This window comes from Telmatherina bonti (assembly GCF_933228915.1).
Source record: "Telmatherina bonti genome assembly, chromosome: 14".
Lineage (NCBI taxonomy): Eukaryota > Metazoa > Chordata > Actinopteri > Atheriniformes > Telmatherinidae > Telmatherina > Telmatherina bonti.
In genome coordinates, this window is record NC_136612.1 from 28,668,887 (window position 1) to 28,813,065 (window position 144,179).

At 40.4% G+C, this 144,179-nt stretch overlaps 6 protein-coding genes across 7 annotated transcripts in view; 5 read left to right on the forward strand and 1 right to left on the reverse strand.

Moving 5' to 3' along the window:
• Positions 1-27,370: 27,370 nt before the first annotated feature.
• On the reverse strand, positions 27,371-60,994 carry rnd2 (Rho family GTPase 2). The gene is made up of 5 exons (XM_079252410.1): positions 60,730-60,994; positions 60,312-60,399; positions 35,063-35,172; positions 31,650-31,784; positions 27,371-28,498 (listed from the first exon to the last, which is right to left on the reverse strand). Exons 1-5 carry the CDS (start codon positions 60,937-60,939, stop codon positions 28,229-28,231), a joined length of 813 nt encoding a protein of 270 aa, XP_079108536.1. The 5' UTR covers positions 60,940-60,994; the 3' UTR covers positions 27,371-28,228.
• Positions 60,995-69,326: 8,332 nt separating this feature from the next.
• Positions 69,327-99,678, forward strand: vat1 (vesicle amine transport 1). The gene is made up of 6 exons (XM_079252844.1): positions 69,327-69,928; positions 76,979-77,186; positions 87,076-87,246; positions 88,632-88,721; positions 89,998-90,239; positions 94,493-99,678. The coding sequence occupies exons 1-6, from the start codon at positions 69,503-69,505 to the stop codon at positions 94,763-94,765; spliced, it is 1,410 nt and encodes a 469-aa protein (XP_079108970.1). The 5' UTR covers positions 69,327-69,502; the 3' UTR covers positions 94,766-99,678.
• An 8,488-nt stretch (positions 99,679-108,166) lies between these two features.
• On the forward strand, positions 108,167-111,967 carry phb (prohibitin). Its single transcript, XM_079253452.1, has 7 exons — positions 108,167-108,216; positions 108,755-108,848; positions 109,203-109,364; positions 109,581-109,723; positions 109,924-110,040; positions 110,140-110,235; positions 111,087-111,967. The coding sequence occupies exons 2-7, from the start codon at positions 108,764-108,766 to the stop codon at positions 111,297-111,299; spliced, it is 816 nt and encodes a 271-aa protein (XP_079109578.1). The 5' UTR covers positions 108,167-108,216; positions 108,755-108,763; the 3' UTR covers positions 111,300-111,967.
• Positions 111,968-118,636: 6,669 nt separating this feature from the next.
• Positions 118,637-130,834, forward strand: znf652 (zinc finger protein 652; the record flags this gene model as incomplete). The annotated part of the gene is made up of 5 exons (XM_079252441.1): positions 118,637-119,662; positions 122,642-122,789; positions 124,744-124,859; positions 128,290-128,434; positions 130,209-130,834. 5 exons carry the CDS (start codon positions 118,637-118,639, stop codon positions 130,832-130,834), a joined length of 2,061 nt encoding a protein of 686 aa, XP_079108567.1.
• Positions 130,835-136,003: 5,169 nt separating this feature from the next.
• On the forward strand, positions 136,004-137,468 carry phospho1 (phosphoethanolamine/phosphocholine phosphatase 1; the record flags this gene model as incomplete). Of its 2 annotated transcripts, XM_079253320.1 has the most annotated exons (2): positions 136,004-136,090; positions 136,663-137,468. In XM_079253320.1, the coding sequence occupies one exon, from the start codon at positions 136,701-136,703 to the stop codon at positions 137,466-137,468; it is 768 nt and encodes a 255-aa protein (XP_079109446.1). The 2 variants fall into 2 exon arrangements, with proteins under 2 accessions (XP_079109446.1, XP_079109445.1); XM_079253319.1 differs by lacking the exon at positions 136,004-136,090 and having other exon boundaries at positions 136,614-137,468.
• A 5,336-nt stretch (positions 137,469-142,804) lies between these two features.
• Positions 142,805-144,179, forward strand: part of eftud2 (elongation factor Tu GTP binding domain containing 2) — a 14,489-nt gene continuing 13,114 nt past the window's right edge. The window contains exons 1-3 of the mRNA XM_079252183.1: positions 142,805-142,934; positions 143,539-143,654; positions 143,741-143,903. Coding sequence (XP_079108309.1) covers positions 143,550-143,654; positions 143,741-143,903 — 268 coding nt within the window. The 5' untranslated portion in view covers positions 142,805-142,934; positions 143,539-143,549. The remainder of the gene's footprint in view (positions 142,935-143,538; positions 143,655-143,740; positions 143,904-144,179) is intronic.

A 144,179-nucleotide genomic window follows, 5' to 3' on the forward strand; every position in this document is an offset into this window, starting at 1 on the left:
AAAGCAACATTAAGTTTTACATGTTGCAACTGATTAAATGTGTCCCCAACATCAGGAGTTTGTGCTTACGCTGCTCAAGCATAAAGTCCTCATAATGTAGAAACTTAGTTTGAATATGTGATAAGACCAAGCAGGAATCGGTAGTGAAGTGTTTCAGGCTGATCCACAATCAAACTGCATAACTTCTAGTTCAGGATAGCTCTGAAGCAGAAAGAAATATTTGTACAACGTGAAGCAAACAAACATATGGGTCAAATATTTGCTTCATCATAATTTTTTTGGCCTCAAATTATTTTGAATATGTAATTTGTAGCTAAATTAAAGGTCAGTGATAAAACAATATGATATATTATCATAAACTGTTTCTATTGGTATCTAATCACTTTAAAAAAAATAATTATTATGTTGTTATTATGTTAAAATTTGTATCTCCTCGCCAGGGTCCATATGCTGTATATGGAAGCTGACATGTGTCTGACACCATTACTTTGGTGTCTTTGCGTGGACAAACAACTCTGTGTGTGAAGTGACAACACGCTGAGCTTTGAACCTACAGTACCAGCTTTGATAGGTGCCAGAACACCGTTTGGGATAAGTAACGCGTTAAAAAGGCAAATAGAGGAAGATGATACACAAATGTACACAATTTTGAAGAAGTTGCCTGTCATCATTGCTGCACCTGAAGTCATTGGATGCATGAAAACAAGTTTATCCTGAAGCAATCAGTTCGCAGTTTCAGTCAAGTTTTTGTGCAAACAAGATGTTTGTTTGTGTTACAAGACATCAGTAAAATCCAGAATTAATTATAAAGACTAGGATAAACTCACTGGGGGATATAATAAAGCCGCTTAAGAATTGTTCTCTAGTTTAAACACATATGCCTAAACATCAATATTATAAACACAGACAGTTGATTAATAAGTGCTGGATTTGGATTTCCCTCACCATATTGCTTTGACTTGTAAATCTCTTTATTTTCTTCATAGATCTTCTCTTCATTTATTTCAATTTTACAAATATTAACATATAAACAAAGTCTAGATATTATAGCCTGATGAAGATTTTAATTTTGTCTCATTATTTTTACAGGCATCAAGTTAATTCTTGATCTGTTGATGTGTCCAGCAGCTCAAAGCTGAACTTAGTGCATGCACACAGCATGTGTGCACTAAGAAGGGTCTCATTGCTGAAAAATTTGCAATTAAAAAAAAAGAAAGAGAAAGAAAAAAAGGGGAAAATATCATAAATTATTCTGCTGAGGAGAGTGCTAAGAGCATTTAAATGACATACAGTGGACAAGAGGCTGGTTAAGAAGCTGGTTAAAAAGGATTGTCTAAGCCAGTGTGGAGCCTACAGCAAGAGATTATATTAAAAATAGGAAACTGTGGTGGAGCTCGCCTCGCAGCCATGCATCAGATCAAGAAAAATTTCAGCTTGTACACCATTAAGATAGTCTGCGGATTAAAATTCTTTTAAAGTCGGATTTCAGTCTGTTCAAAGTTTCTGTTCCTCTCCACTTGGACAAGCAGGTTAATCTGCTGTAGCGGGGGCACAGCAGCCATCAGCTCTCTGCCTTTGCAAGAGAAGTTCAAAGAACTACTGAATTATCCAAACTAAGATTTGGATTGTCATTTTATAAAGTTTAAATGTGGTGAGATGTAAAGTTTACTGAAAAGACATTAGTCTTGCGCTGGCCCGAGGCTTGTTGTCTGGACATGTTGACCTGAGGCTGTATGTTTACCATCTCCTCTCCTTTTCTTTCCTCCTGTCATGTTGTCAGATTTAAAGCACTCCTTAATGAATTTTAATGTTCAGTCCAGATCTTGACCCCCTTGGCTTGAACAAACATTGAAAACTCTGACATACTTTCCCTTCATGTGTACGGTGTCTCATCCAAACAGAGGCATGAGAGCGCACATTGGAAGTATTCACTAAAAGTGAAGAGTGTGTTAAATTATTTAATGGACCCTGAAAGCGAGAGTGCTGAAAAACGAAGGCTTCAGAATAAAAAATAAATAAATTTAGCACAAGTGTGCTCATAGTTTAATGGCTATATGAAATGTATCTAGCTGGTTGTCATGGTAGAGGTAGAGGATCATTTTCAGTGGCTTGTCTTAATTTCTCTGATCGTAAAACATTAAGCAGGCATTAAGAGAAACTCACTGTGTTTAAATAAGGTTATCACCTTATCACCTATGTAATGCATTTCACATTTTATTTTTCTTTTCTGTTCATTTCTGAACCACATTTTTGTCTTTTGCAAATGAATCACACATCAAGTCCCAGTGAGCTAAAAAAGAAGGAAAAAAAAGAAGAGAAATAGAAATGAAAAGATTTAAAAGTATGAAACATCTTGTGTCACACAGGAGCTCTTTCGTTCTAGCTCTTTTGTTCAGCAAGAGCCACCATATAAAAAGTTAAATAGTCTCAGATGAATTGCAAGAATATAACACAGTTTATTAATGTAAAGTTAAATTAAGCATTTTGGGTGTTATTAAACCTTGGGGCATTAATTCAGTGGAACATGAAGGGGATCAGATAGATGGAGATGGGAAGGAGGCAGCTGCCTGAAAGGGGTATGAAATACCAGAAGACATTATTAAAGCAACACTGCTGAATGCTGACAGCCTGTATGGAGGCTGATCCACCATCTGTTTTGCATCCTGTCTTTTCTCTGAGCTGCTGCAACCAGTAAAAGTCAGTCTGATGTTCCATCCTGCTCTGTCACTTTACTTTTTTTTTCTTTACTTCTTCTGACAATGTCCTCCTGCATTTCTTTGCTGAGCTGGCAGTGGGGCTCGTTCAAAGCAGCCAGTGTGTTGTTATCAAGTTACTGGACTGTGACAGGATGACGAAATGCAGCTGTAACGCGATGCTTCAGGGTGGAAAAAGAAGTGGTGACGTGCAGTTTCTTAGTCTGAGAACACAGGAATGTCCATAATGAATGTCAGTCCATCACAATGGATCAACCTGATTGGCTTAACAGGTATCAGGTAAGATGAGTGCTGGACCAGAGTTGGGATGACAAAATTAAGAATGAGGTGAGTTTTACACCGTGGGAAGGTGGTCGTGACAAAGCATCAGCGGATGTGAAGCGCAAACTCCAAATAATAAAGACAGACATCAGAGAACCCCAAAACTCTATAGTCTGTGCTGCTTTATGTCTGGACCTGAAGCGTGTCTTTTTTTTAATATATGTATATATTTCCCGGGATATTTCTGCAGGTGTAAGTTTGTCCTGGAGTTGCTGATGTCGGATCAGCAGATGTTTACTGTATACTGTCATTATTTCTCAGCACTCATCTTTTTTCTCATCAATCTTCTCCACATCTCCTGCAGTAAAAGGCGGAGGACCTGCTGAGCTAGAATTATTTGGAGGTTTCTATCCAGTAATAAGGATTTGTTGGCCTAAAAGGAATCATTGAATTTGTCTGTTTGATATTATACGGTCTTGACTTAATGCAGCGAGGGTGAATATCAGAGATACAATGGGATACCATATGTTTAGATGAAGGACACAGCTGCTGACGGACTAACTCATTTACATATCATGTATGTGCATGTCCATGTCCCATTTGGCTGCTGTGTGTGAATGTAATTAGCAGTGCAGAGTAAATGGGTAACCTGCGCTCACAGGCAGTCAGAATGACACACTGGCTAGCATCAACAGACCCATCTCAGCACACAGGCTGTTATCTATGCCACCTCTCATAGTTGGCACCTCTTACCTCACTTCATCCTGATATACACACAAATACAGATTTAGAATTTGTATTTTTTACAATGCCCATCATGGCAGAGAAAATCCGTCTACTTTGTCTCATTAAGAAACGCTGCATGCGGACTCAATGGTAAGTCTAACCCAGCAGAGCCCTGCCTCCTGACTGCTGGCTTTTTCACTTCTGTTTCAGCATTTGCTCACCTTTCAGGTGTGTTTGCAGACAAAGTTAATCCCAGATCAACAACCATGAGGTGAAGTACGAGCCATGAATACAAAGGTGGGTGTCACTAATTGTTTTGCATGCTGCACTGAGGCTGCAGTCTGTCTTTGCATCATATTTTAAGCATTTTGTTCTCTCTCTGTATGTCTGAGGATGTGAGAAAGTTTCAAGCATATAAGCTGCATGCACCTGCATTCATGTCTCATAGCATGCAGTGTTTTTGCGTGTATGCATTGCTGTGCGGCTGAGTGCTTCAAGAACGATTCTCTCGACAGGCCAGGAAATAATGAGATCCCTGGGGGTGAACGCAGACTGCCTATAAAACAACAGATGTGACTGGACTTGCTCAGTCTCTCTTATGCTGGAATGAGGATGACTGACAGGGGAGGTGGGCTCCAGTGTGGGGGCAGGGGGAGGGGAGGCAGTCACCTGGGTTGACATTTGATCCTGCAGCTAGGTGATCTCTAAACACCAGCCTGACAGCTGAGACATCCCAAATGTCAACAGCACATCACACTGGAAATGTGACCATGTTGATGAGACCTTATACTTTTACTACTTAGCTTTCGTTCAGAGCAAGCAGAAGGATCTGACATTTAAAGGACATTTTGGGACTTTTAGATAAGATGCTGTCTATAATTACACCAGATGTCAAGTTTTAAATGGGTATTTAATTCACTATACTTGTAACTGTGCAAATAGTAGAAACAAATCGGATTTCTTGAAGGACAGTCTTTTCATTTAATTTGACATTTTGCCCTTTCAGTAGCACCACTTGGAAACATAATTCAGGATGTAATCTTTCAGCCTTCTTAGCGAAATGGCAGAAGCCCCTCGTCAAATGTTGCTGCAAAGTGCCAGACACATCACAATAGAGGTTCTGTGTGAAGGGGGGAAAAGAGCAAATGGGTGTACACACACTCAGAAAACACACACACACACAAACCACCCCTCTGCTCCTGGGCAGACAGCCATGGACCCACTGCAACCTCTCTGTCAATAGATGTTTGTTGTGCTTCCTGCAACAGGAACCTGCTGCAGAAAGCTGTCAGTGTGCTGCATGCAGGCCAGTGTGAAATGTGACTGTTAATAAATTAAAAAAAGGAAAAAATAGGTGTGGTCTTTTACACCCATCTATACTGCTACAGTCTGGCAAGTCTCCAGACCTCCCGTCTGTACGGCTGTAGACCTCTTGTTAGATTGTTACAGTATCATTTCTGTGAGTTTCCCAGAATGAGCTCAGAACAAAAATAAGCTGGTTTCGTAAACTATTTAACGCCTTTCTGACCTTTGCTGCTGTGTAGACATACAGAGTATTAGCACTGGTCATTTGGCCGCTGTGTCACAATTTCCATCTATTCGTGGTCTGTTTGCACTTTCGTACAATAGTTAATGTCTGCGCTGAAGCCCCTCGGTTTCTTTATGAGACAACATGTCATTAGCCAGATAATTAAGCTTGTTCCCATTATCAGTGCTCATTTTAATAAGGTTTGTACAACAGCAGCATAGTCTCCAGAGAAGAGCCATCACACAAGACCCAATTCTCTCCCACACTTTCTAGCACTTTAATAATTTCCCGAAATAAAACAAGATTTGTTCTGTAAATCTGCTATTTCGAGGCTTGTCTGTCAGTCTGTCAGTCAATGTGCACAGACATTTTTTTCCCCCTTTTTAAACAAAGCTATCATCACTGGCAGTCTTACACCTGCACATCAACTCAGTTTCTGCTCCACTGCCATCCAATCAGCACACACTGGATGGATATTTTCCAGAAGAAATATGCAGCGTCTCCTCCATCAGAGGAGGCTATGATGCATGACCTGCTTGACTCCGCTGATAAATGATTGATCAAAACGCGCACATCGGCCGTCTAGGTGAGGTCTGCAGACTCAGAATACGACTATCGATGGAGTGAATATGTGAAGGTAACGCTGACGCACCAGATGGTGTCGACAGGTGAGATTATCACTGGGAGTTACGATACAGTTGTGAAACTCTGACTGCACGGTGTGTGATATTTCAACTCTAATTTTGGCTACACTTCACACCGCAAGAAGATAGTCTTGAACTCAAATGCCATTTGAAATCAACAACAGCGACATGAGGAAGCAGACATGCCAACAACTGAGCTGCTTAAAGCTTAAAAAAAGTATTTAGAAGCATAAAAATATCTTGTTAGCGCTTTAATTAAATAAAAAATATGTGTTTTGAAATTTTCATTTAAAAATAATTAAAAGATTGTGTCTGCAAACCCAAGTTCAAGTTTTCAATCATCACATACTTTTAATGTCAAATATGAGGCACTAATTATATTGTTGTATTTGCATGGAACTAAACAGACTAATTGAATAGCAGAACTTTTCATTGTGTTTATCACTGTTTAAAGTGCTCACATTGTGAGTTCAAATGTCAGCTAAACTGTACCAGTTTGACATGTTTATTATGTTTCATTTTACAGAAACTTTCATAGAGCTGGAGGTTGTTCACTGAATTATACTAAACTGCCTAAATGCAAATAAAAATACAAAATCTAGATTAAATTTAGTTTACATATCAGAGTTTGCACCCTTGAAACTTTATGCTTTTTGAGAATTTTTCAGCAGATGTTTTCTTATGTTTGTATTTCTTTTCTTGCTTCATAATCTTTTTTTTTTCACAAAAGATAAAAAAAAAAAAGAAGCCATAATTCCCACACTGAATCTGTATTTACAAGTTTGTGCAGAATTATCTGAAGAACAATGCAAAGTGCAAAGTGTTACACGCAATAACAACATTTTGACGCGTGCAAATCCCTCCACATCCAGACAACCTTTTACGTTGTTACACTGATGATTTTCTGTAGTGTAGCTGCTGCACTGCTTCATTCTTTTTCCATTTTCTTGCCACTTTAATGCTGTTGTTCTCTTAATTATAGTAAACATGGAATTTTTAATGACTAACACTTAAATTCTCCATAGTCTCCATTCATCAATCTCATTTGGAGAATCTGGGAACAAAACATAATATTTAATGATGGTGTCTGAACATGTTACACTCTGTTCAAGACTATAATTATGCTTTCAAATAGTCCAGTGTTTAGGTTACCTCCACTTGGTGGCATTGGAGAAGCTATATGGATACATGTGGGCTTTCTTTGTGCAGAGTGCTTCATCACAATTAACTTCCCTTCAAAGTGCAATCATTTCCCCTCCTCTTGAGAGCACTCTCCTTCTCGTAGTTTTACTCATTGTTAAACTATCTGCATGTGCTTTGGTTGCTTTGTTCTCTTTTTCATCCTGTTAATCATGTACAGATCTGTGAAGCAGATAATGCATCTGAGCCAAGATCTCCGTTTTCACAGGCCATCTTTGTTACTCTGTTTTGACACCACTTCACCGTGATGGGAAGATGTGTGGACAGATGAGAGTAGTGTGAAGTTGGAGAGGTGGGAATGAGAAGAAAAAAAAAAACTCAAGTGTTGTCCAACACTGAATGCAAATTACAGCTGCAAAAAGTTGAAAATCAAGTCGTTTTAACATTTAGCTCTGACAAATATGCTCCTTTGGCATAAAATACAGCAGCTGCTTTCACTTCATCTTCATCTCAGAAATCAATTATAATTGGCATTAATTCAGCGTTAGGAAGATGTGAAAACATCATTTTCAGTTCAAGCGCTCCAATCGGAGCTTAGCCAGAGTGGAGGGCTTTACAGTGTCTCTTGAATTGGTTTTGCCTGGCTGAGATTGCTCCAGCTCCTCTGCTGAGAGGGACGGGTTAATAGAACGATGGCAGAGATGGTAAAGAGTCATACATGCAGACAGAAAGGAAAAGCGATGCAGTGGGGGAGCAGAGAACTGTGTTATAGGCAGGAGTGAATGATTGGCTTGAGATCACCTGTGTGTGTGTCACCAACAGGGTGCTGGTCTGCTTCCATCAGCTGGGATGGAGCTCCTGATGTCTCTCCGCCCAACATCACCATTTTCATAAGGACAGTTTGATGGTCAGACGTATTTTTCATCACTGCTTCTTTGCAGAAAATAAATGAACAGAAGAGAGAGGTGTTTTTTTTATTTTTTATTTTTAGACTCTCCCTCATTGCTTTAGTGTGTGTTCCTCATGTGCAAAAGTCTTATTTCTTTGTATCTTGCAATAAAAAAAGCAATAAAATTGGCTTATTAAAACGTATAGAAATAAACAGAAATATGACGTATGAGGCATATAATTATATTTTGTATGATTTTATTTGGGTTGGAATAAATATTTAGTACCTCCACAGTTATTCTTTAACAGAGTCTGAATCTTTGCAACCAGGTGTTTTTGTCATTTTTTAGGTAGTGATCAGGAATCATTCTGAAGGCATCTTTATGCTTTGCTTTAGACATTAACTGCATTTTCTTCCATTTTCTATTAAGTTGATCTCACACTGCTTCAAGATGTTGAAGTCTGGCCTTTTTGGACGATTCATCATTCTATATAGACTGTCGCTGATGATTTTCAGTCCAAATCTTTGTATAATTTAGTGTACATCAACCTTTCACCCTAAAATTCTTCCTTAAGAAGGCTTTCTTGACAGCTCTTTATTGACAGAAACTATTTCTGATTAGAAAATGAAGGGTCAGACACCCCTCAGGTCCTGTTTATTTGCTGAAATTGTTCCTGTTTCTTAAGAACATAACATTCATCTAGGATACATACTTTGAAAAGGTACCGGTCCTTGTTTAGTCCTCCAGTTGTTCAGTGTCTTTATATTTTTTGAAGGACACTCTGCATGCCATGTTGATATATGCCAGGTTTTAAACGAATAGTTCTCTGGAAATCATGCTATTGGTGCAAGAGATAAGCCAAACACATATAGTATACATATCTTTAGCACAGTGCTGTATGTGTGTTTTTAGCTTGAAACTCTTGTCTTATTAGTTTTGCTTTGTTGCGAGCTTGTGGAAGTTTGTTTTGGGGTTTTTTGTTTTTTTTTGTCCTTCTGTGCATCGTTGCCTTTTTTCCCTCCTTTGTCTGATTAGTTTTGAATGTGTGTGTTCTGTCTGTCAGCTGGTTTTGTTCGGCAGAGTCTCTGTGTTTTGTGGGATTTGCTGAGCTTATTTTCTGTCTGGCTCCTCCCTGAACTGCTTGGCTTCACCACAAGTCTGTGTGATAGTTGGACGTCTCTCAGGAATCCTTGCTGCTAACTGGGCGATGCTGGCAAGTCTTTGTGTTTATGAGACAGCGGGCATGTGTTTGGTCCCACCTGGCAGGGGGATAGAAAGGAAGGGGGGGGGGCTTGAGGGGGTGTGAATGAGAGGCCTGTTGTGACACTGTGGGGAGCGGGTGGGCATATTGGAGAGCAGCAGGTGCTCAGCCAATCTGGGAGGTGGTCTGAACCCCCAAAATGGTAACCTCAAAGAGGGGGGGGTTCCTCTGATTGGCTCCTGATCAAAAATGACAAGGCCAGTGACCATACTGCTCTGCCAAGGCTCCAGTCTGAGTGCACCTGGCTTGGAGTCACATGACCGGAGATGTCTCCGACAGTCCCTGTGTGTGGTGTTTGTGTGACCGTTTTGAAGTCCTTGATTCTGGCTTGCTTGTGTTGTCACCACATGGGGAGTGGAGGTCCAGCTCTTCCTCTCAGGAGAACCAGCAGGAGAGGCTTTTCCAGCTTGCCAGTCACCACAGAGGTAGATGCCTCTTTGTTTTTTAGATCATTTGAGTTTTTCTTCTCACGTCTCTCCAGGTTTCAGTTCTCAACCTCCTCACTTACAAAACACAGATAAAATCCAACTAAGCATTGAACAAATCAACAGCTAAGAGAGCCGGCCTCTTTTTCCTGCTTCCTTTGAATTAATTCAATATTCTTTTTAAAGAAATAGCTCACTTAGACTTTCTCCTAATAAATATGCATTTTTGCAGTTTTTTAGAGTTATTCTTGATATCGAAGGTTTATGTTTACACCTTTTTATCTGAATGAACTGATAAAATCAACAGGGTGCATCTTCTCCTGCACATTCCTCTCTAACTTTTCCTCCTGACCCTTAATGATCCCTGACCCCTCTGAGGCCAGGACCCTGGAAGATAAAGTTACCAGGAGGAAGTAGCAGCGTCCCTCCTCTGACTACTGATCCTCATCGGTACCGTGCAAAGAAAAACTGCAGCTATTACCGGCATGTCATTATTTTCAGCCTTTGCAGTAAAAGCCTGTAGGGGAAAATGGAGAGAGATAAGACCACAGGAGAGAAAAGAAGACTGAATAGCGTAGTCCATCGTTGTGAAATTGTTCATATTTCTGCATCAGAACAAAAGGAAAATCAATAAGAAATATTGATGTCAAGCTTTAGGCTCATTTGTATCATTGCTTCTTGGTCATGTTTCTCAGCCTCTCTGAATTATGAGGCTGGAGAGACACCTCTGTCACTGACACAAAAATCACTTATCTCTGCAAATAAGTATACTGGAGATACCATGAATTACAAAGTGAATGTGAGATTGTACAATCTTTTTTTTTATCCTCATTAACAACCTGATGTTGAAAGGCCCAAATATGATATTTAATCCTATAGTTAGATGACCGGTCTAAGTAAGTATACATATGTAAAATATATAAGTGACTTTAGCTCTTCCACTTGAGTCAATATAGGCAGAGCTCTCAGGTGTTGCATGCACATTGTATGCATTCAATAAAAGATTATAGGTGTCTGACTTCTGTCCAGGGGTTTGGAGTTTACATTGTGTCTTAGACCTTTAATTAACATTTGCCTTTTTATTAACCTCAAACACCATGCGTCTTTACCAGATGCATTTCTGTCTTCCGCCAAACAGTTTGAGCAGTTTACAGACGAAATCCTGTTTACTACTAAAGAGTGTGACAGACTAAGTCAAAAAAACAGAGAGGCATGGGGAATTTAGAAAACCAGTCTTTTGAATTTTATTTACAAAAAGCAAAAAGACATTTTACATGATTAGAATTTTGGGCCCATAAAAGAAGTCAACAAAAACATGCTTCAATAAAAGCACGCACACAGGAACCCAAAGCACTAAATGGAACAACAGACTGGCACGAGAGAGAAACATATAAATGTCTACTGACTGTCAGGCCATTTTGACACAAAACAGAGAAAATCTACAACAATAAATACTCAACTAATCAATAAAGTACTAAACCATAACCGAGGAAAAAGAACTTGCATTATCAGAACTCTCCAAATCAAGCATAAATAAAAACAAATAAAACAAAACAATAAAAATCCTAAACCTTTCCTACAGTTTTGTCAGATTAAATGGAATAGTCCTGTTAGGCTTCAGCCCTACTTAAGGAGATTCACAACAGCTGGGACTCTTTTCCTGAACAGCCAGACAATTCCCACACAGTAGCTTCCCAGGAACTGGAAACTCAAAAGGAGAAAATATTAACTTGAAGAAAACACCATTGAAAAAGGTAACTAAGTTCACATAATGTTCAGTCAGACAAGAACCTTGCCAAAACCTGTCAATATTAATGTTAAATCTGTGTGTATTTAAAGTGTTTATACATGTATGTGAAAGTGGTAGAAAATGGTTACCAGACCTTTAGTGAAGCTGCTCACCCTGCCATCACAGAGGAACAACAACATTAAATGCATTGTTTTACTGTTTATAAGTGTTTCATCTTGGTCCACAATAAATAACTTTAGCAAAGAAAGGCATGCAGGGTTTTCAGCAGGTGGTGAATTGCTCTGCTCATACAAAAATGTCTGATTTTGGACATTTTGCAAAAATCAAAACTCCTCATTTTAATTCAGCAAGAGAAAGTCAGCTGTAACACAGGGACACTGACCGGCTACGTTATGAGGTACACCGGCTAGTATCGAGTTGAACTCTCTTTTGTCTGTAGAACTGCTTTTATTTTTTGTGACAGGTTCATTAATGTTGTTTGAAACATGCTTCTAAGAATTTGATCCATATTTAAATGATAGCCTGGGGTTGTTGTTGTGACAATAACTAATGGGGATCTGTAATAAAGATAATGTAGCATTCTGTTTGAACCCTGCAGATGCTTGTGTATGAAAATCACAATAAATTAGCAGGTTTATATATATATATATATATATATATATATATATATATATATATATATATATATATATATATATATATATATATATATATATATATATATAATTTCATACACCATCAGTCAAAACTACCTAAATCCCTTTAATTTTCCATCCTGATGTTCAGCTTGAACAGGACATCTTGACCATGTCTAATACTGAAATGCATTGAGCTGTTATGTGATTGGCTGAGTTGCAGTAACAAGCAGTTGAACAGTTTTACCTCATAAAATGACCAGTACGTGTATTTGCACAATTTGCATACTGCAGCTCTTATATCAGAAGAATTTACTTCCTGACTAAATAAATGAAAGGAAGAATCATTTTAACATATTCTTTCTCCACATGTTTGCTGTCGGACTCAAACATTGTAACAGCTTTAACACTATTTTCTAAAGTATTAAAGATACTGAATCAGCTATTTAAATGTTCCTGTTTTTGTCAACCAAACTTTTGTTGGTTGAGAAGTAAAGATTAAACGAGGAGCCGTCCATTAGACGGTGATAATGCACAACATGGAGACTTGAACATTATACATTATAACAGTCTAATGCAGTCTAACACATTGCTACGTACACATCTATTTTTGTCTCCCTGCTCTTTGCCTTCTGTGTATAAATTTATAACAGTAACTTCATTTCTCTTCTCCAGCAGATATCCATGGCTAAGAGTTGTAGCTAAAAGCCCCTTTTCTTTTCATATTCACTCAAACTACTCAAGGCGGATGGCTGCAACCCCTCCAAGCTGGGTGCTACTGGAGCTGTTTTCTTCCTGTTGAAAATGAGTTTTTTTGTTTCCACCATTACCCACCACCCTGCACACTGAGGGTGGGAGGCTGATTTGAAGGCAAGGTTTGATGAAATCCATTGGTATTCCTTAGCTAGGCTTTTTTTTTTTTTTTAAATTAAGAATTGGCCTGTATGAACATGAACACTGTTATGGATCTGTTTTAATTGGATCAAAATGAACTGTCTTGAAGTCATTATGTCTGTTAAGTGCCTTGAGATAACTTTGTGTATTGGTGCCATACAAATGAAGCTGAATTTAAATTTTTTAGTCTTATGTACATCTTCTGACATCTTTGTTGCAGTGTTTTACTTAAAATGAGATCAATTTGTTACTTAAGTCAACTAGATAGTCATCTACTGAAATATACTGCTTTTAAAGAAGTATTTATTATATATTTGTTTAAAATCTCAGCTCCCAGACTTTAAAGACTTAAAAAATATTATTTACTAATTATTAACCCCGTATTTCAATGGATGTGAGCTTCATGTAGACTTTGCAGCATTTTTTTTTTTGTATATTTACTTAGTTATCACTCCTACAGTGAGTCACAGCCCTTCATTTCTGTACCATAGCAATCTGTTTTCCTCCACTCACAACTGACAGCCACATGTTTTGTTCACTCTCACACACTTTAACAAAAAACAAACAGCCTGACTTCAGCATATTCTTGTGCAACAACCCTCATTACTTGTTTCCAGGAGACAGACCCAAGTCAAGCTATCATTACTGGTGCCATCATTATTGATGCCCAAGCATGTGATATGATACAGTCAATCCACAAATTTTTCTCTTTCCACAAAGATCTTTTATCCAGAAGTGCTGTGGAACACAGCGCTGCGCACATCAACATCCAAGCACACACACCCTGCAGTACACAGACAAGCAATTAAGTATGAAAATCTGAAATGAAATCACAAACAGTCTAATTTCCTCGCTGGTGGCACCGTGACCACCTCGCTCTTCATAACAGACCATTTAGAGTGGGCCTGTGCCATTGTCTTAGTGAAAGAAGTAATCAGTGTGTGAAAGATAACGACTGAATTGGAGCAGAATGGGAGATAAAAGGGGGAGGTTGAGAGGATGGGAGACTGAGAGAGGAAAACAAAGTGAGTTTTTGTGAAGCAGGTGTTGGATGTATGCAGCTATAATCTGTTTAATTTTACATGCTGTTCAAACAGACAAGCCATTTTTTTTGACCCAAGCACTCTCTGTGCTGAAGTAGAGAGCTCTGTTATAACCGATGTTTGCCGTCTGGCTCAGACAATCTGACACATCAGGAAGTCAAGTCAATCACAAGCACTTCCGTACATGAAAATGCTACATTTTCAGCTTCTAGGAGGCGTAAAGGCTGAACACATAACAAACTTCAAAGCTTAAGTTGGTCCTCATGCTGTGTCAAGACATAAATCTTTAACACTTGCATGACTTTTTAAATTGAAAGATAAACATCATCAATATGGAGTTATTAAAAATTGATTTTCCTTTTTTCCAACTATAACCTGGAAGTGCAGATGCCACGAATAGCTGGCATAAATATTTGGTAAAAATTCGGTTCAAGTTCTACATAATGACAGTAGACATTCATTTCATCCCTTGTGAACATCAAGATTACAGACAGATTTTCCTGAAAACATAGAAGAGTCTGTAACTGTACAACAAAGTAGTGTATCACATGGAGAAGATGGGAAATAGCAGTGCAGCAGGGGAGAGAAAATCTCCAAATTAACAGAAATTCATGGTCATCTGTTTCAACCAATCAGTTGAATAACCTCTAACACATTGTCAAGGATGCCAGTTTGAGCAAAGTCAACAAACTCCAGCTTGCGCATGTTTTAGCTGTAGGGGATCTTCTCAGGTGAGGCACATGCATGGCTGCAGATGCCTGCTCTGGGCACCCAGCATGGTCTTCTTACCGCAGAGATACCATTTCTAACAAAGGCTGCAGGCACGCTTTAGGGTTGTTGGGCTCATTTGTAAACAAAAGTGACACTCAGATGTTGGATGTTACTTTTTAGCCATGTCAGCTGGTTTTCTGACTTGTTTTAAAAATTCATTCGAAAAGCCACCAGCAGCATGTAATAGGATTGTAAATAGAGAATGAAGTTCTGATATTAAATGCTTTTAAAAATTAAGCTTTGAACAAAACACCCTGCTACCTGACTGGGATTCATTATTTAAAAGATAAGGAGTAAAGCCATAATCTGTCTTTTCATTAAAGTACTGATTCCATTACAAAGATAGTTTATATGAGGAAATGTGTTTCTTTGCTGTGGCCAGTATTGCTCTGTGATGGGTTTGCATGGTGTAAAGCCACTCAAGGGGGGGGGCGGCAGTGATTTATGTGTCGTGAAGGAGGGAGACTGCAGATCTTGCTGACACAAATCCAACATTAACAGGAATTATGCCCACCCAAAACCACAAAGCAAAGTCTAAGGGTGGACCAAAACGGGACATAAAGTAAGCTTCATTACCGCTCACATACACTTACAAAGTTTAGTATTTGTGATTTTAGAGTCTTATACTCTAACTTTAGCTTTAACTACCTCTGCCTTCAGGATGTTTTCACACTTTAATCCAACTTTATCACTTTTAAGGCACTTGCTTTTTGTCACTGTTTGGAAAAGAAGTCCCCATTATGGGACAGTGTAAACACAGTTAGGTCCCCACAACAAGAGAAATACCTGATCACATGCACACTCACACACAAAAGCCTCCAGGCTGGCCCTCCTTCGCTGGTTGTTTGCTCATCTGCATCTCTTTGCCCGGCAAGAAATGTATGCTTTGCCACGCAGCTTAAATAAACACAGGCCACACACACAGTAGCACAGACAAAGATGCAAACATGTACATGCATTGAAAAACAACACACATTATAATCCTCTGGAGAGACATATTTGATTACAGTCCTGTGAAAATGAACATACGCCTGTATGTTTTAAGGTTTTATGTGTCAGGACACAAAAAAAATCTCTTTACTGGATGTAAAAATTAAGTGAATGCAACCTTGGATGGGCAACAACACATGACATTATGCATCGTGTTATTTAGTGAGCAAAAGCAAAGTGAAGATTTAAAGCAGTGAAAACCTTCAAGAACACCTTATGACTCAGTAGTTTATAGAACCACATTTAGCAGAAGAAACTGGGAGCAATCACTTTAATTATCAGTTCTCATGCTGTTATGGTAAAGCTTTGGCACACTGTTAGTGTTTCTACACTAATTTATATTTTGTGGCTTTCATAAATACACGTAAGTTCTCAACACAGCTTTCCAATCAAGTTGAGATCTGGACTGCAGGTCAGTCGTTGCAACACATTAAATCTTTTCTTTCTCTAAAATTATGTTGCAGGTTTGCTTTTGTGGGGCTGCACATGACCTCACAGCAAGAAGGTTGCTTGTTTGAGCCTCAGCTGGGGGGTTTGATTGAACAGTGGTCTTTCTGTGTGGAGTTTGCATGTTCCCCCCCATGTAAGAGCCGGTTCTCCGAGTACTCAGACTTCCTCCTACTGTCCAAAGACATGCATGTTAGGTTAAATAGTTACTCTAAATTCTCCCTAGGAGTGAGTGTAAATGGTTTGTCTCTCTGTGTTAGCCCTGTGATGGACTGGCGACCTGTCCATGGTCTACCCTGCCTCTCACCCAGTGACTACTGGGACAGGCTCCAGCTTCGTGTGATCCTGATGTGGACTAAGCGGTTTAGAAAATAGATAGTCCGTTTTCCCTGCAGTTTAGAAAATGGATGGATGGTTTTGTGCTTATCCACTTTTTCTTTCAGTAAACTCCAGTCAGACAAATGACCTCGCTTTTGACTTTGATCGACAGAGAGGTTCATGTGCAGCACAACAAACTAGCACATCTCCACTCCTGTGTTCTACAACTGTTGTGATGTGTTTGTACTAACATGCAGTTCTTAGGAAATGTGATGCACTGTGGTAACATATTTTTTTACATTTCGTTTCATCTATGTGAAGGACGCTGATCCTTATGGTTTATTCAGCTGCAACTCGGCGTCCAGCCATGTTCTGTACAGAGTGAAGACTTTCTCTGTCCAAACAAGCCATATTTGTTCAGCCTTTTTTACATTGTACTGACATGAACCTCAATGTTTAACACGCTAACTGAGGCTTGTAGAGTCTGAGAAGTAAATCTTTTTTTTTTTTTTTTTTTTTTTTTTTTTTTTTTTTTTTTTTTTTTTACAGCTTGTTGTCTGAGTAATACATCAAGGCAAACTTGCCGGAGCATCCACTCCATCTTTTCTCCTTGGAAATGAGTGCTTGAAACCAGCCAATAATTTAGCTTACATAGAAGTGCTCAAACTTCCTGATGATCAATTAATCAATTTTAATGAACAGCACCTGGCTCCTGCTTGCCCACTTAAAACCTGTGTGAGCAATAAGTGTGTGCTCGGTTTTCTCTTTCAGCTTTTGCATTTTTATGGTTTCATAAAATAAATGCTGCTTTATGTCATTTGCTGCTGTTTATTTTAGGATATATTCACCAAATCTTCAGCCCTAAAACATGATCAGAACTTTTTATTTTGACTAAATATGTATAAACTAGAACTAAATTGGGTATTCTTTTTTCCATCATTCTACGGACATTAAAACGGCAAAAAATAACCATTGCACTTTGTCTTACAGAAATAGCTTCAGACATGAAGACAGTTTGCTGATGAGAAATAAAATGTTTTAAATGATGCGTATACTCATCAGACACTTAGTGACAGATGTGATTGTACCTGAATATTTTGAGCAGTGCTTAGAAAACATGTGTTGTTCTAGTTTGGCATGTAAATCCACAATAACACACGTAACACTGTGGTCTTCAGTCCTACTCTCCCTCGCTTCATCTTCTGAATTACCAGTCGCCAGTCAGAGCCAGACAGTTTTTATGTTGCTGCCATTTAACTGCGCGGCATAACACGCCACTCTGCAACAGTGGTCCACATAACAAAGTTGCCATTCTGCTCTGGCCTCTGAGTCGGAAAGCAGTTGCTGCCAGCTTGGTGATATGCCATCCAACAGCGGCCACAAATGTTCTGCTGGGTCTGGACTGCAGCCAAAATTGCCACCGCCCCCTTTTTATGAACTACACATGCTCACAGAATAATACACAGCTGTGTTTGCAAACCCAGCGCGATACTTCACATGATAAACGGAACCATGTTTCAGTGCAGGCACATGGAAGCCTGTCTGAGAGCACTCTGGTAAAGACGTTTCCTAAGTTTGAGAAGGTCTTCTGACAGTCACAGAGCACAAAGCCCCGAGTCGCAGGTCAGGATACCATTAGTGACCTTTAATAATGCAGCAGTGGACAAAGCAGGTTGTGGATAGAGGAGGTGGACAGCCAGCTAAATGCTCTCCAGCCTCTGCGTCACATTGGATTGTGTGCTCAGGGCTACACAGGTCTGATTAGGAATGGCTCAGTGGGTTTTTCCGTACCAATAAACCACGTATCTCCATGTTTCCTCTTTGCCTCGGTTTTTTTCATTCTGCTCTCCTGCAATTTCCTCCCAACGTGCTGCACTTTTTTGTTGTTTTGCTTACTTGTTTGTGCTCTGAGCGCTTCTGAGTGACTCACCAATGCCAGGTAACTGACAATATATCCTGGACATCAGTGACTTATTAACATTCAGAGGCACAACCACCATGGTTGCCATGACATCTGTGTCTCTGTGGAAACTGATTTGGGCATCAGGGTCAGATTTACTTTGTGCCACAGTCACATTACTATTCATTCAGTCTGGTTGTCAGAGAACACTCTTTGAATAATTGTTGTGTGTAGCTTGCTCTCACGATTTACAGTTTGCATTGTTGTTCTGTGCTCTGATGATAGATGGTCTATCAATCTGAATCACCTGCAGGGCGCATGTATTGGAAGAAAACGCAGTGAGAGGTAACAGAACACCTCACTGACTCTCTAATGTGTGTTTAATTGTCCAAACCAGACCCGTATTGTATCAGAAAGCCTGTTGGCTCCTGTGTGCAGGAGGAGGGGATTTCATCCTCATAGCTGTCAAACCTGCTCTGTGATACGTAAGTGGACATGGGTTTTACTGCTCTATAATCACCCAGAGCAAGCAGCAGAGGCACTTTCTCTCCAGAGAGATGGCAATTGATGGCTTTGCCTCTTCCCTGACATTATGTATGGATAGTTTGGGCCACTTATTCTCACATCCAAAGGTGCAGAAACATGGTAATTGTCTAAAGTGCTGTTCTCTTACGTATGATGAATGCTATTATTTTTTCACTGTCAAGCTGAATGACTCATTATGCAAAGTTGCATGATTATTTTACTTCTCAACAACCCCAAGTACCCTGTAGTCTTTTAGAATAACATTTCTTTTAGGTTGAGTATGACATATCCATGTTATGTAAAATGTACGGAAGTACATATTCCATACATGCATATTTTAGTTACAATCTGCTTTACAATGCTTTTAGAAATATTAATGTTAGTAAGTTGACACCATTGTCAGTAATATGTGTTTTAACCACAAAGAGTTGATTATGTTAGCATTAGCTTTTGTGAAAAGAGATGAATAGGCTGATGATGTTATCACATAAATGTCAGAATGAAAAGTTAACATTCTTTTACTTGACTTAAACTTGACCTAAAGTACTACTATATGTTAGTCAGACTGAAACCGCATTAAATGGGATTTTTCAGTGTCAGTTTGATGCACCAAGATAATGCTGCTGGAAGCTGAAATGCTCCAGGGGCTCAAATCAAGCTCGTCTGCCTCTGTTAGAAGAGATTCTGCTTTTGGCATCTCTTGCATCTTTTTCTTGCATCTTCAGTCACTCTATTGTACATGAAAGGTACCTGGATAATATTTTGTATGACAATGTCAGTTGTGTTAGGCTATAAAAACCTAATGGCTGACCCTTTACAACCTGAGATTCCTTCATTGATTTGGGGGACTTTGAGAACAGATGGTGCAGAACTGTGCAGAGGTATGTCAAAGTGCTCATTTTGGAGACTTTTGTCTGAACTGTGTTGAAAACCTCTCTGATTTAGTTGTACTTTGTATCAGAATTTGCCATTGCAGAGATAATATCCATTATTGTGCAACGATGATGTTTTGAAGATTGAGTTTCATGATTCTGAAGGCATATTAATGTTCACCCAGAAAATGTTTTTGTTTTTTTTACCAGGCAACCCCTTCACTTTTTTCCATTCGCCATCTTCATTCGTTCTTCATTCGTTCTTATCAATATTCACCCAACTTACTAAATCTCACATGTTCCCAAAAGCATTGAAACAGAGCTTGTCGTACACTTATATTTATATTATGGATCTTCGGTTTCATAGTAGAGGCCTCAGTAGAAGAAGAACATCGCTCGTCCAGTTGTTCGAGGTGCAGGACTTGTAGTCGAGAGTGAGTCTAGAGAGTAAGAGTGGGAAAAAAAATCTGCAAAGTTAAGTTTAATCAAGCCATGTGGCAATAGCGAGCCATTTAATCAAGTCCTAGACCTTCATCAGGTCTACAACAAACCATACATCCCTCTGAATGAATGGGTGGTTTTTTAAAAAACACACATTCATCAGAACAAATGCAAAGTTTTCTGTATCATGACTCTTTTTTTCTTCTTTACACAAAGCCAGACTGGTATATTTGATCATGCTTTATATGTCTTTGGTAGTTCAAGGCTGTCTGTGTTCTTTCACTTGAAAAAGGACCAATTTACCCTTGAGGATAATATAATGAAAGCTGAAATTGAGCCAATGTCATAAGCACTGCCCAGGGTGTTCTGTCATCTCTGTTATAACTCTAATATAATATCAATTACCCCCTGCTTCCATAGGGGGCAATGACATGCCCCTCAACATTATTGCTGCTTTTCCAACATGATGAACCCAAATATAGGACATGAGAGGCAGGTGAAACAACCGGTATCAGGCTTTACTTCAAGTCGCAAACAATACAAGATGGCATTTAGGCAAAGAAAAAATCTTTTGAAGAGTTGAACATGAAAAAACCTCAATTTTAAACCAGGCAATAACAAGGTAAACAGACAAAAGGTTCATTGGCATATGTACACCATTGTAGTTCCAACATCAGTCAGCTTGCGTTAGATTTATGAAGATAGTGTTTCTTTCTGTTTCATGCCTTGTTTTCTGGTCTGCTTATAAGCCTCCATTCCTGGTATCACAACATTCCTATCCTTACTGAAACAAACAAAAACAAACTGTATTAAAGTGAAATGTAGATTTTAGCGTTGTGCCTCCTGTCATTTAAAACTTATTTGGATTCATGCAGGAGAAAGCTGCTTACTTACAACTTCATACTTTAATTTCAGCAAGTATCCCAACTGTGAGAATAGGAACCCATACGTGACAATTATAAGCGGACATGCACAAAGTTCAGGAAGAATATGAAGATAGTAAGCAAATCTAGTGGGAATAGAAGGCTAAATTTAAAGTAATTTTAAAAAATCCTCAAAAACTACAAGTTTCATGGCAAAAAGAAAGATAATTCAATCTTAAAGAGGACAAATATGCCTTTTGAAACTTCCTTTTGATAATAGTGCATGCTGTTGTATCCAAGTCGACATCAAACACCAAACTGCTTTAAAGTAAAGTAGTCACAACTTTTTTCATTGATTATATCACAATTTAGGTTTTATGTGTTGTATTTCCTGACCACAAAGCAGACACAATACAAACCACTGTCAATTTTTCATCAGTCAGAGCAGAGTAAGCCTCTGCTAAAGGGGGTCCTAAGGGAGTATCAGCCAAAACACAGGTTGCAAAAGCAGGGGTCTCATTATCATGCCAAACATATTTCAAAATAAAATGTTTTCTGAACATTAAATCACAACTTTTTCCCCAAAATTTGAGACTATGAATCAAAATCTGGGCTCCTGAACTTGTTTTTAATCCAGTCATGTTAACCATTTTCTTTAATGGAAGTGAAAAGAGAAAATTTAGCAGCTTTTATCATGACAATGAATGAGTTTCATCCCTCACATTTGTGCTGTTCTCACCTTTTCTTAGTGCATTCCCACTGCCTCCTTGTGCAATAGCTTTTAGCATCAAGTTGCATTAAGCTGCAAGTCACTGGAATATTTGCCAAGTCAAGAGAACTGTGTGAATTAAGAGAATCAATTTAAGCTACTTTATTGTGTTAATTTGTTTTGCTCCATTATTTCTGCAGTTACCACCAAACTAACCACAAGCATCTCTGCTACTTACACGGGTTTTAATTAACTCCAAAACAACTTTTATGCCCTAATTATATCTTTGCAGACTTTAATATAAAGAAAGCAGTTTGTAGTCAAGGATACTGATGTTTTGAAAGAAGTCACAGGCGAAGTCGCAGCAATATGTGAAATGATCTCGGCAGAATTAAATAAACAATGGTGTCCTCTCCCTTAGCGATTGACAGTGATGTGGCCTTTATTAATGCACTAAACCCCCAACTGCTCCCCTCAAGCTGCTTTGTGGTCAAACAGCGAGGAGCTAAAAGGGCATCTCCCAAATGTATGACTATGTAAATGGGCACCGCCTTGCAGCAAATATGACTTCCTCCCTAGTGGGTAAGGAAATGGGTGGGCGGCTGATGGTCGGATTGACTCCCCACTTCAAGTAACAGCAATACAGATAAGAAAGTGTTGCAATTACACTGTCAGGCAGGCAGCAGCAGAGACGTAGCAGTTATAGGCTGATTCAGTTTCTATGGTGATGTTGGGTGGTGGCATAGCAAATGCGCAACTTCTGGTCCTCAACTTTGAGTGACACAAACACTTAGACTCAAGCAGTCTGCAGATAATCCCAAAATATAGAGCAGCTGTTTGCAGAGCAAGAAAGTATCTCAGCAGAAGCAACCTGCTGCGTTCACTACATAATTAGCTGCTGACAGGTGGTTAGTCTGTCAGCTTGATCAGGCAGTCAGAGAATAATTTGGGTTCAGACGTTTCTTAGAAAAGGATTGTAGACGTCGCGTAACAAACACTGTTGAAGCTGGAAGCCAATAAAAGCGAAACTGCTGGAATCTAACAGGTGGTGAAATGTACCAGCTTTTAACTATATTTCAGAGTTTGTATGTCATCATTCTGAACAGGGGTGAACCTAGAAGGTTTTTATGAGGGGGCCAGGCACTGAGACAAACTTGGAAAGCGGTGGCATGTGTGGATTAGACTCTTTTTCTCTCTTTCTTTTTTTTTTTTTTAAATGGATCTAAATTTTAGAAAATAAACTGGTTATTAAAACTGAAGTTGTCATTTTATGTAACAAGTAAAGCAAAATCTGTAAACCTAAACAATTGTTTCCTTAGAATGATCCTGGCATGTATGGCTTTAATCACTACTTTCAAATAATTATACTAAGTTAATAAGTGTTTTATCTATACTTCTTGAGCATTATTTACTGTTAAACTTCCATCATGACATTTAAGTATCTTGTTCATTTTACGTCTTTATAAAATGTAGCCTTTCGAGCACTGTTATTTTGTTTTGTTTTTTTAAGTAGGAAACACCTAAAACTCGTAGGACAGCTATTTCTGAGGACTGAACTTGCCAGTTCCCAGTTTCAGAGCTACTTGGAAGAAAAGTATTCCACATGATGCACATTGCTGACAAAAGTTTGAAAACCACTACTTCAGACAAAAATATTTTCACACACACATATGTTGGTGATATAATACAGTATAAATGCTGCAGTATTGGCATAAACATTGTAGCATTGCTATTCTACAGCATATGGAAGTACATTAAATGCTGCATTGAACTTGGACATCTTAGGTTTACCCAGCTGAAGTTCAGTTTACACTAAATAATTGGTAGAATTTTATCGACCATTCTTGGAGTCAGATTTTAGCAGTGGTCCATGTGCTTCCAGGCTACACTTCCAGGCCAAGTGTTTAAAAGTTACAGCATGTTATTTGGAATCTTATTCATGATCATCTCAATTTAAATCACAGTCTTGGTTTTAAGAATGTTTGTTATTCCGAAGATTGTTGATAAACTTGACTTAATGATGACAGTTCCTGCAAAGTCATGTAACCAAGATGTTAAATATTTTGTGTCTCATGCTTCCCTTTGCCTGCTACGAGTTTAGTGTGTTGTCATGGAAACTTTAAATGGAAAACGACATAATGTCCACACATCAAAGTGACTGCTTTTCAGAAAATGCTTTCAAGACTCCCCGATAGTTGCATTTCAAGAATGAGCGCTGTCCGTCAAAGAAAATGACTCCCAGAAACAGGTGTTCACAAAAAAATTAATAAATAAATAAATGAATTGTGAAATTGTAATGTATTCAAAAATTACATTTTATATTAAACTAAAGTTGTTGTTTTTTTTGGCGGGGGTAGATCTTGAATTGTTAAAAGCCAGTGTTTTGGTTAAAGCTTGCATTTGTACTTGAAATGTCCCATTGAGATATGTAAGAAACATTACACTTAATTATTAACACTTTTTCATTCATTTAAAATTTGTGAGTTTGTGTGTTTTACACTGTGCAGAACTGAAGCTAATATTAATATAATTATTAAATTAATTGCAAACCTTCAAAAATTTCCTTATAATAGTCTGCCACAAATGAGTTGATGCATCACCATCATTGCCGTCCACAGTGCTTTGCAGTTTGCATGTCCATGTGTAGTTATCATTTATTTGGCAAAAGCATGCCAGCCTTGTTTGTATTTCCACTCTTAGGGGAAAAAAAATGTACTTTTGGCTTGCTGCAGCCATAAAATCCCAGATAAACACTCAAATTTATCCTTGGGAGTTACAGATAAAAGCTTTAGTATTCTTCGAACAGATGTCCTCAAAGATATGTATCGGCTGGAGTAACTCAAGCTGCGGATACTAAATATCCCAGCCAAACCTCTCCATCTTTTTGTTTTTATCAAACCTCCTGTGGCACATTCATTCATACATCAAATTCCTCACAAATATGTCAGCTTTCCTCTGAAAATACAAGATGGAAAACCACTGGAAAAATATCAATAGCTCTTCCATGATCCAGTCTCTCCCTGATTCACTTTTAATAGCAGAAGACCCAAAAACATCATAATTTTCTCTGGAATAAGATGCTAGTCCCAGGTGTAAATTCAGACACACAAACATATTTACATAAAGACCCACACACTGACAAACTCTTAAAAAAAAAAACCAGACACATTTTAATTAGCAGCACTTTATGTGCAGAAAGCACTAAACCGTAGGGTAATTATTCTCCACAGTCTGTCTTCATTGCTTTACCACCTCAGGGAGGAGTCCATCCTGGTGTCTACACTGTGAGATCTATCTGCTGGGAAACATTCAACTATGGAGTTGAACATATTAAGCAGTTGGCAAGCAGAGGAAAAGGCTGCAGATGAATTTGCTCTTAATGAAGGCTTTTGCTTATGTAGCACACCGACGGTCAATTCCTGCATCGCGAACATAGAATGTCAACAACTTGCCCTCACTTCCTGTGAGTTCAGCCCAGTCACACACTGCTTCTCATTACAAATCCTCTCATGACTATATGCAATTTGTGGACCTACTCTGTAGCCTTTTGTTAGCAGCCAGGAAGTGCTGTCTGTCTCTGATTCTCTTGCTCTACATCACCTCTCCTCAGTGTGTCGGTGTCAATCGCTCCGTCTCTCTCATTCAGCCATTTCTAGGGACATAACCTCTTCTGCAAATTGTTGTAATTAGCAGAGAACATCTACAATTGTGTGTTTCCTGTGTAGATGACGTCAACTCCTCTCATTCAGAGTGAGGAAGAGTGGGCTCTCTGTGCTGGTTGAAGCAGCAGAGAAGAGAAGGGAAACTCAAGAATGCAGAATCAGAGCGTGAACCCACAAAGGTACTTCTAATCCTCCTGCCGTCTCAGCGTTAAAGGGCAAATGGCTGATTAGATTGCTGAAATGGAGGCAATACATCCTGCAGTAATAATCCTGCCTGCGAGTGGGAGTAGATTGTCAAGATAAAAGTGTGATGCCCATCTGATTTCATGGACAGAGCTGCAGCTGATCGGTATTTATCTTGACAAGATGTACACATCTATAACAGTGTCTGGATGGCTGCTTCATTGGCCAATGCAACGAAGATAATATCTGTGTATTAAGCACATCCATGGATGCACACACTGGCACCATGAGACTAATCCTCTCAGGTGTCAATCTAAACTGTGAGGGCACAGCAGGGCCGGTGTCCCGCTGTGGGTTTAGCCTCTTTTCCGCTGCGAATTTCCTGCCCCAAGCAGCACCTTCTACAGCTCATCTGTGACCCCTGTATCCATCCAACACTGTTCCATCTGTGGGATTTTTATTCATTTATTTTAATATGTGAAATTCTTAGGGCTTAGTGTTCTGGAAATTTTGTGCCAAAATCCTTTGTAGGGTTTCATCAAGACATCAGGACATTAGCATGTTTAGTGCTGGGTTGGTTGTTGCTGCAGCTTGAAAGTGAAAGTCAACAGTTTGCTAACTTTGTCTTTATGTCAAAAAATCATTTCAGTAGGTGACAGATTTGGTTTACAGACTGGCCACTTCAGCACAAACTGTGTTGTTATATTTGCAATATGTAGTTGAGCTTTGCCTGTTGAAATAAGCTTGAAAAACAGAAATAAACACCATATTTGTATAACAGCATATCCATCCAAATGAATATGCAAATCATGTACACTTACAGACCCCAACATACTTCCTAGCTCCTGAATAAGCCAATTTTAAAGGTGGCAGAATTTTAAATAGAAACTTGATTTCCCTGGCTTGTTGAAGTAGTCTATGTATGTATGTGATGAGTTTCCTCAGTCCAAAGTCCAGCCAATGATTTTCACTTCAAAATCATGTCTGCCTCACATTGGTTTGAGGATAAAATATTTTTTTTGGTTTTCAGCCTTGTAATCTACAATAAATAAATGAATAAAACGTAGTCCAAATTAATTAACTTGGTAATTTGAAACTGAACAGAGGTTTTTCTTTTAATTATGTTTAATTGTATTATTATTTGATAATGCTGTTCTTTAACCTTTAAATTTTTTTAACTTCGGAGAAACAGCAAATAGAAATGGAAATTTGTAGTTAAATTAAGTTAATTTTAGTTAAATGCAGTTTCTACATTTGTATAAAAGAAATGCTGGAGTATCAAACCTCTATGTATAATCTGTATAACGTATATGTATTTACACTGATCTTGGTGTGTGACCCTTTAATGCCAACACTGGCTTTTTGTATTTTCTGTAGATGTCTGATTACATCTTGCCTCTAAATTTGACAAAGAAATCTTCCAGTTGGAACATTTACTCAGCATTTCTCAAATGCACCTTCTTTCATGTTATATTTTGTCTTAGCTTTGACCTCTGTCCTTCCATCATCTAAGCCCAGCTGGTGAATGGTTTAATATCTGATTAGAGGATGCAACAGTAGTTAAGCTGACGCATGATGGTGAAGCTTTAAAATGATAGCATTGTGCTCTGACTTGTAGTCAACAGGCTTATTAATAGATAGTCTCTGAAGGATGGTAAAAGAAAGCACAAGTGATTGACTTTCTCCATCATTCTGAGTATAACGAGACCAGTCACATCTAATATGTTTAATAAAATTTCATTTAAAAAAAAAGACATCCAGAAATCCTCTTTTCCCAGTGAAATCAAGCTGTTTTATTTTCGAGTTCAGTGAAAGTACAACAAAATAGCCCTAACATTTTACCACTTTACTTTCCACAAAGAAACAGCTTTAAAATAGTGACAACAGCATTTTCTTAGTGACTTGATCTGACATAACGAGCTGATGGGAAAAAAAAATGGAGTTAAATGAGAGAAAAAAAAACATTTAAAAAAAAAAAAAAAATGCACTTGTGGCAGAAATGCTCACACACCCCCATCATAAAATTTCAGTCGTTTTAATTTCAAGCTCTGAATAAGTCATCATTCAGCTTTTCTCTGGAATCCCTTTCCAGCATTACCACAGTTTTTTTTTTTCCTTTCAGATATGGCAACAGGAAGCGACTTCAGGCAGCGTTGCTTAACAAGTAGTCCTCATGTCTGCTGAGCAACACCGTCTTTGAAAACAAGTTTCATTTGCAGACATCCTGCATCAACAAGCTTTCCTCGCATGCACACACGCCATCGGGGCGCCGCTGTGCCATCCTCTATCAGGAAATTAATTCCACTTTAATTCCTGGGACTAGGCGGCACTTCCACTATCACAGCTTCCGCATGTCCAGAGGGTTAATCCAATTTGCCATCATTTCAAAACAACACAAATATGTAAACAGCTTATAAAATATTCACACACACACACAACAAAAAATGGAAAAAAAATCCTAATAATTTCTTTCCAGAGTGTAGTATTCCTGTTTTGTTTTGTCTTTTAGTACTCACTCTTTTGCAGTGGAAAAAAAATTACAAAAACTGAAAACAAATAATAAATAGACTTTTTTTTTAATATAATTCTGGTTTTATGTATGTACATATATACTGCATATTTATGAGACTGGATCTCTACATGAGCACACAGCTCTTAGCCCGGTCCTTTCTCATGGCCGGAGCTTGGTCCATTTGCTCAGTCCGACCTGGCAGAGGTGGCAGAGGCAGCTGCGACACTCGCTTCAGGCCTCTGCGGGAAGTGCTGCGTTTAAGCTGCGGCTTGTGTGGCCGCCGCACTGACGCCAAGGTGGTGATATGGAACACGTCCCGAACGCTGTTCTCTGAAACCTTGGAAGTGCACTCCACGTAGGCCACTGCCCCTATCTGTCGGGCTATTGTGCTTCCCTGGAACATGCAGACAGATGAAAAGTAATTAGACAGCAGATTAAGAGAGTAGGAAGAAGGATACCTGCTAGCGTTACATAAAATCCCTTCCGCTTCCAGACAGAATTTTGTGTAAGTGCTTTCATTTAGATAATCTTCAGAAAGAGATCAACATTTTTGTCTTTGATGAGTCATCATGAGATGATTTCCGGGGGGGGGGGGGGAATCGCCCGATAATTGTGAAAAAATAAATAGCTGCATTTATCAAATATATTTAGGACTTTTACCAAGGTTGTCAAAATGAAACCTTTAATGCAGAGATAAATCTGTGATATTAGCACATTGTTCGCTAAATTAGAACACATGCCATGTTAAAAAACAAATCAGAATTTGCATTAATTCCATGAGAAAAACTGATTTTGGGCATTTAGGTGAACTGAATCCACCAAAAGCAACTTTATTGTCTTTATTTATGAAAAGTCAGCCCATTTTCCAGCCTTAAAGTTAGAAGGACGGCAGCGAGACGGTCCATCTGATAACTCAGTCACTCGGTCTTTGCGTACGGGTGGCGGTCACACACATCAACATACCATGTGTTATATTGGGAGTCGTGGCTCAAAAAGGTTGAGAACCACTGCTTTTAGGCGTGGCTTGAAGTGCTGCACAAAGAAAGTTAAATATTGCAGAACCTTCCTTTGCTGAAGCATGTGCATACTTTATATCTCAGTATCAGAGGCTTAAAATCCCTAAAAGATGCAACAGTACTTAGGCTAAGATGTTTATTTTATCTGCAAAATGCCAAAGATCTACACGTCTGGAGACTAATAAAGCCCCTCTATCTGACATGTTAATAATGTGGCTGCTGAATTCTGGATCAGAGCAGCATATTTTCAACTAGGCTGATGTTTAGAAAATCTCTGCGTACATGTAGACATTTCAGACGAGACTCTAGCGGAACGCCTCCGGCTCTAGAGCTTACCCCTAAGTGATGCAACAACACATTCAGATAATTAAGACTGTAAATTGTCTGCATAAGATCAAATCAGGCAAAGTTAATTTAAAAATCCCTCGGCCCCTACACGTTGCTTTAGTGTAATGCGGCCTCATCTCTAGTTTCCGTGTCAGCTATTTAGTCACACAGGATCAGTACATGAAAATGTTGCAACAGATGAGATGGAAGTGCATTTCCTTTAACCCTAACATTGCAAGTTCTTCAAAACAGAGAGGGCTTTTCATCCCCAGAGGATGTGATTTGATTTCTATCGTGACTGTGCACTGAGTCGCATGTAGGAAGAAATGAAGCCCTCATTAGGTGGAAAAGCAGCTTTAGATTCAGTGGTGGTAGCTGGAGGGGGCCAAGGTAGAGATTGCAGTGACAAGGGAAAAAGCTTGATTGAATCACGGGCAGATTAGTGCGGAAATGTCTGGAGTTCACCCAGTGGTCATTCTCGCTGGTGACTCTTCAAATCTGCTGGAATTCAATTTAAGATCAACAATGGGATAACAACAAAGGCTATTGGATTAGAGCACCAAAATGTTTATTTTGGACAGCTTTATCAACTTCTGTTGAACTCACATTTTCTGAGCAAACAGTAGCTACTTTGGTCTGAAACAGAAACTGAACTGAAGAAAAACAACTGCTTAATGCAGTCATGTGAAAAGAAACTATACATTTCTTCAGTACAAAGTCTAGAAGACCATTAGAGGAAAATGCCTGGTTCCTGCCAGATCCTATAATAAGGTAAAACTTTTCTTCACAGCATTGCTTCGGTTCATTGGCATTTACAGACATGTTTCTGCACAGCACTTCCATCAGGCTGAAGTCTGGACTTTAACTGGGTCATTGCAACACTTTGATTCTTTTCTTTTTCAATGATTCTGCTGCAGATTTGCTGCCATGCTTTAGGATTATTGTCCTGTTGCACGACCCAGTTTTGCTCAGATTTAAGTCATCAGTCAGACAGCCTCTCATTTAACTTCAATACTTTTGTTTTCAGGAGCCCATAGTTGACTAAATGACTGCAAGGCATCCAGGTTCTGAGACTGCCGAAGCCAAACTCATCACCCTCCCACCGCTGTGCCTGACAGCTGATATGAGATGTTTATGTGATATGTGGCATTTGGGCATTTAAACTGTGCTGTTTGTTCTTAATGCATTTACACTGGGGCTGTTTGGCCAGCCTCCAACCAACCCTGGTCTTCTTCCATTGAGAGTACAGCATTAGTGTTTACACTATTGTGTGAACCAACTGATCCGCTGGAAAACAATGGAAGTGAACCCCTGATCTAGTTGACTTACATTGTATTGCTAGGATTTCTTCATGTATCCTGAAAGTTTCGATCTTACAATTGGAAGAGGTCTAAATGGTTCCCAGCTCCATCAGCAGGGTGACTTGTCACTGTGATCTTTTGGAGGCAGCATATGTTCATTCACCAGCAGTTCTGCCACTATTGAGCAAAAAAAGGGCTCTATTGTTTTGAAGGCTTTTGTGTGTTGCTAAAAAAAACAAAGGCACTATACTTTTTGTGTGTCCTAAACATGAGCAACAAAACAAATGCAGCGAGAAATTATTAAAATTCGCAAATGTATAGTTTATCACCACCTTCTGTCCTTTTCATCCCACATCTCCTCAGCTTAGAGGTCATGGTGACTTGTGATAAAAAGGCTCTCTCATTTATCAATGTCCATTTTCTATTCATGCCGCATTTTGAAAAACCTCTAAATCTGCATTAATATTTCATTCCAGGAACAAATGTGTCCCCAGACATAAACTCTACAGTCATTATTTTTTTTCTGCAGCATTTGCCATAAGCAATGTTTTATGGCTTTTCAGCAAATGTAGGTTAAAACATCAACCACAGCAGCTCGTCACAATACACAGCTCTTATGCTGGCCATGTGGTAGTTGACTGTGATGCACGAGCCTTCGCTCATATTCCCTGCCTGAGGGAGCTAAAGAGATATAACGTCACCACTGATCCAAGATGGAAACACAAACATTTTACCGCAGGATTTCTTTTCTGATTTCATTTCTGCATTTGTTGCTGTTTTGTAAAATGTTGCTTTGCAAGGTCACCTTCCAGGTTTCTATTTGGAAGACGCCTTGGAACGTAACTCTCATCCCGCGCCTTTCACTTCAGATCACTCTCCCTTTAAGTCTCCTTGTTCTCACCTGCTCATGGGTGACAGGGATGAGGCGCTGCTTGGAGAGTTCCCTCAGGGTGCTGACGTCTGTCCTCATGTCTAGCTTACAGCCCACCAACACCACTTTGGCATTCGGACAGAACTCCTGCGTCTCCCCTTGCCACTGTGGAGAAGTTGATAGACAGAGAAACAACAAAATTCACCGCTGATGCCAAATATGAGAGCTGAACTGCCGAGGAACAGTTAAGACCTCTGGCTTCTCTGGTGCTGTATGCCTGAGCTTCGGGGAGGTGAATCCTCATGTTATTACATACATTTGCTCTGCTGAGAAGTCACAGGAAGCTGAACATGATTTACAATAATATGCAAGGTTTGCACTATAATAAATAGCAAGAACTGGAGCTAAACTGATTTAAAAGCCTTTCAATTAAACGCAAACTTTTCTTTTTTAGCATTTCAAGCAAGATTTGCAAATGATACTTACTTTGTATCATCTTAGTCAGATAAAAATAAACAGAAATAAGCGCTGTGAAAGAGATTGGACATTCCCAAGAGATTTGCGCTCTCAGAAAAACTCGGTTTGCGAGGATTAGGACTTGGTTACAGTTATTGTTAAGAAAGGCCAAGTCATGTGAAATTCAAAGCTGACTCTTCAAACCTTTTCCCATCAATCAGCAGCCGCAAGCTCTTCTAAGCAGCTGCCTAGCACTCTGAAAAATATGCTAATTAATGCCTGCACAGTGGGGAAAGGCTTTAAATAGAGAGTAAAATGTTTTGTAGGTTGTGGAAATAGCTCATGATGTAATTAAGAAATGACAGTTAACTGGAGAAGGGCCAAGGTGAGTTCTGGAAGATCACACAACTTTTAAGCATGAACGCTTTTTTGATCGCAACAAAGAATAATAAAAACCCAATTTGATGGCAAAAAAAACCACCTTGACGATGATTCAGCCAAGGGCTTTCTTTTCCTTCTATGTTGCAGCTACTGTGTCTGTCCCCTTTTACCATTAGAATGACCAAAGGTCTGTTTAGAGAAAAGAACAGTGCAGAGCTTCTTGAGAAAACCACTTCGCCACTGAGATGGGATGGTTTTGCTTTTGGGTTGTGTTGCAGCCCGTGGCATGGACAACATTTGATTTGTAGAGAGAATTCAATGAAAAGCACGGTGAGGCAAAGCGAGTTTGTGTGTGTAGCACAATACAACAGGGTGATTGAAAGTGCTTTAGAGAGACATTTAAACACTTGAAATTAAGAAGCATGACTTTTAAACCAAAAACAAGAAACGGGAAAAGCGAGAACATTAGATTAAAAATAGTATTAACATGAACAAGTTTAAAAATGGGAGTTAAAAAGAAACTGAAACAAAGTTTGGACTTTAAAATAAAAACAAAATAAATGCAGCTGAGAACAGGTGGGTAAACCAAGTGTTTCAGCTGATGGATGGAGAGTTTCACTACCGAACTTTAGCAGAGTTTCTCACTTTAACAAAGGCTAATTCGGCACACATTTTGCGTCCTGTCTCTTTTCTGAGCTCTCTCAAGCCAGTAAAAGTCAGTGAAATGGTGTATCCTGTCTTATCTCTTGCTCTGTCACTTTCTCTCTTTATTTTTCATCATTTTCTCTGATATTTTCATCATATTCCTTTGCTGAATCAGCCAGGGTGCATGTTTAAATCAGCCAGAATGTTGATATCCAGTTGCTGGTGTGTGACGTGGGGCTTAACGCCAAATTCAGCTGTCACTTGATGCTCCATGGTAGGAAAAAAAAATAGTTGTGAAGTGTGGCTTCTTGGCTTCAGGGTCCTGCAGACCAATCAAAGCTCCAGAAATGTGCATAAGAAAGGCCATGAAAACTGGTCAGAACTATCAAAGATATCTGCCATCAATGGATGCATTTTATATGTCCGAAACACAAACTATATACACTACACTTATACAGTAATGTAGTTAGTACTGAGGAAAACATACAAATTGGATGTACAGAATCCAATGAAACAAATGTTTCATTGCAATAAAAAATAACTGGTACATTCATGCAATACTGACTCAGGTTTCTGCACCACCTTCAGTGTATAACCCTTTCCTCACACAGACTCAACAAATCTATTTTAAGTTCTTCTCAGAAAAGGTTGAGCGATCTTCCTTCTAAAACCATCTTAAGATTAAATGTCACTTCTGAGACTCAGCTGAACCAACAGTCTCTCCTTCCTGCAACCCAAATACACGGCAGTCCTGAGATGTTCCACATGCCGTGTGCAGAATGTCAGGGTGTCCGTTCAGCCTTCACGCGTAAAACAACCTTTAACCTTTAAAGCCTATTCCTATTCTGCCAATAACATCCACTCAAAAGCTTTGATTGTTTAACCCTCTCTCCTCCCCCAGCTGTCACACAGCAACCCCTGAGACCTCCTCGCTCCTGGAGGTCAAGAGTCTAATTTGGGATGGTGATTGTGCAACAGGTTTTCTATGAGCCCTGGAGTTTCAGGGATTACCAGGATGACAAGTAGGGGGCAGGGGTCATGGCAAACCCCTGCCAAGCATTTCATGGGAAAAGCTGAAGCTGGATGCCAGCAATGCTCCTCCTTGTTGACAGAAGCCACTGAGGCTTGTAAGATATACGTGGGTTAAAAAAATGCTGTTTCAGGGTTAGACCTACAAAAACTTCAAGGGCATTTTTAGCGGCTCCCATCAGACCACTAAACACGTCAACAGGGCAGTCGTGGGAACTGTCTCCCAGTTCAAAGGTAAATACTCACACATGGCTTCAAGATGAGAGACTAGTTAAAGGTTTAGGACACATGAATGCAAATAAACCTAGAAAGTTGCACAAATATACTCACCAGGTATTTCTTTATATGTGGGACTGCAGCCTCCAACAGGCTGTAAAAACATGCCATAGACCACATTTAACAACTCCACCCGACTAATACAGCCAAATTCAACTCTAATATTATAACCTTTTTACAATTAGCTGTCTTAACTGGCACCATCTGGTCCACCATTTGGCATAAAACCAAGATTTTCTATCATAAAAACCTTCAGTGTTTCTAATGCCAGGCTCTGCTACAGCTTCCCTCGTGCAGTTAGATCATTTGTGTGTCTGATATTCCTCTTGAATCCACTAGGCAGCAAAGCCTCTCTTCTCACTCTTTAAACTAACCTTTCATTTCTCACAGGGACGCGGGTCAAGTACCAATGGACAATTTGATGAAATAAAGGAACAGGAGGCATTAAACTCTGTGCTGATTTGCTCTATTGTTGAACCATGAAAAGCTGCTGGCACAGAAATCTGAGTCAATACAAGATGCTGATTGGGGGGAAAAAAAATGTTCTGGTTGGTTCTCCTGTATCACACCAGATAAATGCTGATGTCAAGCATTGTAAGCAAAAGTTAAAACAAATTTTTTTTTAAGAAAAAAAAAAAAAAGGATGAAACACTGACCTTTTTTATGACACTGTCCAAAGTCTCTGGGCGGCTGATGTCAAAACAGATGAGTACTGCATCTGAATCAGGATACGCCAGCGGCCTTACATTGTCATAATAAGAAGAACCTGTGGACACACAGTAACATATGGCATTAGGTCATGGTGTCTTCGGAGGAATTCCTGCGAGTATGCATTTTTAACCAAATCTAACCCCATGAGGATGTTCATTCCAACCATATGGCTAACTCTGTCAATTAAAAACACACTGCACATCCCTGGAAGGTAATCTAAAGGTCAGTAATACATGCATAGCACATTAAAGCAGGCGCCGTGACATGCACTTGGACATGCTGCAGCTTGACCGCACTCTGTAGATGCAAATGAGTCTTAATCTTCATAGTTATGCATACATATTTGCGTATCATTTTCTCTTGGGCTCCCACACAGCTGTGACCTCCCTTCAGTGCTTCACGAGGAATGTCGAGGGATTACACAGAGAAGTGCACACACATAAGTGAGTTATAGTATGCTGTGAACTGGAGGACTTGTGCACGTGATCCGCACTCATCTTGATGTGGTGGCGGGTGCCAGCACAAAGGCCAAAGTAAAGGTTGAACCCCTTAATTCTCTCGCCTCTCCCTCTTTCTGTCTCTTTTGTAAATGTTCTCAGTTTTAAAATTCTACATTTCTTTGGCTGTTTGAGATTCACTTCTCTCTGGCTGTTCATTTTTGTACCTTGATCACATTTGAAGGCAGAGTGGCGCCTCTGAACTTGCACAAGTTCCCTGCCTTTCCTACAGCTCTCATTAGGAGACTTGTAAAAATATCTGGGCACTAAGGGAATTGTGGCTGAGGCCATGTGGGCATCTTTTTTCCTACTTCCATGAGGAACTGGTGTGAACCTGATCTCCCCAGCTGCTCAAACTTAGTCATGAAAATGCAGCTGAATGGTGCTATTTTTTCAGTTTACACAACCAGGAATGTGCAGAAATTGGTGGATCAAATAAAATATTTTCACACTTTGGTGTGTTAGAGACATCTAACACTATATTTATCTGATTGATTCACATTACATCAGCGTTTCATATTAGATCTGACACAATAAACAGCTTGTTAAAGAGTTGCGTGACTTTGTCTCATTTGGCAAATGGAGCCTGCACAATAGGACAACAGCATGTTTTTGCATCGCTGGGGTCTCTTTGTTGATGATAGAATGAGACTACGACAATGGCTGCACGTGGCTCGCATCCCCCATCATTCAGAAAGCTGTCCGGTGGTGACCCGCCGTCACACAGACAACAATGCAACAGGCTGCCAGCTGCAGCATCGCATGCTGCACAATAAGGAATTGCTCCTTTTATGCCGCCAAATAAGAAAAGCTAGTTTTATAGTCTGCTTACCTATTTGCACTTTGTCATCAGGAGGCGTGCTTTCAAGCATGATTTGTTTACTTTGGCCTCAATCCTATTTTGACATCAGTTCTTATGCACCAGTAATGTGCAACCTACGTTGTGGGGAAAAGAGCATCAGGCGGTGTTGGGAGTTTATTTTCGTTCTATCTAAAGCAGTGATGAAAAACTAAACTAAATTATATTTTAAAAATGAAATTTTAACAAATATAATTCTGGTATTTATGGAGCCACAGAAGAATAATGCAAAAATAAACATCCATTCCAAGAATTGCTGCACCAGAAACACTCACATATCTCAAATATATCATCTTCTGCAAGTTAGAGGTCAGCTGGGAACGAAAACTTTAAACCCAGTACAGCATATTTATGATGCTTAAATAGCTGCTAGTAGATTACTGGTCAAACTGGTTCATTTCCAGCACTGTTAGAAATTAATCTTTGATCTAGAACTAGAAAAACAGCTTTCAGCAGAGAAGCAGTTATCCCAAAATAACCTAATAATGCTGTATTATAGGGGACAATATAATGCTTAGATCTTACAAGCAAAGTTATTATAATTGACTTGAAATAAAATACAAATTATTTCAAGCAATCAGTGTTGACTAATACTAAAACTGATGATCAAAATGAAAAGTCAAAGAAGATTTATAGATCAAATTTAACATTGCTGGACAGTGAAGGGGACAAGTTATGATTGTTCAGCAAAGCTGAATGGAAGGAAGCAGTGAGGGACCGTATATTACATTAAACTTAGATAAGTCTGACGTAAGAAGTCAGTGAACTGCAGAGTGCTTTGTGTTGCAAAGCCAAAGAGCAACAAGTCCTCCAACTAAAACAGTCAAGACATTTTTTTTTTAATATACCATTAATATAATTCATTATTCTGTATTCTTTATGCTTAGAGGCAGCATCAGGGGAGTATGTTTCATACAAGCATTCCTACTTCACAGTCTGTTAGCTGCAAAATCATCATGAGGAAGAGGGGGTTTCAAATAGGATCACGATTGTATTTTAGTGCAAAAAACGTTCTTTTTATGATGCAACAGAGACGTAATTGTTACCTTTTACATGCAGTTATTATTAATACCACTAGACATTACATATTCTTTGAATACTACTGTTATGTTTGCCTGCATGCATATGTGTAACAGAAGCACATTTTGGGGAGTTAGCAAAAAGACGGTAAAAAGCTATCCCTTTAAAACCAGAAGCATAAAAAGTAGTATGGAAACTAGTTTTTTTTTTTTTATTTCTATATGAGATCCTTAATTGTCTCTTTAACTAAATATAAGAAACTAATTTTGGGGCAATATTTACCATTTATTACCATGTAACATGTCAAACTGACTGTAAAGTAGTCTTCTGCTTGTCTATATATATTAGCGAGCTAAAGACGTGTCAGATTGTGTTCAACAGGATTCTAAGCAAGGTTTTTTTTTTTTACCAAAGAGGGATGCAAAATGTCTCAAACTGTATGTATTTGATGTGTTGTTGGGCTTTATAGGATTAACTGGAGGGGCGTTGTGCATGAATGAAAACTGACACAAGAAGAGATTAATTGTTTGACCTTTAATCTCAAAACAATGTAAAAAAAAAATGACACTGCTGTAAACTGCACCAGTGGATGCCAGTTAATTGACACAAAACAACTGACGAGATGACAGTAAGTTAAGCTCAAGATAACAAATTAAATTTTGACAAGTTAAACTACATTGCTGTTACAGTGAAGCACACTTAAGTCATGTTCAAACAACTGTGACTTATTCTAAGCACGAGGATTACACATAAAAAATAGTTGTGTTTTGAAATTTTGGGGCTTGAATTGTACTGGGAGTGGTGTGGCTGGTATGCCACTATATGTTATATAACTATATGTATGTATTTCTTTTAACATATACTTCTCTGAGGCTGCATGGTGTGGTAATTAAGGCAATCTATGAGCAGAAACACGATATAATATAACCAACTATTGCCTTAAACTAAAACTATTTGTATCCAAAAAATTGTGCAATTTCTTCTGCTTAAACCACCTTTCCTTCCTGTCATGTTTCCACAGTAGTGTAAAAAGGACAAACCAAACACTAGCTCTACGGCATTTTAAATCATCTTCGTTTTTTCAACAATTTTGGAGAAAAATGTTGAGAATTTCTACCATGTAGAACTTTTCAACACATGTTACTGGGTTTGGACACATCATACAGAGAAGACAGAAATACTGTAGATCATTTCAAGAGATGGTGGGGACATGTTCAGCATTTCCGTTGATAATAACACATGCATGACTGTAATAACTGACTACAGAGCAAGCACTTTACCTTGCCAAAACCTTTCTATTTCACATTGAGCAAGTAGATGATGATCATAGTTATTTTTCTCCTTGTCACAAGAGCAGCTGGTTTTGTAATTATTGACTTGAGTTTCTTGGTACACAATGGTAAAATAAGCAAATTTGATTATGCTATGCAGGGAGTTCGGCGAAGCACATCCACCCTTGCGCATTTAAAAACAGAATATAAGCAGCAAGATTCAATTACTTGTGCAGTCTGAAAGCAATTCCACATAGTTGTGCCTGGAAAATCTTTGATGACAGCATTTGTTTTAGTTTATATCTTAGTGGATGTTACGAGGAACTCAGACCTCTGTTCATCTTATTAGCACAAGATTGCTACTGTTCTGTACTGCTGAGATAGCAAGACTAACACAAACACACACACACAAACACACACACACACACACACAACCAAAAACCCCAATCACAAGGAAGTCCAACAGTCAGCAAAGCTCACATTCTACAACAGAAAGCTCTGATTAGTAGTAGTCACACATGAGGGGCTGTAACTGCTGAAGTTGGTCTTTGGTATGTATCACAGAGTTGCAGATCTGCACCAAGGTTATACAGCTGGAGAATAAAAAGAAACAGCATCTGGAGGGGGAAATGGGGAAGAAAAGAAGATTTAATGACTGACTACAGGGTGAGAGGAAGGTGTAGAAGCTGATGAGGGAAACAATCAATGAATTAAAGGAGAATCTATACGAAAGAGGGACATACGTCGTGTAGGGGAAAGTTGAGACAGCATTCATTTAAGATGTAATTAGAAACTAGAATAAGGCCGTTGGGATCCATTTGTCAATCCCAAAGATCAAAATGATTGGCGGGTCACGGTCCCAACTGGTCTCGTCACAGCACAGCAATTTGGAGCGCTTTCTTCTCTGAGTGACAGCAGGGCTACATCAGCACTTTGGCAAAGTCAAGGGAAAAGTCCACTGAGGGACAAGAGAGGAGAAATGTGACGTTTGATGCAAGCCAAGCAGGCAAAAATAAGCTCCAATAAACATAAAATCCAAAACATTAGGAGTCGAGGAACGGGGAGAGAGAGAGTGGTTTCCCCGGCAAGAACACATAACCAGTGATAAAAGATGATGTAGCTGCAGAGAGGAGAGGAGGGGGTGGGGGTGGGGGGGCTGGAGTGGGTGTTTAGGTAGGTGATGAAAGCACTGGACACAGGAGGACAGATCAAATAAAGAGGTATGAGAGCTCCGGGTAGGCTATTGGTGGAGCTGGCCTGTGCCCATTCATTGTGAGGTGGAACAAAAGGTCAATTGAATTTCAGACAGAGGCGGGATGAGATGGATGGGGCAGGAGGGTGCGGGAGGGGTACACAGCCTGGCAGAAACCATTAAAAACCACCATGGCTGGTAAGGAGCAGGGACTCTGCCAAGGAAAGGCATTAAAAACACCCCTCATTAAACCTCCTCAGGAGTTAACATTGGCCTGATTCATCTGCCTTTATTTCTGTGGGGCTTATTAGCGCTAAGCCCACCCTGCAGTATCACACTGAAGTCTCTGCCGAGAAGAGGTGACATAGGTGGGAGCTCAAGCCATCAGTCGAGCTTCATCAAAGGCCAGAAATATCCCAGTGGATGTTGAGGCGGGCTGGAACTTAGTGGAGCGCTAATGTACAGTAATAAGGCTTGAGGGTTTGTCGTATGACTTCATTTATGCCTTCTGTCCCCTGACACATCAAGTTCCCCACAGGGAAAATCTGTCTGGAGCAGCTCTCTAACTGCTTATTCAAATGCTCCTCTGGGAGACAGAGCCTCATTTTATGACAGACATAAAATAAACTTAACAATAAAACACAAATGGTGCTGTTTGATGAAGAAGCTTCGTCGGGGATCCTGAGCAACTGAGCGCGACTCTCAATCTAACGAAGCCTTACAGTTTTTCTCTGCATTAATCTGTATCATCACAGCAGGATTTTCTTTTCTATTACTACTGCCTGCTCATTGCAGACGCAGCTGAAAAGCAAAAGGTTATGAATGAGGGGAACAGAATAGTCTTTGCCTCAGGGCTTTCTGATGTGATCGTGCACATATGGCAGGGAGTCAACGGCAACTAACAGCCTCATTAGGCCCTATAGGCGCTCTGAAAAACAGTCATCTACACAACGCAGGGCAACAGAACACCCTCTGAAATGTCACCAAATCACCAAATTAAGGAAAAGTTTCTATGTCTTTTCTGTTCTCCTGCAGCTGTTTCCCTCTTAAAAATCCACCTTCAAAGTACAAGTAAAACATTTCAAGTTGGGTTGGCAGAGTATCATAGCAACCTGGAGGGATGCAAATAGCTTCATTGTGAGACCCTGAAAGGAAGTTTGGAAGAGGAGAGCAGAGGTTTGAGGGGATCATGGAGGCACTCTGGTGCATTGGTGATTAAAGGAGGTGCTAAAGGAGAGGATAAGAGCCTGTGCTCTGCTTTTGAAGAGGTGGAGCAGGCTCTTCATTATCAGGGTTCCCGTCTGCGTCGCCAACTGCTATGACTTCGATCTCCTCAATCAAGTTTATACTCAAACAGAGATCAGCACCGACAACTGCAGAGGCGTCCTTTGGGATGAGGTGGGTTTCCTTTGACCCAGAGTGCCACTCTTCTTTACAACACAGCGTGTGTTTCATTATTTCAGTATAAACCTGCACAAAACTTTCTTCAACAGTCTCGCATCTAGAAAGCAATCTTGCTCCCACATATCTAGCAGCAGCCACTGACCTTTTTCCAAGAACACAAATTGACAACTCACACTCAGGGGGATGAAGAAAAACACCTGGTATATAAACAATAAATAAGGTTTCACACAAATAGAGAAATGGGAGGGATGTATTTCTTTTTTAATCTTATACTGTATATTTATGTAACATCTAAAATATTTTTGCTCTGTTCATACTCAGCAGCTTTAAGATGAGCAAAAATCAGAAAGTTTCACAACAAACCTACCTAAAGTATCTGGATTTGTTTTGAGAAAACTCAGAAAAGTTTCTGTTTCACATTTCCAGCATAAATGAAGTCAGTTAGATTGTACTGGGTATCCGTTGTGTGATCATGTCAGTGCGTAGTCTTGTATTATGTGAAATATCCTCTTGTTTCTTTGCATTTTCCCTGCGTCTGCAAAAATATTTATTATTTTCTTGTGCCTGAAGTCTGCTGGCTGTCTCTTGACCTGAGCAAATTTATACAGTAATATTCCCCCACTAACTGAACCATTAGTCATTTCTGCAGTCTGACATTCACGAGACACATTGAGGTGCTTCAAGATGTGGTTTTTAATAATCTTACTGAATCTGGTCACACAAACTATTGATTTGATTTGGGGGAACAAAAAATTATGAGTTGAATTTTGCACTTAACATGACTGTGGTTGTTGTGAAGGGGATGCTCAGCTGCTGCACCAGCAAGAAGGACAAACTGCATAAAGAAAAAGATTTTCTGTTAATTTAGTCGTTATCAATACAGCTAACATGCTGATTCAGTCCTTAAATGATTGGAGGAGTTAAACGATGACCTCACATTTGAAAAAATCTGAGTTGTATTGAGCAGCTGTTTGTGTTTTTAAGCAATTTGATTTAAGCTCATAGCCTTGTTTTTGGTTGAGCAGAAAACTCCATTTCTGAGGACAGAATTGTTATCATTTTCTCTGGTGTTGCCCCCACAGTGCAGAGGAATAACATTACCCAATTGTGAGACGGTAGCAAAGCACCCGCTGGTTTATATCCTCTTTTTTCTGGAATAACAACCATTTAGAAGTAACTCAAGGGCGTGACAGCAGTCTGGAATAATAGCTGGCTGTTAAAATAGTCCAAAAAGCTTTCTTCATTACTGTAACTTGGCTACATGTTAGGTTTTTCCACTGTCTCTCACTTATGTCTGGGCTAGAACCATAAAAATGATAACAAATCTGAATACAGGTAAACTGAGCCTATTAAGCCTATTATTTATTAAAGGAGAAAATGGTCCATTTCAATCTGATTAAAGAATGCATCTTCAGTCTTCATCCTAATATCACTTGTGTTGCAACAAAGAGCTAACTGTGTCCAAGTTGATAGAAACAGGTCTGCTTGTCAAAGACTTTGCTTAATTTGTCTTTACTGAAATGAACTGGTTGCACATGTTTTTATAACCCCTTAGTTTCAGGATCTCATCTACAGTAGCTAGGCACTGGCAGCATCACTGTTGCATTCATTAAAGCTACATTATACCAAAAGATCATAAGCCAATAAGATTCACAATTTGTCTGAGTTAAATTCTATTGTACTGTCATTTAGCAGATGTTTTTATCCATCTGAGAGGGAGAACAACACAACCAAGAAATCAAACAACAGAAGACATCATAGATAAGAGAAACTGCTGCAAGTCCTGTTGGGCGCAGGTGTTGCCGTGTATGCTGTAAGCCAGGGGCTTCCAAAGTCGGTTGTTGTGCGCCACTGTCCTGCAGGTTTTTGATGTATCTCTGTTCCAGCACACCTGACTTACACTGAATGGATCCAGCAGCCTATGAACTTCTGCACAATGACTGATAATTTGAGTCAAGTGTGTTGGAGCAGGGATGCATGGAAAACCTGCAGGATTGTGGCCCTCGAGGACCGGAGCCGGACACTCCTGCTGTAAGCAGTGTAATATTTTTTCTAGACTTCTGCAACTGGAAAATTATTGTATCATAGATGAAGTTTTGAAACTGCAAAACTCATGGCTTTATATCTGGGTCAGACTGTCTGCAATATGTTAGAGCATACGAAACATAAACAGACCATTTAGTGTTGATATGCTCAGCACAGCCCCGCTGCTAAAGCTTTACAGGGGCAGCTCGAGGCGATGAACCAGTCAGTGAAATATAAACTCAGTCCAGTGAAACGGGTCATTAAAAAACCTGTAATGAAGCTACTCCAGCTGGCCTCATCTCAGACCTAAGAACTAATATCTGTGAGTGCTCTTTCAGTCTAACTTAAAGGACCCCACATGCCTGCACACATGGACAAAAATATTAAATAAGTAGATAACTGTGTCAAGTTTATAAAAGCATTAGCATGCAGCCAGGACAGAGGATGTGACACAGGGTTAAATGGCCATTAACCTTTTATGTCCACGGCTTTTTGCATTGGAGATATTGATCCCTGCACGTTCCCTACGCAGCAAGTCCACCCTTTGATGGACCTTTCATGAATCTCCACAGTGTCAAGTTGATGCCAACATCTGTTGTCCAGTTGGAGGTTTATGAAGCAAGGATGACCAAAGCACTGAGATTGGACAGAGCAGAAACACTGCTGTCTCTTTCCAAGACATCTCAGGGGTATAGAGATGGCAAAATGTGCCTTCTCTCTGTTCCCCTCAATCCCAGCCCCTCTTTTACAGTCACACACACACTTTCATCCCACCAGAGTAACTGCTATGCATTTCATCTCCTGTTGTCTGATCTCTGTGTCTGTCTCGGGCTCTGGTTCATGCTGCGCGTTCCTTTGAAAGATCGCTATTCTTCTTTGTCGCTCACTTCTTCTGCTGATCTAAACACACACCCCTTGTCTAGTTTTACATTGGTTTTCTCCAGTGAGCTGTTTGAGGAAAGACTAGAGAGTTGTGTGGCAGTCTACAACTGTGGAAACCTTAATTCCTTGGGGATGCTCATGTGTTTGGATGTCACAATGCAAACGCTAGCTGGGGTTTGTTTACGTGGCACGAACAAGAAGCTGTGAATGATTGCTTTTGCTGTTCAGAGAACGCACGCACAAGCTGTTTGTTTATTTATTTTTTTTATCTGAAGTTCACCACAACCGGTGGATGCAGTCAAATCATTGGAAGCAGTTTAGAGGCAAAGTTGAAAATAAGCCAGATGAATATGAATATTGTGTGTTTTTATACCCCAGCTGGTTTCAATATCTCAGTGCAGATACTTTTCATTTTATATCTGTATAAAAAATAAATAAGTAAAAATGTATCTCAGAAGAATTCTGTATTTTTAAAGAGAAGAGAGGCTTGTAGGAAAAGCCAAGGTTGACAAAGCAGCTCTTGCTTCAATGGGACAACAGATAAAATATATTTAAAAAGTGACCACAAATGAAGTTGGAATCAAATATTAACATGGTTACACAATCAAATTGGTGAGATACTGTCGTGCCAAACATTGATTCGGCTTTGATCTCTGCAGCAGGCAGTCAGTCCAGAACCACTTGTATGATATCTGCATATGATAACAAGAGTTGGACTGTGTTAACTTTTTACTGTACACTAGCGCTGTGACGATATGCTTTTGTCCCGATTCAATTCAATTCAGATTTTTTGGGTGCAGATTCGATTTAAATTACGATTCTCACAATTCTCCGATAATAATGATTTTTGCAGATTAAAAACAAAAAAATCTTAAAACTTTTTTTTGCTCGCTATTTTTCTTGATTTCAATTTGTGAAAAACAACACAGTAGCCAGACCATCATTCTGCTGCTGTAATGCCCAAGAAGACAAGTAGGGGTGTGACAGCGAAATCAATAAAAACAATTAAAACAACAAAAATTTAATAGTGGATTAATTTAGGAAATTTGGAAATAAAATTAATTAAATTTGGAAATAAAAATTTTTTTTGATTTTTTAACAAAAAATTTATTTTAAAATTGAGAAGCAAAAAATTCCATCTTTTTTTAATGACTGCCTTTTTTCAAGAACTTTCCAAAAACAATTTGTCTGGCAGTTCTGTGTGGCAAATTTCCTGGCGCGTTGCATAACTTTTTGCCATCATGTTACCAGAAGTGTCCAAAGCAGAAGTAGTAAAATTAAAGTAGGAGTCCTGCCAGGTTTTTGGATCTGCTGACGCATTTAGAACAGGTGTTTTCACCAACAGGCTCATCTACCTGCAGTGGAGCTGAGCTCATTAAATTTACCTGGTTTAGTGACTGGTTGGAAAGAGCTGCTGGACAGGACATCTACTTTCTACTTCTACTTTCAACACCTCTGCACATTATTCATCTGTCAAGTTGGGATTTATAAAAATTCAGGCACATCTAAACTAAAAGAGGTTCAGTGTCGCCAAAACTCCATCACAGAATAATTTACTTTTAATGATAACCAAGATTTTACATCCGACTTATTATCTTTTCCTAATACGGAGGGAGTAGCTTATTGAATTATCTTGTCCAGTTTTGTTGCTTTTGTAGCAGTAGGACTACGTCTCCCATGAAGCCTAGTTTTCCCACAATGCATAGCGTGTGGTGTGTTGTATGTTGGAATAAAGACAGAGTTGACCTGGTCATGTGTCTTCATTATACAGCTTTAACATTACGAGTGAGTAAAAAAAACTAAAAGGAAAAAGCATTATAAAATTAGAAATGCAATTTAACAAATTATCTCACAATAAGTTCCACCTTCAGTCACTTGGAAATTCTTTCTTGTGGCCACAGGCTTGCTTGTTGGGCACCTCTTCAATAAATATAAGATGACAATGTGAATAAAGTTGAAATTTTACACAATTACTCTTTCTGGAAAAATGAAGTTCCTATTTGCATCCTGGAGAATGCAAAAAAATGCATTTCTTTATGGTGAAGAACTACTAAAACCTGGTGTGTGAATGCTCTGAATGCCAACAGCGTGGCTGTGCAGAAAAAGAGGATGAAAAAACTATTTTTCCATAAAGAAGCTCCTTAAACATTTGCAATAAAAAGCTGGATGTTGTAGCAGTTTGTCGTTGTCAATGTCTCACTGGGAGCAGCATAAAAGGCAGCGATAAGAACAAACTTAAAAATATCATGGATAACCATGACCATCCTTTGCAGAGCACACTGAACAGACAGCTGACTCCTTTCTCCAGGAGACACGTCTCAAATCTGGTGTCACAGTAAATGTTACTGGAGACCATTCCTGCCACAGACAATAACATTGTAAAGCAGGTCTTCTCTGTCAGACACTTCTGACTCTTGTTTAGCTCAGTTTTTACATCAACGCACCTCATTATTATACATCTTCAATCTAATTGCACGTTTCTTGTCTTCAATCCCATATTTCCCAATTTGACCCCAATATAAGTTTTATATTGTACAGATATTTTTTGCATCACATTTTTTTCTAGGCTTATTTTCTATTTATAGTTATTTAATATACTCTTGCATCTCATTCTTGCTTTTGCAACACCTCAGTTTCCCATTCTGGGATCATTACAGCGCATTTTGTTCTGATTCTCAAATGATAATGTTTTTTTCCGCTTACTGTGCTGCATTCCACATCAAGTAAGCGGTGGCAACGGTGAAGTATTTACTAACTTTGCATGCAGTTTGTGTGATTAACTCTCAGTTTTATCTTTTAGAAGATAAGTAGCATCCAGAAGACATGTGACTTGAGAATCCCTCAAGTGAGCATTTAGGAAAACTAAAGTGGCCCATAAGACAGCAAGAAATAATAAATTTTCATTTCTTTTAGTTTGTTATGACATTATGAGCAATAAAGATCCATGCTAGCTGTAGCTGTAGATAGAACAAGTTTTTATCTGAAGTATATTAAAGCAACACTAACTTTCTGGCATTAAAACTTTGTGCTTATGATGCGTTTGATGGCATACTCATTCATTATGCACATTTCTGGAGGGCCATCGTTGCCCTGCAGCGTGTCAAGGCTGAGAAATCACACTTCACAACTTTGTTTACTATGTTTTCGTACTGTCTGGATGAAGCTCAGAGAAGAAACAGGATGCAAGAATTAGAATTAATTAGAATTAATTAGAATCAAAAAAGGGTGCCCAAGTGAGAAAATCTGGTTCAGCAGTAGGGTTTAAACAATATGAAAAGGTTCTGGTTTTTGTTTTGTTTTGTTTTTTAACTATTCCACAATCATAAAACATACTAATAAAAACTAAAACTGTATTCCCACCAATACTTTTAATTTGAGAACTTCATTAAAAGCATCTTCATCTTGCAATTAACTATTTTTAGAGTTGTTAAGAAGTTAGCTGCCAGCATTAAAAATGACCTCTACAGACCTTCTAATTCTTTTAACAATTAGTGATTGTCAAATGATTCCCAGTTAGAAAAGCTTTCAACTTTTTCCAAAGACCGCCATACATACACACGGTGTTCAACTCTATATTTTCATGCAAAAGGTAATCACATCCTTTATTTCTACTTCAACACATCTTTCAATTTCATACTCCCCTTTTGAAACTTGTCTCCCAACTTTAAAATTTTCATTAAAACTTGTAATAACACTGTGACCGGCACTTCTCTGTCCTCAGCTGTCAGTCTGATATGAAAGAAGGAATGAGAATATTCAGTCAGCGGCTGCACAAGCATATGAAAGAAAAAACTTGCAAGTGGAATAGGACACCTAAAGCCCATCAACTCCACTTCCTCCAGTGTATAACCATCCAAACACATCCCTATCATAGTGCTATCTATACCCAAGCCACTTTGCAATCTCCAAGGGAGGTCACCAGGGAGACATGGCACCACTTCAAGTGCAATTTTATTGCCACAAAAGCAGCAGCAGCAGCGAGAAAAGGAGCGCTTTGGATCTTGTTTATAAATAAAGTCATCCATAAATGATGGGATCTGTCAAGTGTGTGTGAGCAAGGTGCAGGTGGGGGGTGAAGGATGGAGGTGAAATACGGCTTCTCTCCTTGTATCTTCTCATGCTCGGATGGGCTGCAGATGGATGCTGAGAGGGTTTTTGCTATTGAGGAGGTGGGGGGCCTGAGGGACTGAGCGCTAGCTTTGGGAGCGGCAGAACCAGTCAATGTGGCTGTTTGAAGTAAGCTGATCAAAGCTGGCGCAGCATCGGTTACTGTTGCACCGAGCAGGGGGAACGGACCCCGAGAAAACACATAGAGCCACAGATCCCTGGGTGGGTTTCCTGTGTGCCTGGATGACTGAGGCATCCGCTGCTGCTGCTCCTGCAGCTGCAAGTGAATAGGAACAAATTTGTGGTTAAGCGTCAAGGTGGATTAGTTTGTGTCTTGCTGAAGTGCATGAGCAGCGCTGGAGGTTACATGTTCATGCGCTCACATTTCTGTTCCAAGTAACACAGTAGTTTGTCTTCTACAGATTGTTGCAGATCAAACAGCAGAATGTGCCGAGCACAGACCTGTCAAGACACTTGATCTGCAAATATGACATGAAAATAGTAACAAAAAGCTTAGAATATTGAAATAAGAAAGCTCCTAGTGTCTTTGGTCGTACTAGTGAGGTATCTTCAAGGGCATTAGATGTGTCAACAGCTTCCTCTGCTCTGTGCAATCGATCATTTCTCTTAAGGTCAAAGAAGGCAGCTTGCACAATTAAGAGGTGTGTTTCCTCCACCTATTAATACAGCTTCAACAGGACTGTACTAAATACCCAACAGGACTTTTTTTTTAGTATTTCCATATGCAGCTGAGGGAACAGTGTGTAACAAAACTGCACTAGTGTTGCTGGCAACATTTGTGTGTCTGCCTCCCTGAGGACCAGAGTAGGTCAGGTCCCAAGGGTGCCACCGACAAACCTTACTCACATCACAAAGCCTCCGAGGGTGGGGTGGTGGATGGGAGTGGGAAAAAGCACAGATGCACACTTCTCCTTCTGTCTACCCCCTTTGTCCCCTTTTCTAGTTATCAATCCAGCGAGCACTTTTTGCTCACTCAACATGCTCTTAGGGTAGCCCACCCATGCCTTCCATACTTCTGATTCTCACCTCTTTACTCCCCCAGTTTCTCTGCTTATTGCTCGGGGCAGCAGATGCACTTTCCAGCTCGATGGTGCCCCTGCTCCCACCCATACGCCCTTCAACAGCCCTCATTATGCCTCAAGCCAGCTGGGAGACAATAGGAAGGGTCACAAGCTCAGAGTTGTAAGAATTCCCATACACAAACTCACTCAATCATGCACATGCCAGCACAAATATGCATGCAGTCAGACGTATTGTGCTTAGACATTTTCCTTCTTATCTATTCTTTGAGTTTGTCGTTCCTTTTGTAATGACTTTTTGTTTGGAAACCAATATGTAGAGCCAGATAGCTCAGATTTGAGAGGATTTATTATGCTCATTTGTAGTTCTCTATTGACTTATCAGGGGTCGGTATGGTTAAATTTGTCTCCCTTAAGTGTTTTCTCCTCACAGTCACAAACACATCACCTTAGTTTCAGTTTCTTTAGGACCTCTCTTCCAAAAAGCCCACTTTCTTCTGATTGCCCAGTTTCCATATACCTAAGAGTGACTGCATAAAATGCATGAAAACTGTGTTGTCTGTGCTTTGCAGGTTCATCGTGCCAATTGCCAGCAATCATAAAGAAATCCGTGATGAGTTTATGGTAGTCCGTCACAAAAACATAGCCGTCTGAAGTCTGAGCTGTAGCCTTGGGAGACATAGTTTTACACGTGTGGATTGTTACTTGAAATTTTACCTGGTTAAAATACACAATCAAGATTTTTAATGATCAGAAAATGAATCAAATCAAATAGAACCCGTCCAATTTTGCTCAATTTGCTTTAATAAACAGCTTTAATGGAAAAACAGCCACCAAGAGCTCCAGCAATATCCCCAAAGGCACATGTGTGGGTCACTCTTGTTGCTTGCACAGCCTTATTTTTTGGCTATTTGAAATTAATTGAATCTACTTTTGGACACAGCGGGACATAAATTGGCAAAGCATTTAGGAAAAAAAATAACAAGCAAAGAATAAAGACTGATTACATTTGGAGACAATATTCAATAACAAATTTCTTTTGATAAAAATGTGCATTCACTTTTGTGAATAACAACGAAGTCCTTTTTAATTTTCCTCTCTGAATTTCTCTTTTTTTATGCTCGCTTTAAACAGTACAAGTCATTTTTATCTGTCTATTATTTGTCAGTCATTGAAGAGACGAAAGTCTTTTCTGGCAAAAGCACTATATAACAAGGCTGAAGACAGTTTCTGATGTGTAAACCATCAAAATCCTTAAATGTTCCTTTTTCTTAACACTGCACCGAAAGTCTTCTTTTAAACCCCTCCAGTTAATCTTCACTCCCTATTAACTTTGATTTTTACAATGGGACATTAACTAAGTAAAAGCTAAGTGCAGCCTATCAGCGGCGAGCAGCGCCGTTCAGCAGCGGAGACGACGTTTAAGTAGATTACACACTTTTGTCTGGTGCTGTGCATTAAGATGACAGTAAATGGAAGCTGAGATGTGGTGAAAGAATGTGTCTTAACTCAGAACCGTATCCATGGACACTTTTATGGGCTCATCTGACTGAAATAAGAGGTCAGCAGGAACATGGAGTTACATCCTCTGGGGCCTCCCAGAAGTGCTTGTTTCATTGTTTATGGGTGAGTGGACATGTGGGCTACTCCGAACTTTTTGTATGCATTTAAAAGTAGATAGAAATGTGGGCGCATGCAGCAGTGTGTGAGTAGAAGTGTTTGTGAGCGTGTTTGTTGCTATGTTTCTCAGATATCCTCTGTGGTAATTACACATCTGCCCACTACACCCCCCCCCCCCCCCTCCCCCCCGCACTGCCCTGTCTGCTGGTGGCCACAGTGCAATGCTCCACCATCACTTATCAGAGACAGAGCACATAGACAAGAAAACAATGGATGATTAACAGATATAATTGATAATATATACAAAAAATGCAACTCATCCCTCTCTTTTGATGTTTTTTTTCCAGTTTTAGTTTCATCATCTCTTCTAAAAACTCTGCTAACCCAGATTTATTTGTTGTTGTTGTTGTTGTTGTTGTTTTATCCAACGTAATATAAGAGATTGATTCACAAACTGCCTCTGAAGAACTTAGACATCTAGCACCTGCAGCCATGACTGCCAGCAGTCTTTCAGCATTTTCACAATGTCACACAAATCAGCTCAGAGTCATGGTGCAGTGAGCTGGCAACTATTTGCAAAGGAGGGAAAAGGACGGGAAAAGATTAGTTATGATTCATCACTGGAATTTAAAAATAATCATAGTTATTTATTAAATGAGGAATGCATGCATCCCTTTTTTCTGCAGCTACCAGTTGACTTTGCAGTTTGATTTATGTGTTGCTTTAACTGCTGACTTTAGTCTCAGGGATTAAAATGAAGCCCGCCAGAGAGACAGCAGGCGCATCCCAAACCTGACGCCAGGTGGTGAACATTAAGCAGCCAGAAGATATGCATTCTCTGCTACTTTGTTATCAAGCTCATAAAGTCCAGGAGGACAGAACGGTAACCACACTGTCCAAAAATACTCTTACAAACATTCTAGCATCTGTGTATGGAAGTTAGAGGTCTGGCACAAAGCTCCAGATGTATTTCAAACTGTTGCAAGCGTCCAACAGGGCGGACACAAATCCAGCAGCATTATTCCAGCTGCTCTTTGGTTCACACATCAGCTGGATATGAGAACATTCATTAAATTTGTATGCTGGTTTCTTTCACGAACACAGTACAAAAATGTTCCACCTGACATGCATTTTCATGCTTCATCAAACCAGCAGCCATGTTCATATGTCAGTAAAGATGCTTTGATCTGAACGGTATCCATATGCTCACATGCTTGCGATGTCAACAATAACAAGCTGGTGCTTCATATGTTCACCATCAGATATGTCTGTTCTAGCTTCTAAGTCTTTTGTCAGTCCAATCAAGATATTTCCCTCCAATTCTTTTATATTGACATAAATAAATGGATTATCTGGGGATCATTGAGTCACTGAGTAAATTTGTAAATGAAATTTTACTAAATTTCACACAAATCCATCCAACAGTCCAGACCAATGCAGCAGATTGGCTGTGCTTATATGTCAAACTTTTGATCTAACTGAATGTCCAATCAGAACTTGTCTGATCGAACTCAATTGTAATTCATATTTAATGCAATAAAGAGGGGTGTTTTTTAAAACTTTCCATGATCTGATCAACAGGAAAAAAGAATCATGCATTCATTCCTGTCGTGTGTGTTCTTCCTGTGCATGCTTAAAGTATTTGTGGGAGTCAGGTGACAGGATGGGTTTCAGGAAAGACTTGCAAATAGCAGCAGTAACAGTAGCAAGACAGAACAGGACTGTAGCTGGTGCAATGGTTTTGTTGGTCTCTGAAAGAATTAAGGATTGTTATGTCTCGATGGTCAAAAGGCTCAAAACAACATGTTGTTCAGGTATATTTGATGAAGTTTGATCAAATCTTTCTCTTCTTCTGAATCAGTACAGAATGTATATGTCAAAAGTGCTACGATTCAATTAAAACACAACACATCAGCTCACTTGCATCCATATAAAATGCTTCTGAAATTCTTGCCATGTTTTCTGATCATAAAAGCTGATTTCTCTGCCAGCCTAAATGTAAAGATAAATTCATCAGTTCAGCAGGTAGCCAGAAGTTGAATGCTTTGTTGCATGTTCTGGTACTTGAAAATTCCTTCAAACAAGTACTACCAGACAAAATATTGTGAAACAGTAAAATGTTCTGCCTGCAATTGATATCTTTGTTGTTGTAAGGGTTAAAAATCACTTGGTCGAGGTAAATTTGTAGTGACTTTGATACGTTTCTTTAAAAACAAAAATGTGGAAACAAACCTTCCTGAGCCATCTACACCAATTGGATTGGGTATGTTTGTTATAACACTACAATTTCAGTCATTCCACCATTGTTATAGCTATTATTATTAACTTCTTATTTTTAACATCTCAACCATTTGCTGAAAAAAATTTATTCTGTTTATTATTGTCCAAAAAAATGGAAAAACACAGAGAAACATTTTCCTCTGGCATTTTAGTGAGTGTGAACATTAAGGAGTGAAGGGATCAAAAAATACTTTATTTATTCATCATATGCTTTTTAACCATAGACTGTATTAAAAAAAAGATGGACAGAACCTCCATGACATCACCCATAGGTTTCTGAAGAGCTGAATTGAAGCTCGGTGGGCGGTTCCTACCATCGCCATTTTGGCAGGGGTATGCGTGTCGTCTCGCCCAGAAAATACATATATGGGCAAAGAGGTGGCGCTGGGAGGGGGGCTGTGAGCGTCATGGTGGATGACTGACATCGAGCGAACTCTGAGCTGCCTGTAGCTAAGAGCTAACTGAGTTAACCCAGAGATAACAAGAGCTAGCTAGCTAACGGAGGTAAGCGTGCTAAAGCTAAGTCATGTTGTTAACCTGCTAAAAACTGTGATTGTTCTACGTTCTTCTTACTTGAAGCGAGAGATTGTGTACCTCTCAATCAAAAGGACATGTCCCTAAAGGTGCCGAATTTCTAGATTAAGTTACTTTTAAAGTAGAGTGAGTTAGAAAAAAATTCACTCCCCCCACAGTTGTCATGAAGGTAAACCTGACCTATTAAACCTAAAATAGTTTTTTGAACCAGGCTGTAAACATGTTTATTTCTGCTGTGAAGTTGGTCTTTTTAACATGGGAGTCTATGGGGATTTGCTCAGTTTTGGAGCCCCTAGCGGATTAAGTGGGAACTGCAGTTCTATGCACTTCCGCATAGGCTTCACTTTAACCACCAGAGGTTTCCGCTTGTTTTTAACTTATTTGGGGTCTTGCCTGATGATTGCTGAGATAGGCTTCAGCTTCCCGTGACCCAGAACTGGAGTAAGATTTGAAGGAGATGGATGAATGGAAATTATTTGGGTGATTAATCAGTTATCAGAATTTTTTTCTGTCAAATATCATAATCTGCTTTAAATAATCCATATCTGCCAGGCCCTAATAACTATTGAGACAACCATTTTCCTCCATTTTCATTCATTCATTCATTTTCTCTACCACTTGAAAACTATCCCAGCACTTAGCAGGTGGGAGGCAGGCTACACCCTGGACAGTTGCCAGTCCATCACAGATATTTAGCTAATTTAAGTAAAAAATGACTCCAGCAAGCTGCTCCAGGAGATCCTCTGCCACACCCTGGCCAGGTGTGAGAATCATCTGTCTAGCATCTCCTCGAGCGCTCTGGACTTCCGCCCAGCTTGGATAACATCTCGAGGGAGGCACCCTGACAGAAATCCTTATCAGGCGACCATCTTGGCTGGTTTATGTCATTGTGGAAAAGCAGCAACTCCAGGGTAGTTCTGGATGTCAGAAAAACACTATTGAGTGATTTTGTTGAACAAACATTTTTCTTGTCCCAAGCTTTAAAATTCTTTTTATTGTCATTTAAACATCATTCCAGATATGCAGAGCAGAATGAAATTATGTCACCTAAAACACATCTCATACTTTTCTCTCATCCAGATCAGGTTTAGTGACAGCATCACACAATAAGATGGGCCCAGTAGAGAAACTCACAATCCCTTTTCCTTCAGGAAGCTCAAAGACTCTCCCATTAAATCAAAGAAGTATTCCAGCTTTTTCCAGGAGAAGCTAATGGTCACATTCCACCCCCAGCAAAAGGCTTAGCCAGTCATATTCATTAGATGTGATGTATAAATGGATATGTTCGGACTTTGGACGGCAGAAAGTTTGCGTGGTGGGTTTAGAGAAACATTTCTAGAAAATTTTCTGGGATTTTAAATTAATCTTTGATAAAAGTAAACTATCATCCTGTTGGTCATATAAAAACATGAACTGACTGATTTCAACCATTCAAAGATGTGTGTTTATTTATCAGAAAACAAAAACCTGACTCACAGCTTTTCCACCATCTTGCCTCTGTTTACTCATTAACCGAAACTGCCATCCAAACAGCTCTCCTCAGTGCAGGAGAGTACCTTCCCTCTTCACTATGAATCATCAAAACAGGTTTGGTTTAGGCAGCTATTGCCCCAAGGGGATAAAGTAAAAACTAGCAAACAACCTTCAGTGCTTAGGCTCCATGCGTACATTCATGCTTTTGAACAGCATTTGAAAGGATGTCGTCATCCTTCCTTCGGGATGCCGACAAAAGACAAAGAAAACAAAAAGATGTATTCAACATCAACCGATCCAACCACCTCAAAAGAAGCTCATACTAAAATAGAAACTTGTGAGGAGAAAGTAAATATAAATGTTAGTTTTGACTCATTTAACCTCCAGTCTGGTGATTCTCAGGACAACAATATGCCCGCTACCTGCATCATATCAGATCTCAGCACTTTGTGAGCATCTTCCAGCTCCAGTGAGCTAAGGGTTTGAGGGCAAAGGGGAGTGTGTGGTAGTTTTATGTCTGCTCTGTGCCGTGGTTGTAGTTCACTTATTGTTCCATTAAAGATTAATCAAGTGGAAAGTGTTGAGTATCAGAAAGCCCACTGAACACAGCATGTTTTTACAGGCCGCTGGATGGCCTACCGCTCCACTGCCCCGAGAATGTGCAGCTTAAAGAGCATAAAGTCGACAGGAATGTTGAAAAGTCGGTATGAGAGGAGGGAAACTCCCATGACAGACGGTGACTATGCGCGGATGTTGGCGTAGGGTGTAGTGTTAGGTAATCTAAATGTCAGTCGTTCTGTCACAAGTCAAAAACAATCACAAGGCAGCTTTGGGATGTGAAACTAAAATGTACAAACCAAAAGAAAAAAAGTCTAATTGGGTAAAATGGACTGAAACTTAAGCAATTATCTGACATTTTCGTTCAGGCAAAACATGGCTTCAAGAAAGCCTTTATCGTTATTTTGTTGTGACTGCCTGGTGTCAGCCAGGTTTACTGAATAAAAAAAAAACCTTCCCCAGCATAGCAAGTGATGCATCTTATCACAACACTTTCTTAGGAAATAAAAGGAAAGAACAGGATGCTTAAAATGAGAGAAAATAAGCAAAATTGCTAAAACAGACACAGAAAGAAAGGAGAAGCTCAGAGGATTCAAATAATACACACACAAGGATTAAATTACAAGTCATTTCTTGAAAATTCCAAGTACAAAACAAGCGATTAGCAGCAAAGATGTCGGCAAATGAAGACAGGAGAAAGTATATTTTTGCTGTTGGCTTCTTAGAAGTATATTCCAGCGTGACTAACCAGAATGCACACATTTAATGTGGGAATGGGGTCAGGCTTACATGGGACAGCTGTGAACAAAAACAGAAAGAGACATGAGTGTGCTTCTGGAGGAACTTTGGGGAAACCCGGCCTGGCATGACTGGGACAGCACGCTCGCCTCTTAGGGGGGTATTAGTCTCAGGCCAAGGCTACAGGGAATCTTTCCCAGGCACTCTTACCATATTGGGAAGTGGATGAGTGCATTAATACCTCAGGCACTGTGAAACCCAGACTGGCTGACTACCAAAGGGGACCCACAAGCATTGGCAGTTATCACTAATGGTCCTCTGACAAGTTATCACTTGGCTGCATTGACATTTTGACTGCTTGACAGCTTTACCTGCTTTAAGAGTAAATTAAACTAAAGATACAAGCAGTGGTGAACCGGATTTGACCGTCCATCAATATGTGACTTCTCACCAAGGGATTTTTTTTTTCAAATGTTCTTTATAATTATCTAAACAGTCAAAAGTTGAGATAATCAAAAATCAAACAAAAAAAAAAATCACAAGTAAAACATTTAAACCTATTAGGGGTGCAGTATAAACAGAAAAATTCTGATTTTAGTGAAGCAATAGTCCTACAAGAACAAAACCGTGAGGAAAAGTTCCCGCGCTGCAGTGATGAAAGCTACGGATGGTTCATTTTTTGTTTCTGAATGCCAATGCAGCGACCAATACGAGAGAAACATGAACCAGGCAGGATGCCACAACAGCCTCGCTTCCAACAGCGATCAATAATGTTTTGTGAAAAGATCCAGACCGCAGCAGGCGGACTTCACCAGCAATTAAAGAGGAGACAATGCTTTATGTGAGGGCTGAGAGCATAAAACACACGTATGTATGCAGGGAGGAAGAAGGCATGTAGCAGGTGGAAGGCTGACTGGTGCAAATGGAAATGTGTGATACAGTACTGCTGCTGTTCACTGTGGATGGTTTATTTAAGACACAATGTAATGGTACTATTGTTACCTGAAACATGTTTTATTTGTAGAAAATTCAGCTGTCTTCTCCCTGAAAGGTCAGAGCTGGAAAAAATTACCCACAGAGCAAACTCATGGGCCAAACTGTGGCAAAGTTTAACCAAATGCGAAGCCATTCATCTAGCAGTTCCACAGAAAACAGGAATTTAAATGTTATTTTCATAAATACTAGTTTCAATGACCCCAACCGGGTTGAGCTGGTGTTGATACTGCTTAAAAGCAGATCTAGACAATACCAGCTAGAGGAGAAGAGGATAAAGCAATTGGGGGAAAAACAGAAAGTAATCTGTTTCTAATGAGGAATGATCACAGACGGGTTATTTTCTACAGATGAAAGCCTTTTTCATCTAAATGTTAGGCTGCTTCTTTTTTTTTAAGAGAAAATATGAACATCTGTGTTTGCTGTGAATCAGTGAATAACACAAGGACCTCTGAATGAACACACACAAATGCACACATTTGCCTGCGGGGTGGTTGACGTCATGTTTGCTGTAAGCTGGGCGGCTCCTCGCTGAAGATTAAAGCCTCGCATTGCCAAAGGTGGTTTAGGGCTTTAAAGATGGACATAAGCATAATGCCCCCACTGCATCATTAGCCCCTTACAGCTGTGAGATAAGGAAGTCTAAATTGCGGCCCCAGGCCCCAGAGGGCTCCAACCCCCTGAGTGACAGGCTCGAGCAGATTTACCCTCTGGGTTGACATGAGGTTCAACAAAAAACAACATTCTTTCCGTGACTTTCTATGTGACATGAAAATACTCCCATCATCTTTCCTGGAAAATAGCTTTGGGTTTGGGAACGTTTATGATAAAAGAAAAAAAAATTCCCACTGGGAGGATCCAGTATTGAGTTGCTCAGCCTTGTCGTTGGTCATATGGCTGCCAGGAGTCGATCTGGCTGGAGATTACTCTGACATGCAGAGTCTCGGGGTAGCTCAGAGCAGTAAATCCATCTGCACTGACAAGAGCAGGTTAGATGATGCTTCTCGCTATGGCTATTCACACCCTGACAGCCAAATATACATCCTCAGCAAGAACGCAGTCAATAGTCTGTACCCCGGAGTCATAAAAAGTCTCACTCTGGCGGTACAACACTGCTGACACCGACTTAAAAATATGCTCCCACTCCGATGTCACCAACTGTTGTCATTCAGAGACAATCATCTTGCTTAAACTTGACATTTTTAATGCCCCAAGAATATCATTCAGAGTCAGGAAAGCCCTTCAGCGTCACATGTCACTAAAACCCATCAATTAAAGCTGGGGTAGGTAATGTTGGGGAGCGAGCAAGATGTGAACGTAGCGTCCTGTCTTGGCTCCTCCCCCTCTGGTTTTGCTCCTTGAGTGATCCAAGGCTTTTTTCTTACCTCCGCCAAGGAGGTTAGGTTTTTACCGGCGTTTATCTGTTTGTGTTAATTCAATTTTCAGGAGTTGTTGGAAATGTGAAACGGAAGAACTGATTTTATTTTGGTGGTGATCCGGATCGCCGTTGGGATCCAGGAATGTTTTTTAATGCCTTGGTGAGAATTGTGCTGTCTGAGTGTTTTTCTAGTTTGCAGCTTTTTCCACCAACAATTGTCTCTTTCTCTGCTGTTTAGCAGGAGGAGGCAAATAAACCGAGCCGGGTCAGGGAAATCCTTCCTGCATTTTCTCAGCCATGTTTGCCTTCCAAGTTTCTTCTTCACTACTTTGTATTTTCATCCTGACATTATATTTATATGCAAGGTGTGGAATCAGGTATGCGCTGTTGAAGAAGGGGAGCCGAGAGAAGAAGCTTATAAGAAATGAACAAGTTCAATTCGGCCCAAATCTTTTGATTGGTCAGAGTTTTTACAGATTTACTATAAACTCAGATGTCTAACTATATTTCTTATTGTTCATGATTACAAAATGTATTGAATACTATCAGGATAAGAAACCAGTTCACCCAGAGTAAAAAAAAAAAAAAAAGCCTCTGAGCAGCATTTCCTACCCCTGCTTTAAAAGCATGATGAATGAATCCAACTGAATGAATATCCTTTGGGCTGAAGAATGTGGTCCGGCCAGCTGTGTAAACTATGCAAAAGTCACCCTTTTTGATGAATGATTCATTCACAAACTAAATCAAATATGCAAAGGAAGTCAAACTCAGTAACAAAGTTAATGGTCTTCATGTTGGAAAATGCAACAAAGGAGGAAAATAAATCAAGACAACAGTCCAAATATCAAATATTTGACCCAGCCGCTGCATCCATCTAAATCTGATGAAAAAACAATCAGAGCAATTACTGGTCCCTTCAGGCCCATCCTGCTGAATTATCCATGCCCTCACCCCTTTCTCCTCCCCAGAGATGCCTGACCCGGGCCAGAGCATGGGAAGAGTCAGCCACACAGTGAACTGCACAGGGAGGAATGCAAACACAAGACACACACACACATACAGACATGGCTGGCACCAAAGTCCCCCTAGAAATAGCAGGTTCCTAAATATGAAAAATATTTTTAAAAAATATATATATATATGAAGATGACTGGGTCAAAGTAATTTGTCAGAAAGATGAGTTCTGGAAAAGTTGGAGAGGGGAGATGGAGGTTGTCCTCCCACAGTCACAGCCAGGAACCCGCACCATGGATGGGCAGGGAAAAGATTGATTTCATGTCAGCAGCCTTTCAGAGTGCACAAAGAGATATGAAATTGTCTTACCTGATGTATCCCACATATTCAGCTCAATCCGATGCTTGTCTATCTCAAAACTGGCTGTGTAGTTTTCAAACACTGTGGGCACGTAGTTCTGAAACAAAGAGATTAGTTTCAGTCATCCAGCTGAGAACATCTGATGAGAACATTAGTTGGTCCAAAGTGAGTTGGTTACAATTAAACGTTTCAAAATATAAAGTCTAATATGGGAAGGTAGGTTAAAACTGTGTCCTGAGAAAAAGCCTTTCATAAGACTGATACTGGGAATTTTCTTCCACTTCCTTCCTTGTGTGGCAGGTGGATGTAACCTGCTGAGTTAGAGCTGAAGTTGAGCTTGTCTGTTTGTACATTTCTTTGTCATTTATTCCTGATCTGCCTCGCATACGGAATAAAAAGCCTAAGTTCAGACTTTTCGTAAACCCACCTCTGGATAGCAGTCCTTGGCAAAAACGTGCAGAAGCGCCGTTTTCCCACATTGCGTATCTCCGACCACCACGATCTTACAACGGCTGCCAAGACTGTCCATGGTTAGTCCGTCAGACGTGAATTCTTGACACGGAGAGCAATTGCATCCAGCATCCGAGACCGAACGCAGCGGGATGGCGCACTGAGAATAAAAAGGGCGCAAATGCATGCGCCGAGCCGGTGCGCTTTATCCAGCTTCCAGTCTGACGCGCAACTCTGTGGTTTCTGAGTCAGAACTGGTCAGACTCACACAGCTTCCCTGGAAACTCCAGTACTTTTATTACTGGCCACGCCTTCCTAATATTCACGGTGGGGGGGGGCAAGTCATGCGGTTGTAACCGGGCATTAAGAGTTGATAGGGCTAATAACTGTCATTACGTCCTCTTTGGGTTGTTTTGCCTGTTTTTATTTTTACATTTTGATTATTTTGAAAGTCACTATACATTATATATATATATATATATATATATATATATATATATATATATATATATATATATATATATATATATATATATATATATATATATACATATATTTATGAGTTGTTCCACATAAATCTATAGATAGATAGATAGATAGATAGATAGATAGATAGATAGATAATATAAAAGTGACAGTATAATATGACCAGAATAGATAAGACATAAAAAAAGATATTTGCACACAAATGTTTAACTTGAGCTGCATTGACAGTAGTTATGGCAACTGACTTACTTAAAGATCAGCAGAAAACTATTCCATCACCTTATTATAAACTTGATGGTTTAATGCAGACTTTGGCTGAAGATCAAAACAAACACAGATGGGAAATCATAAACACCCGAGTTGATGTTTAAAGTGAGTTTTAATGGATTTAAGAGTGATAGATGGTTGTCTTACAATCTACATGCTCTTGATTGTTTTTAGATTTAGTGCAAGTCTGACCTTCTAATGGCCACACAATAAATGCAGCGCATACCTGAATAAAATGGTCCATCAAGTAGCTGGAGGTAACAGCAGCTTTTATGGACCTCGTAACATTTAATTTGGATGATTTTGCTTGTAAATTTGCTTGTAGACCAGTCAATGCTCCTTCTTTCATTAAGAAGATAACGAAATGACGAGGCACCACGTGCCAGCAGGTCACTACTGTGAGTCATCTGCAGTCTGCAGAGCAACGCTGCCTCTCTCTGGGCTGTGGTGGTAAATGTGCTTGTAATACATGAGATCATTAATGCTTGGCAATTCAGGAACAGATGGGTAGCAATGATCATTCAACCGACTTAAGGCTTTTTTTATGAGTTGTTCCACATAAACTGAATTAAAACACCAGCAGCAATGAAATAAGCCTAAAAGCACTTTCATTACATATTATTTTAGTACTATTAAAAATGCAGTGTGTGAATCAGTGTACATGTCTTTGAAAATGTATTTTAATCCTTATAATTACATCACACAGTTGTTTATATATTTACATTTATGTCTCTTTTTTAATCAAATGTGATGCACATGCCTCAAAAACATGATGAAGAATATGTACCCATAGGGAAAATTCTGCAGGTGCTTGTATTTACTAACAACAAACAGTAGGGAACAATAAGTGCCATGGTAGTACAATTATCTCATTAGAATTTACCAGTTCAGATAAGGCAAATACACATTGGTTTTTTATACGGTATTTGTTACTGTTATTTTACATTTTCTAAATAGAGAAGAAAAGCAAAAAGCTAAAATTCACACTGTTTTTCAGTTTCTACCTAATAGTCCTGCATCATTATGTAATCAATTATTAATTAAATAGTCAAGGACAGATACTGAAAGAACCTGTGGGCACAAAAGAGCTTCAAAGTATCAGAGAGCTTCAATAACTTAGTATGGATGACATGTCACAGACAGACACACGCTATATATTAAAATGAACAAGTAAGGAAACCTAAATGAGGAAACTAAAACTGATAAAGTTAAATAGACTTGAAAGTTTAACATAAAACAGTAAGAAATACAAAATGAGCATTAAAGCATGTAGAAATAGTTGATGCAAAAGAAAATAGAGTGAATTTGAAAAGCAGACGAAAGAGAGAAAATTGCAAAAACAACAAAAATATCAGAAAATACACTAACCTTAAAGAGATGACAGAAAACAGACGACAACAAAGAGATTATAATGAGTAGAGACACAAAACAGCCAAAACGAAGGCACAAGAAATAAAGACCTCAAAAACAAATTATGCAAATTATGCATTAAATGAAAAACAACCTCAAAATGATGTATAGTGAAGACAAATAATGCTAAATTATGCAATTGTTGCATAAGAAAAGCAAAGCTGGAGACAAACAACAGCCACAAGTCATGTTAGCATTGTTCATGGTTCTAGTTGGAGCATCTGCAGAAGCTGTTTGTTCCATCATGTGCTCAAGTTTAAATGTATCACTGCCATCTATGCCTGATTGTAGAAATTTATTCAGTTTTCTGCAGCACAACTACACAGTTTTACAGATGTTAACACAGTGATAAGTCTACAACGTGACAGGCAAAGACTTATATATTCTAAATATTGACTAAAGACTGTACCTTCTGAGTCTTTATATAGATAAACCACTCTAACCCCTGACATTTGCTTAATTACACATGACAAACTTTCTTTACTTTGTAACAAGCCTACAGCTGAGATAAGAGCCACCTGTGGTTGCTATGATACAGTCCAGTATCTTCAGTACTTTTTTACTTCTGTCAAGCTGAAGCTGAAAATTAGAACTCAAACAATAGCCTTTTATGTCAGTAATACTGACATTATTTTTACAAAAAGTTGCCAAGTTTGTTCTTTCTGTATGACCATTTTATTAGTTTATCTATCCAACAAGTTAACTAATATAAGTTATGCCCAACACCGAACATAGTATCATCTAAAATCAATACTTGTCAAGCCCAGTCACCCAAATTGTCCTTAAATCATACTTATAAAAGTGTATTCTTTGTAAGCACATCAGACCTAATTAGCAGACTTGTGCAGCGCTTGGCATCAAACTCTGCACAACTCTGCTAATAAGCCACTGACTTGAATCAGGTGTGTTGCAGCAGGGAAACTCCTAACATTTGCAGGACTGTGGCCCTCAAGGACCGGGGTTGCCCACCACAGGTATAAGCTATTTTCATGTAGTCAATTAATTTAATCAGTAATCATAATAAAACTAAATGATGCAAATCTTATAAAAGGGAAACTCTCTTAGATTTTTCCCATTTTCACAATAATTTTTGATGTATCAAATGACAAAGATGATCATCTGTGTAGTGTAGTTATTCTCAGTGTTGCTCTAGATTGTGATGTTAGTGAGATGTCTTGCTGCATAGCACCATAGCTGCCATCTTCAGTTCTCCTAAGAGATGGCTGATACAGTATCTGTCCTGTTCTTATTTTGAAGAATCTTTTTAAGCTTAGGTTTTACATTTGTTCTCTAAGGAGAATGACGGTTTTAAAGTGTTTTTGTGTTTCTTGTTTTGGATCCATTTACATTTAACTGATTTCCCCTGATTACACTGAGGACAATGAATAACTATTAACACCTTAACAGTTTCCAACTAAAACACGCCCTCCCAGTTCAGTTCTGTGTTGCAGATGCCATTTTTCGAGTCTTTCCTGAAACTCTTGCGTGTAGTCAAAGCCCCACATGGTTCAAGCATGAGCAGAAACTACATTACAGAAGCCATCAGACTAAATATAGACATGCTTGCTGAACAGACGGTGGAAAGTTTAAACCCTTTGATATGAATATTGGAAATGAATCAGATAAACTGACATGTTCACATGATATGTTATTATGCTGATCGAACGTCTGACCAGATCAAAAATATTCCTTGTAAACAAAACTAACACCGTGTTGAGACTCCTTCTTCATCCTTTTGCCACCCTCCTTTTGGTCACAGTAAACATTACAGAGAGAACGTCGGTCCACACGTTTGTCTGTAGGGACTCGGGGAGTTGAGTCTAAAGTCCGCTGGGGGTTTTGTCTTCCTGTTAAAATGAAGTTTTCCTTCCCACTGTAGCACCATGCATGATCAGGATGGGGGATGAGATTGAAATCAAGGCATTGATTCAATCAGTTAGTTTCTATTGGCTAGGCTATTTATGAATTGTCTGTAAAGTGTCCTGAGACGACAATGTTGTGAAGCGGTGCTCTACAATTAAAGCTGAATTGAATTAAAGTAAATTTGTTCAGGTTCATATTAAGTTACTTAGCTGAGCCTTCCTGCTGATGGATCTGCTTGAAGAGGTATTCTACAATTCTCCAACATTTAACTTAGATTCACTGTGATTGAAAAGCAGCATAATAACAAGGAAAGGCCTTACAAAAAACTTGCAAAGATTGTCTCCATTTTGTTGTTTGTGATTTCAGTGATCTTGCACCTGTGACAGGCTCCAGCCCACCAGGGACTCTGAAAAGAATAAATCAGGTATTAAGAATGGATGAATGGTTTGGCTGAGGTGGTTCGTGAAAGTTAATCTGACATGGTAGAATCAGTTGAACAGCAGGTGGGGGTATTTACTCACAGCCACAACATGCTTCTATGTCGATTATCCGTGGCCCAAATACATTATGAGACATTGGCTGCAGAGTATTAGAATTCTTTTAGAAGTGAATTGAACTAAATAAATATTGTGGTCAGGCTTATTTTTTCTAAATCAGGAATTCCTTATTAATTCTTATATTGATATACAAATGCAATGCCAACAGAACACACACACACACACACTCTCTCTCTATTCACATCACAAACATCTTGTGGGTTGGTTTGATTTCTATGGAAACTGAATATTTCAAATAGATGAAGGGATGAAAGATGGCTCAAATAACAGAAGAGCTCCGCATACCACATAAACCAGCCACATGACTCGTATTTGCTCAGTCTTTCTTATGGGAATGCGTCTGGTCTTACAGTAAATAAAGGGTGGTTTCAATCTAATGCAGTCTGCTCCACCTGCCAGCAGGTGGGTGTAGTGTCCTGCTCTGCCTTGCATGATGCACGCTGACTGCTTTGAAAGACTTTGTCTCATCAACAAAATTCATTCCATCCATGTATTAAATAAAGAAGATTATTCAATAACAGTGTGACCACAGCAAGTAAATATGCAGATAATTACAGGCTGAAGTGGCGAGGAGTCAGTGACTCTTCTGCAACTTTCAGTCGAAGTAGTTTTAGAAATTCTTTTGTGAGGGTTTGGGTTGGTTATAATGTTATATAATAAACAAAATCTAGCAGATAAAAGAGCAGGTGTGGTGGGCTTGTGGTGCAAACAGAGGGGACTTTCAAAGATTAACTAAAAGTAATAAGAAAGAACATAACTTTATTTATCAAAAAAGAAATTTATGGACTTGGTAGCATTTTACATACATCAAAATAAAAAGGCAAGTTTAAATAAATGTTTTAATATAGCATCAAGACTAAAAATAAATTAAGTGAACAAAGTGATGGAAAGAAAAATAAACAGAGCAAGATTTCATAATCACACTGGTTGTCTGGAAACAATACAAACAAAAGTCCTGCATAAAAGAACTCCATCTCTATTAATAAGACATAAATATCAGCATCAGAATATATCCACAGAAAGAACTGTGTATGTCTTTCAGACAGATATAATAATAGATGTGTTTTTAGATCATTTTAAATTAATTTATTTTACAGTAGGGAATAAACGACATAATCGTAGAGTGTTGTATACAAGGACACCAGATAAATCTGAAAGGTTGTGAAATGATTGACAGGAACAGAAAGGAAAAAAAAGTCTTTTCCATTTTTCTGTTTGTCTTTAGGCTCCAGCTTCCCGCAACACTGAATTGGACAAAACGGTTGAGAAAATGGATGACTGGATGAAAGTTTAGAGATTAAAAATCCAAATTTGATGGGACTTTTAACAACTTGTGGGCTTCTGATCTCACCCTACTTTTTGTAAGCTGTGAGAGGTTAGAGGATGTGGAAAGCCATTTAATGTGGATCACTTTGCTGTATTTCAGAATTTTTAAAAGTTCTTACAATTTGTACCTGTTCTTTGTTTTTAGCTTAAAGTAAGTCGACTAAAGTCACACAAATGTAGTGGAAGCCCTAAAGTAGCATTAAAGTACAAGAACCCAAAAGTTGGACTTTATGACAGTGATGGCGTAAAAGTACTTTTTCTTTCACGACTCGGAACAGTTTATAAAAGTATGACAATAACACAAATGATATTTCATCAATTGTGATGCACAAAAGGATCAAGAAAAGAACATTTAAACAACAATGAAAAACAAACGGACATGAAATAACAAAATGTAATTTTACAAGACTTTGTTTTTTTTATATTGTGTATTTTGCTGTGTTTAAAATGGTTTGTGAAGTGAAGATGGAGCTTTTTTCAAATGTTATTCTGCATTTTCTCATGTTTTTCATGTCAGCTTCAACATTACATGTGTAATGTTTTCTGTTGGTGGTGGTCCTGGGGTCTGAAAAGTCAAGTCTTGGTATTTTGTGAAAACATTGTAGCGTTTTCCCAGATCTTCTTTATGTTTAGTATTCTGATTTTTTTTTTTTTTCTGAGTTTGGAAAGATTGGACTTTTTTTGTGTTTTGTCTGATATTGCTCTGCTTTGCCTTATCCTGCTGTGTTTGACCTCAGGGCCTCTGTGCATAAACCAACTCAATAAGGTTCATAACCCAGTGTGGCTGGAACACCTTTCTTCCTGAAAGCACCACCAACAGGGAATCAGAATATTGCCTGAAAGGCTGTAATAAATATGATAACATTTACCTTAATACTTTTACCTTCAATGTGCCCAGACTTAATAAACCAATAAAACATTTAAGCACCTTTAATAGAGCCAGTGATAAGCAGATAAGTCACATGAAGGTATTAATATTACATCTGCAGTAATAATTCATGCTGGCAGCCATGTGAGGGGATTTGAATTGGATTTCTTTTCATAGATTTGTTATAAATCCCGGTATTTGCCCAGCATTAATGGAAATGAAATGTGCGTGTGTTTGCAGTTCAGCCACACACATTCTCAGACTCCCTGCAGACTCAGTATATTTGCCTGGCAGAGTGGTGACACAGTACTCTATCCAGGATGATTGCACTGCTGAGCAACATTAAGCACGTTGTAACCTACTTAGACAATGTAGCAAGACTCCTAACTACACCAGGTGTCCAAGGCAGGACATATCTGTTCCTGCTTTCCTTTAACTACAGCCATTTCCTGTCATTGACTGGTTTGAAAAGTGGTTTAGGTGCCAGAATAAGCTCTGAAATATTCTTCTTGTATACACAGTGGGGGGGGAAAAAAATGGAGGAGGCATTTGCATTATTCCTCTTCTTTGATGCTTTCAGATTCCACCCTACAATCCAAGCCAGTTTCCTATCGGTGTCTCATCAATACTTGTCCACACTGAGTCCATCCCACAGCAAACTGGTGTATGTTTGAAGTGGCCCATCGCATGCAGGGAGAGCAAACATCTGCTTGTAGCAGGTTGCTTGTGTCAAAGCTAAAGATCAATAATGCCTACATCCTTCATCATTAGGTTCCTGTTGTATATTGACTTGGGAGATTGCTGATGATGGCTTCAGAAGTGCTGAGTGGGACTTTGTGGCCACAAGGTGTCTCTCCACGCCTCCTGTAGTAACTCCCTCTGTAGGCACTGAGATGGTCTTGGTTCTGCATGTTGGTTTCTTTTTCTGACAATCAGTAGCAAGGCTGAGACATGCTATGACCCGAAAACATTTGCTTCAGGTTTCTTTCACACAAATGTAAATCAATAAGATTTAAATCTGAAAGCCAATGGATGCCCCCCCCCCCCCCCCCACCTGCAGTTGCTCTGATGGAGAGGTCAGGCTGCCCCACAGCTCTGGATCCCACTCAGCCCAGATTTTAGCATTTCATCAATTATTGGCATGATCTCAACACAAACTCATATTTTTCTAAACTGCCTTTGTGGGGAAGTTCCAACAATGACACACACGCCGGCCAAAAGTTCCTGCAAGTCCTACTGCAGAATGGGCAGCATAAACAGACGTTTCCTCTGATTTCTGGTGTTTCACAAACCTCACTGCTAAACATGCAGTCAACAGTCAGCACACAGACTCAGATTACTCTGGTTTACTTGTGATTCAGTAGAAATGAGCTCACGGAAACACATTTAAAACATTTTGCCTGTTAGATGATTATTAGACAAATAAGTCATCTGTGGCATTTTGGTTTAGCCTATTTATAAAAAAGCTGAATTTGTCCTCTAATTATATCAATTAAATGAATTTATAGACCTTTAAAAAAATCAAAATTTTTTTAAAGGTTTTAGCTTTATTAGCCTTTCAGCCTAAATGGACACTTTTAAATATCAGCACACTGCTTGATGCAATATGGACTTAATTTATAGCTCCATAAACAGCCAAACCCAGCCAATCCCTGAATTTCATCAACCCTCCGTGTTTTCCAGTCTACCACTGTCTCGTCCCACACACACGCACGCACACACACACACACACACACACACATACACACACACTGTCGGAGCGCGGCGTTGACAGTCACTGGCCACTGATCAGCCCACTTTGTCGGGGTTTGTGTCTCAGTGCAAGACTGCTAAGAAAGAAGCTCTGACTCTCAGATTTTCTTTGACTTGCAAGGCAAGCGCACGCAGCGAGCCCGTCCACGGCAACAACATTCACAGAAAGTGAAAAGTCTTTTTGTTTTCAGTCATCACCGTCTCGCATAGCTTTCTGCACCATGTCTGGAGAGGACGCACCTGCCCAGCAGCAAAACGCCGTGGACCAGAAGCAGGAGACCAAACCCACCGAAGAGCCTAAATCCGAGCAGCCCAAAACGGAGTCCGCGCCCGCCGGGGCCGCCGAGGCAGCCGCCACCCCCGCGGCGACCACCGAGAAGGTCCCCGAGGAGGATACGTTCACCTACCGCGCTCTGGTGCTCACTGGCTACGGAGGCTATGATAAAGTCAAGCTGCAAGTGAAGAAGGGGAAGCCGGCACTCAAGGCTGGCGAGGTCCTGGTGCGGGTGAAGGCTTGCGGGCTTAACTTTGCCGACTTGATGGCCAGACAGGGGCTTTACGACAGGCTGCCCTCCCCGCCAGTCACCCCGGGAATGGAGTGCTCAGGGGTGGTGGAGGCTGTTGGAGAAGAAGTAACAGACAGAAAAGTAAGCAGACACTGCTCTTGTTTTTCCTTGTTAAAAGAAAATCTCAATTTCTCTTTGTTTTTGTTATTATTTAAGTGATGGATATTATAATTGATTATTTTTGGAGCCGAACAGCTACATCTGGATATGGGCGTGTCGGCTTCGCTCGCCTCTCACAGAGCGGTGCTTAAGTGCCTCAATGTGCCACTTTTAGGATTAAATTCGTTGAATGTGATCAAGTTATTGGGTAAAATGATTAACATAAAAACTGGAGGCTTATTTTTAAATAGTAGAGTCATGCTTTATTGAGCTGAATGCGGTGGTAAGACTTGGAAATTCACTTGTGCGTAAAAGGAGCCACTTGTCTAAAAGTTTGCAGCAGCGACGCTTGCGTGGATAAATTGTGTCATTATCTTGGTTGAAGTGGTCGAAAGTATGCAAATGACACAAGTTGAGTACAATGCCTCCAGCAGCAGGCGTCGCCCCTCTTGTCTACCCGGCCCTCTTTTTTTTTCTTCTTCTTCTATTAACTGTGCAGCCGGTGCGCGCTTGCATTGAGCAACTTCATGTTGCCTATATGAGTTGCTAGGGGTGGATTTACTGATCACATCACCAGCTTGTGTGGAAAGTCTAAAGCTAAATAAATATGCAAACCCGTGGGTTGCCTTCCATCCTTCCTGCACCCACGCCGGCTCTCTGTTGTGCGCCACGGTGTGGAGCGTTACGTCAAGTTAGCCAGACAGAGAAAGAGACCGGAAATAAAGCTGTGTGCTTTTCAAAATGTAAGCTGTAATGGCTTGCATTAACTTGTCAGTTCAGCTGGACCTTATTCAAAATTGGTAAAGGAGCACAAGGGCAAAGTACAAAACATTGTTAAAATACTGTGTTAAAAAATTACAATATCCGCCTACATGTTAGCCTATAGCTCATGGCGGAATGTTCTCAGTGCATAAAGGATACACACCTCTCTGTCTGCTGTTTTAACTTAAAATATTACTTTTGTAAGTTACAAACGAGCCTGATTAATGATATCCAATGACATGCGGCACACATTTGATTTTGAACATTCTCTAATTGGTTCCTAGCTTCACCTTTAGCAGAAATGTGAAAAGAAGCCATAGTAACTCGTTTAACTTGACACCGGTGGCGGATCCTACATCCACCGACGCCTTTTGTTACCGGTGGCGCACAAACGCACCGCGTGGAAAGGGCGAGGCGCGACGCAACACACAGTGTGGCTGTATTTGCCAAAAAAAATCACATTGGGTGCTGTTAAGTTGAGAAAAATCTTTGTAATCATTATTGAATCCTGATTAATGTTCAAATTGGTGCAATTTCAGACAATTAAGCCGTAAAGAATAATAGTAAGACCCTGCTCTAATGTTCAAAAGGGGCGGTGTGATGCTGCCATTATAAACCACGGATTATAAATGTCTTTCTCACGTTGCATGATGAGTCACTAGCCTACAGTATATGCTTGTCTCCTGGCAGCATGGTATCACCAAGGTAACGCCTTTTTGCTTGGCAATTTAACTCATACCCAAATGCTACACACAAATGACTCACGTTTGTTTGTTGATAAGGCCACATATTTTCCCTCAAATCAGCCAATAAATATCCGTGGATAACACCAAGCAGGACACATTTTGAATCAAGCTCACATTCATTTGATTGGGAGTGGCACCTGTGCCTGTAAAAGTGCAGATCAGTAGATGGATGGGGAAATCTGTGGAGGATAAATTAAATGATGGGTCAGCAAACAACAGCCAGACATCCTAGAAGGTTAAGACCCTTTTGTTTCCAGGTTACTTTATTGCCTCTTTCCACATTGTCGGTGATGCTGATTGGATTTAAAGGTCACAAAACAAAAAAAAAAACATTGCACACAAAGACACACACATATGAAGTCACACACTGCCTGTCATCACCCTCCCACATCCACTTGCAGGCTTTTGCTTATAGAATTAAAAGCCAATCGTCCTAATGGATGGAGATCTCTGGGATCTTTTGGCAGCTAAATCGAAGGGAATTTGCTGACCCTGATAGCTGAACATTTTTGGGAAGCTCACTCATTTCTGCTCTGTCTGTCTCTGTGTTCCCCTCACAAGCACATATGCACACAAAGACATGCTATCTGGGTGTGTCTGAGTGTTTGCTCCCATGAAAGCTTTAAATACATACAGACTTTTTAAAAAAAAAAAAAAAGTCAGATATGAGTTCATAGCTAATAATGATTGTTTTTAGTGATGTAAGTTCAAGATATTCAATGAGACTTATAAAAGGCTTTTAAGAGATTTAAGTTGCACTTATGGTGCTGTATAGGATAAAAAGACTTACACTTTTTTGAATAATGATTGTTATTGAAATTAAAACTTAAAATATAGTCAAACTCCATAATTTGTTCAATTTTGGACCATTAAAACTCCTATTAATTGTTTAGTGTATGCAAAGCTGATGCGTGTGGCTGCTGTCTTTGTTCCTCCCCGCATACCTCATATTATACTTTTGCTTCTTAAATGTTACTTTCAAGATGCTTACTCAGGCTGAGTGATGTGAGAATACAGTAAGCTCACCCGAAATGACCTAAAGAGGGGAGTGTGGGGAAAAGTGTAACAGTGAGTAAGTGAGCCGAGAGCGGAAATATAGCAAATCACACCAAGGCTCCCCTGATGCCAAATATCAGCACTTTTATTCCCCCTCCAGGCTTGCTTTAGAAAAAAATTAAAGTTCTTCCTTGGAGAGTTTTGGAAGGATCTTACCCATCTGTTCTCCATTACCTCCCTCTGGCCTGCATTGTCAGTCTGGTATTTCCTCCATCAATCCTTCCCTCCCCCCCTTATCTATAGCTTCCTTGCTTAATGTAATCTTATGAATCCTCCTTCAGCTATTAGACAAATCAGTGAATCTTTCACTGATATCTACTGAAACAGTTGATACCACCTCTTATCTGTAAGCAGGCTGGTTCTTCTTTATTTTCTTCTACTAAAAAGAAGAAATACACACAGATTTGTATTTACTCGAAGATACATGGGGAAGGGGGGGGGAGTGTCAAAATATCCAGTGGTTTAAACTTTTTCATTCACAATGTAATGCAGAAAGCATTTAAGTTCTTTCATATTTGAGCAAATGTTTTAAAATACATTTCAATATTTCATAAAACATGAGATCTTGACTTTCCAACGCATATCAAACTTGTGCTGGGGATGAAAAAAAAAGCTAGAAAAATTACACTAAAATAAAAAATAGCAGAAATAACATGTTGAATGTAACCATATTCATTTGCATGACTGAGTATAATAAGAGCACCTTAGAGAGGCAGTCTCAGTAGTAAAGGTGGGCAGAGGTTCAACAATAGGCAAACACGATGCATGTATAAAAGATAGAAACAATTTAGAAAACTGTTGTGTAGTCAAACAAATCAAAATTTAAAACTTGTTCTGCAAATCTGGACTGGCGACTTGTCCAGGGTGTGCCCCGGCTCTCGCCCAAAGGCTGCGGGGATAAGCTCTAGCTCCCCTGCGACCCTTAATCGGACTAACCGGCACGTATAATGAATGAATGTGATGCAAATGAGAGTTGCTGTGTCCTCTGGACTTAACTGGAGAAGGACCATTCAGCCTGTACTATCTGTGAGGTGCATTAGTGCAGATAAAGCTGACAACTAGCACCCCACATAAGCTTACTGATGGACTTATCAGAGAAGGCATTGCTTATTTCAGCACCACATACTGTGTCTATAACAGTCCAGCCGTATAGAACAGTAGTGTTGATCTGAGATTGGTCCGACTGCAGTCCAGATCTTTCTCAAGTTGAAAACATTTGATGCATCATGAAATGCAAAATGTAACAAACAAAGCAGGAAAGAGGAACAAATTCTGCTCAGCACTTTGAATCCCATTTCAGAAAGGATTGGGATGACAGTCTTCTCTCAAAGGACCAGAGACTGGTCTCCTCAGCTCCCAGTTCAAAATGCTGTTAAAAGATATGGTGGTGATAAAGGGGTACACCCTGCCCTATCCTCTCTGAAGTGTTGCTGCCATCAAATTTAAGATGAGCTACTTTTTTATAGAATTATTTCACTTTCCACATTGAATGTTTTCTGTTATTAATAATATATTGGTATATTTGGCTTTTTTCGCCACATAATTAGTTTAGCATTTGTTTAAAAGACTAAAAGTTTGTGTGCAAATTTACAAATCCACCTTCAAAAGCAGAAATATATTCAACTAATGTTGGCTTTTTCAAAGTTATGCATGGATGGATGACTTTATTGTCATTCAAAAACGTACACCGAAGCTGCAAAATGCAATTACTGCTCCATAAAAACAAAGTAGATCAAAACATTGTAAAAGTAAAAAACTAAAAGTATGCAGTAACAGTTTTAAAACTATAAATGTCATTTAAAAGAAAGTAATAACACATGCAACCACAAGTAGAAAAAAATCTGTGCTGTTGCATGCACACACACACACACACACACACACACACACACACACACACACACACACAAAAATGAACCATTTAAGGTGGAAAAACTTAAAAATAAATAAATAAATAAAAGGTTCGACTCATAGAGAATCTGCTCTTGCAACGAGCTGTGTGTCGGCCCTGACATGGCAGATTTAGCTGTATGTGAGCTGGGTGTGGCCTCTATTTGATCTTTGAAAAAAACACAGTAACACAAAAGCCAACACCACAGAGCTGTTGTCTACCCTTATTGCTATATTTACAGGAACCTCCTGAGCTGTGTAGGTGCCACCTTTCATCTTTTCGTTGAACCTGACTCAGAAATGCCGCATAAGAAATCTTTCCCTCTGTTCCCTCTCATATTTCTTTTGCTGAGCTCATCAGCCGCGAAGCCAGCTGACTCTGAGGCCTGCATACCCCAAAATTGAATCATCATCTGATTAAGTCCATTCACATACAGTTAACTGAAAGTGCCTTTGTTCGGTGCCCCCCCCCCCCCCCCCCCCCCCCCCCACACACACACACACACACACACACACACACTCACACTCCTGACCCCGTCTGTGGCAGTTTGTGATGCTTGAAAGCTGTGAGAGGAAATGCAAGAGGCGCCTTCATGTTTTTGTGTCACACTGTGAAGATGTTGAAACAGAAGTGTCACAAGGTTTGTTTACTTGGTCTTGAGTTTTCATAGCCAGCGTCTGTGTGACTGACAGTAACTCGCATGCTCCAAGTGGGTGCTGAAGAAGAACTGCACATGCGTTTGACTATTAGTCATGTTTGTTTCCCGTAAAGCCTGAAATCCCCCGTGCGTTGATTTGAACCAAACCGTACCCCCAATTAAACCAGTGAGCTTGATGAGTCTGAAGAGTGTTAAGGAAAGACGACTAAAGTGATGGAGATGTGAGAGGATTAGTCAGAATGAATAAAAAAGGAAGATCACCCACAGTGGAAAAGTGAAAGTGTAGTTTGAAATAAAATAAATGACTCGGCCTCAGATGGAGAGATGAGGGCATGAAAAGAAGAGACAGAGATGTCTCTAATTGGAATGGATAGACAGCGAGACGCATGGCTCCCTCCAGACCATTTGAGAGGCCCGGGTGGAGAGGGTTTGTTCCCAGGAGGAGAGAGCTTGTCTTATGCTCAGCCATGGGGAAGAATCTGGCAGGGACGCTGATGAGTGGAGAGAAGCCAGGGGAGAAGATGGGCCCCATTGTCCTGCTTCGCTGATGAGGAAGGGGGGATCGGGGACACTCCTCACAAGGGAGAGGAGAAAAGGGACAACAAAGAGAATGAGGAGCTGGGGATGAAAGAGGGAGCGTCAAAGAAGACAGACACTGACAGGATGAGACCGGCAGACTGGAGAAGGGGAAGGAAGACATTCTAAAGTTGTAAGAGGAAAAGGAGTCAGGAAGTGAAAGAGAAAGAAGGGAAGAGAAAAAGTGAGGAGAATGGAAACAGGGTGGGAGGGAAGGCTATGTTGGGAGGGTTGGATAAGGGGGAGGAAGAAAACAGGAAGAGAGTTATAATGCTGCTGTCGTCTGTGTTTCCTGTGTCCCTCGAGTGAGTTACTCTGATTGGTTGGTTGATTGGGGGGGGGGAGTTTATATCTTAGCTCATTCTTTTGGAAAGAGACAGTTGTGTATCAGAGGATCCCGCTCTGATAGGGAAAGGTTGGGAGCAGAACAAGACGAGATGATCAGGATTCAAATCAGGTTGAAATGCAGAAAGTTAGAGGTTCAAACCATAAATGCTAATTAAAAGAAACATTTCACACATTTATGATATATTTTCATTATTGGTTTAATTGCCTTCCTGCTCACATTTCCATATGAATCAAGCAAACCATGGCACCCTTGTTATCTTTTTTTTTTCCATGAATCCTACAGCTATTCTTACTCTCCTGTGTGGTTATCGCTTTGTTTGCTTGCTCTGTTGAAGTGTAAACACTTTGAGGTCTGTTGGACGAGGTGGTTGCATGTTTGCATGTCTGCCGTTGTTGTAAGCCAAACAATAAAACTCATTCTTACTGTTCCTGCCGCACAATTTGCATCATTCACATTGCACCACAGAAACCATGAGGTTCAGATGGCAGGATACCAATGCCTCCAACTTGAATGTTTGTCAGTGCAGTTTCTTAAGCAATCAGTTATAGCAGAATTCTTGTAAAGGGAAAAGACTCCCATTTGCCCACATTGTTAAAACGCTGACATTGTACAGTGGATAAAGGGCTGACCTGCACTCCCATAAATAAGCAGATTCAGCCTCGGCGTGCAGATACATTTAGCTTGTATCTAACATGGTTCACTTCATTCCCAGTTGTTTGGAGACTTGCAAAACCTTGCTGGGTTTCCAGTACTTTGTAGGGAATTGCCTCCCATACTTTGCAGCTTGCAATGTGTTAAATGTAGCCTCCAGTTTTACTTTGCTTTTTTAATTCGACTTTATGACTTTAAGTGTTGCTCCTTTAACTTCTGAAGTAGCCCCCTAGTTTAGAATTACTGCTTTATGAGCATCCATTTTTAGTTATCGTTCATGTTGATACAAACATAAGAGAGCGTTCCTTTCTGATTCCCATTCGTCTCTCTTTGTCTTTTGTTCCAGGTTGGTGACAAAGTGATGGTCCTAAACCGCTTTGGGCTCTGGCAGGAGGTGGCAGTGGTGCCAGCCAGCCACACCTTCCTCATTCCTGAGGGGATGAGCTTTGAAGAGGCAGCAGCCCTCCCTGTCAACTACATCACTGCCTACATGATGCTGTTTGACTTTGGCAACCTGCGACCCAACCAGAGCGTCCTGGTCCACGCTGCTGCAGGTACCAACCTGTGCACGACACATGCAGATGGGAAGCACACAGACCTCTTGAAATCATGTATTTCAAATGATGATATCATGCAGTATGAAATGCGTGATAATGAATTCACCATGGCTTTTGATATTAGTGAGTTCCATCATAGGGAAATATAAATAAATATTGTAATCTTCAAATAAAACCCACGCTTAATCAGTTTATCTCAGCATGTGGCAGCCCTGTGACTCTGCACTGAACTCAGCTTGTAGTTAGCAGCCACAAAACTGGATTTAGTATTAAGTCATGCTATGAAAAAGAGTCTTGTAGGGAAAACACCCTTTTATTTTTTTTTTTTCCATGCTGGACTCATTTCTTCTCTTTGCCTTCTGTTTATACATTTTTTTTGTCTGCGTGACTTATGGTTGTTGGAGGCGGTCCCACTTTTCATTAGTGTGAGATATGGCTCAGTGTGTTTTCTCTCACCAGAACTGCACTAACGCTAGCACACCTGACACCTGGGCTGTGAGGTCAAAGTTCAGAATGAGTGGGTGGGAGCAAGATGGGGACTGAGTGAGAAAAGGCACCTGTTTCGGGGCGGGATGCGTTGAGCCTAAGAGCATTTAATTTTGCTGTGTTTACGTAGCCGGGCCAGCTGGAGAGAACAGACGAGCCAAAGAAATTGTTCCCTTCGCTATCTTTTCTCATGCAGGGGACCTAGAAATGGATCTTCTGCATTTGGGACAGTCTGTGGGTGTAAATGGTTCAGCATGTAATGAAACCTGGCCTTACTCTCGCTGGAGACAAGAAATGACAAAGAGCTCTGGGAGCCTGCCAGCGCAGGTGCTTGTATCCCCTTGACATTAGCAGTGAAAATGAATGGGTTTGTAAAAGTAAGTCATTTGCGCACGGCCGAGCAATTGGTAACAGGACTGGTGGTCGGAAGAGGAATCCCAAATGTTTGCCTTCATCATATCATCCCGTTGATGTCACTCACCCTTGTGAACACACATGTTGCAAAAGGAGTCTGTGCTGAATGTATTTGCTATAGGAGGAGAGGAATGCTGTGGAAATGTGGTTCAAGACATTTTCCCCACTGGTTTAGTGGAGGCAACACCTCTTGTTTCTCAGGGCATGCTGCCAGTCTTTGCTCGCCAGCTGTCTGGACATCAGCATTGTAAAAAGCACATTGCTGAAGCTGTGACAAAAAAACAGCATTTTGCTGAGCAGTCACGCCTGGATTCTTTCCATGTGTAAATAATTATCATACAGGATGCTTTTCAACACATGCTCTGGTGACATTTGCAGCTTTTGTTGTCAATGGCGGCGGTGCTTTTTTTTTTTTTCTGACTCAGATGTAAGAGATTGGCTTCATCTTCACCCTGCATCGCGGGACTGCATGGCTCACACGGTGCTAGATGCTGTGAGTGTCGGGAGGATGTTCCACCCAGGAGTCTGTCAAAATTGTTCTTGATGATCACTGATTAGACAGATCAAAGGTATCTGCTGTGACAGGGCTGGAGAATGAAGAGGGGGGTAGGAGAATAAGCTTGTTTGTGCTGGCCTTTCAAGTCTGATATGTTTTAAATAATATGAAGAAATCATAGGAAGCCTTTCTTACTAAATGTATTCCTTTACATATTCCAACAAGGCAGATGTGGAAAAAGTTTATCAATGAAATATAGAACAAATTCACTAGTATAAGCCTCTTTAATGTATAATTAATTATGATTAAGTATATGTACATATAACATCATGAACTTTTTCAAGGAAGTTATGAAGTTTTTGGGGGTTTTTTTGCAGCAATTCCTAATCTGGGATGAATTAGTTTAAAGCAACCAGAAATAAGTCTTTAGATTTACAACAAAATAATGACCTGTCTTATTTGGCTGAAAATAAAATGATCCAGTTATTATGACTGTGTATTAATAAAAATGTCAAGCAGCATGTATAATTTCCAGAATTTCTCTAGGAAAGATGACATTTTCTAATAACTTCCATTGCTGTTTTTTTTTACCCTTTAACCCCAATGGTGGTGGTGGGGGGGTTCCTCCCTCAGTGTTTTGAAGCAGCTGATCTAAAGTGATTACCGCCATCAATAATAGTACTCTTATTCTCGTGTTTACTCAGAGGTTGTGTCAGACTATTCATTTGACTTATAAGTATCACATGAAGATTTGAAACACCACCACTATTTCAGCAGTTCAAATGCCACCAATCCTGCTTTTGGTATTAAAGCTTTGAAAGAAATGATCTCTATCCATGTATTTGGAAGTCAATATAATTAAAATGCCTGTTTTGTAATGTTACAAAACCATTTTTACAAGTACGTACAAGAATTTATTTACAACTCATCCCTGCCCACGACTTTAGCAACCAACCTATTTAGCCATTAAGACATTACCAGTGTGGTGAAATGTTTTACTTCACCTAATGAGACCTTTCACAAGACTTAGATGGTTTCATTAGTTGTATATCCAGCTAAAAAGCAGTGAGTTTGGGCACCTCGTATGCTTGAACATGCACTGCATTCCCTCTATATCTGTTTATGTTGAGTTAAGATAAAATAGTAAAGCACGTACATGGGACTGAATAGGAGGAGAAACTGTGGTACAGAAGACAGATAGATATTTGGTTTTCACCCCTGGCTGTAAGCTTCTGTGATTATTATGATTTAAAGGAATGTGATTTTCATTGAAGGCTGACATCAACAACTTCTTATCACAGGAGACACAGACTCCGAGTGATGCTCTTCTTCAGCTATCTGGTAAACGCTTGAAAGATTCATCCTGCCTCTGTCTTATGGCTGACCTGCTTATTATGGGGAGAAAATATTCCACTGCCTTCACCGTCTTTGGGAAATAATTGGGCTGCTACTAAGTAATTTAATATTTAGTAAGATTTCTGTGGTCCAAGCGCCTGGAGCTTGTCGTTAAACAGATTATTTAGTGTACATTAATTAGAAAATGTAATCTAATGATATAATCCTGAGCAAGATTCTGTTGAGACAAGGTTGTTTTTTTAATATTGTTCATCTGAGAGCAATATTTTTTTCATAGAAATGTGATGAAATTGAAGTCTACTCGTTTTTTTCCCCCCCACAGCTTGAAAGTTAAACAATCCTCTCTATTCCCAGAACTCTTATCCACGAAAAATTCTTTAAGACAAACATACAGACAAGGGGGAAAAAAAGGTTTCATAGGTAAGTATTAAAAATATTTGAAGAGCAGAAACTTGAAGGTTTGCTATAAAGAAGAACAGTTTTGATTTCCACTGACTAAAAAGATAAATTAAGATATGTTGAATAAATAATTTGATTTTGGGTCTTTTTTCTGTCCATAAAACTACACCCAACAGGTAGATAACTTAACAATGAGCCCAAGAAGAAACTGATGTGAGCCAGTAAATAGACCAATCCATATGTGTTATATCCCCTGTTAAAAGGCAAGCTGACATTTTTATATTATTTTCTATGCAGATAAACAAAACAATAGAAATCACTTTTCTTTTATTCTTGTGAGGTGGAGTCTGTTCTTGTAGACAAAAAGTTTAGTTTTATCTTTCTTTTTTGTTATGCTAAGATAAGCTAAGCTAACTAGCAACAAGGTTTGGCTACTTATGGGAGCTCTTCTCTTCAAACTGGAGGTAATTATTTCCCAGCATAGAGTGTCAGGTGAAACTGGAGTAAAAATTAACAGGAAAAACATGAACTTTTCCACTGGTCATATCAAGTCCAGGCCGGTTATGTAAACGCTTGACACTGCAAATATCCTGTTGGGGGCTATGTAGTGAAGGTTGATGGGTAGTCGTTCTGTTCCCTCTCGGTCCTCCATTGTTCCACGTTTACAGGTAACACCACATCAGCATAAAGAGCATCCTTTCCACAAAAGCGTGATGACCTTTACCCATCAGCATCAGGTGACCAGTTTAGATTGTCTGACTGGTGTTAGTGTGCACGTGTGTGTGTATGTAAACTCTGGTGAATAATCCTCAGCTGCCTCTCTCGTGGCTCCACTCTTGGTCCTTTTCTCCAAACAATAGCTTGTTGTATTTCCTCCCATCATGCCTCTCCTCTGCACCCCACCGCACATCTGCATCCTCAGTTGTCCTCCTCCCCCTCCAGCCCTCTGCAACCTCCTCTCCCTCTGTGTGACCCTGCCATATCCGTGCTGTAGTCCTCGTCATCGGGGAACATGTACATATTTCCCCTTTTGTTTTCCCCAGAGGGCTTGGGCGGAGAGGGAAGCTCTACGACATTTGAATGTATCTCGTGGGTCTTCCACTCTACCCAGCCAACTGCCCTTCCTCTGCCCTCTCCCTGAACTGGTCATAATGTTTATGAACCCCAGCCAGCCAAGCAGCGGCCACACCCACACTTCACATTCCTGCATACATATGGGCCTCTGATGGTTACAGTGATGACGTTTACCTCTGTTTTATTTATGAGCCCTGGAGTGTCCAGCATGAAGTGTCATGCATTGTGTTGCAGATGTGGAATGCATAATATGATTAGGTGGTGCCGTAGGAGCATCAGTCCCCTTCAGGTCAAGACTCTGTGACATTTTGGCACCAACGTTGCCAGAATTTAAACTCCCAAAATATGAAAACCACACACTTACTATTAACACTGCTTCGGTCTGCCAAATAACACATGTTAACAATCTTCTCCTCTCATAAAGCTTCACAGTGGTGTGTTTGAGGATTATAAATTAGATTTTGTTCTTCCCACCAGCAAGTTATGGACTCTTCTGTGCTTCTGCTGCTGCTTCTTCCTGAACTGTCTTTGGATAGAGGAGAGTTACACCAGCTTAAAGTGAGGATTAGCCAGCAAGAGACTCCCTGCTGCCACATGTGGGTGAAATCTAACAATGAGAGTGAAGAGTGGCAGCATTTACAGTTGGAGTTAGACCCTTGTCTAAAGCCATCTGTAAAGTGTGTGATCTGGGCCAAAAGTAGTTTTGTTTCGTGTGAATTCCAGTTCTCATTTAACCTTCAATGTTTACCATCGTGATATTGCTCGCTTCTCTCTTCACAACACTTCATCTGACTAACTCTGGCCTGTAAAAGCAACAACATTTTAAGTTCTGGGAGATTTCTTGCCTCCAGTGCTTCCTGTGATGTCTAACGGAAAGAACGAATTACATTTTGTACTCAATTATAATATTTGAGATACTTTCGAAGCCTTCCAGCTGTTAATTACATTTTGCAAGCGGCGCATGAAAACAACTTTAACTTGTCAGACCTGGATGTCCAAGAAAAATCTGCTTGCTCTGTTTTCAGAAAAGTTATATATTTTTTAGTTTATTGAGTATATACCTGCAACATTTTTATTGTTAATTAACTCAAAATGCCTGTGGTGAGTTAAACAGGAGATTGGATCTCTTGGGCGTGCTTGTACGACATCCACGTCCTGGTGGAGACCTTCGTGTCTGCTGTCAAACCTCAGGCATATTTGTCTCCGCTGCATGTGGGATTTCACAGTTGCTAGAAAATATAAAAAACTTGGAAAGAAAAAATGTTTTGTGCTTGTATGGTTGCAAGAAACATTTGAGATATAAGTACAAACATAAAAGTTTTATTTTCTCTGTGTCCCTGGACTCCCTCCCGGGTTATTGTGCGCATTCATTATTTACTCTCTTGCTGTTTAAGCATTAGCTCATGTGTCCTTACATCTCTGGAGGCTTTTGTTTTAAAACTATTTTAAAAGTCTGCACTTTTCCTCTCCTCCCCGTCTGACTGCTCAGAGGGTTTTTACCCTAGTTTAGAGAAAGCTAATTCTCTCTGACCACTGAGCGGGAGTCTGGGCTGCGTGGTTGAACCGTCTCCGCGTTCCCCAAGCCTTCTTTTGCCGGCAGCAGATCAGCTGCACTGATAGTAGAAGGAAACTAGGGCAACCTCCAACCTAACCTGCCAATCACATCGCTCGTTCATGCTCTCACGGCTGCTGCCGTTGACAAATGACCCCGTCTACCCCTCATTCCCAGCCACCACATGCAGTCGCAGGTGTACACGGAGCCTTTGTTCAGGGCACCTGTGTGCTTGTGTGTCTGAAGCGTGCACCAGCTTCTTTTTCTGGTTTATGACAAGAAAGGGTGTTTTGTGTGTGCATGTGTGTTTACGTATGTAGATGCATATCATGTTATCAGCATATTGTGGTTTTTATTTGTGTTTAGTACTCTGAGGATACTTACTCAGGAAATCACATTTACTTCCTTCTCAGAGGAGCAAATTAACTCAGCCAGAAACGACAAATGAGCTTCCTCCATGTAATCCTCCATCAAAGAGAGCACAGTAACACACTCTTTAAGAAGTGAGTGTGTATGCATGGACACACACACACTTGCACGGCAATCCCAGAAAAACAAAAAAAAGTTACATAATGCAGAGCGATACCTCAAGAGTTTAGCCAACCACAGCTCGTCTCGTTGTTACAGGACTCATATCTGAACCTCAAAAAGTAGCAATAAAATCATTTGCTTATTGTGGATGTTGTAACATTGCATTGGTGAGTCTGGGTAAAAAGAGATGCTTGGTTCCCTGTTTGCATTTCAGTCTGTCAGCCACCACCACAAGCTACACTGTAATGATAGGTCAGGAAAGATATGAGTCCTTCAGGAAATGTGCAAATATGTAGAAGAAATCCCAAGAAAAGAAAAGAAAAAAAAACAACAACACAGAGCTCAGAGACAAGGGACCAGTCATCTTCTGGTGTTGACAGTAACAATATGGCCACCATCCATACCCCAGTGAAGACCTGCGATCATAGCATGGCCCATGCGGTTACTGTGATGTGAGTTCATGTTTTTTTTAGACTATTAAAACATCACGAGATATAACTTTTAAAAACGATTGACAGATGTTTTAATACATAGTATCCATTCCTGATGTCCCAACCCACCCCTGCTGTTGAACTCTGGGCGTGGAGCTGTAATAGTGGCCCCAGTGTCAGCCTGGATTCCACTGTGTTTTGGGGAAAATTCCTTTTCGCTCCTAACAGCCACGTTATGGGAGCCAAGTGCAATTTGTGCCAAAATGCGAGAATGTAAGGATTCAGGAAAAGACAAAACCCTACTGTGTATCCAGCTCCCCGAGGAGAGAGTGAGGCAGAAAAGACAGGAGGATGTGTTTTTTTGACATATCCTTATTTCCATGTGTAAACAATTCAATTGAATCTAGAGGAGAACAAATGCAATTAGTTGCAAGAATTTGCTTAAGCTGCTTTTCTTCACTAAGTATTTGTGACTGGTCTGAAGTCACACTCTCCCCAGAGAGACTGCTCTATTCGAAAGAAGCACAAATAGTGGGAGAACATATAAATCAGGAAACCAAGGATTCGCAAGACCTAAAGGTTAATGAAAGGTTAATATTTTAATCTTTGCATATTTGTGCAGATTAGCAGATACCAGCAGCCGATCGGGACTGTAGCCCTGCTCCTATCTTTTGTGATCTGTGCATATATGGATGTGTGTGTGTGTGTGTGTGTGTGTGTGTTTGTGTGTGTGTGTGTGAGAGAGAGAGAGAGACACAGAGAGAGATCTGATGTGGGGTGCGCAAAGGGGTTCTTGGCACTGTTAGGAGGTCTTGTGATAGGAGATCAGGAGTTTGTTCTCATGAGATCCAGAAACAGGTACCGTCTTCTGTTTGACTAAGAGCACATTTTTACTGTCTAATAACTTACATGATGATATGATGATTTTTCATCCTTTTCCTTGCCAAATAAAGACCTGGAGAATAGTTTTGAATTTATAAAAACATGAGAAGTTTTCCTCAGTGCTCACTTACATTATAAACCTGCAACAGTATCACAGTTTATGACAGCACTGTTAAATATTAATGTGGCTCCATGGTTGTGAGGACGTGGGATTAATGCGTCCATCATCCTGTCAGCCCCTTTTGAACACCTGTATGTGAGGATTGCTATATGTGACAGAGTCATTTAGTAGAACAGCTTATAAATCCCCCAGTCAGACATTGGATGGTCAACATATCTCACTTTGTTCTGTCTTCACTTCAGCATATATAACTAGTATTCTGGATTTTTATGTAAAGCTTGTGCATCAAAAGCAAACAGATGTAGTTTTGCTTGTGGTATTTGCCTGTATGTTAAAAAAAAAAATGCAAGTTTGCAATTGAGGAGAATCTGATCTTTACTTTGACCTCCTTAAAAAAAAAATAAATAAATAAATAAATACACATGCTCACCTGCTGTGTACTATCCAGTGTTTGCTGCTCATTAAGAGGAAGATGAGATCCAGTCTACCAAATATAAGCTGATGGTAAACGTGCAATTATTGCCAAATGACTCTTATTTACAAAATAATAAGAGCAAAAGGAAGAGCAGTCAATGAAACAAAATGGCTCCCTTTGCTCAGTCATAGCTGGTAATTTGGCTGAGGTTACCTTGGCAACCCAAACTTGGTTTCTCACTGAGAACAAAGAGAGATGGTTGCTGTTATAACGCAGCCACGACAGCGCTCACATCCAACAGCAACAGCCTTGATTTTGATTTTTTCCTCACTTCCACTCTCGATGTCAGCGGGGGTGTTTATAGTAATGCCGACTGGCCTGTTCGTTTCACATGGACTCAAGCTGTCGGATCAGCACCACAGCACAGAAAGCTTCTTTTTTTTTTTTTTTTCCTTTTTTTAAAAACTGATAAATATGCAACCTAACGTTGAGCGATTCCTGCAGTGATAACTTGAATTTGCCTTAATCTTATCATTTTTCAGACAAGTGTCAGTGTTGTTTTTCTGCCTTAGTGTGATAGTGCCACTACGGAGACAAAACTGCCTGGATGATGCTGTGGAAATTGTGCTATTAGACAGGTTCAGTGGTTCAGAAAAAATTTCATGTTAGGCAAAGGGACAGCAGGTGCACCAGTGTCGTCCCATGCACAACACCCTCTCTGCAACAGGCATTAAGACATTATAAATAAAATGCAGAAAAAGCAATGCAACCCAAAGCTTGTTGCAAAACATGAGTCTTCACAACATGTAACAATAATAACATATCAACAGAAATTGATTCCACAGATTAAAAATGTCCCATTTGGCCACTTACGTCTTCCTGCCTCACTAACTTGGTGTGTATTCAACATGGTGTTTCGGCGCGTAAACAAGCAAATCATGCATTTCCTCCAAATCTCTCAAGCAGCCCAGCTATGTCATTAAAAATAAATATTATTTCAGTGAACATGTTGCGTTGTGTTTCTTTATTCTCTGCCATCAGATAAGATGTACTCTTTACTTGGTCAAGCATGAATGACCTTTATGGATGCCTTTCAGCTCCAGCCCTCTAGTCAGCCTCAATTTCAAACAAGCCACTGCTTATCAGTAACCTATTACTTCTTGCACTGGTTCCTTTAGCAAACACTGGCTGAAGCCTGTGCCACCACTTTGCACATGTGTTCAAACACAGAACAAAAACACAGAAATGTAAAACTTCTACTTTGTCAGAGGCACAGTCAGCGTAGTTTATTTGTTATGCAGTCTATGTCACAGCGTCACACGGCGACATATGTGGTCTGAAAAATGGAAGCAAGAAATTGATTGTGTGACAATGGCGACTTTCTCTGGATGTGTCTGTGCATCTGTGTGTGGGTGTCTGTTCTCCCCAGGCCAGCTGGGGTAATATGATTGTGTTTAATGCGCTCCTGACATACCCCTGAGCAAAACACAGCCACCGTGTTATTGACTCGCCTGTTTGGAACAATAAATAATGTAAATCACATTTACCTGCCATTGAAAATATGTGTCGTGTGGGAATTCCTGTCAAGCTGCATTTAATGTCGGCCGTGATGGCTGTGGCTTTATCCAAATATACTTAAATCTTCTTCAATACTTTTTGCTTCTTCTATTATGAATTATATCCCTAAACTTGGATTTTACACATATTAACCCTTCTCTCTTTCATTCAGGTGGTGTGGGCATTGCAGCCACTCAGCTGTGCAAGACAGTGAAGGATGTGACTGTGTTCGGCACTGCATCAGCCAGCAAACATGAGACCATCAGCCAGGGTGGAGTCACGCACACCATCGACTATCGCACCAAGGACTATGTGGAGGAAGTCCGCAAGATCAGTCCAAAAGGTCAGAAAAAGAAGCTGTCTGCAATGATAAAGTGGTCTAAATTTTTGTTTAAGCTGACTTTTTCTGCACAATAAGTTGACTTTTTCAATCTGATTTTATTTCGATTGTTTTAATTTGATTGCTTTTATTTTTTCATTGTTTTCAGATGTCTGAAAAAAATTTAAGTTGTCCTAATGTATGTTATTTATTCTGGTTTTTTTTGTTTGTTTTGTTTTGTTTTTTTAACCCTCCACAATGTGGCACTTTGGTCAACATTGTTATTTGTAAAAAGCCTTATAAATAAAGTTGTATTGTATTGTATAATTTTGTTTCGTCCATAGGGACATGTGGCTGTAAATGAAGGGAGCAGCTATAAGTAAAGGTTGTTGCACTGCGCATGCTGTTCAGTAAAATTGGCTCATAAGGCTAATAGAGCAGATCAATAGATCCCCGTTGGCACAAAGCAATACTGTGTGGCTGCAGACATACAGCTGATGTATTTTCATTGGTTTTCAGCAGAGTTGGTTGCAAACTGACAGCATATTGCTACCAGACAAAGTCATTTATAAAACAGCAACTTGAATGACCAGAAATAAAGCAGCCACAGAGTTTTACGTGGATGGGCTCACTCCTCAGAAATTCACAAGAAGGCTGTTTATCAGCTGAATGAAACAATGTCAAGTTCTTGTTTTGTTTTTTTTTTCACCTACTGCTGTGTTCGCAGGACAGCGTTGTTACTCTGGAGGCTCATTCTCTCGTCCCCTCTTCAGCCTGTCTCGGTTTTTTATATAGAATAGGATGCGGCAGTCAGACATGACAGAGACAGATACGTTGAAAGCAAGAACTGACACTTCAGACAGAATGTATCTAATTAGAAGCCTGGATCAATGTGCAACCCTGCTCACTATCAAATCCCCCTGTCTTCAGCTTCCTGTCAGTTCATCTGCGCCATGGTGAAGACAGAAGCCTGCTGTGAACCTTCTACAATCAATAGAACCAGGGTTCATCTGAGCAAAGAGGGGCAGCCCAATTTAAGAAGCCCCCACTCACACAGAGACACATCCTTAAAGCTGAGCCGTCATGGCTGGACTTTAATAAGCCACACAGAAACCTTCGTAGTATGTTTGCTTTGCATCTGTTCAGGTGTTAGCTTGTTATTCTGAAATCACAACAGCACAGGGACATTCTGCCCCTCTGGCTATAAGTGACAACTATGAAAAAAACTTTAAGCTTGAAGGATCTTGCGCTACTTCGCTCCTCTCCTTCGTTGGCTCCTTTTCGTGTAAACATAGCGACTTGGCTGCACTCGCTACTCCTAGTGAACTCTGGCATGAGAAGACTTGGCAGGCCGCTCCCTCTGAATTCACACTAGTGATAAGTGCCTCCTCCTCTCTCCTCTGCTTCAGGGCTGGACATAATACTGGACCCTCTTGGAGGCTCAGACACTCATAAGGCCTACAACCTGCTGAAGCCGATGGGCAAACTTATTACCTATGGTAAGTACAGCCACAAAGACGATACCGGAATAAGAATAAATAACTTTAAGCATAAAATTAAGCTCATATTGAGTTTATACATGTTGAAGCACTTCTTTTGGAAGAATACTTTTCAGTATTCTTTAGCTTTAAACCTATCAGAAAATATCCATCCATCCATTTTCTCATCCGCTGAGTCCAATTCAGGGTTGCTGGAAGCTGGAGCCTGTCCCAGCAATCATTGGGCGAGAGGCAGGGTACACCCTGGACAGGTCACCAGGCCAGCACACAACCATTCACGCTCACATTCTATCAGAAAATATAATGCATACAATTATTTTTGAAGTGCTGCACAATATGGTGAGAGACACATGATCCTAAAAACGCCTACCAGACAAGCATTCCTTTCTGAAACACATTAGCTACATGTTAACATTTATCAGACAAATGTTTGTCATATTTTCATGTTGCACCAAGTGACTGCAAAATATTACATTTATCATTTCTCAGTAGCGACTTACAGATAATTATTTTGAGCTACCACAAGATTGTTGAGAAGCCTGCAGCTGCATAGAATAGGCGTCATGCAATAGTTGCGAGTTTCACTCTTGCTATAGAGTAAAACTGCTTCTGGGTGGGCAGAGTGGCCTCTCTGTAGAGGCCCATGTCCTCAGTGTGCTGTATATTGTCCGTGGGAAGCCCTTTACTCTCTCCATTGCAACAACAATCTGGATACATTCAGTGGGCGGGGCCGGCATCCGTGGAGAACAGGGCCTTGCCTTTGCGTGTTGCTCAGAAGCCTACAGCCCAGCATGGTGCCCTCCACCCTCACCCTTTCACCCTCTCTCCAGTCCCACTGTGCTGCTGGCTTCTTCTCTTCCAGCTTATCAGAAGTAGGCACGGTGAAACAATGGCTGTTCTATCCACACGAAACCTGGAATGTGTCTGAACATAGCAGGCCGGGTCTCTCTGTTCTCTCTGAGCTTGCTTTGTGTCCCCTGTTTCCCCTGAGAGAGACTGGGATCGACAGCTATGTGAACACAGGAGATGGGGGGATTGGGGGGGGATGTGGTGACAGTGACGGCTGATGTGCTAAAAAGGTTTTTTAGCTGGAAGAATAGGTGAGAGTGTGTGACTACAGGGAGGCAGGCGTGGGACAAAGAACAAGAGGTGCTTCGCGCATCTTCATGTTGACATGTAACTTTTTTTTTCTTTTTTTTTTAAATAAACATGTAGGTTGACTTGAACACTGATCTAACATCTATAATCTTTTATTTTTAATCTTCCTTCCTATCAGGTGCAGCTAACATGCTGGCAGGCCAAAGGAAGAACCTGCTGGCCGTGGCCAAGAACTGGTACCACCAGTTCTCCATCCACACACTCAGCCTGATCCAGGGGAACAAGTCTGTGTGCGGCTTTCACCTAGGTTACCTGGACGGAGAGACGGAGCTCATCACCCAGGCCATGAATATCATTCTGGATCTGTACAAGGAGGGCAAAATCAAACCCCGCATTGATTCCACTTGGCATCTTGAGCAGGTTTGTGTCAGCCTGTTTTCCCATTTTCACATGAAGAATTATCATTTGTCTCATGCAGAGGCACCAGATCCCTTACAGAAGAAGATGTTAATTTTAGCATATTTTACATACAATGTCAACCCATTTCTTTTTAACTGTGATAACAACAGAAAACAGGTGTGGGTGTGTTAAGCCTTGTTCTGGTTCTGACTGGTTGTTTTCACCTGGGTATGGATCTAAATAACACATTGCGAGATATCAATCTTTTTTAATTTTCATTTTCCATTTCCACAAGCTATTGCTTCCTGAACTCATTTGGTGTAAGTATTTTTATATGATTTGTCATGCATAGCACACATGTAGCCTAATAATGTAAAGAGAAAAAAATGGACTTATTAATGGTGACTTTTTAGTTGTTTATTTTCTGGAAAATGGTCTTAAACGTTAATATGTTGCCCTGCATGTATGCGGAATTGGCAGCCCTTCAAATGTTTTCTCTAACATCAAATTAAGCCTGATCAGAGGTGGAAACGGACGGTCTTCCTTGGTCTTTGTCAGTACAGGACATTTGAAATTGGCATGAGCACTAACCACTCTGCCTGTGGGTTCATAGGACTTTAACAATAAACAGAAAGCTTTTTATGTCCATCTGCTTTATGTCTGCTTTTGCCAGATGTCTTAAACTGGACAAGAATAACTAAAAAAAAAGTGATGCAGAGATTCATGACTAATGCGAAAGCGAGACAAGGGTGTAAAGTGGGTCATTCAATGTGCTTAGCAGTTAAATTAATACGGTTAATAGACTGTACTTATAAAGTGCTTTAGTCATATGTTCACAACTCTAATTGCTTTTACACTACATGTCACATTTACCCATACACTTCTATTGTGATATACTAAGTGCTTTTCATCTGTTACGCACGTTAATATGCCGATGGACACATCAGGAGAAAATGTGGGGTTCTGTGTCTTGCACATGAACACCTCAGCATAAAGTCAGGGGAGGCTTGGAATCAATCCCCTGACTTTCCAGTTGGCAGATGACTGTTCATCCTCCTGAGCTGCAAATGTACTAAAAGTCAGTATTTGGGGGTTTTTTTTCCTTACAATAAGTATGACTAAATCCATTACTTTGCATCTTTCCTTGATTGACCGGATGATTCATTGTTACTCAGGTGCATTCACACCTAAATTATGTTAAACTTTACGTCTACCATGGTTACAACCCACTCACCCGGAGTACGTAGTAATTGCCAGGTGTGTTTGTGTCTGTGTTTGTTTGGTGGTGGGATTTGCAGCAGCTGGGCGTGGCCCTGAGGCTCAACAAGCGCGCGTGTCCACAAGATGCGCTGTGTCTCTTGCAGCATAACTCACTCAGGCCGACAGACTCAGATTGTTACTGACAAAATAAACAGATATGAATAAAGCGACTGTAAAAAACACGGATAGAAAGGGAGCATCAGAGGCTGACATCCCCTGTTGTCAGAGTCAGTGCCGGTCAGTATTTTGGCCGTGTGACTGTGGCCAGAGAGAAGTACCCGCTGCCTTGCTCCACCATCTGATGCTCTTTCTCTGCCTCTCCATCTGTCTGCTCTTTATATCAGATTCTTTCTTTTTTTTGCCCTCTTTAGGTTATTGAGTCCCTCTCTGTGTCTCTATCTTGCTTTATTTTCTCCTGCTCCCTCCTTACAGTGTATCGTCTTTGCTCTTTCTCTCTTGTTGCTATGGTGACATCCTTCAGTGAGCGTGTGCTTCTGTCTCAGGGAGGGGCCCTGATGTATGAGAAAGAAACATGGAAGGAGTCTGGAGATGAAGAGGAGGTGTATGTCAGTCTGTCTTTTGAGTTTATGGTGTAAAGTTTAAGGGTTGATGTCGTCAAACGCTGATGCATCTGCTTGTGGAGCTATCAAGATGAAAGAGCTCCTAGGGAGGAGTGGATCGATTATTATGACCTGAGAACAAATGCCACGCCCTGACCCCATTCATCATAACCCTTCCCCCTTCTTTCAGTTTAGTTGTTGCTCATAAAATCAATAAACCTACTTGAGTAATGTTTGGAAAATTAACATGACTGTTTGCTCCTGTAAAATTTATCTTCTATATCTGTGCAGATACGCAAGAGGATAATGGTGGTCATGGCGGTAGCCACAAAAAGAACAATTCTCTCTAAGATGCCTGGGAGTCGGGAAGGTTGTCAGATCTTAGAGAGTGGAGGGTGGATGTGGGTGGAGTTGACAAAAGAGCGTCAGCCACTCTCACTTTGACTTTCATTCACACTGAAGATGATTCTTATAATTCCTGGACTCACCCCTCCCTTGCTTCCAGTGCCCGCTCTTCATCTGAGGGATACCAGTTGCTCCCTCCGCCCCCTCCTCTTCACCCTCCCTCCACTTCGAACTCCCACACTCCCCCCTTTCCCATGTGTCTGAGTCGTCAGAGCCACGTTTCAGCCAGGCTTTATGTTGCTAGGAGATGGCCCTGTTGCCTTGGCATTGGTCGTTAGGTGGTCTGCCTGCCTCACACTAATAGGGGGATTGAAGGGAAGGAGGAGAGGGGATGTGATGGCGACTGGAACAGACAGTGGACAGAGCTCAGTGGTCAAGAGGAGGGTGGGGCAGATCTTGGCTGGGATCCTCCACTCATCATTATGATGGAGGCACTTGGTTGATCCATTACTGTGTAGGGGTTTGGGGAGGGGGGCGGTTATCATTATAACAAATCCTATTCCCTAAAATGATACATTTGGCTGGAATTTCTCAAGGAAACGTTGAGTTTATACAGAAATCTTCTGTGAAAAATACAAGATTCTTAATATTTTAACATTCTTACTCAATAAATACCATATTTTTTGTGGAGGCTCACTTAAATAGATATGATCACATTTTCCAGCCTTTAAAGGCACATCTACAGCCTGTTGATCATTGTTCCCGTGCTTTGCTAGCAGTTGGCATATCACTCATTATCAGGCTGTTTGGGAAGTCTTTCCTTTACAATATAAGGATTTTCATTCTTTACTCAGTGACATCTCCATGAACCCCATTTGCATGACACCCAACAAGTATAGAGTTTGGTGGTATAAGCGAAGAGTGAGGAACTGCCTCTCATCCCATTTACTAGATGTTGTATCGAGTTGATTGCAACCCTTCTGCAGAATCAGTAGGATTCCTCCAGATCCTTGTTGTGTCAGAGGCACTAAAAAAGTCATTCTCCACTCCACAAAGGAGCCACAAAAAACAATGGCAGGTTGGAGAAAGCTAGTCAGTTTTCAACCATAAAACACCCTGTGCAGACTCCTGATTACATATTACATCTATGCATCAAATCAACCAACAGATTCAGGCATGAAGTCAAAGGATTTTAACTTTGAATCTGGAATATCCAAAGTTATTCAAAATTAATCTGGAAAAAAACAGTGTTGTAAAACAAATGAAATACTTGGAAATAAACTGCATGTTGTTTGGGAAAAGAAGGTGGGAAAGCTTTATCACAGAAATATGTGATTTCACCCAACTGAACAAGACTTGTGACAGCCATGTTGTCAGATGCAAAGGAGAAATAATGCTTTGTTTCAATCAAAAGGTGAGTGTGTGTTCTGCACCAATCAGAGCATTAAAGACTGTACACATATTCCAGTGTAAAGAGTGTATTAATGCTGCTATAAATGCAGCTACTGCATGTAACACAGAACCTGTGCTCCACTCTATCATTCAGCTTCCACAAAGTCTCGAACATTATCTCTAACATCTGCTGCATTCCTGTCCTTAACTTAAAATGCACATTTTAATGTCGATGTGTTAGACTTTTAGATGATTCACATTTTTGGCAGTGCTTGAACACTGAAAAAAAAAATGATGGAGGTAGAAACAAGATTTATGTCTCATCTGCTGGCTTTGTGTGTTTTTCCCTCTGTTTGTTTCGTGATCTTTTACCACGTTTTACTCGCTGCGTACTGCAACAACAATTTCATTTCCCCTGAAAGATTAATAAATCTTCTTCTATATAAATATAATATCTTGTATACTGCTTATTAAGATGATATTTGAAGACAAGCCTGGAAGATTTGTTTCTCAGCTGTGGTATTTAAAGGCAAGATTACAGGCGCAGAATAGAGTGAAACAGATATTACTGTGGAAATATTTTTTCGGTGAGGAAGCTGGCGTCTGCTCCTTACCCTCAATAGCTGTTTCTCGCTGACAAATTCCTTGAAAACAGCTTCCTTACATTTACGCTCCCACCTTGCCTTCTGTGATTGTCTTTTTCTGTCTCTCCTCCAGGTTGGCGATGCCATGAGAAAGATGCAGGAGAGGAACAACATCGGCAAAGTGATCCTCACCACAGAGCCAATGCCCGAGGAAGAGAAGAAGGAGGAGGCCAAGAAGGAGGACAAGAAAGAGGACAAGAAGAAGGAGGACAAGAAGAAGGATGACAAGAAGAAGGACGATGGCAAGAAGGAGGAGAAGAAGGATGACAAGAAGAAAGAGGAGGCTAAGAAGGAGGAGAAGAAGGAGGAGGAGAAGAAGGAAGAGGCAAAGAAAGAGGAGAAGTGAGAGGAAGGGATGGAAAGTCAAGCAGACCAGCAGGGAGTTCATGTGTTGGGGGTGAGTGTGGGGGTGGGGTGTTAGCGAAGATGACAAGCAGTTGGGATAGATTAGAAAACGATCACACCATTCTCAGTCTTTCACCTCGAGCCCCACAGTGATTACTCGGGCCTGGCTCGTCTCACCTCCCTCTGCCCCCCCCCCCCTCTGTTTCTTGCATTTATCTAAACGAAATTTTACTCTTGCAAACTCCTTACACCAGCTCCATAGCTCCCATGTCATCTCCCACCCTTTTTCTGAGTATTAAACATTTTTTTTCCTGCTGGGAATCATAGAAACAAGAGAGCAGTGGAGGATGGTGGGTACGGCCCAGGCCTGGGGCAAATCACTGTCTCCTTGACAACCTTAATCCCCGCTCGCACTTTGGCTTCACCCTCGACCCCCGTGCCCCTCTGCACCTCAACTCCTGCTGTGTTAAATTGTTCTGCTCTGACTTCCACCTGCCACCTCCACTTCCCCCCTCACTGTGCTGAGTCCCCCACCCTTCCCTCATCCTTGTCCCCGCTATACACACATCCCACACCATCACCACCACCCAACGCACCCACGAGCTGGACCCACAGACAGGCAAAAACACAGGCAGCGAAACAAGAACCACGCCCACTCACACGTTGCTCTCTCTCAGTGTCCAGCTCTTAGTTATGTCAGTAAGGATGAGTCAGAGTTGCCTCTGATTGGCTGATGCACCTCACCTCCCCAGGAGATATTCCCACTGTGGATTTGATGGTGCTGGTGCTACAGGCCACAACAATGGTTATCTGGTCCACTAGAAAGCGTGCATTTTCACCTCATTTCGGTGAAGTTCATACAGCGTCTGCAGTTTAGCACTCGCCTGAATATGAATTTGCCACATAATGAGCCTTTCTGTGCCGCGTTGAATAGGCCGGCAAAAATCGTCGCTCAGCTTCCTTCTCCTTAGTTACAGATTTTCTAGCTGACCAACTGTTGGCAAGAAGTGCACAGTGCCAATTAAAGGAGAATTTGTTTCTGTTCAAACAAGCAACAAACACACACACAAACACACACGCGCTGAATGTGATGAAAGAGGGACTTTCATGCCACGACAGTGAAGTATCCAAAGTGAGCAAGTTAAGAAGGTGAATACGAGTTCCTAATGTTGTTTCTCCCTGGTCCTCCATGACATTCCTCTCCTTTCATAGCGACCACTCGCCTGTCGATCACCCTGACCAGAGAATTCAGAGAGAATTCAGCTGGAGCTGGTGTCCATACTTCGCTTCCTCACTCCACTTTTTCTCTCTCTCTCTCTCCCTCACTCCTCTTTCTGTTTCCCTCCCTCCTCTTTCTGTTTCCCTCTCTATGGTCGGCATAGCAACAGGCGTCAGGCTTGTCAGAGATGGCACTGTGGTCTGTTTCTCTGACTCCCTCTTGCTGCGTCTCTTTTCTGCTCTCCTAACTCTCTATTTGGCAACAGTCAGTACTTCAACAGGTGGAGAATGTATTAAGAATCTCAAATTAAAAAGAGGTGATAAAGTTTTGCAGATCATTCGCTTTGCTCTGGAACACTTTTAACATTTATTTTAACATCGACAATGTGTGCAGTGAGCAGTATTACGGCAAACGCGGTGCACTGATTCCCCTTTTGGACTTTGTGAATCATTCTGTTTTCTGAGAAGGGTCTAAATTTAATATCAGCTTTAAACATTAGGCGAACCCGTCTGCCTCAATGCCTGTCTCTGGGTCCGGTTTCACTGTTGAGACTCAGATGGTGACTAGTGACTTTGTAAAAAAAAAAAGAAAAGTTTCCAAAAAAAAAAAAAAAGAAAAAGAAAAAATGTTGTGTTAGCATGAGTGGCCTCCCTCATGTGCTGTGTGTGGTGTGCCATTGTGTGTGAAGACGTGTGTGTCCTCAGGTCGTTTGTCAGGTTTTAAAAGCACCCACCCCACCTGCCCCCGCCACATTTCTACCTTACACTATTCAGCTACAGTACGATGTAGCTCCAAACTCACCCTTCCTCCTCTATCTTCCTCCTGTCTGACAAGAGGCCAGTGTTATGAGGACAGTTGGTATTAGTATTTTGCACTCTGCTCGCTGATATTAATGCACTTGCAAGCATGGCAGTCGCACTCCAGTCCCTTACAGGCTTTGATTTTACTCCATGTTTGCAGCCTGTTTCCCATCATCCAGTCCCAGTGTATCAGCTGAAGCAGCACAGGTGGCACACACTCATTTTCAGCTTGCCAGTCCCTGCTCGGGCCAACTTCTCTTGGGTGGCTAAAATCAAAGCTTTCATCCATCCTTTACTGTGGGAAGTAAAATGTGGAGTGGGGTGATGTGGTCTGGAGTGCGGCCGCCACGCTGGTGTGGGGAGTGATTGTGTCCTGTCAGCCTCTGGTTAGTGTTCTGTTCTAATCTGCTGGGCTCCCTTTGTGAACCTGTGGACGGTGCTTCTGTTCTGAGTGCCATGTGAGACACAAATGCTTCAGTGGAAAAAAAAGAAAAAGAAGAAAAATGTTTTACTTACTATGTTATTTTGATTTACCTTTATATTTTCACTTGTTTTGTTTTTTGTTTTGTTTTGTTTTATCCAAGGGTTTAAAGTTCAAAGCTCATACAGTAGTCTTTATGTGGGGACCTGCCAACCTGCACTCCTTTTAAATGTGATGAAGTTTTTCTGTTGGTTCAAACCATGTGTGCCAAATTGTATGTATATTCCTCTGTCAATGCTTTGAATATTAACAGTGCATAAAAAATATATAAAGACAATTCTGCTTTTGGATGCTTTTCCGTCAACCTTGAAGAGGAAAGAGAATGCAAATGAGTCGACACAGTGTTATCAGTTCCCTATCCCAAATGCTCATGGATGCAGGCAGTTTTTTTCTTGCAGTTTACAAAAAGGTTTCAGTTTTTGATGGGTTGCAGACCTGCATTGTGTCTCTCTCCTTGCACACAGTTTACCTCGAATCTGAGGCCCCTCTTATGTATTCATCATTTTCACTGCGTTTTACCTGCTTTCCCATAATTACAACCTCATTCGGTTGATCAATCTTATGTGTATACAACTAGTAAAAAGAAAAATGCATTTAGGACTCAAAACTCCACCATACAGTGGATACATTGACAACAATCTGCAATTTCACTCCAGTTCCAAAGCTTCATGGTATTCCTTTTTGTGTATGTTTCTTTCTATATGTTTGCGAATGGTCCATATAACAAGTGAGGCAACAGATGTTCTCACACTGATGTGCAGGGATGCCAACACTGTAACACAGCTGAACAAAACCCCAGCTTATTGGATGATCATAGCTCAGCTCAGACCTGCCCCAGACGCAACATTTCCGCTTTACAGCTGGTCTCAGTTCACTTAAGGATTGCTGGTCGTTTTTCTTTTCCCTGTGCTGCATCTGCAGAGCCTCTTGGCGAGAGCAGCGGTCTAGCAGCCAGCCAAATCTGCTCTCCATATCAGCCCCCTCTTCCCCCTTCCCTCTGCACACGCATTCATAGAAAATAAAACACTACTTTGACATCTGGAATTTGCAATTGCATGCATTCATCTGCATGTGGAAAACAGATTAGAAGCTTTGGTTTTTTTTCCTCCTTCTCCTCCTTCGTTCAGCGTTTTCCCTTGGTTCCTTTGAGCTAATGCCTTTGAGATGAACTCAATCAGAGGGGCGGGGGCTTTATGTCTGGGGTTGGGGTCCAAGTGGATGTGTTGGTTAAACTGACACCCACCCCTTCCTACTTTGGCTTGCTGTCTGAAAGCTTTTCCACCATGGTGAAGCCATTGTCATCTTGGAATGGTTTCCCAGTTATTCCAGACATTTATGCAAGAGCAACTCAGAGATGCACAAGAGAAAATAAGGTTATTTTCTTTGCAATTTCGGATTCAGTAGCATTAATTAGTGCTCCGAGTTTTAGGTCAGAAAAACACAGTAGGTGTAGTATCTTCATTAGCTTCTCCTCTGTCTGTCTGGGCGCGTTGCTGAAGTCCCTCACACACACCCAGTGTTATGTTTTCAGTTTGTTTTTATATGATTTCTCAGGTCATTCCAAATAGTTTTCCTCATATAAGAGACCATTTAACTTTGCAATTACAAACACACACACACATACACACTGGTTCCACTGAGTTCGATGTGCAAGCTTTCTCTCTCATTTTCTTTTACTTCATCCACGTTTAATGTAAAGGGGGGAGGGATCTGTCAAACGTTGTCTCCCACTTCAACGACACACATTTCATGTCACACTGAGAACCCAAATAATCACATCAGCCTGCAGCTGTTGTTTCCTTAGCAATCACTTTTAATGTGAAGTAATGCAGAAGCATTGCAGATGATGCAAGGGAAGCAAAACCTGCTACAGTGTCATGCACAGTACTAGACTGCATGCTTAATCAAACAGAAATAAGGCATGTGTGTGTGTTTAGCTCTGTTAGTTTCATATTAGTGGTGTGAGGGTGAATCCTGGTCCACCACCCCATGTGCAGACCAAGTCCCTGCTGTTGCCTTCAGCATAGGCACTCCCGTCACCTGCTGGTACATCTATGAGACATCTTAGCTGATCTCTGGGAAAGCTTCGGAATCTTGCTTCACATCCGTCCCGCTCCACACTTCCTGATAGACTTCTGTCACCAGTTCTGGGATTTTTCTACAAGGCGTATCCAACAGGTTGATTTCTACATCTCCTTCGATTGATCTGTCCTTGTGTTGACTATTTTTTTCCTGATTACAAACATACTTCTCGTCTCGACTTTGTTTTTTAAACCCTTTGAATTGATGCTGCTTCTGTGCTTGACTCTGGGTTTACTGCGTGATGCCATGTTGTCCACATGGCCTTTAGAGCTTGTAACGCTTCAGTGTGTAATGTTACCATATGCCTTACATGTTTTCCAGGACTAATAAAAAAGCATAACAAAAAAATTCGGGAAATGCACTCTTTTATTTCTGTACCTGTTTGAAACCAAGAAGAAGCCAACCGATTTGTGCAACTTGATTTATTTACTGTCCAATATTTTACCAATAACTACCTGTTTTTACAGCACTGGATCATACAGAATGATAGAAAAGATTTATCCATACAGTAATGGCACAAAATATTTTGTTTAAACTGAAATGTAGAAAAATATTTAGGAATGCTGTATAAAATACTGAAGAGACTGATGCTGGACGTATAAATGCATTTTGAACTGGAATTATTTTTTATCAAAAAAGGAACGATAAGGCATGTTGAGATTGTTCTAATGTACTGTGTCAGAACTGATATTAGCTCCATCTTCTTGTGCAAATGAATAATCCACCATCATAGGCTGTCTATGACACATAAAATGAACTTTATACAAGTCTCTAGTGCAAACAGCAGAAAACCAAAAGATATAAAAAAAGACATAACATTTTTTTCTCTGTAATGCATCATTTGTGAGATTTGGCTGATGTCTCCTCAATCCCGTGGCCAGTCAACACTGCAGACAAGCGCGTCAGGTACGTGGAGTCAGGGTAACCTTTCCTGAAAGAAAAAGAAAAAGAATCAGCTCAGATCCCTGGACTAATATTTGTGACCTTTAATTCTGCAGCCTGGCATGACATTCAGCCTGGGTTCGCTCACCTTGCTTTGCCTCCCTGCAAGCTGGTCTTGTGTGGAATGCTGTCCCAGGTGACCCTGGCCTCTGTGTCTTTGCCCGTCACTGTGAAGGTGAGTCCCTGCTTGAAGGCTTTCTCCAGCCTGGGCAGCAGCTTCTTTGCGGTTTCGCATTCAGGAAGGTACGCCTCAAATACTCCTCCTTTAAACGGTTTTCCAGGAGATGGATGGCCCTCCTGATTAAAGAGAAAATAGTCAAAAAGAAAGCTTTTAGACATAATCAAGAAACTTAAAGCACTGTCATGCTGCTCCTGCATGTTTTAGTTGATCGCTGGTACAACACACATGATTCTAATGGAAAGGTTCTCCAACAACTTGTTGTCATCTTCTGCACCTGCCTGGTAAGGAGCCATTGATTTGGGTCAGATGTGTTGCAGAGGGGAAACACTAAAACCTGCAGGATGGTAGCTCTCGATGACCGGAGTTGGTGACCCCTGTACTAGAGCTAGCATGGATGTATTAGTACCTCCGCATGACGGCATGCAGGGCCACAACTTGGAAATGCAGTTTTACTTTTGACATTAAACACGCCTGTGTCGTTCGGTGTTTGCAGATCTCTGTGCACAAGAAAATGTAAAAACTAAAACTTTTGCATGTGCAGCCCTTTGAAGTAGCGTGTGTCTCACTCCTGTTTTGCTAAATCAATCTTGACATCATATAGGAGTTAATTGCAAATTCGGTTTTAAAAACTGCATTTACAACAAAACATTAGTTACAGAGAATTCATTTGCTTTTCCATGATTGTGTGCAGTAAAGGTCACACACGGTCTATAGCGGTTAATACAAAAGGAAACTAAGCAACAGATGCCACCAGAGCAGCCATTTGTCTCTCACTGGCTGTCGCTTCAGGCATCAATCCTTCAGCTCCCATTATGATAGCAACAAAAACTGACATACATTTAGCCTTTTTCATAGATGGACAGCATAAAAAACAAGCATCAAGTGCAGAAAAATGATGTAGACATCACATAGTGACATATGGTAAAAATACAGACAAAAGTAAAGTAAAAGTGACACATTAAAAATGTTTGGCATTTAGTCATTCCTGTATACTGTCCATAGCACTATCGCCGGTGCTGTACCCCCCCCTCCCTCTCCGGTGTGCTGTTATGCAGTATAATTGGGAGGAAAGATGTACCGAGTCTGTCAGCAGAGAGTTTCAGTGACAGCAGCCGGTAGCCGCCGAACATGTTTGCCATATTTTTGCTGTAGTTTATTCTTGCCATTGTTTGTATTTTTCGCAATCATACACAATTATATTACTGGCAATAGTTTTGTAAATACGGGAAGAAAGGGGATGTCCCAGGAACAGGAAAGTTTTGTGGACATAAGTGAAGAAAAGACTGGAGGATTGTTGCCACCTCAAGCACGGGACAAAATACACTTCATTGGATTTTTACATCCAGCTTAATAAGAATCATGTATTTTTAGTCTCAAAGTACTTTGTTGTTGCTTTTATTAATACTTGACTGTTTTTTTTGTTTTTAATATGTTTTCTGTAACATTCATTACTTTTCTTATATCTATACTGTTGAATATATTTATAGAAACACCTTTCTTGCTTATCTAATTTTTTAAATATAAATTTTCATGTTTTTAGAGATTCTTTCGATGAGAATTATTCACCTGCAAGGAGTAAAGGCATGGGACCTTCACCTGGACAAGAGCTGCTTTACTGACTACTGCAGCTAAAAAAACAAAAGACCTGAACATGGACAAATATGACAACCTGTAACACGAACACTGAAAGCTCCGGAGCCAGAACTGCTTGGAGCAGTGTTTGGCAGATTTTAGATGTGTCTCTGCTACAACACGCCTGACCCAAGTGAATGTGTCATTTAGAGGCTCGTGCAGAACTTGCCAACAAGCTGTTGGAGAACCATTTTATTTGAATCAGATGTGTTGGAGCAGGGAATAATCATAAACCTTCAGGACACTGACCCAAGAGGTACGGAGTTGCTAAATCCGGGCCGAGACAAACAAAACAGTTTGGGAAGATGTCTAACAAGTTCAATTTCCATTTTTTAATCTAAAAAAAATTCTTCCTGTACATCTCATTTGTTGAGAGAAAAATGATAACAGTTTAAATCTGTGTTCTTATTTTTTTGTTATCGTGTGCTTTTGTAAACATTCATAACATGTAATAATGACAAATGCAGATTTTGAAAGTTTAATTTGTTCTGGTAAAAAATGCAATATTATTTGCATATTGAATATTTTCTGACACATTTACAGGACAAAAGGCAACAAAGCCCAGGCGGCCTGTCATAATCACATAACTTAAAGGGTTATGGGAGCACTCTGGTAGATAAAGAGAAAGACCTGAATGAGATATAAAACTGTCAGCGAGGATAAGTTTTAAGTAAGCCACTCACCCCTTGGATACCATCAGGAATGCGGTAAGTGATCTTGATAATGCAGTCCTTGCTGTGACCTGGTAAACTGATGCTCAGTCTAGATTTCTTCATTTCGCCCTGGATGCCCCAGGATGTCTGCTCCGTCTCATTACAAACTCTGCACTTGGCATGCACTGTTTCCAGGCACTTTGAGCATATGCTAACCCCACACTTTGTCCTCATCAGTGATGTCCCATTCTTCCCACACACACAGATGTGTATCCAGTCTCCTGGACTGGACCTGGATTCCTCTGGAGTGCTCTGATTTTGCCCTGTGCTGTCTGTCTGGGTAGCACAAATGGGTGTCTCTTTCTCACCACCATCCACAGGACTTAAACTTGTATCATTTCTGTTTCTGTCCACCTCTGTTGTATCTGCAATGGTCACTTTCTCCTTAGTGACATGGTCTTGCTTCACTGATGATTGGCCGATTGATCCATTAACAGCCTGCATCTCACAAAAATCACTTGTGTAAGTTGATTTCCACTCCTGATTCCCACTGGTCCCATCAGCATTGCCTGTTGGGGTCCTTTGCAACGCCTTAAAATTACTGCTGGCTGGCACATTTGTGCTTTGATGTGCATTTATTTGTGAAAAAGAGAAGGGATGTTGCTCAGATTCGCCAGAAAATACCTCCCACAGTGTAGCTACAACTTGAGAGCACATCTTCTGTGGCCCAACAAAATACACTTTGTTCTTCATCATGTGGAACGTAACCTTCTTGAAGCGGCTCTTTACCTCAGAGCAACAAGCCTGTAAGGTTTCATCAGTTGTGTCAGTGATGCCCAGCTCTGATAAACGCAGCTCCTGCACCGAGAAGTCGAACTTAACAGAATCAATCAGCTTCTGTAAGCCGTGCTGGCATGATCTAACTGTGTATGAGTCTGCTCCTCTTAGGATGAGGGTTAGTTCCCGGTCAGTTTCGGACGGGCTCTCAGTCATCTGGACGTCAGAGGTCAGATCCTCTACTCGAGTCCTGTAGGCTTCTTTTATGTAGTACCACATCACCTGGGTAACTGGGATCTCTGCATTATAAATTTCCTCCTTCCTGTCTCTTCCTGTTTGGCTACTGAAGCTAGAAGACCTCTCCCTGGCTTTTACTGAAGACTTGCTGGAATCATCATGGATTTTATGACCAACGACCTGAGCCTTCTGCTGAGGTGTTCCTGAGAAACTATTGGCTCGCCTCAAAGTGGATCCTGACCCAACAGGTGGAGAAGCAGTGTTTCCTGACAAACTGGAATGATTCGTACTATAAGGAGAGGTTGAAATCCTGGGTGGCGCATCCATCATATCTGCACTGAAAGAGGTTTTGGTCTGTATGGCGGCAGACGGAGTCAAAGTAGCTCCAACTTTAAACAGTATGTCCCCTTCTGTGTTTTCGGCTACTGCTCTAGGGACCGTTTCACCAGAAAACCCTGATATTTCTGACAGCACATCATGTCCTAGCATTGGCCCGACCCGTGTAGGTCTGCTGGAGGCTGAGTTTCCTCGTAAGAGGAAGTCAGTCTTCAGATTGCCTAACGGAGCTAGCCCTGAATCTTTAAACCGGGCAGCCAGTTTATACCTTCTGGCTCCTTCGGCTCTGCTTTCATCTTCCTCTGACCTCAGCATTTCATCTGTCCTTTCATACAAAGATCGTACAGAAGAGGGCGTTCTGACGGGGTCTCCTTCCTCGTCAGCATGAGATGACGATGAGCCAAAATCGTATGAAGGATATCTAACAAGACTGGCTACATCATCCCTTTTATTTTTCACTTCATTGTAGTCCAAGAGAAGAGAGTGTTTGGCCTCTGATACGTCACTTCTGCTCCCGATAAGGTAAATATTTAGCTCATCTTCATTCAGAAGAAGCTTTGGAAATCTCAAACTTAAATTCTCCATCGCCCTTTGCAATCCTCCTCTGGGAGACAGGCTAACTTTTAGGAGCTGGCCCCGACAAATCTTGCTCTCATTCTCCTGGTAAAGCTGACTTATTGCCTTTCTAGCTCGTTTCAAACGCTCCTGCCCTCGTCTATCCTCCATCCCCGCTGTTTCTGCAGCTTGGAGAAACAAAGTAGTCAAGCCCTGATTGGTCTCATCTATCACCTCAACACCATACTGACTGAGGATACGCTGGTATTCCTTTTGGCAGCATTTCTGCAGATACTGGAACAAGTCTGCATCCAGAATGAGAGAAAGGTCTTCTACAGACGTGGCAGGAGGAGGCAGAGCTGTGTTGTGCTCCCAGCTGTAATTACCAGGAGTCAAATCTCTGCTTGAACTTGAACTGTATTCATCCAAGAGCATGCCATTGTTGTTTTTTTCTTTTTGTTTGTTAGTTTTTCTGCTCTGATCATCAGATTTTTGCTTATGAGGCTTCTGAGAAGTCCAGGAACCACTTGGGGTAGCTCGAGCTGACTCTTTATTATCTGATGACTCAGCACCTCCAGGGTGGCCAAGTAATTGAGCCAAGACAGCCAGTACTTTGGAGTAGGAGCCCGACAACATACAGCGTTCTTCAGTATCAGCGTATCTTATTTGGACATCACGCTGGCTTGCTAAAGCCGCGATTCCACCAGGAAGCCGGCTGTAGTCAACAGTTGCCGATAAATTCAAGATGATCTAAGACAATATTAAAAAAAAGGAGACAACACTTACAAATGTTACTAGATTCAAATAATATTGACACATTTTGCTAAATTGGAGCAAATTTTACCTTGTCTGGGTCCAAGCTTTCAAGATGCTCCGATGCAGTGAGTGTATACTTCTTTCCATCCACCTCCAGAAGGTGACAGCCACGTTGAATAACTCTCTGTGCCACTGTGTGAGAGGGGTCGTTGGAGGGAAATCAATCACAATCTGTGAAGCATCCTGACTAAGCATTTCCGCCATTGGCCAGTCCACTGACTTGCATGCCAGTGTTTCAGCTCTGTGTAAATTACTAATGACAGCAGATATAGTGCAATACTTTACTAAAACAAAGTGAATGGATGCATTTAAAACTGGGATTTAAGGGATGTGTGTCATAAAGCACTTTGCATTGTACTGTGAGACTTGCTGCAATAACATTATTATAATAATATAGTAAATAAGTACTTTTGTACCAGCTCTCACATGCCTACAACCCAAAGATGTGAGCACAGACTGACCCCACTGACCTGTGCTGTCCTCGAACTTGATGAGGGCAGAGAGGGGCGTTGCCTTGACGATGGTGACAGAGTCTATTTCCCCTCCTCCATTTCTGGGTCTGAGGAAGTGGATGAATAACTTGTCTCTCAGTCGGTTATCTTCCATGTCTGTGGGCAGACCGCTCACCCTGACAGTCCTGCCCGACTCTGCCATCTGCTGGAGGAAACACAGAAGGGAGGAACTCTAAGTGGCTGCAAAGACAGACAAAAGCTGAAGGATTGTGCAGAGATGAACATAAAAATCAGCACAATGGTGATTAAACAAAATATAGCACCATTAGATGAAAGCTTAGCGGGAAACCATACATGGACCCCACTCTTGCACAATGAAAGAAAGGCATATTTGATCATCTAACACCCTCTATTGGGGGTTACCAGGACACGACACCATCAGCTTCAGATCATTTCAGATATAAACATTAATAAACTTTCCACTGAAATTTTAATGAAATAATCTTTAAAGAATTAAAGTTCTGTTGTGTCATACCCTTAATAAATCAGATATTTAAAACAACAGGGTGGGTCAACGGAGGGTTACCTTATAAGATAAGTTATCTGACATATCTGCTGCATTTTTAAAGAAATTACACTTCTTCATTGTACTTTGGTGCGATCTGATATCATTATATATCGAGAAACTCTATACATTGATAGATTATTGGACACAGCTCAACATCTTCCTCCTTCAAACCGATCAACTTCTTTATAGCTCTTTTGAAAACAAATATTTCTTTTTAACTTGTTGCTTTTCATGCACGTCAGAGATATTTCTGCTTATTCTAGCGACTGAGGTTGATTTTTCAGGACAAATTTAATGCCCAGCTGCAAAGGAAGGAAGTGTTTACAGCTATACGGGTTGAGTGTGTATCTGAACGCGAGAGGGAAAGGCACATTGCAGCGTCGAGTTTCAAGGAAGTGAATAAATCAGACACGTCTCAACCGAACTAGATTATCTCACAAGTGTCGGTTGTATTACATTGTGTTGTGAAGAGGCTTTGATTTCTTTAAAATGTCATCATTACTGACCTTAAAATGGTTTCGCGATGGTTTCTCTTTAGTCTATCTTTCAAAGATCGTCACTGTACATGAAGATGAGGAAAGTGAAACTAACTACATGATCTTTATTGCTGCGCCAGGGGGCGACAAACTGTGCTTTTGGCTGCACGTAACACTTACAGACTGTAAAATGGTCACACTGTTCATGTACAAGTGAGCTACATTTCTTAGCTGGGAATATGTTGCTTCTCAAGCTTAGTAATTAAAATTTCCAGGATTTTGTAGCTTATGTAAAGCAGAGCCGTTTCTCGGATGTCTGCCATGCCTAAGTGCATTTCAGAAAAGTGTAATGATACTGGTGATATCAGTCCTACTAGATGTTGAAAATATGAACATTTGTGTGTATGGTAGTAAAACAATCATTGTTACACTATTCAAGGTCCCACTACTTGTTCTAAAGAGAAGGACATCCGGAAAAAAGACATAATAACACCAGACCATATTGATCTTTTTTTATTTGTTTTGCTTTGTTTGTTTCTCTGATTTTTGCTTTTGCATTGATTAATTTATTTAATTTTTTAGTAGTACATTGTGGTTTTTTTCCACTCTCGTTTTAATTCCTTTTCAGCAATCATATGCCTATATCTAGCAGTTTAGACATTCAATGCGAGCTAGTGGTCACCTTTGTTAACTTTATGTGTTCTTTGGTTTAATCTCACAAGTTCATGTATTTTTATATTTTATATTGGGTTATTATGTTAGTCCTTAGTTTCCCCTTTTGCATGTCTTTTCATTAAACAGTGTACACATGTTTAGGGTAAAGCTGAACCCATCTGACTACTTTGGCCTTGTAGATGATAAGTAAGGCTTTGCCATAAAAATGGATTTAAATTCAATCCTGGACTCCTCTGACAACCAGAAGAGCTGTGTGATTTTATCAGTTAGGTGGAGAGTAACTCCAACTAAATTTTGGTGATGGGGAACACTAAAGAGATACTAAAATTGAACACTAAGAAAAACCATGCCGTAACAGAAACCATAGAAACAAGCAGTATTGCTGTGTTGTATAGACTGTGAAACAACCCCGGCCACCACCGTAGAAGAAGAAGACGTCTACGTTTCCTCCAATCAGAGGCCTCAGAGGCAAAGTTACGACATGCAGTGCGCAGGCGCTTTGAAGCGGTTACTTCATGTGTTTTACGTCGTGCTGAACGGTGGAGGTCACAGACATCCGAGCAAACTGAGGTGAGTTAATGTGTTGTAGCGTTTGAAATCTGAAAATAAAACAACTCACTAGCTTAGCATTAGTATAACAGTCGTTACACACTGAGATAGAGATGCTATCATGTTTCACTTTTTAAACTGTGGCAACACGAACTGAGGAAGGCGCACACGAGCAGCCACTTTACATGTCTATCAGCGGAGGCTAGCATACTTACTTTCACCTGGCAAGCCGCTAGGATCATTGACACTGACTTTAATAATGCTGTTTGCATAATAATGGCGTTTTGCGTAATACACTAGTCTGCAGATTCGGCTTTGTTTGCTGGATTTCTTAGATTACGTCTAGCCGGTAAGCTAATGCTAATATTTAGCTAAATTAGCTACAACCTACAGCATTGACATCACTCAAGGCCAAAGCCTATTGTTGCTAAAGGGAAGGGATTTAACTTAAGTTGGCTCTCTGTGATGGAGAATTAGGTTGTTTACACGGCATGGCGTAGGACCAAGGTAGATGGTGTCCATGGAGGGTTTTAAACGTTTACCCTTTCAATGCCTGCAGGTTGCTGTCATGGCCAAATTATTTGAGTCTCTTGGAAAGTTGGGGCTTGCCCTTGCCATCGGTGGAAGTGTGGTGAACTCTGCCCTCTTTAATGGTGAGTACTGGGCAGTTCTACAAAAATGTTCTTCAACACCCACAGATGAGACTGCCTGCAGTACAGATGCATTTGCATTCATTAGTTTATTCTCCTCGTGAAAAAACTTGAAGCCTGCTTTTTGTGATAATCGGCTTTAAACAGACGTCTCAAATGGAGAATGAATACCCTGATTATTTTTTTTTTCTAATCAATTAAGTAGTCTATTATTTTGCCAAACTTTGTGGTATTCTCACCATGCTTCAGTATTGTATTTTTAGGGAGAAATTGATTACCTTCAATAAAATTATTCCTTTTAGTTTGAAAGAGAGAGTTTTAAATTACATGTTAGACTGAATGTCCTCCTCTCTACAGTTGATGCAGGGCACCGGGCTGTAATATTTGACAGGTTTCGTGGGGTTCAAGATGCCGTTGTTGGTGAAGGGACCCACTTTCTTATTCCCTGGGTTCAGAAACCCATCATCTTTGATTGCCGCTCCCGTCCACGCAATGTGCCTGTCATCACCGGTAGCAAAGGTATGCAAACATACAATTAAAAAAATTTTTTAAAAAGTTATGCTCAACCATGTGTGGTCTCTCCAAACTCAGGTTTGGCTTTATTATTTAAACTGTAAAAATAAAATGATTCATTCACACATTTAAGTTTTTGTTGTTTTGTTTTGTTTTTTTTTACTTTTAATGACTGTCTTGTGAAATGCAATATAAATGACTTTTAATCTATTTGTCCTACAGATCTGCAGAATGTAAACATCACACTGCGTATCCTATTCCGACCAGTGACGAATCAGCTGCCACGCATTTTCACCAGTATTGGTGAGGACTATGATGAAAGGGTGCTACCATCCATTACCACAGAGGTCTTAAAGGCTGTAGTGGTAGGTATTGAGCTACACATTATACTAATTTACAAAGTAGAAAATACCTTCTGCAACATAATATAATTCTGGGAATTCAAAAAAGTTTTCTTAATTAAATTTCCACAGGTAAATACATTTTTCTTTTCTTCCTCTCTGTTTCTGCCTTTTGGAAAATGGCCATATGAACTGACTTTAAGTATTGCGTCTCATCCCTACAGGCCAGGTTTGATGCTGGCGAGCTCATCACTCAGAGAGAGCTTGTGTCTCGCCAGGTTAGTGAGGACCTTACAGAAAGAGCCTCCACCTTTGGCCTCATCTTGGATGATGTTTCACTGGTATGAAACTGGCTATAAATTTTTTCATAATGCCTTTTTATCTCATTGTTGGCTGTTATTTTGGATAATGGATAAAAGATTTTATGGCTTTTTTTCTAGACACACTTGACCTTTGGCAAGGAATTCACAGAGGCTGTTGAGATGAAACAGGTGGCCCAGCAGGAGGCCGAGAGGGCCCGTTTCATTGTAGAAAAGGTATCCTTTTGAGCATTCATGTCCTTTCTATGTTGGTTATAGAGCTGGATTTAAAACATTTGAATAATCAATTTGAATCAAAGAGCAGAAAGCAAAATCACTTCACCACAAGGATTGCTGGTGTGCACTGCCTGTAGATTAAAAAAATAGTATGTCGAGTCACACCTTCCTCTACCCCTGCTCTACCTCCCACTCGCCTCATCTGCAAAATGCAAACGCACTGATCTAAACATCACCATTTTGGGGAATAACTTATAACATTTTTGTTGTTACTTACATGTCCAGGAGAAGAGCTAGTTCCAAGTCAAGTTGTAGCTCCTTTAGCTCTTATAGAACTCTCAACCTTAAAACTGCAAGGCCAGATGTTAGTATGGGTTTTGTCTCTCTAATCTAGAAATTATTCTTTTCTTCTTGTTGCTCATTTAATATAATATCTGTTCATAAAATTCACAGATTGATTTTTTTTTTTTTTTCTTTTGTGAGAGGCGAGAGGCAGGGTACATTCTTGATAGGTTGCCAGTCCATCACAGGGCCACACAGAGAGACAAGCAACCATTCAGTCATAATCACTCCATAGGGACAATTTAGAACATCCAATTAAGCTAATGTGCATGTCTTTGGAGGCTGGGAGGAAGCTGGAGTACCTGGAGAGAACCCACACATGCACAGGGAGAACATGCAAACTGTTGGAACGTCCCTCCAGCATGTACATATGTAATCTAAATCAAATCAGGTTGTTGTGAATTTAAAAGATTTGGGAAATTGAAGATGATACCCAGCCCTAGTATGTTGCCTGTTTTAGTGAAAAATGACAGCTTAAATGAGAGCTATTTTCTGTTTTATGTTTTTAGGCAGAACAACAGAAGCAGGCTGCCATCATCTCAGCAGAGGGAGATTCACAGGCTGCTTTGCTAATTGCCAACTCTCTGATGGAGGCTGGTGATGGTTTGGTAGAGCTACGTAAGCTGGAGGCAGCTGAGGACATTGCCTTCCAGCTGTCACGCTCCCGCAATGTCACTTACCTGCCGTCTGGCCAAGGCACACTTCTCCAACTGCCCCAGTGATAGCACCTAACTCTGTCTATCCCACTTTTTGTAGTCACCAGCTGCAACTTGGGCCATGGGTAGGGTGTGGTTGGAAGATTCAATAGAGGGTTCTCCTATCTTCACACATATTAGTCACATTCTTTCTCTAACCACCACTGAACTGGGCACTGCTAACGGCAGCATGGTGGGGGATAGAGTGAGAGCTTTGTGATGGATACATTTATGAAGTCCAACCTTGTCTATGAAAGTGAAGGGGTCAGTTACTATATTTAAGTATATAAATAAACCGTTGAGAATTATTGTCAGGGTGATAAATTGACATACAAAGTTATTTTCAAACTAGAGCTTTGCATGTGTGGAAAGCAGCAGACAAAAGAATAGAAATGCCCTATAGACCATTAAAAAAAAAAAAAGTAAAATTGCAAATTATGCATCACTGTTATTGTTGTCCTGGAAAGTTTAACTTCTCTCAAATCTGATATGAAATGCAATCTTTTTGATTCATTCAAGGTGATTTTGTCACAAATCATTTTGCCGGTCCACTTAAATTGGAATGTGCCTATTTGAAAGAAGATGACTCTTAATTCTTGACATTTGTTGCTGTGTCTTTAGTTTTTCAGAAGACAGTGCAAGTCACATGATTCAGAAATGGCTCGTGTTAACAATAAAGTCATCTTTCTACCGCCCATTGGTCAGACTTGTCAATCAGCAGCATCGAGATACATGTCCAGCACTTTACTCAGCTTGATAAGAATGGTCACATGTGTGTGTGTGTATACATATATATATATATATATATATATATATATATATATATATATATATATATATATATATATATATATATATATATACACACACTATGTAAATGCAACTATGCATAAAAGTTGTTTGTTTTTTCTTTGCTTCCTAAAACTACATTCTCTAGTTTCTCATTCTGACTGTTTTCTGTATATTTTGGGACAGTATAAAATACCTTACTCACTTGTCCCCAGTGGGCATTGGCACTTCTCTGTCCACAGTTATTAAATGAAATATTCAAATGAAATCGTCATCCTCACTCGAGTTCACGGCCGGCCATTATTACTGTGTTAAATCGGATTATGAAAAGTGAATAAATTAATTGCCGTCTTCTCATGAGATCATGAAATGGTCTTCCGCTTCTTATTAATATTTCATCCATCGAGAATTTCGGCTTCACGTGTGTGCGCGCGTGCCCTGTTTGTGTGGAAGGGAGACGAAAATAATCCAGTCAGACACTGCCGCGCGCGCCTGCCCAGACAGCGGCCTGAATGCCTGGGATGAGCGCGGGACGACGGTGGTACGCGCCAGTGCTTGGCTGGGCCACGTAGCGGGGTTGAGGACGCCGGTGCGCAGGTTGTCTCCGCAGCTCGTAACGCTCGTTAGCAAATAATACCCCATTTTGCAGACAAAGGCAACTGGCATTGCTTTCTCTAAGTACACCTTCGCGAAAGTAAAATCTAGGGCGAGCAAGAGAAGTGCGCGTGCAACCCTGAATCTGTGCAACTCTGATTGCACGAACGCAAAGAAGGAGGTCGCTCTCTCGACGGAGGTAAGCCCGCAAACTGACAACAAAATGCCGCTCTTCTACTACATTTGGTGCGCTAACATGAATGACACGTATAGCAGCTGCTGGGAGAAGCAGACAACCATCTCCGGTGACCGAAGCTACGGTGAGACTTGACCGCGAGCTCATCTCGCACTGACTTTGTGACAGTGTCGAGTTGAGTGGGTTTCCCAGTACAGCAGGCTGGGTTTTGTTAGGACAGCGGCGCACAACTGGGGAGAGAGTCTGAAAACAAATCATGATATCAGATTCTCTTTTAGCGTCGCGTGGGCCCGGTAGCTGTCATACATTACAATTAATGTGCAGCACCGGGGGAAAAAAAAGTGTAGCTTTAACGATATCTGACGTTTACTGCTAGCTTTAAGCTAACTAGCCACAATCTGCGGGGTTTGGAGGTTAAAAAGTAAAATGTGTTTAAGATAATGCATGCAAGGAAATACGAGCCCTTAGATGGTATAGCTGGTGCAAGACTATGGGTTTTGTAAGGAAAGATTAAGCTAATGGGTGCGCCTTGAGCTAATGTAGCCAAGTTAGCTTGTCATGTGTATTCAGGTTGGTAGTAAAGAATATTGCTAGCGAGCTAAGTAGCCCAAGTTGGTCAGGCCTGTACAACATTGCTACTGTTCGTTGTACAGTGTTGCCTTTTTTGTTTTAACCCCTTCTGTGCTTCATGGACACAGCAGTTTCCACGCCACAAAGGTTACTTTTTTTTTTTTTATTAATTGTATTCATTAAATATACTTGTCTAACATATATGCAGTTTGTAAATTTTGGTTTCAGTTCAAAGGCTTGTTGAGGCAAGTCTGTCTTTTTGAAATTTTAATAAAGCTTACCTGCACTAATAAAAAATAAAGTAATCTAATGAATACAGTGTCCATTGTTACTGGTGTCAATGGACTGTCAGGTTTTAATGTGTCATCCTTTGCAAGTGTGAGACTATGTAATAGATGTGTATGTATATATTATTCACCCATTTTTCATTAATAACCCACAAATGATTTGCACTAAACACACACACACAAAAAAAACCCTTGGTATTGCTTTATGACCCGATTATAGGCTTGAGGGCCAAATACCTAGAGAGGCATGAAGCACCCCTGCAGTGTACCACACAGTGTGCAGGTTAAGGTCTTATGAGTTTGGACAGAGTCAGGAATGTGAACCTTCACATGGTATTCTACAAGCTCCAAAAGAGAAAGCTCATTAAGGTCTAGACTTCAGAGGGTGCATGGATTTGTGTAGCTTTGCTGTCTAATAAGAGGTAAACGTGACACATTTTGACTACAGATGTCTCATCTGCTTTACTGTCACAGCTAAGCCAAGTTGTCACCATGTGAACCATTTAAAAGATCTAGGTTTTAGCGTTCTATAAAACACTCCCATCCTGTATCACACTAATCTCGAGCCACAGTAGCATCTATCCGGTGTATGACTAGGTTTGTGGCTTACCCTATATGAAGTGAGTTCGGGTTTCTCAGTATGTCTCTGAAAACCAAATTGAGGAAAGTTTAAATTAGGCATTTCCTGGGGGGGAAAAAAAGAATGGGTATGCAAGTATTTGCATTGGTCTGCTGTGGATTTGCAAAACAAGCTGTCAGAGACATTTGTCAGTGCACTTTTTTATGTGTTTAATATATCTTTTAAAGTTCTTGTGAGGGGGATAATGCATATAGAAATGGTTTCAATAGATTTGAGCCCCATATCTAAGATGATGATTGCACAGACTTAATTTCAATCAATATTGAGATATTACGCTCTACATTTGCCACATCAAAAGACAATATTATTTCACTCTATGAGTGAAACCTAGAAATGACTCATCATTGATATTGATTAGAGTGAAAGTGTTAAATGCAAAGAGATATTTACCTACTTATTTATGCTCTACAGTTGTTGTCATTGGCTAATTACTTTTAAAATCCTGCAGGGATGGAACCATTCTAATTCAAGCTCATGCAATAGTTTCTCATGCAGTTTATATTGCATTGTCATCTAGACAACAGGATAATCTATTAGGCTTTGTGTGTAGGACAACCGTGTGAGTGGAGTTGCTCTGTCAGTGCTGAACTCCCCCCTCCCCCTGTGGTTATAATACTCTCAGAACTGCTGTCCAATTCTCAGAGAGGATCAGAGTCGGCATGCACAGGAAGACGTGTGCCTTTACATGAGTGATTAAAGTCTGTGTAAACTGCTTTCATTTTTTGCTGGCAAAAGAAGGTGGAACTGGCTGATTTGTTTTACGTTAAACTTTAGTTGTATTGAGATTAGTCAGAAGTGCATACTTTTTGTTGACAGGAGTTGCAGATTATTGGTCTTAGGAAGCAATTTCACTGGAGCACAGATTTCAATGTTGATGTATCAGGCGGAAGGAGCGAGTTAGTGAGCAAAGTTTTAAAATTTTACATTTAGACTTATTTTTAATGAGTACATTCAGCTTCTGTGCTCAGATGATAGTTTTAAAGAGTTGAACCATTGATATAACCCTTTGTACAACCAATGAAATTGGGATGTTATGTAAAACATAAATAAAAACAGAATACAGTCATTTGCAAATATTTTTTTAACCTATATTCATTTGATCATGCAAAGACAAAATAATTTATGTTCAAACTAATGTCCTTTGGTTTATTTGGTTTAATTTTAATTTTTTTTTTTTTTTCCAAGTATTCACTCATTTTGAATGTGATTCCTGCACTACATTTGAAAAAAAACGGGGGCATGTTTACTGCTGTGTTACATCACTTTTCCTTTAAAAGACATTCAATAAACTGAGGACACTAATTGTTGAAGCTGTTTCCCATTCTTGCTTGATATCAAGCTTCAGTTGTTTGACAGTCTGGGGTCTCAGTTGTTGTATTTTGCACTTCATAGCAGGTCTAGACTGCAGGCAGGCCAGTCTAGTACACACACACTCTGTTACTAAGAAGCCTTGCTGTTGAAACATGTGCAGAATGTAGCCTGGCATTGTCTTGCTGAAATATTTAAGGATGGAAAAATGTCTTTTGGATGCAACATATGTTGCTCCTAACCTGTACGCACCTTTCAGCAGTAATGCTGATGGTATGTGAGAGTGCCCATTGCATGGATAACAAACACAACCCCAGACCATCACAGATGCTGGCTTTTGAACTTTGCACTGATAACAATCTGGATAGTCCATTTACCTTTTGGGTCCTGGAAGACATGCTGTCCATAATTTCCTAAAACAATCTAAAATGTGGCTTCTTCGTCAGACCACAGCACGCTGTTCAACTTTGTGTCAGTCCACCTCAGATCAGGTCGGGTCCAGAAAAGTCAGCAGCATTTCTGGTTGTTGTTGATACATGGCTTTCAGAGTGTTCACTGTGGATCCAGTAAGGAAAACTGACAATGTGGTAATATGCTTTACACTGTGATGTCAGTTTTTAATGCTGAGGGATTGAAGGTCACGGGCATTCAGTGTTTGTTTCAGCCTTGCCTCTGGCGTGCAGAGATTTCTCCAGATTTTTTAAATCTTTTGATGATATTATGGACAGTAGATTATAAAATCTCCAAATTCCTTGTAGTTGTATGTTGTGGAACATTCTTAAACTCTTGGCTCATGCAGTTGTTCACAAAGTAGTGAACCTCACCACATCCTTGCATGTGAGTGACGGACCTTTTTGCTGATGCTGCTTTTATATCCAATCACTCACCTGTTTCCAGTTAACTTGTTCAAATGGGAGTGTCCCACACATGTGTTTTTTGAGCTCCCTCAACTTTCTTAGTCTTTTCTTGCTCCCATCCCCAACATGTTGCAGGCATCAAATTCAAAATGAGTTGATAATTACAAAAAAAAAAACAACACTGTTTCTTTTTTAAATAAATATTTTAATTTGAACATAAATATCTTGTTTTGTTGTTTTGTAGTGTATTAATTAGAGTATAAGAACATTTGCAAATAATTGTTTTCAGATTTATTTGTAGTAAAATATTTTTCGATGGGAAAAGTTAATAGCTGTACCTCAAAACATTATTAATATAAAAACATTGCATTTATTGTATTGCAGGCATTGTAATGAAGCCAATTTTAATCTGCTTTTGAAGACTGTCTTGCTTACTTTTACATGACTCAAACCTGACATTTTACCTTATTAACCCCCCCCACCCCCACCCACACACACACACACACACACACACACAAATAGAATTGTACATGCATCAAGAGAAGGGTGAAGATTGTTTTTTTTTTTTTTTTTTTTTATGCATAGTGATGCATAGTGTTTATCACAAGTAAAGTAAAAATGCCTGTGAAGATCAATTAGAAAGGATGTTTGCTGTCTCCAAGAAAGGGAAGGAAATGCACTTTTTGTACACTGCTTAGGTTTTCTAGCAGAGAAGCCGCCCTGATGCATGCTAGAATGAATAATAACTTGTAGAGGCTGTTCGAGGTCAACCAACTGTCACCCGCACACACCTCAGCTTGTTGCACATTATTCTATGACTTTACATATAAAACAAAACTTTGTGTTTTCTGTGAATTTTTCTTTTTTGTGATGTTTAATCTTAATGTCACAGAAAGTGCAGAACATAATCTCCACTGGCAAGCTGACATACAGTTTCCTGTGGTTGTATTTGCAATACAAGCTCCTGAGCTGTGGTTACACTACGCTCTCTTAACAGTCAATGGGGGTTGCGTGCATGTGTTGTTTAATGAGTGATGTTTCTGCCATTTCAGTAGGGCTTTTTGGTTTGTGGAAAGTATTCAGGTTTTTCTAAGTGGTCCTTCATGTTTAAGAAATTTGGAGCAAAATTGTGATTGAGGTAAGTTTTTAAAGGGGGTTAGTGTAAATTTGCCAGGCTTTATATTCAGATTGTAAAAACGACAAAGCAATTGCACCTGTTTGTTCGCAGTTGGGCAGATTTTTTTTTGCTGCACACAAGCTTTGAGGTTTGTCTGTTATTAAGGTTCTCATAATCTAAATCATAAAACTCTTTAAAGTCTCTTTTGAATGCTTTGGAAATAAGAATGTCTTGTTCTTTTGTGGTAATTTTTCACTTATATTAATGGGCTGTATTGTGGCGTTTCACTCCAGAAACTGTCTAAATTTGATAATGAAATGTTTCAGTTGTGGTCTACAGAAATCTAGACGACACAGTTATTGCAATTAGGCTCATATTCATTTGTGAAACTGTGGTTTCAACGCCCACATGTAGCACTGAAACGTTTGCGGCCAGATACGATACTCGTTTCAAACTTGACATGGCGGCAGTTTCAGGTCTCAGACTCTAGTGACACTAAAAAGACAATACAAGAGGATTTTCTTTCATCTTATCTTCAATTTACCCCGTTGTTTGTTTGTTTTTTTCCACACATCACAGGTGTCGCGCAGTAAATGGCTGTTGGAGCAACACCCAGAAGTCCTTCCAGCAGCTTTGTGCCTGGTGTTGAGCTCATCTTTAGCCGCAGTGCCGTTTGAAGACCTCTGCACCTGCAGAACAGCAACCCACAACAAAACTGAGATTTTAATTTGACTCTTTTTTTTTTTTTCTTTTCTCATAACTGTATGTCTTTCCAACTGCATTTCCTGTCTTGGACGGCATGGATGCTCTCTTTGAATCAGGCTGACTTGTTCTCACCTTGTCCCCTTCCTTCCTGTCTCTACAGAAGAAGGAGGGTGGGGGATTAGTGTGGTATCCCCTACTCCTCCTTGTAGACAAGGCTAGTTTCCCTTGACACCATAACAGTTACTTTTCTGAAAGATTTTTTTTTTTGCTCCCATCACTTCCATCCCTCCCTACCTTCTTGATGAAATCCTGTCAGAGTCTCAAGGAGGAGGTCTCCATCCCTGGCCTTGGCGGGATGTCGCAGGAGGAAGGACGTAGGGCTCCAGTGACCCAGTCTTACTTTCACTCTGCTAACCCAGAGCTGGAGCTGCAGGGAAAGGTTTTTAAAAGGGAAGGTGGTGGAAAGCCTTACTCTGTGTTGGTGGACAGTAAAATAACAGCCAAGGCGTCCATCGGAGAGCAGAACATTGGTCAGTTGCCCTCCCAACATGTGACTACACAGCAGCATCAGCAGTACTTCAGAGAGGGAGGAACTGGGCAGGAAGTGGGGACACAAGGATCCCAAGCTGGGAATGAGGGGTCCTCTGATGACACTGAAGATGATGAAGATGAAGAGGAGGAAGGGGAAGACTGTGAAGAGGGCTTCAAGCGTGAGCAGATAATTGTGGAGGTTAACCTGAACAACCAGACGCTTCATGTATCCAAGGGGGACAACAAAACCGGGGGGACAGCAGATGACTCGGAGAGAGCTGGGAGCGACGAGGAGGAAGAGGAAGAAGAAGACGACGAAGAGGATGATGAAGATGATGACAGCCTTGATGAAGAAGAGGATGAAGATGATGTGGAAGAAGAGGTGGAGAGTCAAAGAATGCGACCAAAAAGAGCCCGTCGAGGTGCGAGCAGCACATCGGCTCACAGCCAGCCACAAAGGAAAAGCCTCAGAACGGCTCTGAGCTCTGCCGCCGCTGGAATGACCACCAGAGGACGGAGGAAGCGCATGGAGCCTCCAAAGAGCAAACGCAGGTCAGCCAGGTCTACTCCCTCCTCCGCCGGTACCGCTACTACTACGGGGAAAACGGAGGTGGACGAGAAGGAGATGCTGGCGTGCGAAAAGTGTCCAAGAGTGTTCAACACGCGCTGGTACCTGGAGAAGCACATGAATGTTACACACAGGCGGATGCAGATCTGCGACAAGTGTGGCAAGAAGTTCGTCTTGGAGAGCGAGTTGGCGCTGCATCAGCAGACTGACTGTGAGAAAAACATCCAGGTATGTAAATAATGTTCAGAATAAATAAGTGTTGCAGGTTGGATCATGGAGTTGCAATGCTGCGTGATATTAGGAAAACATGCAGCTCATATTGTCAGTTGAATATGGCGATAACATAATATAATTTGATTATAATGTATTGAAATATAATTTATATATAAATACTAGGGGTGGGAAAATCGAATCGAAAAATCAATTATAGCAGCAGAATGATGGTCTGGCTACTGTGTTGTTTTTTACTAATTGAAATCAAGAAAAATGACGAGCAAAAAAAAGTTTTGTCCAATTTTTGTTGTTTTTAATCTACAAAAAACAGCAATATTGAAGAATTGTGAGAATCGCAACTTAAATCAAATTGCCACCCAAAAAATCAGAATCGAATCGAATCGGAACAAAAGCATATTGTCACAGCCCTAATAAATAACAGTACCAGTCTAATACAGGTGGTCCTCGGTCTACGAATGAGTTCCTTTCCTACCGCTGCAACGAAACCCAAAATTATGAGCAAGTCGGACTTTTATCCGGGTCCTAATGACCGATAATGCCCCATTGATCACTAAATAACTAAATACAACATGTATAATACATGATATTAATAGAAAAAACAAACAGTATAGGCAATTAAAATAAACACTGAGGGGTCGTCTCAGCTTCTGTGACACATCGTAAGAGCTTATGTGGGCCCTCATTACTTCAAAACTTGCTCCATTTTTTAAAAAAAAATTATTTAATGAGGTTGTAAAGTCTAGGCGACATAAGTGGAGAACTGCGTAACCCGAGGACCGCCTGCGATTTCGTCAACAAGGACTGCATTCCCCTTTTGCATTTTTTAATGTTGTACAACTAACAATCATCCACAATTACAAAACTTCCTCTGAATTCTGCCATTGTCAATACAACTGTCATGTTTAACGGTGCATTTTTCAATATATTGTCCAGCCTTGCCGCATGTAGCGAATGCAGATGTATGAGAATGCATGCTGTATGCTTCATGAACAAGAAACATGCTCGAAAAAGCTTTATAGAACCTAGATAAGATTAAAAGCTCCCTCATAATTCATTCAACATGAACTTGTTCAGGTTGATGTTAAATAGCTTGATGCTGAGGTCAGAAACCATTTGAAAAATACAGCTATTGTGTTAAACTTTGAGAGTAGTGATGACAAGATTGTTGTTGTGAAATAAAGTAAAAGCTGTCTCCAGGTAAAGGAAGGTTAATCTGCTACCATGGAGACAGTCATCTGCTGGTATGGCAAGTATTTTAGGACTGGTTCACGACTGGCTGGTTTTTGTTCCCTAACCCTGAAAGGTGATTCAGTGTTTTAATTCCCATGGGCCCGTACAGCTGTTTTGAATAGCTCAACTTAGCCCTGTTTTGCTGAGTGCGGTTTGTGTCCTTACTGTGAAGAAACATCATCTGAACAGCTGCTTTAATAAACTGGAACAATTTCTGATTGTAAACACATTCACCAGGGCTGTGACAAAATGCATTTAACCCGATTTGATTCGATTCCAATTTTTTGGGTGCCGATTCGATTTAAATTGCAATTCTCACAATTCTTCATTATTGCTGATTTTTGTAGATTAAAAACAAAATAAAAAATGTACAAAGCTTTTTTTTTGCTCGTCATTTTTCTTGATTTCAACTAGGAAAAAACTACACAGTAGCCAAACCATCATTTTGCTGCTATGAGCCAAAGAAGACAAGTAAAAAGATCAATAAATAAAAATAAAAATGACAAAAATTTTATAATGAATTATTTTTATTTATTTGAGAAAAAAAAATTCCAAAAAAATCTATTTTAAAACTGTGAAGCAAAAAAATTCCAATATTCGATTTTTCGATGAGATTTTCCCACCCCAAACGTTCAATCATACAAAGTTCAGAATCTAAAGGAAGGAAATAAAAATTATGACAAAAACTTCAGTCGCTGCTTGTTTCCAGCAGCCACCTTTCTAAAGACAGAACTTTTTCTTTTAAGATTTCCTGTCATCTGGTCTCAACACTACCCATTCATTTTGATAAGTGTTGGGGGACTTAAAGTTGTCTGGTATTGACAAATGTAACAAAAAGTACAAAGTTTATTTCAAAACAAAACCTGTTTATCTTGCATAAGAAGACCTTGCTGGCTTTGTTTAATTTGAACAGCATTTGCAAGGCAATCATCCAACCAGTAGCAGCTTTCAGGGAGCTTAAGGGTTCAAGCATGACATGAGAGGATGTGCATGCAACTGGTTCCACAGTAGTTTTATGGAAAAGGGAGACTCACATGATGTCTTGGCCTGCGTTGCAAGGAGGCATGTGGGAACTCCTAAAAGTAACTGGATGAAGTCTCTTTGATCTGATGAGACCAAGGTAAAGCTTTCTGGCCATCCTTTAAACTGTGCTGGTGCAGCTTTCTTGCATATTTGTGGCAGAATGATTTTGTGAAGATGCTTCTGTGGAGGAAACCCTGCAGTGTGAAAGATAGCTGCCATCACAGAGCTGGCTTGACAGCAAAGCAACGACACAGAATAAATTTAGAGCTTCCAAAGAAGAAGTGTACTGCAACCATCGAGTCAGACATGAAACTGTCATTTAGCCAAGAACTGTAGTGTTTTTAAAGTTCAGTCAATCTAAACTTTGCTTTAAAATGAAGTATTTTAATCTCTGTCAAATTATATTAGTAGTTGTTCAGCGTAAAGTATGGCAATGTCTGAACAATGTACTTATCTACTATTGGTTGATAGATGAAGGAATACAAAATTTAAATGCAGGAATTTAGCATTTCATAATTTGTTTGTTTTTGTTTTTGTTTTTAACCCAATCCAATCTGAGCTGTTTGAGTTGCCCAAAGGATTCAGAGGAAATAGGCTGATGAAATCCTAGATGACTCTTTCCCCCAGCAGAGGGCGCTGTTGTATAATGAAAAGATTATTCATAAGAATGATGGTTTGTTTATACTGAACATTTTTTGTCTTTTGTTTTTTATTCCTCAGTGTGTCTCCTGCAACAAGTCCTTTAAAAAGCTGTGGTCACTACATGAGCACATTAAGATTGTGCACGGCTATGCAGAGAAAAAGTTCTCCTGTGAAATCTGTGAGAAGAAGTTTTACACAATGGCTCATGTCCGTAAGCACATGGTTGGTAAGTTAGGCCTTGCAATTCATTCTGTTCTACAGGCATTAAGCAGATGATTTTATCCATGTGATAAGTGAGAATTTAACTTAATATGCATGCCTTGTGGGTGGGAGGAAGTCTGAATACCCGGGGAGAGCACACACACACACACACACACACACAGGGAGAACATGCAAACTCCACACACAAATTTCTGTGTTCAAACCTCTCTCCAGCTAAGGCTCAGATCAGTGAGGCTGTGAGGCCGCAGTGCTAACCACTACACCGCCGTGTCACCATTCCTTAGTTTTTCCTCACTTCTATATCTGTAGCAGGAGTCACCACACGCATCCAAGTCAATCAATGAGGGGGGGGGTATTCACATGACATTCTTTCCCATTGGAATATTAAATAAATGGCGTGTGACATATAAAGCAACACAGCTGGTGTTCATGGTGAGAAAATGTGTCGACCTGATAATTCACTTTGATTATGATTAGGAGAACTTCGGCATGTTTCAACTATTATTAATGCATCCGACTGTGACTTATTGGTACTTTCAGTGTTGAATATTTATATCTATCCATAAATAACTTAATATTTTTCAGAAATAAACGCAGAGTTGTAGATTGTTAACTGGAGGGCTACATTTACCACTGTGTGTCAAAAGGGAAAATGTGCTTTTGCAAGCGAATAGACATCAGCTTATTGTGAATCAAACTGAAAACCATTTAAAACAACGTCCTTCTGTTACATGCAGTGTTTAACATAAACACTCATTTTCTGCTCTTGTTTTGAAAACACAAGAAGCTGTCCACCAATTGAAGGGACTTTAGTGGGGATCAGTGTTTTCCGTCTTCTACATAGGATGTTTTAGTTTGGCTGAATTACACAAAACAGTAAAAAACGCTTTGGTTCAAAGAAATATGGGTGCATTAGCGGTTTGATTGTCCTCTGCTTAGTAACAACTACAGCCAGGTTTTTTGTTTTACCCTCATCCTTCTCTGCTTACAAAGATGTCCTCTGGTTTATTATATTTTTGCTTTATACAAAATATTTTAGTCCGAAATCAGAAAAAGTTCTCCCATATACTGGCTATTAAAGATGCACTACCAAACTTTCTGACCTTCAAACTCTGCGTTCCGGACTTGTTGGATGACACAGCGACATCTATCATGTGTATTTCTGGAGCTGCTGCTGCCCAGCAGCGTCCCACACTACACAACTTTTTCATCCGGGAAGCTATGTGACGTTACAGCAGAGTTTCGCTCCACGCTAGAAAACACACTGGTTGTATTAAGCATGCAATGTCGCTAATTCAGCAAAGAAGCGCAAGAAAATTAAGAGACAAAGGGACAAAACAAGCGTCATCATAAGATTGTCTTTTGTTGGCTGGAGAGAGCTAACAGGTCATGTACGATGCAAGATGGATGCCAAATTAGCCGTCGACAGGGGGCGTGTGACGGGGAAAATGGCAAAAGTTCTGTAGTGTGTCTTTAATGCTGTAAGTGCTGTTTGGATTTCTCAGTGAATAATCTCATGCATCCTTTAATCTGTGCAAGAGCTTAATTTTTGCCTTTCCGAGTTCCTGTTTGACCAGGGGTGCCCAAGTCCGGTCCTGCAGATCTACCATCCTGAAAACCGCATCACTTCTCCAGCAAACCTGAATCAAATGAATGCCTCGTCACCAGGCTCCTGCAGAGCTGAGTGACACGTAAATGAGGGAAGTCAGGTGTGTTGGTGAAGGGATGCATCTAAAAGGTACAGGATAGTAGAGCATGATGCACAAGGATCAGACTTGGGGACTCGTGTCTTTAGTCATTCCATCAAAATGACCTTATTACTTCAACTGCAGAAAATTGAGTATTTGCATTTATGTAAATTTTTAGTCTGTAATAGTAGTGTAGCATATATTTCTGTGCTGAAATCTTAAAACTGTCTGATTAGCTGTTTAGCTTGGTTTCTTTATCATTCTCTTCAGCTCACACTAAGGACATGCCGTTCACCTGTGAGACATGTGGGAAGTCATTTAAACGCAGCATGTCTTTAAAAGTTCACTCACTTCAGCACTCTGGGGAGAAGCCCTTCCGTTGTGAGGTAAGATGTGCCCGTCGTCGTGTTGCTGCTCTAACTTCCCATCCTAAAGTCTATTTGGAATATTTAATAGGTATTAAGAGTGAACAGAGAGTTTATGTTTATTTGAGCTCCTACAGCTGAAGAGTGTGATTCCTCTTGAAGAAAGATGTGTAACATCAGTGTATTCATCAATCTGGTAATTTGATGGCATTCAGCATTGCCTGCTTTTCTTATGTGCCTCATTCTTTCTGCAGAATTGCAGAAAAGCAAGGTTACACACTAATATTTGCCATCCAACCATGATTGGACAGTACTTATAGGAAGGTCTAAAAGTTGAGGTTGATAATTATGTATCATGATACAAATACTGGCATGCCTGATGCAGAATTGTTGTGTAAAACATGATGGATGTGTTTGAAATCAGTTGAAAATATCACTTAGCTGTGTACAGCAGATCACCAAACTTTTTCCAAAGGGGGGTTTTTCTCATAGGGTTTTATCATGAGTCACGTGCAGCTAACATTGATCTAAATAAAATTAAAAAAAGAATTTGCAGGTGGAAGCAGTTGAAAAAAAATAGACACGTTCAGAAGCTTCAGATGGAGTTTAAGCACATCGCTCTCATTCTTTGGCCCAAAAAACAAAGGAAATGTTTTAGAAAATAAAAACAAACTAAATAAACCAGTGTGCTTCAGCTGTTCATGCTTTAAACCACACAGGCGGAAACACACAATCTGTTATTACAACTATTAACACGTGATGTCATCATTTTCAGTTTCCAGTTGATTTACAGGAAGCAGGTCATGTTTGAAGGAGATTTCTCCAAATTAGGATGTGTTAATACATTTAAGGTTCATGACCAACGAGTGAGTCAGACTGATGAAAGAATTCCTGTGTGTTTACATCTAAAATAGGTTTCAGTCCTCAAGAGGACATGAGACTCGAGTTGAATTCGTCTCCCTGTAGTCATGCTTTTATTTACTCTTCTTTTCCTAATATTTGACAGCTCAGCATGGGTAAGGACTTATTTACAAGAGAGATGGCACACATTAGACATGGTCTAAGACCACCAGTTGTCTAAGGCTCTGTATTCTAACAAGGACTCAAAGTTAAGACATAAGATGCAACATGTGGCCAAAACACTGAAGCCTGAAGGTTAATTTCCTCCAGAACTGGTTTACTTTTTCCTTGTCGTAAAAACTAAATAGTCTGGTGTCATTGGTCTTATTTACACCACGGCACCTCATTTCTCTCTGCAGGATTTTTCTACTGCACACTAGTGTTTCTTCTCAAAGCCACGCAAATGTGTGCACATGCAGAGAACACGTATGGGACAATATGTTGCCTCAATCAGTTTAAAAAAAGACTATTCCTGGGTTGTTGTTTTTTTTTTTTTACTTTCCCAGAAAGGTGAAAATGGAAACATTCCTATAATGAGAACTTAATGTCCATCACAGACGGGAATCAGTATTGAATCAGTTGAATCAGTATTATTACGACTTATAATGGATCCAATATTCTTTGTAGGTTTTATAAACATCAACACTTTATCTGAACTTGGAGAATATTTAGAGCAACTCCACCCAGTAAAACTGGGACATCAGGACATGATAGAAGTTGGACAGTTTTCTGTCCTGCATGTCTTTTGTTTCAGTCATTTATGAAAAATCGGTGCGAGGTGAAATTTGAATCTAAGCATGTTGTCTTAATCTCATTTTATGAAGTTGTTAAGCTCCGTCACCAGGAAATGTTTGATGGGCTTTGCATCCCCCAGGGGTGCGAAGGCTAATCAAGAATATTAGGATAGACAGTAACTCCCACTTTCTCAGCAGGGGGGGGAAAAAACCCCAGCTCAGTCACTCCGTCCACTCTGTGAGAACATGGATCATAATAAGCATGTATTGGGAAAACACAACCAGTCGTGTTATTTTTTAACTCGAAAAGAAAACCCTACCGTCGCACAAGAAAGACATCAGGAATACCTGAAGCGAGTGGACCTGAACGGGTGAAGCTGCAGTTTGAAACCCGATCAGCTGCAGTGTAACGTGTAAATTAATCTTTGTGATTTTCTAATTGCAATATCCTAAATTCCTATTTCCATTTCAAAGGAATCGTTCAGCCTCCTAGAAGGTTGGATGCAGTGGATAATCGCCAACATTTTTACTCGTTGATTCAGAGAAAGTCGACAGAAGGGCTGCTCAGTTCCCTTCCTCAGGCCTTTTACTGCCTTATATACCAAAGAAACCATTTGTTTGGGTGGAGCTGCTCTAATTAGATGTTTAAAGTTATCCCATACTGTTAGATGTCATTAGGTGGCTATTAAGTGGATGTAATGTATAGGCTATTATCTTCCATGCCCTTGCTTTGACGAGTTCTATGGAAACTGTCGTGTAAATGCAGACTTTTATTTAGTCAGGTGGTGCCACTGACATAAATACTTCACCTCAGGAAATTACTAAACCACGAAAGCCTCATAATGCAAACATCCAGTGTTTGTTGAATGGCTGCTCAGCTCAGGCCACAAGCCATGATTATTAGTTTTATCACTTCATCTTCAGATTATTTCTGTAATAGTTTGTCAACAAAATGTGAAAAGGGTGGTGGGTGCAAAAATATTACCGTTCTGTCAAGAAGATGTGTGTTTGCTACTAAATACCATTCATTTGAATTTTTCTTTTTTTTTTTTTCCCACTTTATACAACTATTCTTCCGTTTAGCCCATTAATGACAGATGTCTCGAGGGTCATAGTGTTAAGATTTTATAGTTTCTTAACCATCTAGAATAATTAATCCTGCACTTGGGGGTCTTTTTTTTTAAATTAGTTTTCAATCCATTTAAATCCTTTTTTAATTTTAATTTATTTTTTACAAGTACATTGCAACAGCATTTACTTAATGGAATGTAGTTGCTAAATATATAAATCTGTGTATGTAGCTGCATGTATGTGTGTATAAGCATAAGCATATTTATATTACATATATATATATATATATATATATATAATTTGTGCAATTTAAAGACCAGTTCATGGACCTTTCTATACAGGGATGTATTGTTGTGCATATGTAAATGCAAACCTTGACTGTATTTAACAACAGCACCCCAGGAAGAATAGCTGTCGTTAGTTGTTGTAAGCTAATGGGGATCCAAACAAATTAAAACAAACAATACAAAAAAAAAAAAAAAAAAAAAAAAAAAGTCAGAGAAGAGCTGTTGGGGAAATGGTGGGCCGTTTTCCAGACCACTGCAGCTGAAGACCACTGCAGCTGAAGACCACTGCAGCTGACCAGAGCTGAAGGGGGGGGGGGGTTCTTCTCCTGTTGTTACAGGAAGCTCGAAATGTGCAGACAAACAACACTCTGAAAAAATTTACCAGTATAAAACTTGTTTTTGTTGGAATTTTTTTGTACGTGCATATTAACCTAAACGCTTCTGTTGTCTCTGCTGTAGAATTGTGATGAACGGTTCCAGTACAAGTACCAGCTTCGCTCCCACATGAGCATTCACATCGGACACAAGCAGTTCATGTGCCAGTGGTGTGGCAAAGACTTCAACATGAAGCAGTATTTTGACGAGCACATGAAGACACACACAGGTAGGAAATGAGAAAAGCAAAGATAGTTGAGTCGCTGTGTTTTGGGTCTGCGTTACAGTATTTTAACCTCAGAAGTTTCTGCATGAGCTCAAGCTGCCAGAAAACATTTCTAATTTTGAAACCTATTTTGGCTGCTGAAGCATTTCCATGTATCTTGGAGGTTTTTTAGGAAACAGGAGACTGAATCCATGTGGGAAAGAGGATTTAAAATCATCATCAGGCTGTAGTTCATTTCTACCAAGACATTCCAAGAATGTTGCTTTAATAAATCAGGAACGAACAGGATAAAATCTTTAGTGAATGAAGCCACAGCAATGATGCATTTGTTTGAAATTAAAATGAGTTGGTATTATTGTTGCAACTAAATGAATAAAATCCTGGAAATGAAACGTTTTGTAAAGTTGTTCACATTGAAATGGATGCATCCAAGTAAAAGAGCCAAACCAGAACACATTAAGCCTGGCTGTACTGAACAACGATGTCACACCTTTCTGTCATTTTTCCACCCCCTTTTCAATGTTGACATGTTTCTCTTCCAGCTTTAAATATAGTTACTTACAGAGAAGGAATTGGCTCAGCTACAGGAGCATTTCATGTTCATTTGTCCCTTTCAATTTTCCTCAGTTTATTTACAGTCGTTCAGTTTTGACACAACTCTTAATGTGTTCAATGTTTTTTTGTTTTTTTTAATCACCTTCTTCATTTTTTAAATAAATATGCTTTTTTTTTTTTATTATTTACGAGGTCAAGTAAATTTAAGGTCTTTGACTGTTTTTTGTTGGAAATTTTAAAGCACATTGTTAAATATTCTTTCCAAATGACAATCTTCCTGGACGCTCCGCCAACCGGGCACCACACATCCCCTATAAAAGGAAAGACATGGGGTGTTTCCCAGTTTTTGCAATGAGAGGGATGTGTTAGATGAAAGAAAAGAAGCATATATTGCTTCTTGTAATTACTAGCCAGACTCGTGCAGTTTTACATCCCTCTGGCTTTCTGTCCACAGTGCACTGCTTTTTCTAAGAGCCAGCCGAGCAGCAGTGCCTGCGTATCTGTCACTGTTTTTCTGAGCCTGTGCCTGCCGTGGGTGGACACACCGCACTCAGCTGGCCCCTCAGTTATATTTGCAATGTGTAATTATCCTAACTTCTCGTCTCCTTGCAGCTACCGACCAATTTAGTCCCATCCAGGAGGAGACACACCCAGCCATGCTCTGTGATGCCAAGCACAAATGTTAAACAAGCAAAGTTTTGCTTCCCTGAGCATGGCTTTTTTTCTAAATTCTTATGAGTGAATGTAACACTTACAGAAGGCTTGCACATTAGCTGTCACCTTTTGATATTCAATTTGTGGTGAAGAAGCTTCACACATAACATGCCAGAATCAGGCATTTAGAGAGCCCTTCAGCAGACTGTTAATAGATGGCTGTGTGGGTGGTTGCAGGCACATTCAGTGGCTCCATGGAGGGAGGTTAATGAGAGCGGCATTCCAACAGAGCTGCTGTTCACTTTCACATTTCCACTCCTCCAAGTGTGAATTGTAATAGCTTCCTGCAGAGTGGGTGGGTTGATGGCAAAGACCCTCAATTCAAGATGGCATTTTATTTGCATTTTTAAAACTGAACTGGGAAGGCAAAGTTCGCATGAAGAGCTTCACTCAGCTGGTTGTTGAAAAGTTTGGAACCATCACATCTGATATAAATGTATCACATTATTGTTTCAATTGATGGAGTCTCTGTCTGACTTTGGTGTTCTGTTTTTATGGTTCTGTTCAGGAGAGAAGCCTTTCATTTGCGAGATCTGTGGGAAGAGCTTCACCAGCCGGCCGAACATGAAGCGCCACCGCCGCACTCACACCGGCGAGAAGCCGTACCCCTGCGAGGTGTGCGGTCAGCGCTTCCGCTTCTCCAACATGCTCAAAGCACACAAGGAGAAGTGTTTCCGGGTCACCAGCCCTGTTGTTCTGCAGACTAGCGGACCCCCTGTGCCTGTCCGCATCTTTACCAATGCCTTCTCATCCTCCTCTTCATCCACCTCTGGTCCCGGCCCCTCAGCCTCCACCCCGCCCACCACTTCAGCATCTCTGGGGCTCAACCCAACAGGAGGGTCCATTCCTCCGCAGAGCCCTGTTGGACACACGTTTTCCCATGTGCAGCTTCACTCGCCACCATCTCACCATCATTCCCACCACCAGACAACCCAGCAGCACCTCTCAACCACACCCCAGCAGGCCTCACCTCACCCTCACCATCACCTGGCTGTGCCCCCAGTCTCCCACCTTCCACCTCCACCGGCCCTTTTTAAGAGCGAGCCTCTAAACCACTGCGGGCATGAGGACAACAGCTATCTGCATCACATGGCGCCACACGACAAAGGCCCCGGAGCCCCTCAGCACCACTGAGCTGTGTTCCAGGTCAGCAGGCGCCACCGGACCTCGCCTCTGTTCGCATCTTTTCACAGTCCTGCCTCAGTTTGCGGATTGCAAAGCCCCTAAAGTTGTGTCTACCGGGGAGGCGATGCATGAGCAGTGCATTGGCCGCGCAGTACCACCAGTGTCCTAGTGCTGGTCTGCAAAGGGAGGCATTAAGCACAGAAGCAGCACATGCTTTCCTTCTTTCTAAGTTCTCAGCGCCCAGCACTTGAGTGCAGTTGCAGCGTCAGTAAACTGCAGTATTGATTCTGATGGAGCACGCCGGTTCCATCACAATGGATATGTTGACCTAAACACACAGGCTCTGTGTGTGTGTGTGTGTGTGTGTGTGTGTGTAGATATGCCTTGTTCTTGTCAAGCAGATAGCAGTTCATTTTAAAACAAACATTTGTTTATGTGTGAAAGATTGAGACTAATGCACAGTTGGTGCATGCAATTCAGTTAGACACCCTCCCTCACACGCACACACATCTTTGGTCAACTGACAGATTTTACAATGTTGTTTTCTGCATTTTCTATTTGTACCATGTGGGGTGTAAACTATCTCATTTTCATAAAGCTGCTGATGGAAGTCAACATATATGTAATACCTGGACTTAAACTCACCGAACTTTTGACTCGCTGACTTACTGTTGCACATTGGTCAGGACTTGAACTTCCTGTGCAGGTCCTTCCCACAGCAATACGCCGTCTGTCCTACTAGCTGAACTCAGAAACTTTGAGACTCACAGAAGTGTTTTAATGAATGTTGTAACCGGTTCTACCTGAGCCTTTCTTTGTCGAAAGACCAAGATTGGGGCTTCCTGTCAGGCAGGCAGCAGCAGTAGTGCAAGATGTAGTGCCATCGGTTATAGAGAGCAGTGACGAAAGGGGGGAATTTTTTTGTAAAGAAAAATTTTTTTTTTTGTAAATGTTATGTTGAATCTAGACCAAGTCTGAGATTCGTATCAGAGTAAAATGGTGCTTTTCATTCCAATACATAAAATAATCTTAATTTTATTCTTACATCTGATTTTTCAGATGTATGAAATACAAAATAATGTCGTGTGTCATACGAAACATGTCTTGCCTGGATTTCCTACAAAGAAACTGCAGTTTGAACAGATATTCTGCAACATAACTTTAGTTTTGCAGGATATGCCCTAGGTGCACACACGCACCCTCACACTTATTCAAGCACACACACACACACATAAATAAGACCACACGGTTGCAGATTTACATGCTGCATGATCTGTGCCACCTCAGCTTTCAGTACTGTTGGTCAACGGTTGCTTTTAGGTAATGGATGACTCAAAAACTGCCACTGTGAGGGGCCAGAAATGTGGCCCCATCAGGATTTACCCCACCTGCTTCGCTGCTGTTGAAATTATACGGGTTACCATTGTTTAAAGGTCATTTAACACACACAGTCGATAAACAACCGGGACCTTTTTTTTCCATTCAAGCTCTTAGCAGAAGTTATGCATATATTCCACAGTTTGGAGTGGGGCGTTGTAACGTAGAGGTTTGTTTTAGGACTTTGTGTACTGACATTGATCCACACAGGCAAGTGCATGTCTAAAACTGTTGAATGTTGCCTAAGCAGAATGATGGCCCTTAAGCCATTCGTATGTTTTATGTTTTTCTAATAACCTGTGCAGTTTTAAGCTAAAGAATGGCTCTTTCGTGTAGATAAACTGTTAGCACATGATAGGAAAAGTCAGGATAACAGGCAGTGGTCATACAGCTTCTAATACTTGGAGTTGGTTTATAGATGAGCATCAAGTGTTCAAATCTGCGCGAGAATGACGTGTATTGATGTAATAGCCGATGGTGTGAGTGAGATTTTGTTGTTTTTTTTTTTTAAAAAAAAAAAGGAGTGGGAGTGGCCGGCTTGTGTGTTTAACAGTAATGGCATTTTAGGGAGGGGGTATGGAGTTGTATGTGTGTGACGTATGGGTGGGTGAATGCAGAAATCTTGACCAGTCTGGTGGTCCCCAGTGCTCTTGTACCAAAAGCTGCTTTTTACAGTGTGCCCAGATAACGTGTGTTTGGGGGGGAATGCCTGAGCTGGGCACCAGCAGAGGATTAACACGACCTTTCTGCCATTATGATGGAAATCAGTCTGAAGTGGTTAAAGCTCGATAGTTTAGTCCCTTTTTTTTTTTTTTCTTTTTTCTTTTAAATGTGAGACCTGCGATTATCCTGCCACTTCTCTGGGTCTTAAAACTGCTGCAATATTTGCTTTTTATCCAGTCCCCCCCCCCCCCCCCCCCCCCCCCCCCACTCCCGGTTCACTGCTGTGATTCAGCATTTTGCAGTATGGATCTGTTTGTCTCTTATTTTCTTTTTCTTTTCCTTTTTTATATAAAGCCTTTTCATTTGTGTGTATTCTCTGCACTTTACTGCTGCGTGGGCGAGGCGCAGGGAAGGTGGAGCTGACAATGTATTGTGGAACAGAGTGCGGTTGTGGCTGGGTTGGGGGTGGAGGGGTGATTGATTGAGTGGATGTTTTGGGTTTTTTTTTTTTTTTAAGGCAAGGAAAGGAGGAGAATCCCAGGTGGAGGTGGGCAGTGTGAAAGGGACCATAGCAACAAGGACATTTCTTTTTAAACATGCTTCAGTTTTTACCTTTTTTTTCCCCATTCAGACACACGTAAGCTTCAATATGGACCTTCCCTCAAAGTGGAAGCGACGTTCCTCCTGCTTTGGCAACTTCACACTCACCCCTCCATGCAATGTCTGAAATATACTCATTTATTTTTTCATATGTTCATGGAGTGTTTTTTTTTTTTTTTTCTTTTCTTATCATGTCCGCTTGTGTCCGTTGGCAGAATGATTCTCCTCCTCCTTTCTTTGTTATATAGAATGCACTTTCTACTAAAATCCTTGAGTAGTTAAAAGAATAACATTGTATATTCTTTAAAGATGTTTTAAAACAAATCGATATACTTTCCCCCTTTGTATTTTTAACCACTTAATGTAGCATTGCGTATTTTATTATTGTATCTGGTACAAAATGTGCAGCTTTATAATGTCCTGGTTTGTCTTTTTTTGTATGTTATCTGGAGATTGAGAAGTGGAAAAAAGTTGGGCCTTTTTTTGATAATGTACATTTAACTGACTGCTAACTTTGAGAAGTAAAAACAAGTAGCCATGATGATTTCTTTTCAGTGTTTTTCTTTCCTTTTATGTACAAAGAAAAAATGGCAACTTCTGTGTGAATTGTAGAAAAATTAAGGATTGCTCAGCGTGTTCCTGAAAGTCTTTTGTATCTTCTGCATTTAGTGGTGCTGAAAAGCCTGAATTGAAGCTGTGTGTTGCAGCTGAACACTGAAGAAATGCTGATTGTTCTGTTTCAGGTTCACATGCTCCTTACGGTAACATGTTACCAAACATGTCCGCTGGCTACGCCCTGACATTTTTGCTTTCCAAAGCTTCGGTAAAGGAAGTTGTAAGTGCTGATTTCCCTAAAATGCTAAATGTCCTCCATCACTGTATGTTCTTTGAAGCTTTGCACCAACTGGTCCCGTAACTCTATAAGGTACAGTAGAGCGATGTGTATGGAGAACAGTGTGTGACTCACTGTTGGTGAGTGGGTGGTCAGGTACCAAAGCTCACTTCATGAGCAGAGGAGATAATAACACACCGTCTGTACATCTCCATTCCCATTTGGTTTTGAAAATAGTTGGCCTCCCCAGCTGTTAGTCATTATGCCTTGTGGTGTAGAGGAGGGAGGAGGCTGCGTCTGTCGGCAGGCAGATAAAGAGGAGGGATTCACATCATGTATCTCAGACGTGTTTGCTCCTCTGAAAGTTGCTGCTCCGTGGATCATTAATCGTGTACTTACAGGGTTTCATCAAGATCTCGTGGAGAAATGAGCAGCCGGTCTCATGCTGTGACGCTAATGTTTCAGTGTAGTTAATAAACCGAAACTGCCTGAGTTTAGACGTGACATCACTCATGCTTATTAATTTGGATTATTAGTATTCCTCTCAAATATAAAAATTCTTACTTTACTTGTCACTATGAAGTGTTTTCGTAATGCACTTCTCATCACAATTATCCAAAATCCAGGTAATTTTGTTGAAGAAATGTAAAACTATGGTCTTAAAGACATTACCTTTTAAAACTAATGGTATCTTTTAATTCTCTTTGGGTAGAAAATTTGTCACTGGCTTAACTTGATCTAAATGCACCATTTTCCTAAGAGGAGAAAAGTGGAGAGACACAGCAGAATTTTTTTTTTTTTTTTTTCCCCAGTGTGTGTGTCCTGTAAATGAGTCTTTGGGGCAGTAGGGTACAGCATGTTTGCATTCTGCCTTCGGGTCACGTGAAACGAGAATACATGCTGATTCATTTACTTGACTGGAAATATCTAGAATGAATCCAGGAAACAGAACAGTCCATTATACTTTCAGTCGAGTCTTTTTCTTTCCCTTCCTTCCTTTGCTCCCACGGCACCTCCTTGCTCAGTTGTAAGAGCCGCGGGTGCGCGCAGGGAACTGCTATTAAATAGGCGGGCTTTGAGACGCGGGCGCGTTCACGGCGGCTCCAGTGGATCTGAGTGGAGCATAAAAGTGCGTGAAGCACCGGCGGATTTCTGCCTCCTCTGCCATCCCTCTGAGACTGGATCGGACCTGACCGACACTGGGAGTCGAAACCAGCACCGGTAGTAGGCTACGTGTATTTTTCTTCTTCTGTTTTTTTCCCTACACAAATAGCCATAAATTGGTGCTTTTTCTAGTTATATCTGACAAACCAGTTTAGCTTTTAACCTAATGGTAGCACTTTGACAACCTGTTTGTGTTTTCCTCAAACCTTAAACTGGTCAGTCTGGTTCTGTTGATTATTTTACAGGCAATGTGCCATTTCAGTTTATAGGCTACCTGTTGTTACTCAGTAGTTACATGTTAACACTTGTTGCTGGCAAATCTGATGTTTTTGATCAGCTAAATAACAAATTGAACTTTTGAGTTTTGTCTATTTAGGTTATAACTGCACTGTGGCAGAACTCCGCTGTGTTAGTATAATGACATAATGGAGATGTCCACTGACCCTTATTGCGTAATGATACGGTTTTATTCGAAAGCGCAATTCAGTCTTGCTGTCTTCTCATGCAGCTCAGCATTTATGGTGTTTTTATCCCCCCTCACAGGATCAGTCAGCCGCACAGCTTGAAGACTGGTCGAGTGTTGGAAGAGATCCCCAGTTATCCATTGCTGACATAAAGGACAATCCAAGGTATAGGTAATTATATCTTGTAAGAGTCGCACCCGCGGCTCTTACAAGATAGTTTCTGTCCTTTGAAAAAAATGCTTATATGCTTGCCGTGGCTATTTATCTGCATGATTCTCCTTTTTTTTTTTAAAAAACTAACAGTATATTCGATTTTTTTTTTTTTTCTCTACATGCTGTGCAGGATGACCATCTGCTTTTGCAAAAGGTGCTCGAGCTTTTTTTTTTTTTTTTTTTTTTTTTTTCCAGAAAAGCTATAGTTGGTGGGGGTCTCCTCTGAAAAGGCGGCTGGTTGGCTGTTTTGCTGTCTTGATATATAATAACATGATAAATAATTTATTTCTCTCATTAAAAGTGTGATTCTGTTTTGCTTCCACCTGGAAAAAAAAAAAAAACAACCCCCATCCATTTTTGCAATGATGTTCCACAGAGTCCTCCACCACTGTGACCTGCATTGCGTGGGATGCTGAGAGTGGAAGAGCAGACTTGATGCCACTTGGCAACGTTAACAAATGTGGCAAAGTAAGTCATGGGGAAATCAATCTTCAACTGCTGTTATGTCCCACCTCATCCCCCAGGCGAGGAGGAACCCCACAAGTCCAGGCGTGCAGAGATCATGGCCTCCCCTTCGGCTCACATCCCTTCAGACAAGCGCTTCATCATCTTCTTTGACTTCGACGAGACTATCGTGGATGAAACCAGCGATGACATGGTGGTGCAGGCCGCTCCGGGTCAGCACCTTCCCGGCTGGCTGCAGGACTCCTACCAGCCTGGTCGTTACAACGAGTACATGCAGCGCGTGCTGGCCTACCTGGCAGAGAAGGGCGTGACAGAGAGCGACCTACGCAGCATCATGGAGAAGATGCCTGCTTCCCCTGGTATGCTCACCCTCTTCCAGTTCCTCCGCACACGCCCCGCGCAGGACTTTGAGGTGGTGCTGGTGTCCGACGCCAACGCGTTCTTCATTGAGTCCTGGCTTCGATGCGCGGGGGCCCGCCAGCTCTTCCACCGGATTTTCACCAATCCGGCTACCTTCAACAGGGACGGACGGCTGGTGCTGCGGCCTTTCCACTCCCACGACTGCCCACGGTGTCCCGTCAACATGTGTAAGCAGGTGGTCGTCAGGGACTACGTGGCGCGCAGGACGCAGGAGCGTGGCCGCCCCTACCAAAGGATCTTCTACGTGGGGGATGGAGCCAACGACTTCTGCCCAGCGCTCGCTCTCGGGCCTCGAGACGTGGCTTTCCCACGAAGGGACTTCCCCATGCACCGACTCATCACGGAGACTCACGAAGCCACGCCTGGGGAGTTCAAAGCAGTCACGGTGCCGTGGGCCAGCGGGGAGGATGTAGTTCAGCGGCTGAGGAAGATGGTGGCAGAGTAGGGGGCCACAGAGGGGGAGAAGGGGGGCGTTAAAGCAGCCAGTTGACACTTTAAGATGTTTTCTCAGGTAAAATGGTACTCGAAATTATTCTTTTAGGTAATAAGACACTTGGACTGTCTGTAAACATAAAGCTAATTCATGCGTAAAGCCAGCACGTGCCTCAGTCCAGCAGTTTTGCTGCTGAAGTTACTGCGCAAACACAAGCAGGTTACTCATTTTGGACCCCTGGACTGTGACCCGAAGTTAAAAGAAAATTTTAACTTAAAATGAAGTATTTTAAAGGTGGAATACATAATTTTATGTATTAATATATGACCTTAATATTTTCAAAGTTAGTTAGTTTTTCCTATTTATTAATCCTGGTAATACCGCCCATTGAAATGTCTAAAAGGCCATTTCATTGATTGCAAATGAAAAACTACTTAACGTTTGTTTACTCGCAAGCACTTTTAGACTATAAAATGGGCTATTAATGGATCTAGAAATAAACAAGTTACACTGCCATCTAATTCTAATCCCTATTTAAACAGACCAAACTACATTCTTTTGTAATCTAATGAGTCTCTCGTTCAGGAATATATAAATATTTTATATGTCATGTAATACTACGTCTTTTTGTGTAGCTATGCCTTTTTTGTGCCTTTTCTGTGTAGGCTTGGCCTACTAAAAACAGAAAATAACACCAGCAGGAATAAAGCCATTCACTGAAACACTGGCTCTGTCTGAATTATCATACCATCAACACCCATGTGAATCTATGTCTCTTTCTCTCTATCTAATATATAGACGGATAGACTGTCTGTCTAAAACATAACTGAAATATTTTATATCACATAACTTATTAATTTATCACCTGCAGCAAATCTTGCAGTTTTGGTTTACTTCCATAATGGTGCATAATACGTTTTCAAAAATTTATGAACAATGATAACAAAACATAAGTGTATTAGAAGCTGTTACATTTCATCAAAGGGTAAGTTCATTCGAACTCTTGCAATGGTAGTTTCCTAAGGTGTTACTTTTTTTTTAAACCAATGATGGCATAGGAAATTTAAACTTGGGGAAAAAAAAGTTAAAAAAAACCAAAACTATTACATTCTAAATACTCATATACTTGGGTAAAGCTGTGCGTATATATATATGTATATATATATATATATATATATATATATATATATGTATATATATATATATATATATATGTATATATATATATATATATATATATATATATATATATGTATATATATATATATATATGTATATATATGTGTGTGTATATATATATATATATATATATATATATATATATATATATATATATATATATATATATATATATATGTGTATATATGTGTATGTATATATATATATATATATATATTATATGTATATATATATATATATATATATATATATATATATATATATATATATATATATATATATACAAGGAGGCTCCATGGAGGAGGAGGTTAGAAACCAAGATCAAGGCAACTCGAAGGGAAAGTAGTCAAATGTCAGAACTCCAGAAGGGCACAACTGAGAAGAAGGTGCCAGAGAGATACAGCCAGATGCCCATACCTGAGGCCCTGGAAACAGCCAAACAAAGCATTGGCTGCATGACTGAAGAGATACACAAGAGAAGTTGAAGCCAGAATAGAAGAATAAACTGGCTCTTCTCAACTAACCCAGCTAAAGTGTACTCCCAGTGGCAGGCTTACACTACACAAGCTGACCCACCAAGGCCAGAGACGGAAAGATATTGGAAAGGCATATGGGAGAAGGAGCATCACATAATACTGAAGCACAGTGGTTAAAGGACCTCAGAGCAGACCACAGCTCCCTCCCTGAACAAGACCCAGTTTCCATCACGGTGTCAGATATCCAGCATAGACTCTCAGGTATGAAGAACTGGTTAGCGCCTGGCCCTGACATGATCCATGCCTACTGGCTAAAGAGACTGACTTCACTCCATGAACGCCTGGCAGCACAAATGAACCAACGCCTGAGGGATGGGACTCACCCTAAATGGCTGACCAAGGGACAGATAGTCCTGATACTGAAAGACCTTGGCAGAGGAACCAGAGGAGCCAAACATCAGCTACTGGTTGACAGAACAGTTGCTCGAGACTGTAAAACCAGACAGACAAACCTGTGCACCACCTGGATTGACTACCAGAAAGCCTATGACTTGATGCCACACACGTGGATCCTGAAATGTCTAGAGCTGTACAAGATCAATGGCAAAATAAGGACCTTTATTGCAAACTCAGTCAGGCTGTTGCAGACCACCCTGGAGGCCAACTTTAAGCCAATAGTACAAGTCTCCATCAAATGCGGCATATATCAAGGAGTTGCCCTGTCCCTGCTGCTGTTCTGTATAGGCCTGAACCCCCTCAGCCAACTAATCAACAAGACTAGCTAAGGATACCGTCTCAGGAATGGGGCCACCATCAGCCACCTCCTGTACATGGATGGCATCAAGCTGTATGCTAAGAGTGAGCAGGACATCAACTCACTGATCCACACCACCAGAACCTACAGCAGGGACATCGGAATGTCATTCGACTGGAGAAATGTGGCCGAATGATAACAAAGAGAAGAAAGGTAATCCATACGGAGGGCATTGCACTCCCAGAGGGCAGGACAACAGATGTGGAGGAAAGCTACAAGTACCTGGGCATACCACAGGCGAATAGTAATCATGAAAAGGCCACAAGGAAAGCTGCCACAGCTAAATACCTGCAACGAGTGAGGCAAGTACTGAGAAGTCAGCTCAATGGCAAGAACAGCTATGCCCTGCCAGGGATCTGATACCCTGCTGGGACAATAAGCTGGCCAAAACAGGAAGCTCAGACCGCAGATGTCAAAACACAGAAGCTACTCACCATGCATGGAGGATTCCACCCCAAATCCAGTGTCCATCGACTATACACTAAGCACAAAGAAGGGGACTAGTGAGCATCAAGGCCACTATCTGAGATGAAACATCCAAGCTCCACGAATGCATCAGGAAGAGGGCACCAAGGGATGAAGCACTTAGTGAATGTCTCAGACAATGGAGTCTGGAGGAACATGAGATGGAACTTCTGGGACTTCCAGATCCAGACAGATAAAATGGTGGTGGCCATCCAACTGGACATACTGATCATGGATAAACAGCAGAGGAAAGCCGAAGTGATCAATGTATCCATCCCCAGTGATGGAAATATCAGGAAAAAAGAGCATGAGAAACTGGAGAAGTACCAAGGCCTCAAGGAAGAACTGGAGAAGGCCTGGAGGGTGAAAGCAACAGTAGTACCCATGGTGATCGGCGCAATGGGGCTGTGTCCCCACACTGGAGAAGTGGCTCCAACAGATACCTGGTGAAACATCAGATATCTCTGTCCAGAAAAGCGCAGACCTAGGAACAGCTAAGATACTGTGTAGGACCCTCAAGCTCCCAAGACTCTGGTAGAGAACCCAAGTTTGAGAGATGAACAGCCACCCGCCCTACCCTGGGAGATGGGGAGATGGGAGGGGTGGGTGAGAGAGGAGTTTATATATCTATATATATATCTATCTATCTATCTATCTATCTATCTATCTATCTATCTATCTATCTATCTATCTATCTATCTATCTATCTATCTATCTATATATATATATATATATATATATATATATAGAGAGAGAGAGAGAGAGAGAGAGAGAGAGAGAGAGAGAGAGAGAGAGAGCAAAGAAGCAGTGGTGAAATGCCTACATCAGTTGATTGTGGATTACTTTTCCGACTGTCCTGAAATGGCACTTCTCACAAATACATCATCAACTTGCGTGATCACTGACACAAAATCCATATTTGCAAGACATGGACTCTCACGCATTATAATGAGTGATAATGGACCATGTTTCAGCATTAAGAAATGGCAAAAGAGCAGTATTAGTTTCGTCATGTCACATCAAGCCCAGACTATGCACAATCAAATGGACAGGCAGAAAAAGCAGCTGCTAAAGAAAGCCGCAGATAATGGTTCAGATCCATATTTGGCATTCCTCAGTTATCATGCCTCCCCAGTTCAGTGTGGACTGTCACCTGCAGAACTACTGATGACCAGAAAGCAATGCACAACACTTCCAGTGGTACTCAACTGCTACTGCACTAAGGAAGCATTCAAAGCTTGAGAACAAGCTCAAGAAACAGAAACTGACTCAAAACAGGTTCTGTGACATTTCAGCTAAACCACTCACTCCACTGATAAACAATGACCATGTGAGGATTGAGGATGTGACAGGTGCTGAGGCATAATCGTCGCAGTCTTCTGAAAACTCCACAGCCATCCAGAAAGGCTGAAAATGCTAATACAGAACAACCTGAAACAACATTTCTTGTAAACTGTAATGCACAAGTTCCTACAGAAAAACATTAACTGAGAACATCAAAATGTCAGATTAAAAAAAGAACCTGACAAACTGGACATGTAAGAGTTGAAAAGGTAAAAGTGGGGAAAGCAAATAATTTTTTTGATGTTTCTTTAGAGCATGTTTGATCAGTTTGTACAAAGTGTTAGCCTATACATGAAAAGGGGACAGACTTATTTTTTGGATGTTTTGCAACATGTTATAGACAGCAGGGTGCATCTCAAAGAAAGGGGATGTTGTGATTACCACTAGGAGTCGCGCGTGTGTACTTGAGCATTTTTGAGAAATGCAGCAGCAAAGAAGAGTTGAATGAACCTGTTTTACATGAAGGTTAAAAAAGTAAGCTAAAGAAATAAAGCGTCCATCGTGTTACACAGCAATCCTCTTTCATTATTTAAAACACTAACAAAATAGATACATAGATACATACATAGGGCATATAAAATGCGTGTGTATCTATCTATATGTCAGTAGTTTTCAATGCCATCTCGTGGTAACGTGGTGTTACTGCAAGTCTAAGATTTATTTTTTTTAAAAATATACTTTATTTTGCCCTCCAAGCAGGCGCAGGTTTATAACTCCTTATAAAGTTCTAAAATGGTTTATTTAACTCTTATTTTAACGCTGTACAACATATTTTCTTCATTTTAATTTTATGAATCATTATAGCCACCAGAGGACATTGATTACTCATATTTTTAAGATTGCAGGAAATTCAGCCTGCAGGGACGTGCAATTACACATAATTACAGGATTAACTAAAGCTCTCCGTAAAAACACTCAAGTGAAATTTTGAGATGTCAATAAATCAGTTAATCAATAAATGAATTGATAACAAGATTAATGGGATTGACTTGAGGTAGAAACGCTTCAAGCCAACAGGGGGCGATAGTCAGGATTTTAATTTGTCTAATTTTAGCTACACCACAGAAGAAGAAGAGCGGAAGTTCACGTCTCATACGCATGGCGCCGTTTGAATAATTATTTGTCCTATGTTTGCAAGCCTCAAATTTTCAGTTTTGTTTGACTGTTTGTCAATACGATTTGCTTTATAAAAGAATAAAGGTAAGCACATTTATCACAATGGAGTTGTTGTTTCTGAGGAGTGCGCTAACTAGTTATGTCTGAACAACAACGTAATGCAGACGTCGCTTCCAATCCATTCTTTTTTTTTTTAAGCTTGTTAGCCTGCTAGTGTGCCAGTTTGCTGGTCAGAAGAGGTGTTAATATTACGCTTCTTGGTCAGAGCGATTCTATGTCAAAGATTCATCCTGCAAACCGAGTACATAGCCAGTTTAATGAAGTTTAATTTAGTGGCGCACAGTGTTAGCATTAGCTGCTGTATGTTTACTCGGTAAGAACTTAGCTCTTATCGACAAAATGCTGCATGACTGTCAAAAACGCATCGTATTGAAGTTGTTTTGTCTTGAAGGAGGTGAAAACAAGTAGTGCACATTGATTTTATAGCACAAGCACGTGTTTTAAATGTTTGTTTATTTCATCTGTGCCTTTATACTGGCAAAACATTGTCTTTCAGTTAGTAATATAATCATATGTTTCTGTTTAAACGACCTTCTATTACTTTTAATGTTATTTTAAATGTCCTTACCTTTATATTGTCATGTCAGCATCCTTCAAAATGGTATTAAACATTTTATTCCTTATCCAGTTCTCTACAAAATGGAGGCTGATTTGTACGATGAGTTTGGGAACTACATTGGTCCAGAACTGGACTCTGATGATGATGAAGATGACCTGGAAGCAGAGGACAGAGACATTGATGAGGTATGATGTGTCATTCACATGTAAAACCATATAGTACACAGGATTGTTTGGGCTTTCTATGCACACATGGTACTTAACTTGTGCAGGGCGATGAAGATGATGACGACGAGCCTGCTGATGCAGACGACGATGTCCCTGGGATGGAGGTGGTTTTGCACGAGGACAAGAAGTACTACCCCACAGCGGAGGAGGTTTATGGACCAGAGGTGGAAACTATTGTGCAGGAGGAGGACACACAGCCTCTTTCAGGTTTGAGATATTTAAAGTAAAACAAGGAGATGGGAAAATGTTGAGTCTGTTTAACTGAAGATGTGTCTTTAAGATGGGCAGCTTGTTGTTACATTGGAGCTTGTGCTTGGTTCTGACAGGGAAATTGTCCCATACCAGCAAATATCTGCCTATTTAAATGGCTGAGTGGGGTTGTGATGACCAATTATATGTCTGGAATTTCAATGTTAAAGAAAAGTAAAGGCATCCAGTCTAATCTAAAGGACAAACAAGTAAAACAAGTGAAAGCTTTAAATG

Excerpts from the sequence above, each read along its gene's own strand:
- phb (XM_079253452.1), top strand. The coding sequence starts at position 108,764 with ATGGCCAAATTATTTGAGTCTCTTGGAAAGTTGGGGCTTGCCCTTGCC. Across the intron at positions 109,365-109,580 it reads TGTCATCACCGGTAGCAAAG|ATCTGCAGAATGTAAACATC; the intron begins GTATGCAAACAT and ends TTTGTCCTACAG. Across the intron at positions 110,041-110,139 it reads TCTTGGATGATGTTTCACTG|ACACACTTGACCTTTGGCAA; the intron begins GTATGAAACTGG and ends CTTTTTTTCTAG.
- rnd2 (XM_079252410.1), bottom strand. The coding sequence starts at position 60,939 with ATGCATTTGCGCCCTTTTTATTCTCAGTGCGCCATCCCGCTGCGTTCG. Across the intron at positions 35,173-60,311 it reads GAATATGTGGGATACATCAG|GTTCTTCTTATTATGACAAT; the intron begins GTAAGACAATTT and ends GTGTGTCCACAG. Across the intron at positions 28,499-31,649 it reads TCCCTGTCACCCATGAGCAG|GGAAGCACAATAGCCCGACA; the intron begins GTGAGAACAAGG and ends TGCATGTTCCAG.
- vat1 (XM_079252844.1), top strand. The coding sequence starts at position 69,503 with ATGTCTGGAGAGGACGCACCTGCCCAGCAGCAAAACGCCGTGGACCAG. Across the intron at positions 77,187-87,075 it reads CCTGGTCCACGCTGCTGCAG|GTGGTGTGGGCATTGCAGCC; the intron begins GTACCAACCTGT and ends TCTTTCATTCAG. Across the intron at positions 90,240-94,492 it reads CCACTTGGCATCTTGAGCAG|GTTGGCGATGCCATGAGAAA; the intron begins GTTTGTGTCAGC and ends TCTCTCCTCCAG.